The 144,179-nt window shown below is 44.3% G+C and overlaps 1 protein-coding gene across 1 annotated transcript; it reads right to left on the bottom strand.

Annotated features, from left to right (window-relative positions):
• Positions 1-39,681: 39,681 nt before the first annotated feature.
• LOC117512870 lies at positions 39,682-109,425 on the bottom strand. Its single transcript, XM_034173113.1, has 4 exons — positions 109,252-109,425; positions 104,574-106,536; positions 103,407-103,498; positions 39,682-39,729 (listed from the first exon to the last, which is right to left on the bottom strand). Exons 1-4 carry the CDS (start codon positions 109,408-109,410, stop codon positions 39,724-39,726), a joined length of 2,220 nt encoding a protein of 739 aa, XP_034029004.1. The 5' UTR covers positions 109,411-109,425; the 3' UTR covers positions 39,682-39,723.
• Positions 109,426-144,179: the final 34,754 nt, after the last annotated feature.

Genomic DNA, 144,179 nt, shown 5'->3' with positions numbered 1-144,179 from the left:
GAGGGTAGCATGTGGAGTGCCACAAGGGAGTTGCCTTGGTCCACTATTATTTACAGTTTTCACGAATGATTTACCATATATTTTTGATAAAGTTAGTATAGTGATGTATGCAGATGATTCAACTATTTTTACATCAGCACGCTCACACAATGATTTAGAAGGTGTTTTAAATATTGAACTTAAATATTACCCACTAGTTGACTGGGTAACATCCAGTAATCTAGTGTTAAATATAGTAAAGACTAACTGCATGATTATTGCCCCCAGTTGTGTTATTATGAAAAAATAAGCATTAAACATTAAAATTAATAATATGAGAATAAATCAAGTACATGGGACTAAGCTGCTGGGTGTAATGTAGATTCAAAATTATCATGGAAAAAACATATAAACAATATTTTTGTAAAAATGTGCAGGGGTATATTGATTATGAGAAGACATGCAAGGTTTTTAAGTTGTACAAAATTGAATTGCAGTTATAGGACGAACATCATTACAATGCATAGAAATTTAATCCACTAGGGACGACGCTGTCGTATACAACGGCTAAGACCAAGTTTTACTAAATTATAAATAACTTTTGAATGATATGAGATAGAAACTTACTTTTTTTGCTGACAAGTTAACTCTGCAGACTTTCGAGCCAGCCATCAGCCATCTTTGTACTCCTCATAGAAGCTGTGATGATGTGGTTTTCCAAAATCCCATCGTAGGGCAGATTTACCTCACGTGAAAAGCCAAAGATCATTTTCAGGAGCGATGTGTTACTACTTGGCCCATTTGCATAGCCTCCTGGGTGCTCCAATGAGTACATACTATTAGTACATACTCAGTGTTCCCTGCGCCATTACGCACAGCGATCAGTGAAAGCAGGAGCACACAGAGAGCCTCTGATGACAATCTCACATGCTCAAATAAAGAGTGTGTAACTATCAGGATTGCTCTACTCATTTGCATGTGAATGTTACTGGATAACTCTGTTGCTTTCTCCGAAAGCACTATTTACCATATCAATGGACAACACAACACATAGACCATTTTGTATATATTGTTCAAAATGTGCATTTGTGTTTATTGTTTGAACGTTTTTGTTGTGCAGTATTTCACACAAGACCTCAAATTACCTTTATAAAGTGTCAAAACAGTTGTTTATTATAGTTTGCTGTGTGTTTTGAATAAATGTGTGTGGAATATTATTTTTCGCTTTATTTTTTCCTTGCATATTTTTTGATTGTAAACCTTTATTACACTTATAAAACACAACAAAAACATATATATTCTGAAAGGACAGGTTTTCCTGAAAAAAAGAGACATAAAACTTGATTGTGGGATGCAGGGAGAGCTGTTAAAAGCAATAATAAAACATTTATGCCAGGCGAGAGAACTGTCAAAAAAAAATGCCCTCGGACCCCAGAGGGTTAAACTGGCTGTTAGTTACAGACAGACATTTATATTCACTAATTATTTTTTACCAGAAAGACTATTGTCACTAAGTTACCTTGTATTTTGTTTAGGTTTTTTCTTTCAGTTCAGAAAATATAGATATATAACTAGACATCCTGAGGTGGGAAACTTTATGCTACCTGTAGCCAGGACTAATGCCATAAACACTTCTCATATTCAGAGGTATGAAGGAATGGAATTTATTACCCGACTGCATTAAACTCACTTCAAATGAATGTTTTTTTTTTTTTAAGGAACGTCTAAGGCTACATTTGTTGGTATGACAAGCATTCTGGGTTTTTATTTTTGATCATGTATACATGTTTTTTTTGTGTGTATATAGACTGACCATGTGTAATGATTAATTAATTTGATTGGAATTTGTTTTATTTTTTCCTCTTTTTTATCTTTTTGATTTGTGTTTGTAAACTTGTGTGGACCCCAGGAAGAGTAGCTGCAGCTTTGCTACAGCCAATGGGGATCCAAATAAATAAACAAATAAACAAACACACAACATTATATATATTTATATACGAGGTCTATTAGAAAAGTATCCAACCTTATTATTTTTTTCAAGAAACATATGGATTTGAATCACGTGTGATTGCGTCAGACAAGCATGAACCCTCATGCGCATGCGTGAGTTTTTCCACGCCTGTCGGTTGCATCATTCGCCTGTGAGCAGGCTTTGAGTGAGGAGTGGTCCACCCCCTAGGCGGATTTTCATTGTTAGGAAATGGCGGAATGATTTGGGCTTTTTTTCCATCAGAATTTTTTCAGAAACTGTTAGAGACTGGCAGCTGGAAACCATTAGAAAAATTCATCTGGCTTTCGGTGAAAATTTTACGGGCTTCACAGAGAATAAGGACTGTTACTACAGCTTTAAGGACGCTCGGCGCGCCACGCTCTGTGCCGCGCTCCATGCCACGCTCTGTGCCGCGCTCCGTACCACGCTCTGTGCCGCTCTCCGTGCCACCATCGACAGCCACAAACCACCGGATCATTTCTAAATGGATGGCTCTGTGGATCCGAGACCGTCATGTGCACTTTCGCTGGTTATCACAAGTTCTGGACATCAACCATTTTCCGGCAGATTTCACTTTTAACAAGAGATTTTGTCATGGAAAGCCGAGCGGAGGCTTCGCATGTCACGACCGATTTGCTGATGGAGCGAGACAAAGGAACACCTCCGTTTTGGTCTCACAGGACGGCTTTGAGATGGCGTTCAGACAGCTGTCGGTGGTTTTTCCATCGAGTGATTATCCGAGAAATTGTGGATGTGCCTGGACATGCCAGAACATGTCCCCTGAGGCTTCATCACGGCGTTGCTTTGCGCCATGCGGCACCACCGCAACACGCTGAATTCCTCCGCACGTCTGTCTCAATGTGCCAAAAAAGTGCTGATGTCCACGTCTTTTCACAATTCCTGTGCTAGTCAGACGACGTCCCGGATAAAACACAGCATCCAGTTTGGAAATGAATGGCACATGCCACTGTTACAGGAGTTTTTGTCATGGAAAGAGGAGCGGAGGCTTCACGCATCACGGTGGTGACGCTATGGTGCCGCCATTTTGACCCTTCGCCATGGAACATCAAGTCATGATAACTCCTTCATGCATTGTGTGATTTGCTTGAAATTTGAACTGTGGGATGAGTGGTTGCCCCTGTACGCACATGCCCACATCTGGTCACAAGAGAACACACTGCCCTGGGTAGGCGGTCGCGCGGAACGAGGGCCCGTATATGACTGCTTGCAGTCCTAGTTATTAGGGCCCGAGTAGGCAACGTCCTAAGAGGACCCTATTGTAATTGTGCTGTTTATTATTATTATTATTATTATTTATTTTATTAGGGCCCAAGTAGGCAGCATCCTACGAGGACCCTATTGTAATTGTGCTGTTTATTATTATTATTATTATTATTATTATTATCACTTTTGAAATCGAAATTTCGGCCTCTTCCCATGCTCAAAAACTCACCAAACTTTGCAAAGTCGTCCGGCCGGATCCGAAATTCCATATTTTGGGGGTGTCGCACATGGTCGCAGCAAAATCATGAAATAGCGCCCCTTAGAAATGTTCAAAAACCCCTCCGCGTTGGGTTTTTTTCGTCGCAGCCTCACGAAATTCGGTACACATATTTACCATGCTAGGACCCACAAAAAGGTCTCTTACTGTCATGATGAAATATCAACAGGAAGTCGGCCATTTTGATTTTAAGTTTCAATTTTAAGCAAATTTTTTGCCATTTTTGGCCATTTCCACTACTTACTTTTGAACGAACTCGTCCTAGGGATTTCATCCGATCGTCTTCAAATTTGGTCAACATCATCACGACACAATGGTGATCAAAAGTTATCAAAGCATTCTAAATAAGTCAAAAGGCGTGGCTGCTAGGGGTTGTCAAACTTTGGCGAGCTTTTCGGAGCACGCCATTTCACTTTGAACGGCTGTCACGCCCACATACTTCATTGTAGATACTTCAACTTGCTGGACATGATGAGGGCTCCGCTCTGAACGTCTACATATATTAAGTTTCCACCTCCGCCATAGTGCCCCCGGTGGTGGCGGGAAATGTCCTATTTTTACTTTAAGAGGCCCTGATGTCACATACTTAACCCAATCAACTTCATTCCACTTCTAAAACATGCAGAACAAATTGGTGAACGTAGGCGATGAACGCCGTGAAGTTATGAGTAACGGCGTCCGTGTGGCGGCGTGCCGAATATTGCCCATTCACCATGAAATTAGGTTCTTCATTTTGACACGTTAATTTTGTCACATCATCATGAAAATTGACACACAGTTCAAGCATGACAACCTCTTACAATTCATAGGGGCGTCACCCATGGGCGGGGCAAAATGCCTCAATAGCGCCCCCTTGAATCTTTAAAAAACCCCTCCACTTAGGGGTTTTTTGGGAGTAGCGAGATGAAAATTGGTACACATGTGTGACTTGCATAGACGTACAAAAAAGTCTCTTGCACTATGGGTCTACTCCAAACAGGAAGTCGGCCATTTTGAATTTTCTTCTCATTTTGGCATGATTTCCACATGTTGTATTTGAACGAACTCCTCCTAGGGATTTTGTCCAATGCACTTCAAATTTATTCCACATCACCCACAGACGATACTGACCAAAAGTTATCGAAAGCTTTTTTTTATGTCAAAGGGTGTGGCCGCTATGGCGCTGCCATTTTGACCCTTTTCCATAGAAAATCAAGTCATGATAACTCCTTCATGCTTTGCCTGATTGACTTGAAACTTCACATGTATGATGACGGTTGGCCCCTGAACACACCCAGCCCCTCTGTTTGTACACTGAGCGCCCCCTAGTGGATGAACAATCAACATGTCATAACTCCTTGATGCACTGTGTGATTTGTTTAAAATTTTAACTGTGTGATGAGTGGTTACCCCTGCATGCACATGCCCACATGTGGTCACAAGGGCACCCACTGGCCTGGGTAGGCGGTTGCGTGGAACGAGGGCCCGTATATGACTGCTTGCAGACCTAGTTATTATTATTATTCTTGCCACTTTTGAAATCGAAATTTCGGCCTCTTCCCATGCTCAAAAACTCACCAAACTTTCCAAAGTCGTCCGGACGGATCCGAAATTCGATATTTTGGGGGCATCGCAGATGGTCGCAGAAAAATCGCAAAATAGCGCCCCCTAGACATTTTTAAAAACCCTTGTGCATTGTGCTTTTTTCGTCGTAGCCTCACGAAATTCGGTACACATATTTACCATACCAGGACGCACGAAAAAGTCTCTTACTGTCATGGTGAAATATCGACAGGAAGTCGGCCATTTTGATTTTAAGTTTCGATTTTGAGCAAATTTTTGCCATTTTTGGCCATTTCCACTACTTACATTTGAACGAACTCGTCCTAGGGATTTTATCCGATCATCTTCAAATTTGGTCAACATCATCACAACACAATGGTGATCAAATGTTATCAAAAGATTCTAATTAAGTCAAAAGGTGTGGCTGCTAGGGGTCGTCAAACTTTGGCGAGCTTTTTGGAGCACGCAATTTCACTTCGAACGGCTGTCACGCCCACATACTTCATCGTAGATCCTTCAAACTTGCTGGACATGATGACGGCACCGCCCTGAACGTCTGCATATCTTAGGTTCTCACCTGCGCCATAGCGCCCCCCGGTGGTGGCGGGAAATGTCCTATTTTTACTTTAAGAGGTCCTGATGTCACATACTTAACCCAATCAACGTCATTCTACTTCTAAAACATGCAGAACAAATTGGTGAACGTAGGTGATGAACGCCGTGAAGTTACGAGTAACGGCGTCCGTGTGGTGGCGTGATGAATATTGCCCATTCGCCATGAAATTACGTTCTTCCTTTTGACGGCTTTAATTTTGTCACATCATTCTGAAAATTGATACACAGGTTGAGCATGGCAACCTCTTACAATTCATAGGGGCGTTGCCCATGGGTGCGGCAAAATGCCTCAATAGCGCCCCCTTGAAAATTTCAAAAACCCCTCCCCTTAGGGGTTTTTTGGAGTAGGGAGATGAAAATTGGTACACATGTGTGACTTGCATAGACGTACAAAAAAGTCTCTTGCACCATGGGTCCACGCCAAACAGGAAGTCGGCCATTTTGAATGTTCTTGTCATTTTGGCCTGATTTCCACATGTATTTGAACAAACTCCTCCTAGGGATTTTGTCCAATGCACTTCAAATTTCTTTAACAGCATCCAGATATGATACTAAACAAAAGTTATCAAAAGCTTTTCTCTATGTTGAAGGGTGTGGCCGCTATGGTGCCGCCATTTTGACCCTTCGCCATGGAACATCAAGTCATGATAATTCCTTCAGGCTTTGCCTGATTGACTTGAAACTTCACATGTATGATGACGGTTGGCCCCTCTGTTTGTACACTGAGCATCCCCTAGTGGATGAACCATCAACATGTCATAACTCCTTCATGCATTGTGTGATTTGTTTAAAATTTTAACTGTGTGATGACTGGATGCCCCTGCATGCACATGCCCACATGTGGTCATAAGAGAACACACTGCCCTGGGTAGGTGGTTGCGCGGAACGAGGGCCCGTATTTGACTGCTTGCAGTCCTAGTTATTATTATTATTATTATTCACACTCTTGAAATCGAAATGTCGGCCTCTTCCCATGCTCAAAAACTCACCAAACATTCCAAAGTTGTCCGGCCGGATCCGAAATTCGATATTTTGGGTGCGTCGCACATGGTCGCAGAAAAATCGCGAAATAGCACCCCCTAGAAATTTTCAAAAACCCCTCCGCTTTGTGCTTTTTTCATCGTAGCCTCACGAAATTCGGTACACATATTTACCATGCCAGGACGCACGAAAAAGTCTCTTACTGTCATGGTGAAATATCGACAGGAAGTCGGCCATTTTGATTTTAAGTTTCGATTTTGAGCAAATTTTTGTCATTTTTGGCCATTTCCACTACTTACATTTGAACGAACTCGTCCGAGGAATTTCATCCAATCGTCTTCAAATTTGGTCAAAATCATCAACACAATGGTGATCAAAAGTTATCAAAAGATTCTAAGTAAGTCAAAAGGCGTGGCTGCTAGGGGTGGTCAAACTTTGGCGAGCTTTTCGGAGCACGCCATTTCACTTCGAACGGCTGTCACACCCACATACTTCATCGTAGATCCTTCAAATTTGCTGGACATGATGAGGGTTCCACCATGAACGTCTACATATCTTACGTTCCCACCTGCACAATAGCACCCCCCGGTGGTGGTAGGAAACGTCCTATTTTTACTTTAAGAGGTACTGATGTCACATAATTAAAACCATCAACTTCCTTCCACTTCTAAACCATGCAGAACAAGTTGGTGAACATAGGCGATGATCGCCGTGAACTTACGAGTAACGGCTTCTGTGTGGTGGTGTACCGAATATTGCCCCTTCACCATGAAATTACGTTCTTCCTTTTGACGGCTTTAATTTTGTCATATCATCATCAAAATTGATACACAGGTCAAGCATGACAACCTCCTACAATTCATAGGGACCTCGCCCATGGGTCGGGGCAAAGTGCATCAATAGCGCCTCCTTGAAAATTTCAAAAACCCCTTCCCATAGGGGTTTTTTTTTGGAGTAGGGAGATGAAAATTGGTACACATGTGTGACTTGCATAATCGTACAAAAAAGTCTCTTGCACCATGAGTCTACTCCAAACAGGAAGTTGGCCATTTTGAAATTTCTTCTCATTTTGGCGTGATTTCCACATGTTGTATTTGAACGAACTCCTCCTAGGGATTTTGTCCAGTGCACTTCAAATTTCTTCCACATCACCCAGAGACGATACTGACCAAAAGTTATCGAAAGCTTTTCTTTATGTCGAAGGGTGTGGACGCTATGGCGCTGCCATTTTGACCCTTCGCCATGGAACATCAAGTCATGATAACTCCTTCATGCTTTGCCTGATTGACTTGAAACTTCACATGTATGATGACGGTTGGCCCCTGAACACACCCAGCCCCTCTGTTTGTACACCGAGTGCCCCCTAGTGGATGAACAATCAACATGTCACAACTCCTTGATGCATTGTGTGATTTGTTTAAAATTTTAACTGTGTTATGAGTGGTTACCCCTGCATGCACATGCCCACATGTGGTTGCACGGAACGAGGGCCCGTATATGACTGCTTGCAGTCCTAGTTATTATTATTATTTTTATTTATTATTATTATTCTTGCCACTTTTGAAATCTAAATTTCGGCCTCTTCCCATATTCAAAAACTCACTAAACTTTCCAAAGTTATCCGGCCGGATCTGAAATTCGATATTTTGGGGGTCGCGCATATGGTCACAGCCAAATCGCAAAATAGCGCCCCCTAGAAATTTTCAAAAACCCCTCCGCTTTGGGTTTTTTTCGTCATATCCTCACGAAATTCGGTACACATATTTACCATGCCAGGACACACAAAAAAGTCTCTTACTGTCATGGTGGAATATCGACAGGAAGTCGGCCATTTTGATTTTAAATTTTGATTTTGAGGTATTTTTTGCCATTTTTGGCCATTTCCACTACTTACATTTGAACAAACTCGTCCCAGGGATTTCATCCAATCGTCTTCAAATTTGGTCCACATCATCACGACACAATGGTGATCAGAAGTTATCAAAATATTCTTATTAAGTCAAAAGGCGTGGCTGCTAGGGGTCGTCAAACTTTGGCGAGCTTTTCGGAGCACGCCATTTCACTTCGAACGGCTGTCCCGCCCACATACTTCATTGTAGATCCTTCAAACTTGCTGGATATGATGAGGGCTCTGCCCTGAATGTCTACATATATTAAGTTCCCACCTCTACCATAGCGCCCCCCGGTGGTGTTGGGAAATGTCCTATTTTTACTTTGAGGTCCTGATGTCACATACGTAACCCAATCGACTTCATTCCACTTCTAAAACATGCAGAACAAGTTGGTGAACGTAGGCGATGAACGCCGTGAAGTTACGAGTAACGGCATCTGTGTGGCGGCGTGCCGAATATTGCCCATTCGCCATGAAATTACGTTCTTCCTTTTGACAGCTTTAATTTTGTCATATCATCATGAAAATTGACATACAGGTCGAGCACGACAACCTCTTACAATTCATAGGGGCGTCGCCCATGGGCGGGGCAAAATGCCTCAATAGATCCCCCTTGAATCTTTCAAAAACCCCTCCCCATAGGTGTTTTTTTTGGAGTAGGGAGATGAAAATTGGTACACATGTGTGACTTGCAAAGACGTACAAAAAAGTCTCTTGCACCATGGGTCTACTCCAAACAGGAAGTCGGCCATTTTGAATTTTCTTCTCATTTTGGCATTATTTCCACATGTTGTATTTGAACAAACTCCTCCTAGGGATTTTGTCCAATGCACTTTAAATGTCTTCCAGATCATCCATAGATGATACTGATCAAAAGTTATCGAAAGCTTTTCTTTATGTCAAACGCTGTGGCCGCTATAGCGCTGCCATTTTGACCCTTCGCCATGGAACATTATACTTTAACAGGTACTGATGTCACATAGTTAACCCCATCAACTTCCTTCCACGTCTAAAACATGCAGAACAAGTTGGTGAACGTAGGCGATGATCACCGTGAACTTAACGAGTAAAGGCGTCTGTGTGGCGGCGTGCGGAATATCACCCATTCGCCATGAAATTACGTTCTTACTTTTGACGGCTTTAATTTTTTTCATATCATCATGAAAATTGAATCACAGGTCAAGCACAACAACCTCTTACAATTCATAGGGGCATCACCCATGGGCGGGGCAAAATGCCTCAACAGTGCCCCCTTGAAACTTTCAAAAACCCCTCCACTTAGGGTTTTTTGGAGTAGGGAGATGAAAATTGTTACACATTGGTACACACAAATTTCTTTCACAGCATCCAGAGATGATACTGACCAAAACTTATCGATAGCTTTTCTCTATGTCGACCGGTGTGGCCGCTATGGCGCTGCCAATTTGGCCCTTCGCCATGGAACATCAAGTCATGATAACTCCATGCTTTGCCTGATTGACTTGAAAATTTACATGTGTGATGTGTGATGACAGTTGGCCCCTGAACACACCTGCCCCCTCTGTTTGTGCTATGAGTGCCCCCTAGTGCATAAAGCATCAACATGTCATTATTCCATGCATTGTGTGATTTGATTTGTGTGATCTGTTCACAAGGGGACGCATTGGCCTGGGGAGGCGGTCGTGCGGAACGAGGGTCTCGTTCGTCTGCTTGCAGTCCTAGTTATTATTATTATCACTGTTGAAATCGAAATTTGTGCCTGTTCCCATGCTCAAAAACTCACCAAACTTTGCAGTGTCATCCGGCTGGATTCGAAATTCGGTATTTTTGGGGAGTTGCACATGGTCGCAGTGAAATGGCGAAATAGCGCCCCCTAGAAATTTTCTAAAACCCCTCCCCATAGGGTTTTTTTGTAGTTGGGAGATGAAAAGTGGGACACGTGTGATGTGCTTAGACGTACAAAAAAGTCTCTTGCACCATGGGTCTACTCCAAACAGGAAGTCAGCCATTTTGAATTTTCTTATTTTTGTGTGATTTCCTCATGTTGTATTTTAACAAACTCCTCCTTGGGATTTTGGCCAATGCACTTCAAATTTCTTTCACAGCATCCAGATATGATACTGATCAAAAGTTATTGAAAGCTTTTCTCTATGTCGAAAGGTGTGGTCGCTATGGCACCGCCATTTTGACCCTTCGCCATGGAACATCAAGTCATGATAGCTCCTTCATGCTTTGCCTGATTGACTTGAAACTTCACATGTATGATGAAGGTTCACCCCTGAACACACGTGGCTACTCTGTTTGTACACTGAGTGCCCCCTAGTGGATGAACCATCAACATGTCATAACTTCTTCATGCATTGTGTGATTTGCTTGAAATTTGAACTGTGTGATGAGTGCTTGTCGCTGTACACACGTGTTGACATCTCATCACAAGGGGATGCACTGGCCTGGGTAGGTGATCGCGCAGAAGGAGGACCCGTATATGACTGCTTGCAGTCCAAGTTTCTTATTGTTCTCTTATCAGTTCCCATGTATTTTTGTTTCAGTCTTATTTTCAGTTGGTTGCTTTTCAGTTCTGTTCTGGTTGTATTGCCAATTTCTGTTTCCTTTGTGTAGTCATTAGTTGTCATCATCAGTAATGCTTTCACTTCTCACTTACACCTGCCTTTCTCATCCTGTCTTCGTCTGCCTCTTTCATGCACTTACAATGTTGTACATGCATGTTTCGTCTATGTCTCTGTCTGCCATGTTCACTCCTTTTCTTGCCTCTTTTCCCCTCTTGGATTCACCTGACCACACCTCCTTTCCAGATTGTTCTCCCACCACATGCATCTCATTATCCAGTCACCACCTTTCCTTATTTAAACTGCTTCTGTTCACTTCCTCCTTGCTTGTTTGTTAACTTTGTCACTTACAAGTTCACGTCACAGTTCTGTTGTTTCCCTCGCTGTGTATTTTGACCCCTGCTGTGTATTTTGAACCTGTTTTTGCCTCTCTTCTGATTGCCCTGTTTGTCCGCATACTGACCCCTGCTTGTTTTTGCTTTGCCTCACCCATGTCTGTACTTTTGCACCATGGACTGCTTACCTGTGTACCATACCCTGGTCTGCATTAAAGATCCTATCTTTTATACTCATCCGCCCAGACTGTGAGTCTGCATGTTCTGTTTGGCCTCTGTCACTGCCTCGCTTCCTCTCATCCTGACACTGACACCATTAATCCTATTCTTTCAGCTTATCACAGGAAAGGTTTATTTATTTATTTTTACTTACACTCAAAAAAAACGAACTGCTGTCTCAATGAGAAAAATTGTTATAACAATTTGCACAGATTTGTTTTTAAATTTATTTCAACTTAGTTATTTAAACTGTCAACTGAATTAATACCACAAGACTTGTGGTATTAATCTATGCAAATTGTTCCATCACTTTTTTCTTGTTCAGACAGCAGTTCATTTTTAGAGTGTACCTATGGAATGCCTCTGCCTTGAATGCTGCCAATGAAATTTTTCAAAGACTGTATCTTAAATATTCAAAATGCTCCTGTCCTTTAATTGCACATGTGCAGTGCAAGACGAACTGTGTCAATGATGCTGAAACTGTGGAGGTTCTGGAAGTCTTGGAGGTCTGTCATGTTGTTTGCATCCTGGTCCCTCTCACTTTTCCAGACATGTCACTGTTATTTGCAGTACACGTGGGCATTCTTGCAGAAAAAGCTGAAATGTGTCTGTCTATTCTTTTTTTATATAACGGCTGAGTCAATGCCAAGTCATCAATCTTCAAATCCCAAGTCAAGTCTCAAGTCAGCTCGCAAACAGTTAGTTGGTGGTCATTATGACTTGAGACTTGACTTGGGACTTGGAGATTGATGACTTGAGAGTGACTTGATGGTAACTTCATCCCACCTCTGATATTTGCTAAACTGCAGCAGCTCTAGATTTTCCAGCATATTCAATATGTTCACAATGACCAGTACATGTTTGGGAGGGTGTAAAAATTCTATTTTGATATTTTTAAGAGAAAATGTTTTTAAAAAATGGGTCAACTTATTACTAACATTGAAAAAAATTAACATTTGCCAAATTTAATGAAGTATGATTTTCAGTTCTACGGTTATCAATTGAACATTGATTTAAATTGAAAACTACAAAACAAAACTTGTTTCTTTAGCAGACAGCAGTATCTAGAGATCTTAAATGTTTTAAAGATTATCAGGGAAATTTCCCCAAAATTCCAGAAAGTTTAAGTTACTAAATACATTATGTGACAATTCCGGGCTGTATGGAGGTCATTTGACCTAATGCTTTCTCATGGTTTTCACAAGAAAGCATTAGGTGAAACTGAGAAATTTTACACTCTTCTATTTCCCTTCAAAACATGTATTTGTCATTCTGAACATATTGAATACCTTGGAAAAACTATATCTGCTGGAGCTTAGAAAATACAGCTGTATTTGAATTAACACGTGATGAAAAACAGAGTGGTCATTTTCAGGCTGTTCATCTTAGACATTTTGGCACATATCCCAAGCTGTTCATTGGGGCCATATTGGTCTAGAACAAATGGACAGCATTCATATAGCGCTTTTCCATCTGCATCAGAAGCTCAAAGCACTTTACACATCAAATGCCTCACATTCACCCTGATGTCAGGCTGCTGCAATGCAACGTGCCAACTACACACCGGGAGCAACTAGGGGATTACGGACCTTGCCCAAGGGCCCTTAGTGATTTTCTGGTCAGGCTGGGATGTGAACCATGGACCAAACAATTACCCACTAGACCATCACCTCCTCTTTGTAATAATTAACTTAGAACAGTTAATTATTCTCTCCTAAATGCTGTGCCTCCATGTCTCAGTGAGGTCCCAGACCTGACATGTAAAAGTCTCCAAATTGAATATGACAACCCCATTTTTTGCTCCTGTCCTTTAATTGCACATGTGCAGTGCAAGACCAGTTGTGTCAATGACGCTGAAACTGTGGAGGTCCTGGAAGTCTTGGAGGTCTGTCATGTTGCTTGCATCCTGGTCCCTCTTACTTTTCCAGACATGTGCCACTGTTGTTTGCAGTACACGTGGGCATTCGTGCAGAAAAAGCTTAAATGTGTCTGTCTATTCTTTTTTTATATAATGGCTGAGTGGATCCTTGTCAGTTGATTGGTGCTTTGTATGTCACATGACATGGATTAATTCATCCCATTTGTATTGCAATGCATTTAGAGTGCAGCTTGGTTCCATTTAGAGTGCAGCTTGGTTCCATTCGTTTGGTACCATTGCACTCTGCGCACACAAGCACATGCATGCATTCACACATGCTCGCGCACACACATGCGCGTGCACACCCAACGCACGCACGCACACACAAAACAAATCCACTGTGCTGTCTGGAGGCTGTTGGCAGGAAGAAATAAAAGCTGGAGTAATTTCTGACGTGATTTTTTTTTTTTTTTCGCTGCACTGAGGATGTACACAGTCGACCGACCCGATTGTGTGTGTGTGTGTGCATGCGTGTGGGGGACAACAACATGATTTGATTGAGCAAACTGACGCTGCTAATTCTTGTAACATACACAATCCACTCTGCTGTAAGCCGTCTGGATGCATGAAGACCTGTTCACATGAAACACTGACGTGATTTTTGGCTGGACTGAGGAACTACAACCACCCATCCATCCATCCATCCATTTTCTTCCACTTTATCCGGAGTCGGGTCGCGGGGGCAGCGGCTCAAGCAAAGCCGCCCAGACCTCCCGATCCACACACACCTCCCCCAGCTCCTCCGGGGGAACCCCAAGGCATTCCCAAGCCAGCCGAGAGATGTAGTCCCTCCAGCGTGTCCTGGGACTTCCCCGGGGCCTCCTCCCAATGGGACGTGCCCGGAACACCTCTCCAGCGAGGCGTCCAGGGGGCATCCAGAAAAGATGCCCGAGCCACCTCAACTGACTCCTTTCGATGTGGAGGAGCAGCGGCTCGACTCTGAGCTCCTGATTTGACGAAGCCATCAGAACCACATCGTCTGCAAACAGCAGAGACGAGATTCTGTGGTTCCCAAACCAGACCCCCTCTACACTCTGGCTGTGCCTAGAAATTCTGTCCATAAAAATAATGAACAGAACCGGTGACAAAGGGCAGCCCTGGCGGAAGCCAACGTGCACTGGAAACAGGTTTGACTTACTACCGGCAGTGCGAACCAAGCTCTTGCTGCGGTCGTACAGGGACCGGATAGCCCTTAGCAAAGGACCCCGGACCCCATACTCCTGGAGCACTCCCCACATGGTGCCCCGAGGGACACGGTCAAACTTCTCCAGATCCACAAAACACATGTGGACTGGTTGGGCGAACTCCCATGAACCCGTGAGCACCCGATGGAGTGTGTAGAGCTGGTCCAGTGTGCCGCGACCAGGACGAAAACCACACTGCTCCTCCTGAATCCGAGGTTTAACCATCGGTCGAATTCTCTCCAGTACTCTGGAATAGACCTTACCGGGGAGGCTGAGGAGTGTGATCCCCCTATAGTTGAACACACCCTCCGGTCCCCCTTCTTAAACAGAGGGACCACCATCCCGGTCTGCCAATCCAGAGGCACTGTCCCCGATCGCCACGCGATGTTGCAGAGGCGTGTCAGCCAAGACAGTCCCACAACATCCATAGACTTAAGGTACTCAGGACGGATTTCATCCACCCCAGGAGCCTTGCCACCGAGGAGCTTTCTAACCACCTCGGTGACTTTGGCCTGGGTAATGGATGAGTCCACCTCTGAGTCCGCAGTCTCTGCTTCCTCTTTGGAAGACGTGATGATGGGATTGAGGACATCCTCGAAGTACTCCTTCCACCGCCCGACAACATCCCCAGTCAGGGTCAGCAGCTCCCCACCCGCACCATAAACAGTGCTGGTGGAGAGCTGCTTCTGCCTCCTGAGGTGTCGGACGGTTTGCCAGAATCTCTTCGAGGCCGGCCGATAGTCCTCCTGCATAGCCTCCCCGAACTCCTCCCAGACCTGAGTTTTTGCCTCTGCGACCGCACGGGCTGCGGCACGCTTGGCCTGCCGGTACCTGTCAGCTGCCTCTGGGGTCCCACCTACCAACAAAGATAAGTAGGACTCCTTCTTCAGCTTGACGGCATCCCTTACTTCTGGTGTCCACCACCCAGTTCGGGGATTGCTGCCGCGACAGGCACCAGAGACCTTGCGACCACAGCTACGAGCGGCCGCATCGACAATAGAGGTGGAGAACATGGTCCACTCGGACTCCATGTCTCCAACCTCCCCCGGGAACTGGGAGAAGCTCTCCCGGAGGTGGGAGTTGAAGACCTCACTGACAGAGGGTTCTGCCAGTCGTTCCCAGCAGACCCTCACGTTATGTTTGGGCCTGCCAGGTCTGACCGGCTTCCTCCCCTCCCAGCGGATCCAACTCACCAGCAGGTGGTGATCGGTCGACAGCTCTGCCCCTCTCTTCACTCGAGTGTCCGAGACACATGGCCGAAGGTCAGATGATACGACTACGAAGTCGATCATCGACCTCCGGCTCAGGGTGTCCTGGTGCCACGTGTACTTATGGACACCCTTGTGCTCGAACATGGTGTTCATGATGGACAAACTGTGACTAGCACAGAAGTCCAACAACTGAACATCACTTGGTTTCAGATCGGGGAGGCCGTGCTTCCCGATCACCCCCCTCCAGGTCTCACTGTCGCCACCCACGTGGGTGTTGAAATCCCCCAGGAGAACAATGGAGTCCCCAGTCGGAGCGCTATCTAGTACCCCTCCCAGGGACTCCAGGAAGGTCGGGTACTCTGCAGTGCCGCTCCACCCGTAGGCCGAGACAACGGTGAGAGACCTGTCCCTGACCCGAAGGCGTAGGGATGCGACCCTCTAGTTCACTGGAGTGAACTCCAACAAATGGCGACTGAGCTGGGGAGCAATAAGCAATGTGACCCCAGCTCTCCACCTCTCCCCGTGTGCAACGCCAGAAAAATGAAGCATCCAGCCCCTCTCCAGGAGTCGGATACCAGAGCCCAAACTGTGCGTGGAGGTGAGCCCGACTATCTCCAGTCGGTATCTCTCAAGCTCCCGCACAAGCTCAGGCTCCTTCCCCCCTAGCGAGGTGACATTCCACGTTCCAACAGCCAGGGGCTGTGAGCATGGACCGGGCCACCGGGCCACCCGCCCTCGACTGCCATCCAATCCTCTCTGCACGCAACCCCCATGGCCCCCTCTGCAGGTGGTGAACCCACAGGAGGGCGGGCCCACGTCGATCTTTCGGGCTGAGCCCGGCCGGGCACCATGGGCTAAGGCCCGACCACGAGCCCCAACCCCAGGCCTGGCTCCAGGGTGGGCCCCCGGCTCCGCCATACCGGGCGACATCTCGGTCCTTGATTTTTTACTGGTCATGGAGGTTCTGAACTGCCCTTAGTCTGACCCGTCACCTAGGACCTGTTTGCCTTGGGAGACCCTACAGGGAGCACAAAGCCCCCGACAACATAGCTCCTAGGATCATCCGGGTACGCAAACTCCCCCACCACGATAAGGTGGCAGCTAGAGGGGGAGGAACTACAAACCCTGGCAAAAATTATGGAATCACTGGCCTCAGAGGATGTTCATTCAGTTGTTTAATTTTGTAGAAAAAAGGAGATCACAGACATGACACAAAACTAAAGTCATTTAAAATGGCAACTTTCTGGCTTTAAGAAACATTATAAGAAATCAGGGGAAAAAAAATTGTGGCAGTCAGTAACGGTTACTTAAAAAAAAAAGTTCTTTTTTAGACCGAGCAGAGGGAAAAAATATGGAATCACTCAATTCTGAGGAAAATATTATGGAATCATGAAAAACAAAAGAACGCTCCAACACATCACTAGTATTTTGTTGCACCACCTCTGGCTTTTATAACAGCTTGCAGTCTCTGAGGCATGGACTTAATGAGTGACAAACAGTACTCTTCATCAATCTGGCTCCAACTTTCTCTGATTGCTGTTGCCAGATCAGCTTTGCAGGTTGAAGCCTTGTCATGGACCATTTTCTTCAACTTCCACCAAAGATTTTCAATTGGATTAAGATCCGGACTATTTGCAGGCCATGACATTGACCCTATGTGTCTTTTTGCAAGGAATGTTTTCACAGTTTTTGCTCTATGGCAAGATGCATTATCATCTTGAAAAATGATTTCATCATCCCCAAACATCCTTTCAATTGATGGGATAAGAAAAGTGTCCAAAATATCAACGTAAACTTGTGCATTTATTGATGATGTAATGACAGCCATCTCCCCAGTGCCTTTACCTGACATGCAGCCCCATATCATCAATGACTGTGGAAATTTACATGTTCTCTTCAGGCAGTCATCTTTATAAATCTCATTGGAACGGCACCAAACAAAAGTTCCAGCATCATCACCTTGCCCAATGTAGATTCGAGATTCATCACTGAATATGACTTTCATCCAGCCCTCCACAGTCCACGATTGCTTTTCCTTAGCCCACTGTAACCTTGGTTTTTTCTGTTTAGGTGTTAATGATGGCTTTCGTTTAGCTTTTCTGTATGTAAATCCCATTTCCTTTAGGCAGTTTCTTACAGTTCGGTCACAGATGTTGACTCCAGTTTCCTCCATTCCTCCCTCATTTGTTTTGTTGTGCATTTTCGATTTTTGAGACATATTGCTTTAAGTTTTCTGTCTTGACGCTTTGATGTCTTCCTTGGTCTACCAGTATGTTTGCCTTTAACAACCTTCCCATGTTGTTTGTATTTGTTCCAGAGTTTAGACACAGCTGACTGTGAACAACCAACATCTTTTGCAACATTGCGTGATGATTTACCCTCTTTTAAGTGTTTGATAATCCTCTCCTTTGTTTCAGTGTTTGATAATCCTCTCCTTTGTTTCAATTGACATCTCTTGTGTTGGAGCCATGATTCATGTCAGTCCACTTGGTGCTACAGCTATCTAAGGTGTGATCAGTCCTTTTTAGATGCAGGCTAACGAGCAGATCTGATTTGATGCAGGTGTTAGTTTTGGGGATGAAAATCTACAGGGTGATTCCATATTGAGTGAGTCCATATTTTTTTCTCTCTGCTTGGTCTAAAAAAGTAACCCTTACTGACTGCCACAATTATTGATTTCTTATAGTGTTCCTTAAGAAACACTATAAGAAAGTTGCCATTTGAAATGACTTTAGTTTTGTGTCATGTCTGTGATCTGCTTTTTTCTACAAAATTAAACAACTGAATGAACATCCTCCGAGGCCGGTGATTCCATAATTATTGCCAGGGGTTGTACACAGAGGTTTTTTTTTATGGAATTCTGAAGTTTTCCGTTTATAAATTAATAAAATATCAAATGACAAGGATCTGTTTTAGCCATTATATAAAACAAATAATGAATGTTTTTACATTATTTCAATGGAACAAATATTGAATTCAGTGAAAGCTGGAACAAACCATTCAATGAGGCTAAGCCTTGAATGTTTTTTTGTTTTTTTTTTTCAGCTTTCACCTCATGAAATTTTCATACCATTGAACTCATAAACATTCATTATTTGTATACTATCATCATTCAATATGCTTCTGCTGAGGTTTGGCATGAATTCATCAGCTGGTGTTACAGTATGTAAATTTTGGGGTTATGTGATGTATAAGTGCTCAGAATAGAACAGATGATAGAATAGGTTTTAAATTATTGCCTAAATTTTCCCATGAGATGTATTTCCAAAACCTTGCTCTTCTCCTTGTCCTCTTGTCTTCCTTCTTTGTTGCTTGTTTTCCTTCATTGCTTGTTGTTATTATCATATTGAAGTTTAAGACAATGCTAATTAGCAGCAGCCATGCTCCTCTGAATACATCTGATCCTGTCAGATCCCAGAAGTGAAGCAGAAAAGGTCCAAGTTTGTGTTTGGCTCAGAGACCAGCAGGAGCAGTGTAAATATTTGTCAAACTGGGGTGCACGAGACATGCCATCAGTTTATTGCAGGGCTGAGTATAAGAATATTGAAATGTGTATTCAGAATCTCTGTATGTGTAAACAGATGTATAAATGTTAAAAAAAGAAAAGAAAAAAAAAAACAATTCAAGCAAAATCTGTAAATGTGAAATGAAGCTCTTCTCCATTTATCACAGAGCTCCCCAAATGCCCAGGCCTGGTGTTTATATTACCCCCCCCCCCCGCCCACATGCTTCATCCCTGTTTTCATCACAGATTTGCTTTGCATGTGGGTGTTGTTTCTATGACAACAAGCAGCTAACAACAAGCTTACATAAGGTGATAAATGCAGCATTCACCAGCAACTGAGAGGAGCAGTTTGCTTCATTCCCTGTGGGCACACTCGTATGATGGGTATGGGGCACCACCTACTGTTGCTGATGTATTAGTAGGAGACCCAGCTTAGATGTGTGCACATCATTTAGGAGAGGATAACTCAACTGTTCTAGACTAAGGCTGGGTTCACACGGCAGGATAATTAGGCCGATATCAGACCCGATGTTCCCCTTCCGACAATCTTAAGGACGCCCCGACAATCGTGATGATGCTAAAGATAATCTTATCAGATATTCCTGCCGTGTATGGTGTGTTAAGAGTGCTCTGATCTGCTCGGAAGGATGTCAGGAGCGCTCCGATTGCAAATTGAGGCTATTCAACATGTTGGATTTTTTTGGCCTGATATCACAGTGTGTGTTGTGTCTTCCGACCAAAACGAGCATGCAGCCTGCTGAATGTGACATGCAGCCAATCAGAAAGCAAGGTGACAGACCCATGGAGTGGAAAAAAATCAAAACAGCTGTTCTGACTTACCAGAAAGTACAGTGGTCGCGCTGTCTCCACTCCTTTAAGGAACGCCATTTCTTTTTCTTTTTGTATTCTTTTTTCCTCAGTTTTAAATAATCCACAAGTATCTCTGTTTGTTTACTCTGAAGTCACGTTTAATCTCGAGAGATTTTGTGAGATTTCCTGTCTGACCTGAGTATGTTGGTGTGTGAAATCTGTTCGTGTATGGTGTTGTTGTCCTTACTGTGTGGCTAAACACCACACACTGTACGACCAAACCTGTTAGAGCTATGTTTTTTTTTTTTATCTTCACCTAAAGATAATTTTAAAATCCTGTCATGTGAACCAGGCTTAATATGACTCCAATGAACAACTTGGTATATGTGCCAAAATCTGACCAAAAATGACCACACCCTTTTTGTCCCAAGTGTTACTTCAAATACAGCTGTATTTGCCAGAGGTGGGATGAAGTCAATGCCAAGTCATCAATCTTCAAATCCCAAGTCAAGTCTCAAGTCACCTTGCAAACAATTGGTGGTCATTATGACTTGAGACGACTTGGGACTTAGAGATTGATGACTTGAGAGTGACTTGATGGTGACTTCATCCCTAAACTGCTAAACTGCAGCAGCTCTAGATTTTCCAGCATATTCAATATGTTCACAATGACCAGTACATGTTTGGGAGGGTGTAAAAATTCTATTTTGATATTTTTAAGAGAAAATGTTTAAAATAAATGGGTCAACTTATTACCAACATCGAAAAAAATGAACATTTGCCAAATATAATGAAGTTTAATTTTCAGTTCTATGGTTATCAATTGAACATTGATTTAAAGTGAAAACTACAAAACAAAACTTGTTTCTTTAGCAGACAGCAGTATCTAGAGATCTTAAATGTTTTAAAGATTATCAGGGAAATTTCCCAAAAATTCCAGAAAGTTTAAGTTACTAAATACATTATGTGATGATTCCGGGCTGAATGTAGGTCATTTGAAGGAGAGAGCATATCTCACCCATATTGGCCTCTCTTCATTGGCTTCCTGTTAATTCTAGAATAGAATTTAAAATTCTTCTTCTTACTTATAAGGTTTTGAATAATCAGGTCCCATCTTATCTTAGGCACCTCGTAGTACCATATCACCCCAATAGAGCGCTTCGCTCTCAGACTGCAGGCTTACTTGTAGTTCCTAGGGTTTGTAAGAGTAGAATGGGAGGCAGAGCCTTCAGCTTTCAGGCTCCTCTCCTGTGGAACCAGCTCCCAATTCAGATCAGGGAGACAGACACCCTCTCTATTTTTAAGATTAGGCTTAAAACTTTCCTTTTTGCTAAAGCTTATAGTTAGGGCTGGATCAGGTGACCCTGAACCATCCCTTAGTTATGCTGCTATAGACGTAGACTGCTGGGGGGTTCCCATGATGCACTGTTTCTTTCTCTTTTTGCTCTGTATGCACCACTCTGCATTTAATCATTAGTGATCGATCTCTGCTCCCCTCCACAGCATGTCTTTTTCCTGGTTCTCTCCCTCAGCCCCAACCAGTCCCAGCAGAAGACTGCCCCTCCCTGAGCCTGGTTCTGCTGGAGGTTTCTTCCTGTTAAAAGGGAGTTTTTCCTTCCCACTGTAGCCAAGTGCTTGCTCACAGGGGATCGTTTTGACCGTTGGGGTTTTACATAATTATTGTATGGCCTTGCCTTACAATATAAAGCGCCTTGGGGCAACTGTTTGTTGTGATTTGGCGCTATATAAAAAAAAAATTGATTGATTGATTGATTTGACCTAATACTTTCTTGTGGTTTTCACGAGAAAGCATTAGGTCAAACTGTGAAATTTTACACTCCCTTCAAAACATGTATTTGTCATTCTGAACATATTGAATACCTTGGGAAAACTATAGCTGCTGGAGTTTAGAAAATACAGCTGTATTTGAATTAACACTTGGGATGAAAAACAGTGTGGTCATTTCCGGGCTGTTCATCTCGGATAGACATTTTGGCACATATCCCGAGTTGTTCATTGGGGTCAAATTAGTCTAGAACAAATGGACGGCATTCATATAGCGCTTTTCCATCTGCATCAGAAGCTCAAAGCACTTTACACATCAAATGCCTCACATTCACACTGATGTCAGGCTGCTGCAGTGCAAGGTGCCAACTACACACCGGGAGCAACTAGGGGATTACGGACGTTGCCCAACGGCCCTTAGTGATTTTCTGGTCAGGCTGGGATGTAAACCATGGACCAAACAATTAAACTCTAGACCATCACCTCCCCTTTGTAATTATTAACTTAGAACAGTTAATTATTCTCTCCTAAATGCTGTGCCTCCATGTCTCAGTGAGGTCCCAGACCTGACATGTAAAAGTCTCCAAATTGAATATGACAACCCCATTTTTTTGAGATGTATTTCAAGGGGGTGTGGGCAGCATCTGGTATTCATAACAATGTTTGTTTCTTTGTCCTTCCGCATTTAGTTGCTTCATATCCCAACAGCTTCACCTTTTATTTCCTTGTCACCTCTCCTATATTTATGTTCCTTCTTTTCCAACATTTTGCAGTTTTCACACAACAGCTCTCAGCTTTTCTTGAGCTAATGCCTTCTTTTCAGCAAAAAATGTGACTGTCATTTCTCATTGACAACATTATGTTTAGAATAGATGCAATCAAGCTGCTGTGGTAAGAAACAAACACACACAGCACAAACTGTTTACATTCATCTTTTATTAAACTTTTAAACTTTCTTAAATGCTTTTTGGCTCAAGGATGAAGAATGCAAAGATACAAACATGCCCACATTTTAGTGTTTAGGCCAGGAAAACCTGTAAATCTCTTGATGACAGTGGATTTTTACAGAATTTTCAAACATCACCTATTTCTAAGATGCAGTGACATATGCACACCCTAAATGTTAAGCAGTGCACTAAAGACCTATTGACTGTTACACAGATTACAAATGTTATTCACTGATTTTAATTGCAAACATCACATTCTTAAAATTCACAGACGCTACAAAACTGTACACATAACACAAATAAGAATAAAAATGTTATTGTGTATGCCAACATAAAATTCATAACAATTAATGAATATTGATAATGAAATCAGAAATTGAGTAACCATGGTGACGTGTGATTTCCTGTTTTTGTTCTTCAGATACACTTCTCACTTTTCACATTCGCAGTCGTGACAAATTCAATCAGGTGAATTCTATTTTATTTGGAGTTGAAAAAAGGATGCTTATTCTCACATGACCTTAATATATAAATATTGCCATTGGTCTGTTTTTAAAAATGATAACATTTGAGATAGTACAAACACTCAAGTGCTCTTGCTTTGTGCATCAGGTAAAAATAGGCTTTTCTGAAACAAAAATAATAACCCTGCTTTTCACAGCTGTTTTCGTATGCTTGAACACACTCAGAACTTTAATAAATAAGGCCTTTAATCTTTCTGAAAGCACTGTATGTTTGGTTTTCAGATATATAGAGTGCCCTTCAAAAGCATTTCAAATACAGAGTAAATCAGGCTTCTCAGTATAACACTTTTGAAAATTATCTTCCTGAACCTTCAAGTGACCAAGGGGAGCCATTTATAAGCCTGGGTATATATTGTTGTGCACTGTTTGTTTTAAATTGTAATCAGAAAACAGTTTGCTACCATGAATTTGTCAATCTATTTGTCCTACCTTTGTTCACTGAATGTTGCAAGGATTGACTGATCCGTGTGGCAAATACAGTGAGGAAAATAAGCATTTGATCCACTGTCAATTTTGCAGGTTTTCCCACCTCCAAAGAATGTAGAGGGCTGTAATTTTTATTGTAGGTACACTTGAGACAGAATCTAAACAAAAAACAGAATATCACATTGTATGATTTTTAAATAATGAATTTGCATTTGATTGCATAAAATAAGTATTTGATCACTTACCAACATGCAAGAATTCGGTCTCTGACAGTTCTTTAAGAAGCCCTCCTATTCTGCACTTTTTACCTGTATTAATTGCACCTGCTTGAACTTGTTACCTGTATAAAAGACACCTGTCCACAAACTCGATCAGTCATACTCCAATCTATCCACCATGGCCAAGACCAAAGAGCTGTAAAACTGTAGACCTGCACAAGGCTGGGATGGACTACAGGACAACAGGCAAGCAGCTTGGTGAGAAGACAACTGTTGGTGTAATTATTAGAAAATGGAAGAAACACAAGATGACTGTCAATCTTCCTCGATCTGGGGCCCCATGAAAGATCTCACCTTGTGGGGTCAGGATGATTCCGAGAAAGCCCAGAACTACACAGGAGGACCTGGTCAATGACCTGAAGAGGGCTGAGACCATAGTCACAAAGATTACATTAGTAACATACGACGCCATCATGGTTTAAAATCTCGCAGGGCAGCAAGGTCCCCCTACTCACACCAGCACATGTCCAGACCTGATTGAAGTTCACCAGTGACCATCTGGATGATCCAGAGGAGGCATGGGAGAAGGTTATATAGTCAGATGAGACCATGGTATCAGCTACACTTGCCATGGTTGAAGGATGAGAACAACCCCAAGAACACCATCCCAGCTGTGAAGCATGGGGGTGAAAACATCATTTTTGGGGGTGCTTTTCTGCAAAAAGGGACAGGACGACTGCACAGTATTGAAGGGAGGATGGATGGGGTCATGTTTCGTGAGATTTTGGCAAATAACCTCCTTCTCTCAGTAAGAGCATTGAAGATGGGTCGTAGCTGAGTCTTCCAGCATGATAATAACCCCAAACTCACAGCTAGGGCAAATAAGGAGGGGCTCTGTAAGAAGCATTTCAAGGTGCTGGAGTGGCCAAGCCAGTCTGCAGACCTGAATGCAATAGAAAATCTTTGGAGGGAGCTGAAACTCCAAACCTGAAAGATCTGGAGAAGATCTGTATGGAGGCGTGGACTAAAATCCCTGCTGCAGTGTGTGAAAACTTGCTCAAGAACCACAGGAAACATCTGACCTCTGGAACTGCAAACAGAGGTTTCTGTACCAATTATTAAGGTCTACTTTTCTATTGGATCAAATATTTATTTCATGCAATAAAATGCAAATCAATTATTTAAAAATCATACAATGTGATTTTCTGATTTTTTTTTTTTAAATTCTGTCTCACAATTGAAGTGTAACTACAATAAAAATTACAGACCTCTGCATTCTTTGGAGGTGGGAAAACCTGCAAAATTGACAGAAGATCAAATACTCATTTTCCTCACTGTACAATCCAAACTTGTGGGGGGTCCTCAGGGACACAGGGAAGATTTTCAACAAGCATCAGATGGTATTGTAATTTGCCAGCTTTAATCATTATTTCAATTAAGTTTAATTTCAATTTATTTTCATTTATATAGTGCCAAATCACAACAAAGTTGCCTCAAAGCACTTCACACAAGTAAGGTCTAACCATATTAACCCCCAAAGCAAGCACACAGGCAATAGTGGTAAGGAAAAGCCTCAAGCAGACCAGACTCAAAGGGGAGACCCTCTGCTTGGGCCATGCTACCGAAACATTTTAAAAAACAATTCACAAAATGAATATACAGGAAATTTTGCTGAAGCAAACAGCACACCCATCTCTGAATGGAGCAGCAAACAGAGAGAGAGAGAAAAAAAAGAAAAAAAAAACAGAATTAGACATTGGAAAGACAACAAATACAGTATAATTTGTCAGCATTAAGCAACAAGAAAAATAGAAGAATTACTAAGGTGATCGCTGGCAACGAACCCTAAGCTTCACTAGAAGACCCAGAATTTAGATAAAGTTGAGGCTGCAGCCCCCTTTGTTTCCTAATAAAATTAATTTCAAAGGGTAAAAAGCATACTATGCCAGATGAATGTTCGCTATATTTTGCAGGTGGAAGAAAGCAGTCCTTGTAAAATCTCTCATGTGGAGGTCAAAGGACAATGTAGGATCAAAATTTACCCCAAGGTCCCTCACTTTGTCACTGTGAAGTACTATGACACACGAAAAAACATGAACTGGTCAAATGATGCAGATGTTTCACTGGACCAAGAACCATTATTTCAGTCTTAGCAGAGGTTAAAAGGAGGATGTTGCGAGACATCCAGCTTTTCACTGATGCAAGGCAATTGTCTGAGGATTTAAAGTGGATAACATTACCAGCAGTTATCGGGATGAAAAACTGAGTATCATCAGCATAGCAATGAAAGGTAATCCCAAAACACCGCAATATGTGCCCAAGGGGTGCTATATAAAGGAAGAAAAGCAGGGGGCCTAAGACAGACCCCTGTGCAGCCCCAAATTTTATGTCACTAAGGTTAGAGACAGTGTTATAGTACAAAACACAGTGAGAAAGACTGGTCAGGTATGACGTCAACCATGCAAGAGCATTCCCAGTAATCCCAAAATGATTCTCCAGCCTGTCAAGTAGAATATGATCCACGGTATCAAATGTAGCACTGAGATCTAACAGCACCAGAACCATAGTGGTGTCTGATGCCATTGCAAGCAGAAGATCATTCACCACTTTAGTGAGAGCTGTCTCTGTGGAATGATTTTCTAAAAGCAGGCTGTAGTGGCTCAAAGAGATTATTCTCAGTAAGATAGTCCACGAGCTGCTGTGACACCACTTTTTTTAGAACTGTAGAGCAAAATGATAGATTTGATATCGGCCTATAGTTTTTCAATACACTAGGGTCAAGATTAGGTTTCTTAAGTAATGGTTTAATCACTGCAGATTTGAAATATTTCGGAACAGATCCAGAAGTTCATGAGAGATTAATAATTTCCACCACAGTCGGCCCAAGAGTGGGCCACAGGTCCTTAAACTGTTTTGTTGGTATGGGATCAAATAAGCAGGTTGTGCTTTTAGTTTCGTCAGCATGTAGTGAAATACTATCAAATTCTGAAAATCTAGGTAATACCTCAGTAATGACACCCACCTCAATAGCAGCGTGTAGTGGCTGGGTCAAGGCATGCTGGGATATGTTTAACGTAACATCATCTATTTTCTTCTCAAAGTAATCCAACAGATCTTGTGCTGTAAAAGGAGACTGGCTTACAGGTGGTTGTCAATGAATAAGGGCCCCTTCACACATAGTGCAAAGTTTGGACAAAGTGCACACTTAGTCCACATGATGCAAGAATTGTGTGCAAACCGTGTAATGTACCTGTCACCAACGCCTCGTACACTTGTTGCTACAACTATTTGTGCACACAAGTTCCTGAAAGACAGAGTGTGCGCTCTGCGAACCCATTGCACCCTCTTGTGACAGGTGCCAGCCAAATTCCAGGCGACACACACAAACACCTAACACCGCTTCCATGGCACTTACAAAATGTGTAGCCAGTTGCACTCTTGGCATGACAACAAACTGCAGACAATCACTGTCGTACTGCTGTGAAATTTGTCTAAGTTCCCCACGAGTGTGACTTTGCAAATACACACTGACACGTGGGTGTGTGTGCTCCACTCACTTTAGGCGTGGCTTCTGACAGACGCAGCTGCGGTGATCTGTCATTCTGGACATTCCACCTGAACAACACTTTCTGTGTTTGGACAGTTATGGACCAACAACTGTGCACTGTGAGGCACATGTGTCTGATTGCTGTATTTACATGGCCATAAATAAAAGCATATATTGCCGTGGTGGCGACAAGCTGCAGCAAGCGAGCACACACACAGAGTGGACACTAACAGCCTCCCAGGTTGAAATGGATCGTCAGATCAGAACACACAGCAGGCAATCTGACCATCACGTCACACATGTGAGCTCTTTTCCTCATGATGTGGTGTCTGTGCTGTGGCACGCTGTCCATAAGACATACGTGTTGGGCAGAACATGTGTGCGGCTGACTGAATGCACCTGACCAATAAATGTAGACATCAGAGCATACTGCTTCTCATTCATTTCATTTTATGACTGTATGTCTGTGACCATGGGTCATCACCAGAGGAACAGACGGATCATATTTGTATTGCTCACTTGATAAATGCAGTGTTTTTAATAGTTTGTGGGATTTTATTTTTTTTATTTTTTTTTGTAATACTTCCATGTCCTTCCTGATATGAGGCAGTTTCCCACAGTGTTCAAAGAAAAGCTCTGGAGCTTAGTGGTAAAGTTAGAGGTTTTGGTAAAGGTAGAGGTTTTGAAAGGCGCGAGTTCGCGTCCTGGGTGGTGTGTTTTTTCCTTTTTTTTTTATTATTCCACATAAGCGGTGCAATGTGGTCCCACACGTACCAGCTGGTTTTTATTATTTTATTTATTCCACATAAGCGGCGCTATGTGGTTCCACATGTACCAGCTGGTTTTTATTTCTTCCACATAAGGGGCGCCATGTGCTGCACCTGGCACTGTTCCTGCTCGACACACCAGGTTCATGCATGCCTGCTCATTGGTGCGATGTTTCATGCGCTAATTTCAAACTGTTTTGTGCTATTTCACCATTTTCATCCAAATGCCATCCAAACGTTGCACTATGTATGAAGGGGCCATAAATGTTGCCATCGTGTTGAACAAGAACTTTGAGTGATGCTTGTTTTTGTTGATCCTATCAGAGTAATAGGCCTGCTTTGTGGCCAGTAGTGCATGCTTATAGTCTAAGATTGCATCACACCAAGTGAGGTGAAATACTTCTAATTTTGAAGTGTGCCATTTCTGTTCTAGACCTCTAGCTTTATGCTTGACTTCACGCAAGTAATCATTGAACCGAGGTGACTGTGCTTTGGTGAGGCATGGTTTTTATCAAGGTGGCACAATCATGTTGTGTAGTTTTGATCACTGAGTTTAAACAATGCACAAGACTGTCTACTGATTGGGAATTTTCCAAACGTGAAGCTAAGATATCAGGGAGTCTAGCTTCAAGTTCAGTCTTAGTTGAGGAGTTGATGCATCACCACAGAGATACATAAAGGTTGCTGTTCCACTAAACACAGCAGCGAAACTGTAAACCTAATAAGTGAGTGATCTGAGGCCATCGATGCAAGAGGCATGATGTCAATATTTGTGACAGCAATACCACGTGCAAGAACCAAATCCAGGGTATTTCCACTAATGTGCGTGGAATCCTGAATGCACTGCTGAAATATTAATGCACCCACAATTTCCATAAATAATTTGCAGAGGGGATCAGAAGGCTTACTGATATGAACGTTATAGTCACCAATGATCAGAATGTTATCTGCACTAGTTGACAAGTTAGAGATGAACACACCAAATTCATCTAAGAATTGAGAATATGGGCAGAGTGGACAATTAGATGTTCAAACGAGTTATATTTGTGACCCCGAACAGCTAATAAACTAACCCTAGGTTTATAAATAAGAGCAACACCCCTGCCTTGCTTCACATCACGAGGGATGTGACTAAATGTGTACGCCGGTGGGCAGGCCTCATTTAAGCGGAGGACAGCTGTAGATTTAAGCCAGGCTACACATAACCCAATCATATCTAAGTGATAATCCATGATTAGATCATTAATCAACAATGATTTTGAGGACAGTGACCTTATGTTAATGACACCCAGACTAAGGACCTCAGTGGGGTTGACAGTTGGACTGTTTGGATTTAGGGGTTGTTCCAGAGTAGCATATATAAGATGCATGGAAGTAGGTTTAGGTTTGAGATATTCCATGCGCGTTGTAGGTAGCAGACACAAAATATTTGAGTATTATTTGGGTATTAAGTTTGCAAAGCATATCACTCTATGATTTTTATAGACATGTCTACAGCAGGCCAGAGTCTCAACTTGATGAATTTCCCTCCCTGGCACAAACTGCACTTTCACCATAGTGGATTTTATGCACTAATTTCCCCGCTAAGCTCATGCATTCCACACCCACATTTGTCATAAACCTTGCAGGGTCTCTAATCACCTGGTCTGTGGCTTGCTGTAAAATCCTCATGTTACCCTCCCTGTAGAGCTCTATCTATGTTTGCAGACAACATGGTGGTGCCTTCCCCAGTAGGGTGAAGGCCATCCGGCATCAGCAAGTCACAGTGGCCCCAAAACGAAGGCCAGTTATCAATAAAACTAAAGCCTGGCTGTCTACAAAATTGCGCCAGCCACCTATTCAACAATGTCAGACTGCTAAACACCTCATCATTACCCCTGGAGGGGACCGGAGACTATGAATGAGCGCCTTGGGGCAACTGTTTGTTGTGATTTGGCGCTATACAAGAAAAAAGTTGATTGATTGATTGATCCTGACACATCTTTCTGGCAAGGTGACAAGTCCTCTCTATGTACATTTTTTGTGACCTCAGAGTGCTTCATTCTGACAACATTGGTGCTGACGTGATCCTTTGTCTGTCTACCCTTCTGCAGCATCAGCACCCTAACATGGGAGGCAATGTCGGGAGCTCTGGCCCCAGGAATACATTTAACATCAGCCGGCATCTGTAACCTGACTTTGCGGGTGATAGAATATCCTATCACTAAATCCCAGCATTTCAGCTTGGAGATAGGAGCGGAAGTCACCCCTGGGCTCAAGGAAGTCACATCAGGCATATCCAAGGGAGACAATTGGCTTTCAGTTCACAGTTGCGTGCATGATCAGGGTACCACAACTGGGCACCAAGCCCTATGTGACTTCTTCCACCTAACCACAACAACAGTCCGAAAGTTGTCATCCACAGCCGGCGTTTCTAGGCTGATGTTAATGGGCATGCTAGCAGGCCCAACACTAACCTCGCCTGGAGTGCCCATAACATCTCTCTCCACTGAGATATGAAGCTATTCTCACTTATAGACTCAGCTCTCTAAAAGAGCCACCGTATCTGCAGCATCATGCAGGATTCATGTAAAGTGTAAAGTAGTGTACTTTGTGCACCAGGAAATTCAAGAGTATAGCCAAGCTAACACGAACTAACCATGGATGAAAATGCTAACCACTCCTAAGATTCACACAGGAGTAAAGAGCTAAAATTCACAGCAGTTGCACTGAAAAACTAACATAACTAATAGACTGTTAGAAACAGTAATAAAAGAAACGGGAAGAAGATATATTTTTGTGTTTTGCAAGGAAGCATGGCCAATAGACCTAGAACAGCAACATTTTCAGCTGCACAAGCATTGAGACTGATTCTTGATATCCAGAGTGATGATGAAAAGGATGATGGACAAATATATTCGAGAGTGAAATAAATAGGAAGAACCCTAAAACAATAATTTATATAAATGTTTTCCAATTGGAAGTGATGGACAAATATATTACATAATGAAGTAAATAGGAAGAACTCTAAAACAATCATTTTTATAAAAGTATTTCAATACAAAGTCAATGGTGTCATAAATAACCCCACTCAGTCATATTAGTTGCAAAATAGCTTGATCACCTGAGGGTTAAACCAAAACTCAAAGCAAATCTGCAAATAATTAAGTGGTACAAAGAAGGATATCCTTAAAAGAAGACATGAAAATCATCAACCTCACTCTTCTTCTTGCACAGTCATTCAGTTTTTGAGAACTGTCTACTCCACACAGATTTACCATAGAGTGCCATACTGTTTGTATTTCTTCATAACTGATGCAAATAAAGTTCAAGACATATTCAGTGACTTGGAAATGTTCATCTACCCATCCCCTGACTTGTCTGAAGAAAACTGGCAATAAAACTGATTATTTACAGGTATTATACCAAAGTGGGTCATTCTCATGCAATCAATCATCTTGGCTTTTATATTTTTAATTAATTTATTGCAAGCTGTTGAGATTTGCTTTGAGTCTGAGAGTAATGAAGATAGAGTTAGATTTTTCTTATGTTGAGAAGCCTGATTTAATGAATAAGTACAAAAAATAATGTTTAATGTTGTTGTCAAGTGATGTATGGGTTGATGGCCTGGCACTACTGCACATGCACCTAAGATTGCAAACACAAAAACATAACACACTATTTCACGTGGATTCACTTGCTGTATTAATCTATCAAATATTTATGGTTCTGTCTGAATTAATTGAGTGTGGTTTTAAATTTTCTTTTATCTTGTGTTAAAGGAAAAACTACCAGTAGTTATTGATAACCATAGGACAGGCAATATTTATGGAAGTGTTAAATATGTGGTTTATGCACCGAGCTAGCTTGCTTAATTGAACACAAATTTCAGGCACGAAAGCCGAGGATTCCATTTGCTATGATTTACATTTGCTCGACAGATTTTTGTATTAATAACCATGTTTTTTTATGATTTTGTTTAGTTTGTTTCAAAGACACACCAAGTAACACTTCATATATGTATGACAATGTAAACTTGTTTTTCAGGAAAGATGTGTTAAGCTCTCATAAAATATTACAAAAAAAATGTAATTAAGGCTACACTCACATTTTAAGCATAGTCAGAAATAAAGATCCACAAATAGTTTTGTCCTGTATCAAACAACATTTCACTGGGCTATACACACACACCATATTCACCTGGCAGAGGTCCCAGGGCATTCTACATGAAATTCTCCCTGAAGGGGCGGTGGGTCCAGTGTTACGTTTGTTGGAACATGCATTTCAAATAAATGTCTCATTTCATCACAAAAAAAAAAAAAAATCACAAATAACTCACCCATTTTTTTTTGTCTTTTTCTTATTAATTAGGGCCCAAGTAGGAAAAGGTCCTATGAGAACCCTATTGTAATTGCGCTGTTTATTATTATTATTATTATTATTATTATTAGGGCCCGAGTAGGAAAAAGTCCTACAAGGACCCTATTGTAATTGCGCTGTTTATTATTATTAGGGCCCGAGTAGGAAAAAGTCCTACGAGGACCCTTTTGTAATTGCGCTGTTTATTATTCTTAGGGCCCGAGTAGGAAAAAGTCCTATGAGGACCCTATTGTAATTGGGCTGTTTATTATTATTAGGGCCCGAGTAGGAAAAAGTCCTACGAGGACCCTATTGTAATTGCGCTGTTTTTATTATTATTATTATTATTTATTAGGGCCCGAGTAGGAAAAAGTCCTATGAGGACCCTATTGTAAATGCGCTGTTTATTATTATAATTCATTATTATTATTATTATTATTATTCTCGCTCTTGAAATTGAAATTTCGGCCTGTTCCCGTGCTCAAAAAGTCACCAACCTTTCCAAAGTCATCCGGCCAGATCCAAAATTCAATACATGGTCGCAGCAAAATTGCAAAATAGTGCCCCCTAGAAATTTTCAAAAACCTCTCCGCATTGGGGTTTTTCATTGCAGCCTCACGAAATTCAGTACACATATTACCATGCTAGGACGCACAAAAAAGTCTCTTACTGTCATGGTGAAATGTCAACAAGAAGTCGGCCATTTTGATTTTAAGTTTAAATTTTGAGCTACTTTTTGCCATTTTTGGCCATTTCCACTACTTACATTTGAACGAACTCGTCCTAGGGATTTCATCCAATCGTCTTCAAATTTGGTCAACATCATCATGACCCCATGGTGATCAAAAGTTATCAAAAGAATGTAATTACTTCAAACGGCGTGGCTGCAAGGGTTTGTCAAACTTAGGTGAGCTTTTCGGAGGATGCTGTTTCACTTCGAACGTCTGTCACGCCCACATACTTAATCGTTAATACTTAATAAACATGCTGGACATGATGAGGGCTCTGCCCTGAATGTCTGCATATATTAACATCCCACCTACGCCATAGTGCCCCCCGGAGGTAACAGGAAATGTCCTATTTTTACTTTAACAGGTCCTGATGTCATAGTTAACCCAGTCAACTTCATTCCACTTCTAAAACATGCAGAACAAGTTGGTGAACGTAGGCGATGAACGCCATGAAGTTACAAGTAACGGCGTCCGTGTGGCAGCGTGGCGAATATTGCCCATTCGCCATGAAATTACGTTTTTCATTTTGACGGATTTAATTTTGTCATATCAACCTGAAAATTGATACACAGGTCAACCACGACAACCTCTTACAATTCATAGGGGCGTCGCCCATGGGCAGTACAAAATGCCTCAATAGCGCTCCCTTGAAACATTCAAAAAACCCTCAAAATAGGGTTTTTTTTTTTGGAATAGGGAGATAAAAATTGGTACACGTGTGACAAACATAGACGTACAAAAAGTCTCTTGCACCATGGGTCTACTCCAAACAGGAAGTCGGCCATTTTGAATTTTCATGTCATTTTGGGGTGATTTCCACACGTTGTATTTGAACGAACTCCACCTAGGGATTTTGTCGAATGCACTTCAAATTTCTTCGAGATCATCCAGAGATGATACTGATCAAAAGTTGTCAAAAGCTTTTCTCTATGTCGAAGGGTGTGGTCGCTATGGCACTGCCATTTTGACACTTCGCCATGGAACATTATACTTAAACAGGTACTGATGTCACATAGTTAACACCATCAACTTCCTTCCACTTGTAAAACATGCAGAACAAGATGGTGACCGTAGACGATGATCACCATGAAGTTACGAGTAACGGTGTCTCTGTGGAGGCGTGAAGAATATCGCCACTTTGCCATGAAATTACATTCTTCCTTTTGACGTCTTTAATTTTGTCATATCATCATGAAAATTGATACACAGGTCAAGCACGACAACCTCTTACAATTCATAGGGGCATCGCCCATGGGCGTGGCAAAATGCGTCAATAGCGCCCCTTTGAAAATTTCAAAAACCCTTCCCCATAGGGTTTTTTTTTTTTTTGGAGTAGGGAGATGAAAATTGGTACACGTGACGTACATAGACGTACAAAAAATTCTCTTACGCCATGGGTCTACTCCAAACAGGTCGGCCATTTTTTTTTTTGCATGATTTCCACACGTATTTGAACGAACTCCTCCTAGGGATTTTGTCCAATGCACTTCAAATTTCTTTGACAGCATCCAGAGATGATACTGACCAAAAGTTATCGAAAGCTTTTCTCTATGTTGAAGGGTATGGCCGCTATGGTGCTGCCATTTTGACCCTTCGCCATGGAACATCAAGTCATGATAACTCCTTCATGCTTTGCCTGATTGACTTGAAACTTCACATGTATGATGATGGTTGGCCCTTCAACAAAACTGGCCCCTCTGTTTGTACACTGAGCACCCCCAAGTGGATGAACAATCAACATGTCTTAACTCCTTGATGCACTGTGTGATTTGTTTCAAATTTTAACTGTGTGATGAGTGGTTGCCCTTGTATGCACATGCCAACAAGTGTTCACAAGGGCACCCACTGGCCTGGGTAGGCGGTCGCGCAGAACTAGGGCCCGTATATGACTGCTTGCAAGTTTAGTTATTATTATTATTATTATTATTCTCACTTTTGGAATTTCGGCCTGTTCCCATGCTCAAAAACTCACCAAACTTTGCAAAGTCATCCGGCCCAATCCGAAATTCGATATTTTGAGGGTGTTGCACATGGTCACAGCAAAATGGCGAAATAGCGCCCCTAGAAATTTTCAAAAACCCGTCCGCATTGGGTTTTTTTCATCGCAGCCTCATGAAATTCGGTACACGTATTTACCATGCCGGGACGCACAAAAAAGTCTGTTACCGTCATGGTGAAATATCAACAGGAAGTCGGCCATTTTAATTTTAAGTTTTGATTTTGAGCAAATTTTTGCCATTTTTGGCCATTTCCACTACTTACATTTGAACAAATTCGTCCTAGGGATTTCATCCAATCGTCTTCAAATTTGGTCAACATCATCACGTCACAATGGTGATCAAAGTTATCAAAAGATTCTAATTAGGTCAAAAGGCGTGGCTGGTAGGGGTCGTCAAACTTTGGAGAGCTTTTCAGAGCACGCTGTTTCACTTCGAACGCCTGTCCCGCCCACATACTTCATCATAGATCCTTCAAACTTGCTGGACATGATGAGTGTTAAGTTCCCACCTCTGCCATAGCGCCCCCCGGTGGTGGTGGGAAATGTGCTATTTTTACTTTAAGAGGTCCTGATGTCACAAACGTAACCCAATCAACATCATTCCACTTCTGAAACATGTAGAACAAGTTGGTGAACATAGGCGATGAACGCCGTGAAGTTACGAGTAACGGCGTCCGTGTGGCGGCGTGCCGAATATTGCCATTCACCATGAAATTACATTCTTCCTTTTGACGGCTTTAATTTTGTCATATCATCATGAGAATTGATTCACAGGTCAAGCACGACAACCTCTTACAATTCATAGGGGCGTTGCACATGGGCGGGGCAAAATGCCTCAATAGCGCCCCCTTGAAACTTTCAAAAAACCCTCCCCTTAGGGTTTTTTTGGAGTAGGGAGATGAAAATTGGTACACGTGTGACTTGCATAGACGTGCAAAAAAGTCTCACGCACCATGGGTCTACTCCCAACAGAAAGTCGGCCATTTTGAATTTTCTTGTCATTTTGCCATGATTTCCACACGTTGTATTTGAACGAACTCCTCCTAGGGATTTTGTCCAATGCACTTCAGATTTCTTTAACAGCATCCAGAGATGATACTAACCAAAGTCATCGAAAGCTTTTCTCTATGTTGAAGGGTGTGGCCGCTATGGTGCCGCCATTTTGACCCTTCTCCATGGAACATCAAGTCATGATAACTCCTTCATGCTTTGCCTGATTGACTTGAATCTTCACATGTATGATGACGGTTGGCCCCTGAACACACCTGGCCCCTCTGTTTGTACACTGAGCGCCCCCTAGTGGATGAACCATCAACATGTCAGAACTCCTTCATGCATTGTGTGATTTGCTTGAAATTTTAACTGTGGGATGAGTGGTTGCCCCTGTACACACATGCCCACATCTGCTCACAAGGGAACACACTGCCCTGGGTAGGCGGTCGCGCGGAACGAGGGCCTGTATATGACTGCTTGCAGTCCTAGTTATTATTATTATTATTATTCTTTACATTTTTCAAATTCAAATTTCGGCCCTTTCCCATGCTCAAAAACTCACCAAACGTTGCAGCGTGGTCCAGACACATCCGAAATTTGATATTTTGGGGGTCGCGCACAAGGTCGCAATGAAATTGTGAAATAGCGCAACCTACAAATTTTCAAAAACCACTTTGGGGTTTTTTCGTCGTAACTTCATGAAATTCAGTACACATTTACCATGCTAGGATGCACAAAAAAGTCTTATACTGTCATGGTGAAATGTCAGCAGGAAGTTGGCCATTTTGATTTCAAGTTTCAATTTTGAGCTAATTTTTGCCATTTTTGGACATTTCCACTACTTACATTTGAACGAACTTGTCCTAGGGATTTCATCCGATCGTCTTCAAATTTGGTCAACATCATCATGACACAATGGTGATCAAAAGTTATCAAAAGATTCTAATTAGGTCAAAAGGCGTGGCTGCTAGGGTTCGTCAAACTTTGGCGAGCATTTTGTAGCACGCTGTTTCACTTCGAATGGCTGTCACGCCCACATACTTCATCATAGATCCTTCAATCTTGCTGGACATGATGAGGGCTCCACCCTGAACCTCTACATATATTAAGTTCCAACCTCCGCCATAGCGCCCCCGGTGGTGGTGTGAAATGTCCTATTTTTACTTTAAGAGGTCCTGATGTCACATACTTAACCCAATCAACTTCATTCCACTTCTAAAACATGCAGAACAAGTTGGTGAACGTAGGAGATGAACGCCGTGAAGTTACGAGTAACGGTGTTCGTGTGGCAGCGTGACGAATATTGCCCATTCGCCATGAAATTATGTTCTTCCTTTTGACGGCTTTAATTTTGGCATATCATCATGACAATTGATACACAGGTCAAGCACAAAAACCTCTTACAATTCATAGGGGCGTTGCCCATGGGCGGGGCAAAATGACTCAATATCGCCCCCTTGAAACTTTCAAACAACCCTCCCCTTAGGGGTTTTTTGGAGTAGGGAGAAGAAAATTGGTACACATGTGTGACTTGCATAGACGTACAAAAAAGTTTCTTGCACCATGGGTCTACTCCAAATAGGAAGTCGGCCATTTTGAATTTTCTTGTAATTTTGGCGTGATTTCCACATGTTGTATTTGAATGAACTTGTCCTCTGGATTTCATCCAATCGTCTTCAAATTTGGTCAACATCATCACGTCATGATAACTCTTTCATGCTTTGCCTGATTGACTTGAAAGTTCACAGGTGCGTCGCCCATGGGTGGGCCAAAATGCCTCAATAGTGCCCCCTTGAATTATTGAAATAACCCTCCCCGTAGGGTGATTTTTGGAGTAGGGAGATGAAAATTGGTACACGTGTGACTTGCATAGTCGTACAAAAAAGTCTCTTGCACCATGGGTCTACTCCAAACAGGAAGTCGGCCATTTTGAAATTTCTTGTCATTTTGGCCTGATTTCCACATGTTGTATTTGAACAAACTCCTCCTTGGGATTTTGTCCAATGCACTTCAAATTTCTTCCAGATCATCCAGAGACAATACTGATCAAAAGTTATCGAATGCTTTTCTTTATGTCAAAGGGTGTGGCTGCTATGGCGCCGCCATTTTGACCCTTCGCCATGGAACATTATACTTAAACAGGCACTGATGTCACATAGTTAACCCCATCAACTTCCTTCCACTTCTAAACCATGCACAATGAGTTGGTGAATGTAGACGATGATCACCGTGAAGTTACGAGTAACGGCGTCCATGTGGCGGCGTGCCAAATGTCGCCCCTTTGCCATGAAATTACGTTCTTCCTTTTGACTGCTTTAATTTTGTCATATCATCATGAAAATTGACACACAGGTCAAACACGACAACCTGTTAGAATTTATAGGGGCGTCGCCCATGGGCAGGGCAAAATGCCTCAATAGTGCCCCCTTGAAACTTTCAAAAACCCCTCCCCATAGGGTTTTTTTTGGAGTAGGGAGATGAAAATTGTTACACGTGTGACTTGCGTAGACGCACAAAAAAGTCTCTTTCACCATTGCTCTACTCCAAACAGGAAGTCGGCCATTTTGAGTTTTCTTGTCATTTTGGCGTGATTTCCACACGCTGTATTTGAACAAACTCCTCCTAGGGATTTTGTCCAGTGCACTTCAAATTTGTTTCACAGCATCCAGATATGATACTGACAAAAAGTTATCGAAAGCTTTTCTCTATGTTGAAGGTTGTGGCCGCTATGGCGCTGCCATTTTGACCCTTCGCCATGGAACATCAATTCATGATAACTCCTTCATGCTTTGCCTGATTGACTTGAAACTTCACATGTGTGATGACGGTTGGCCCCTGAAAACATGTGACCCCTTTGTTTGTACACTGAGCGCACCCTAGTGGATGAACCATCAACATGTCATAACTCCTTTATGCATTGTGTGATTTGCTTGAAATTTTAACTGTGTGATGAGTGGTTGCCCCTGTATGCACATGCCCACATCTGGTCACAAGGGGACGCACTGCCCTGGGTAGGCGGTCGCGCAGAATGAGGGCCCGTATATGACTGCTTGCAGTCCTAGTTATATGTGTTTCTTGTCAGCTGATGTCAGCTAATGTCTAGTGTGTACATCTTCAAAACCTTGAGTTGACATGAGACAGAGAACTTTCACGATGATTGTTTTGTCCTGTCCTTGTTCATAGCTTGCCTGTGGATGTTCAGTTGATGTTTAGGTGCTTTCTCACATCTGGAGCATAAAATACATTACAGGAGAATTCCATCTCAACCTTGACAAAGCTAGGCTTTTTCCTGAACTCTTCTCGTTTAAGTTCACAAGAGCCTTTCAGAATTGGAGCACATTTCAACATACAGTAAATTTCAATTCCCCTACAGTACACACTGATGCTGTAGTTAAATACCCCTATTCCACTGAGTGCCATTTCATCCCAAAGAGCAAATCTGGGAGTGTTTTGAAGCATCACAGTCAGTGGTGGGCACACTTCCGATAATCTGATAACAGATAATTATCGAAGATAATGTTTTCATTATCGGATTATCTTTTTAGATAAATTTAAAAACCATCATCGGACTAATTATCTTCCGATGAATTACTGTCCGATAAATTTTAGACTGATAACGCAGTAAACTAAGGTGAACAGTGAAAAACATTTTTAAAACTATTAAAGCAGTTGAGACCTACCTGTTTCAAGTTTCCTAATAGATATGTTGTTCTATTCTCTGTAAACAAAGGAGAACTGGAGACCAAAAAAAAAAAAAATCACTTTCTTTAACACCCTACTGATATAATCGCAATATCACCAAGTCATCCAGAGGCATACATTTTTAACTTATGGTTCAAATTTTAACCTACTCATTTTGGACAAGTTATTTAAAATTACTGTCATGTCTGAAGTTTTATAAAGTGAAAATATCAGATATATGTTTTCGTTTTAAAGTAATGTGCTAATTTTTAAGGTTTTGTGAGCACATGCTGTGCCAGGCAGCAATGCATTATGGGTAGCATAGGGTAATCTCAGATGTTCACGACAGGACAGATGCATTTCAGACACTCTGTTCAGGCTCCACGGATAACAGCATTAAACTCTAGTGCCTAAAACTCTGAATATATTCTTTGGGTTTATAGACGTTATTGTATTTGTGTTTGTTAAATTCCATGCATCTTAAAAGCTAAATGTAGCAGACACGGATTATCTGGAATTTTGTTTGGCAAGTTTTCAAGGCTGCAACTGCCATCTACTGGCCAATAGTGTTCATGGCAGTATTTGCCCCAAGAAGTACTAAGCGTCTGGGTACCAGTAGATGGCAGTGTTCTATTTATTTTAACCCAGTTATATCAGATGGTGGTCAAATCAACTTTTTGGCTTTTTTTTTTTCTACAAATTAAGTTTAAAAACAAAACAACAACAACAACAACAACAAAACATTACAAGACAGCTCTGCGGTTGGATGCTTGTAGCTTTTAGCAGCAGGAGGTGGTCGTGAGATGTTAAAGCTTGTTACTCCACTACACGATGTAGGACGCGCGATTAACCTGAAACTCGGTCCAAAAAATTCTTGCACGAATGAAAAATCATCTGAAAAATGGCCAAAACATGCACAGTGTAAAGCCAACATTTATGTGTCAAGATGAGGCTTTTCAGAACTGACCAGTTGTTAACCTTGTCCTTTGTTTTATCTGTTTTCATTATTTATTATTGCATTTTAACCTGTGAAGTGCTTTGTGACTTATGTCTGTGAAAGGCACTATATAAATAAATTTACTTACTTACTTACTAACATTGAGTGCACGTTTTACATCATAAAAGTTTTAAAACATGCACACATCATCAAACGTGTGCACGGCATTAATAAAACATGCGCACATTCTCTCCGCATGCAAAACATTTTGCGATGACACTTCCAGGGCTCCGTAAAAATGCCTGTTTTTACAAATAAAATGGAATATTTTACAAAAGCACAATTATCTTTAAACCAACACACGACACACGTAACATTAACGTGTTGGTTTGCATAATGAATGACTGAACCAATCAGTGTTTAGCAGAGGCACTTTTACCCAGAATGCTTTGCGGTCTGTGTTTGTTACAAAACCTCAGAATTAGTACCTTATTCAACATTAAAAGATATATGTTATATTTTAACTTTGTACAAATGAGAGAATTGACATTAATGGAGTTATTCTATCAGTATTTTCACAAAACCATAAGTTAGTATGACTTTATTTTTCAAGACCTCCGCCTGACCGGACCTGTGCCTTTTTGCTGTTAGTGCTGTAATAAACAAGCACTTCTAGCAGGGGCAGAATGTTGAAAGAAAAATGATGATTATGATTAGTAGAGAGCTGATTTTGTGGGTGCTCTTAGGATTTGTCTGTGCTGTGTTCTACAGGGGCCAGCATAGTGCAACATTCTGGCTCATTCTTTGGGTCTTTTGATGCTTTCATAAGCGATCATGTTAAAAATTAATTTCAGCTTTTTAGTAATTGCAAATGTACCAGAGACAACACCAGAATATATCGGTTATCGATTATCTGTAACTTCTGATACATTTTTGGGTGGTTTATCGGTTTATCTAAAATATATATAAAATATAACTTTTCTGTTATCGAAGTTAATTTTTTGGTTATCTGTGCCCACCACTGATCACAGTAACTTCTTGATCCTTCTTGTGTCAGTCTTTGGCAAACATGATATACGCAGAAGTTACAGCCAACATCAGTACCATTTTTGAAATGGGGTGAAATTTTCTAAATGCTTAAAAATTTCATCCCGATTCGCCAAATCATGTCACTTCATAGTCACTTACAAGTGTTCAAGTTTATTTATATGAATGTTAAAGTCATCAATGATCAGAATGTTATCTGCACTTGTTGACAAGTTAGAGATGAATGCACCAAATTCATCTAAGAATTCAGAGTATGGGCTATATACAGTGACAAAGTAATGCAACTGATTTTTATTCTTTTGTCCTTGGCAATGCATAAAATCCTGAGCAGACCCAGACAGCAAATAGATCCTGGCCGGATGTTGTCCAACATCTGGTACCAATCCTGAAAACAGATCTGGTCCAGACAATTTTTGCACCCTGGCCCAGATCCAGTACAGCTCCACTTTACAGTTCTGGAACAGATCTGGACCAGATCTGAAGTGGTTCCGCAAAAGACCAACCATTTACAGCCCATATCTGGCACAGATCTGGGACAGATGTGGACCGCATTGCAGCACTGTGACAGGGACAAGTTTTACAGGGGTAAGTTCCATGGATCCAAGGAAACTGATTTGTATCTGTAACACACAGATTAGTGTCCGTGGACTTGTAAAACTTGATTGTCTAAAAGAAACAAACTGCTTTGCAATAAGCATTTAAAAAACCTCAGTGATGATCATGATTACAGAGTACACACTAACCCCCCCCAATGATCCGTGGAGTTATGTAAATTGTAGAATTATGAATCATTTAATTTGTGGAAAGGCCCAACAAGGGACAAGAGTTTTGAATTAGATGAAGCTATAAACTCTTTGTGCATTGCATCAGTTGCAGATATTGCTCGATCTATGTTGACTGCATTGTCCCTGTCAAATAAATAAATAAATAAATATCTAAGTGATGATCAATAATTAGATCATTAATCAACAATCATTTTGAGGACAGTGATCTTATGTTAATGAGACCCAGACTAAGGACTTCAGTGGGGTTGACAGTTGAACAGTTTGGATTTAGGGGTGGTTTCAAAGTAGCACATATAGGATGCCTAGAAGTAGGTTTAAGTTTGAGACATTCCACGCGCGTTGTAGGTAGCAGACACAAAATCTTTGCTCTTGCTGGAACAACCACTGGGCCATATTCAATTTCAACATCATTCAACATTTTATGGTTAGCAGTATCAAAAGCTGCACTGAGGTCTAACAAGATGAGCACAGAGATGAGTCCACTGTCTGAGGCCATAAGAAGATCATTTGTAACCTTCACTAATGCTGTTTCTGTACTATGATGAATTCTCAAACCTGACTGAAACTCTTCAAATAGACCATTTCTCTGCAGATGATCAGTTAGCTGTTTTACAACTACCCCTTCAAGAATTTTTGAGAAAAAAAGGAATGTTGGACATTGGCCTATAATTAGCTAAGATAGCTGGGTCAAGTGATGGCTTTTTAAGTAATGGTTTAATTACTGCCACGTTAAAAGCCTGTGGTACATAGCCAACTAATAAAGATAGATTGATCATATTTAAGATCGAAGCATTAATTAACGGTAGGGCTTCCTTGAGCAGCCTGGTAGGAATGGGGTCTAATAGACATGTTGATGGTTTGGAGGAAGTGACTAATGAAAATAACTCAGACAGAACAATCGGAGAGAAAGAGTCTAACCAAATACCAGCATTACTGAAAGCAGTCGAACATAAAGATATGTCTTTGGGATGGTTATGAATAATGTTTTCTCTAATAGTTAAAATTTTATTTGCAAAGAAAGTCATGAAGTCATTACTAGTTAAAGTTAACAGAATACTCGGCTCAATAGAGCTCTGACTCTTTGTCAGCCTGGCTACAGTGCTGAAAACCTTTGGTTGTTCTTATTTTCTTCAATTAGTGATGAATAGTAAGATGTCCTAGCTTTACGGAGGGCTTTTTTTTATCGAGCAACAGACTCTTTTTCCAGGCTAAATGTAGATCTAAATTCGTGAGACGCCATTTCCTCTCCAGCTTACGGGTTATCTGCTTTAAGCTGCGAGTTTGTGGGTTATACCACGGAGTCAGGCACTTCTGATTTAAGGCTCTCTTTTTCAGAGGAGCTACAGCATCCAAAGTTGTGCTCAATGAGGATGTAAAGCTACTGACGAGATAATCTATCTCACTCACAGAGTTTAGGTAGCTACTCTGCACTGTGTTCGTATATGGCATTGAAGAACATAACAAAGAAGGAATCATATCCTTAAACCTAGTTACAGCGCTTTCAGAAAGACTTCTACTGTAATGAAACTTATTACCCACTGCTGGGTAGTCCAATAAAGTAAATGTAAATGTTATTAAAAAAATGATCAGACAGAAAGGGGTTTTCAGGGAATACTGTTAAGTCTTCAGTTTCTATGCCATATGTCAGAACAAGATCTAAAGTGTGGCTAAGGTGGTGGGTGGGCTCATTCACATTTTGAGCGAAGCAAACTGAGTCTAATAATAGATTAAATGCAGTGTTGAAGCTGTCATCCTCAGCATCTATGTGGATGTTAAAATCACCCACTATAATTATCTTATATGAGCTAAACACTAAGTCAGACAAAAGGTCTGAAAATTCACAGAGAAACTCACAGTAACGACCAGGTGGACGATAGATAATAACAAATAAAACTGGTTTTTGGGACTTCCAATTTGGATGGACAAGACTAAGAGTCAAGCTTTCAAATGAATTAAAGCTCTGTCTGGGTTTTGGATTAATTAATAAGCTGGAATGGAAGCTTGGTGCTACTCTTCCTCCTCGACCAGTGCTTCGAGCATTTTGACAGTTAGTGTGACTCAGGGGTGTTGACTCATTTAAACTAACATATTCATCCTGCTGTAACCAGGTTTCTGTAAGGCAGAATAAATCAATATGTTGATCAATTATTATATAATTTACTAACAGGGACTTAGAAGAGAGAGACCTAATATTTAATAAACCACATTTAACTGTTTTAGTCTCTGGTGCAGTTGATGGTGCTATATTATTTTTTCTTATTGAATTTTTTTGCTTAAATAGATTTTTGCTGGTTATTGGTGGTCTGGGAGCAGGCACCGTATCTACAGGGATGGGGTATTGGGGGGATGGCAGTGGGAGAGAAGCTGCAGAGAGGTGTGTAAGACTACAACTCTGCTTCCTGGTCCCAACCCTGGATAGTCACGATTTGGAGGGTTTAATAAAATTGGCCAGATTTCTAGAAATGAGAGCTGCTCCATCCAAAGTGGGATGGATGCCGTCTCTCCTAACAAGACCAGGTTTTCCCCAGAAGCTTTGCCAATTATCTATGAAGCCCACCTCATTTTTTGGCCACCACTCAGACAGCCAGCAATTCAAGGAGAACATGCGGCTAAACATGTCACTCCCGGTCCGATTGCGGAGGGGCCCAGAGAAAACTACAGAGTCCGACATCGTTTTCGCAAAGTTACACACCGATTCAATATTAATAAATATTAAAACAACAGACTAAACAGAAAACAAACCCAGACTACAGTATAACAGATAATGCCAAAAATGACTGAACAGAAAAATAAGTGATAAACTAAAAACAAAACCAGAGATAAAAGTATACTTCACAGAAAAAACAGGCTAAAGCACAACAAACAAAGGATGCAATCAGTGATTAAAGCATAATACAAGAAATGAGATAAACAGAACCAAACTAAGACTAAAGGACCAAGAGTGAAAAAATAAAAGGTAACAATAAATGAAAAGAATATGGCAAAACAGCTACTAAGTTATACTACACCATCACTGACAAAAGACCACACATAAATGAATGATGAACAGAAAACAAAACCAACAAGGACTGCAAGCAGTCATATACGGACCCTCGTTCCGCGCAACCGCTTACCCAGGCCAGTGGGTGCCCTTGTGACAGTTAAAATTTTAAACAAATCACACAATGCATCAAGGAGTTATGACATGTTGATTGTTCATCCACTAGGGGGCGCTCAGTGTACAAACAGAGGGGCTAGGTGTGTTCAGGGGCCAACCGTCATCATACATGTGAAGTTTCAAGTCAATCAGGCAAAGCATGAAGGAGTTATCATGACTTGATGTTCCATGGCAAAGGGTCAAAATGGCGGCACCATAGCGGCCACACACTTCAACATAGAGAAGTGTGTCAGTATCATCTTTGGATGCTGTCAAAGAAATTTGAAGTGCATTGGACAAAATCCCTAGGAGGAGTTCGTTCAAATACAACATGTGGAAATCATTTCAAAATGAGAAGAAAATTCAAAATGGCCAACTTCCTGTTTGGAGTAGACTCATGGTGCAAGAGACTTTTTTGTACGTCTATGCAAGTCACACGTGTACCAATTTTCATCTCCCTACTCCAAAAAAACACTATGGGGAGGGGTTTTTGAAAGTTTCAAGGGGGCGCTATTGAGGCATTTTGCCCCGCCCATAGGCGACGCCCCTATGAATTGTAAGAGGTTGTCGTGCTCGACCTGTGTATCAATGTTCATGATGATGTGACAAAATTAAAGCCGTCAAAAGGAAGAACGTAATTTCATGGCGAATGGGCAATATTCGGTACGCCGCCACACGGACACCGTTACTCGTAACTTCACGGCGTTTATCGCCTATGTTCAACAATTTGTTCTGCATGTTTTAAAAGTGGAATGAAGTTGATTGGGTTAAGTATGTGACATCAGGACCTCTTAAAGTAAAAATAGGACATTTCCTGCAACCAGTGGGGGGCGCTATGGCGCAGGTGGGAACTTAAGATATGTAGACGTTCAGTGCAGAGCTCTCATCATGTCCAGCAAGTTTGAAGGATCTATGATGAAGACTGTGGGCGTGACAGCCGTTTGAAGTGAAATGGCGTGCTCCAAAAAGCTCGCTAAAGTTTCACGAGCCCTAGCAGCCACGCCTTTTGACTTAATTAGAATCTTTTGATAACTTTTGATCACCATTGTGTTGTGATGATTTTGACCAAATTTGAAGACGATCGGATGAAATCCCTAGGACGAGTTCGTTCAAATGTACATAGTGGAAATGGCCAAAAATGGCAAAAATTTGCTCAAACTCGAAACTTAAAATCAAAATGGCCGACTTCCTGTCGATATTTCACCATGACAGTAAGAGACTTTTTCTTGTGTCCTGGCATGGTAAATATGTGTACCGAATTTCGTGAGGCTACGACGAAAAAAGCCCAATGCGGAGGGGTTTTTGAAAATTTGTACGGGGCGCTATTTCGCTGCGACCATGTGCGACGCCCCCAAAATATCGAATTTCGGATCCGGCCGGACGACTTTGTAAAGTTTGGTGAGTTTTTGAGCATGGGAAGAGGCCGAAATTTCGATTTCAAAAGTGAGAATAATAATAATAAATAATAATAATAACTAGGACTGCAAGCAGTCATATACGGGCCCTCGTTCCGTGCAACCGCCTACCCAGGCCAGTGGGTGCCCTTGTGGCCACATGTGGGCATGTGCATGCAGGGGCAGCCACTCATCACACAGTTAAAATTTTAAACAAATCACACAATGCAGCAAGGAATTATGACATGTTGATTGTTCATCCACTAGGGGGCACTCAGTGTACAAACAGGTGTGTTCAGGGGCCAACCGGCTCCTGAACACACCTGAGCGGCTCCTGTTGTGTTGGTTACTAATGGCCACTTTTACAACATATGTTATTTTAGCAGCCCGACTAGCAGATGGAGGTGTCTTGGCTTTACGGACTTATGATCGGGACTCTTTGTTTCATATCAAGGAGACAATGGAGAGCCTATTTGCTACACGAGACAGGTACAACCAGGCATTTCCTCCGCCCCTAACTATCGGCTCCGACTCACCTGATTATCCGCTGCTGTTGAGGGCGCCGTGTAAGATCCGCAGGAGACTGAGGAAAAAAGGCTTTTTAGATAAGAGGAGAAGAGGCTCGCGGGCTGGTGTCCAGGTGAAGAGAAGGCGTGCAGCGGCGCGTTTGGGCGCCAGCGCCGGTGGCCGAGGACGGGCTTGCTTCCTCTACCACATTCCTCTCTTTGATGTGTGCGGTGGCACATCTGCATCGACCCTGTTCGGTTAGGTACGGGTGTTCTAGACTTTTCGCAGTGCTGGTATCCTGGTGGCGTAGTTCCATCGCTACTGTGCACTTCCGTGTTTACGCCTCCGCCTGCACGGATCAGCTGGAGTCCACGTGACCGCTGTCTTCGTCCTATCCCATTGCGAGCCTCAGACAGCGCCTACGTGACGTCGTTCACCTTGCGCCTTGGTTTATTGAACGTGCGTTCAATCGCCAATAAATCATTTTCCCTGAATGATCTTATATCAACGGAAATGTTGGACCTAATGTGCCTTTCGTAGACTTGGCAGAGAGAAGAGGAATTTCTTCATTTAAATGAGCTCTGCCCTGCTGGGTTCTGTGTCCTTGGGAAGCCCCACCCCTGTCGCCGTGCTGGGGGCCTTGCCATCGTTGATAAAGAGGATTGTGTGTGTAAAGGGGTGCAGTCACAGGATTTTCCCTCCTTTGAATCACAGTTGGTCAAGGTGGGTTTCTGAAACCCATTTTTCTGTGTGTTGGTTTATCGCCCCCCAGGCCCTGCTACTGCCTTTCTTAAGGATTTTAGTGACTTTTTATCCTCTATTATAACGTTGGAATCTGTTTTCATTCTTGGAGATTTTAACCTTCATGTTGATGACAAGTTATCTTGCTCTGCTATGGAGCTTTTATCGTTGACTGAAGCTTTTAATTTTGTGCAACATGTTTCTGAGCCCACTCACCAAAAGGGTCACATTTTAGATTTAGTTTTTACACTTGGCCTAGACATTTTAAATATGTCTATAAAAGATGTCCACTTGAGCGACTATAGTCTTGTTTCGTTTGACCTGCATTTCAGCTCTGATCAGAAGCCCTTAGAAGCTAAGTCTCGGAGGCGTATCATCACTGCTGATACTGCAGAAAGATTTTTTTCTATGTTTAATCCTTGTTTGTTTACTGATTTTCTTGATGTGGACAATTTTATCCAGTGTTTTAACCATCACTGTGATACTATTCTTGATCAGTTGGCTCCTGTTAAATACAACGTGTCTTTACAGAAAAATGAGTGCCCTTGGATAAATGAAGAGCTCTTAAGTCTTAAGAGACTGTGTCGAAGGACTGAACGCCTGTGGAAATCCTCTAAACTTGAGGTTCACAGGCTTCATCTCAGGGAGCTGGTTTTATCATATAACAAAATGGCTGAGAGTGCCCGTTCTGTCTACATACGTCAGCTGGTGTCTGTGAATAAGAAGAATCCCAGAGTGTTGTTTGATACAATCAACTCTCTTGTATGTCCTGCTGCTTCAGTTACTCTTGTGTTTTCTGAAGCTGACAGCAATGCTTTTTTGAGTTTTTTCACTGACAAAATCAAGTTGATTAAGGATAAAATTCCACCCTCCCTGTGTGGTACTTCTACTGTTATTGAGCCTGCTCCCAGTATTTGGTCTTCATTTAGGGCTGTGACACTTGCTGATATTTCGGCATTGGTGAGCAAGATGAAACCTTCCTCTTGCTCATTGGACATCCTTCCCTACAGGCTCTTTATTAAAGTATTTCAGGTAATTGGTCTGTGCGTTACTAGAATGGTAAATCTTTCTTTGTCCACCGGTGTGTTTCCCAGTGCTTTTAAGCATGCCATAGTGTTGCCTCTACTGAAAAAACCAGGTTTAAATCAAATGGAGCTAAGTAGTTTTAGACCTATTTCTAAGCTCCCATTCCTGTCTAAGATCCTCGAGAGGGTGGTTTCAGACCAACTGACACTCTTCCTGGATCAGAATAACATTCATGACAGGTTTCAGTCCGGTTTTCGTAGACAACACTCTACGGAAACGGCTCTTTTGAAAGTGTCCAGCGACATTATGATGTCTGTTGATGCTGGGAAATCCACCGTGTTGGTTCTTTTGGATTTGTCCTCTGCCTTTGATACTGTTGACCACCAGGTCCTGCTGAATAGATTGAGGGATCATGTCAGACTGTCAGGGTCAGTTCTTCAGTGTTTTTTTTTCATATCTGTCTGGGCGTAGCTTTAGCGTTTTTGCTAAGCAGATAAGGTCAGAGTCTGCGGACCTGTTATGTGCAGTCCCTCAGGGTTCTGTATTGGGCCCCATTTTGTTTTTATTGTACTTGATCCCTTTAGGTAGGATCATTCAAAGATTTACTGATGTCTCTTACCAGTACCCTATATCTGTGACCTTATCCAGCCTTATGCCCCTGCCAGGGCTTTGAGGTCTGTGGACCAAAATCTGTTGATGGTTCCTCGCACCCATTTTGCAACCAGAGGAGAGCGATCCTTCCAGGCTGTTGCTCCCAGGCTTTGGAATGGTCTCCCGCTCTCGCTGCGCTCACTGGACTCTGTTGATACTTTTAAAAGCCAACTTAAGACTTTCTTTTTTACTCAAGCGTGTGCTTAGCTTTTGGGCTGCTCTGTTATCCTATGTTATGTTTTATGTTTTCATGTCTCGGCCATTGTCTGATGTTTTGTGTGGTGTACTGTGCTTTTATGTTGTGAAGCACCTTGTGGCTCTTGTCTGTGAAAGGTGCTATATAAATAAAATTTTCTTACTTACTTATTTACCGTCATCATACATGTGAAGTTTCAAGTCAGTCATGCAAAGCATGAAGGAGTTATCATGACTTGATGTTCCATGGCAAAGGGTCAAAATGGCGGCACCATAGTGGCCACACCCTTCAACATAGAGAAAAGCTTTCGATAACTTTTGGTCAGTATCATCTTTGGATGCTGTCAAAGAAATTTGAAGTGCATTGGACAAAATCCTTAGGAGGAGTTCGTTCAAATACAACATGTGGAAATCACGCCAAAATGACAAGAAAATTCAAAATGGCCGACTTCCTGTTTGGAGTAGACCCATGGTGCAAGATACGTTTTTGTACGTCTATGCAAGTCACACGTGTACCAATTTTCATCTCCCTACTCCAAAAAAAACCCCTATGTGGAGGGGTTTTTGAAAGTTTCAAGGGGGCGCTATTGAGGCATTTTGCCCCGCCCATGGGCGACGCCCCTATGAATTGTAAGAGGTTGTCGTGCTCGACCTGTGTATCAATTTTCATGATGATGTGACAAAATTAAAGCCGTCAAAAGGAAGAACGTAATTTCATGGCGAATGGGCAATATTCGGCACGCCGCCACACGGACGTCGTTACTCGTAACTTCACGGTGTTCATCGCCTACGTTCAACAATTTGTTCTGCATGTTTTAGAAGTGGAACGAAGTTGATTGAGTTAAGTATGTGACTTCAGGACCTCTTAATGTAAAAATAGGACATTTCCCGCCACCACCAGGGGGCGCTATGGCGCAGGTGGGAACGTAAGATATGTAGACATTCACGGTGGAGCCCTCATCATGTCCAGCAAGTTTGAAGGATCTACGATGAAGTATGTGGTCGTGACAGCCGTTCGAAGTGAAATGGCGTGCTCCAAAAAGCTCGCCAAAGTTTGAAGACCCCTAGCAGGCACGCCTTTTGACTTAATTAGAATCTTTTGATAACTTTTGATCACCATTGTGTTGTGATGATTTTGACCAAATTTGAAGATGATCGGATGAAATCCCTAGGACGAGTTCGTTCAAATGTAAGTAGTGGAAATGGCCAAAAATGGCAAAAATTTGCTCAAAATCGAAACTTGAAATCAAAATGGCCGACTTCCTGTCGATATTTCACCATGACAGTAAGAGACTTTTTCGTGCGTCCTGGCATGGTAAATACGTGTACCGAATTTCGTGAGGCTACGACAAAAAAAGCCCAATGCGGAGGGGTCTTTGAAAATTTCTAGGGGGCGCTATTTCGCGATTTTTCTGCGACCATGTGCGACGCCCCCAAAATATCGAATTTTGGATACAGCCGGACGACTTTGGAAAGTTTGGTGAGTTTTTGAGTATGGGAAGAGGCCGAAATTTCGATTTCAAGAGTGAGAATAATAATAATAATAATAATAATAGGGTCCTCGTAGGACGGTGCCTACTCGGGCCCTAATAATAATAATAAACAGTGCAATTACAATAGGGTCCTCGTAGGACGTTGCCTACGCGGGCCCTAATAAATAATAATAATAAACAGCGCAATTACAATAGGGTCCTCGTAGGACGTTGCCTACTCGGGCCCTAATAATAATAATATTAAGCAGCGCAATTACAATAGGGTCCACGTAGGACGTTGTCCTACTCGGGCCCTAATAATAACATGAGCATGACGAGAATACAAATACAGATGTACAGAACAAGAAAGCAGAAATCAGTACAAAACTTATGACAGGAGACCCATCAAGGGCAGGATCATGACAGCACCCCCCCAAGAGCACAACAAGAACCAAGGCATAAGCTGACTATGGGATGGGGGAAGGGGGAATGGCCAGAGGGCACAAACACCACCCATGGGAGGGAATGACAATGTAAGTGTCAAATGACATTGTGGCATGTTGGTGTGTGGTGTACCTTTAAGGCCAACAGTGGACAACGCCAACATGGAGCATGACTCGGAGCACACGTAATGCACGTTCATACACACACCACCTGGAGTGGGTTTTGGGTGGTGGCCTGCTGTGCGCTCGTGTGCGACTCTGCTTGGGCAAATTCTACACTGAACGTGATGCGTTCCACGGCAGTGGTCTGATCCATGTGGAGGTTCCCTTCCTGGTTGTTGAGAGTGCGTGCTGTCAGACACACGCTGTGGGTTCGGGGCTTTCTACTGTGGTATGTCCATTCATTGTCTCTTTGGCTTTGCGCTCTGTGTTATGGCTGATGTTAAATTCTGCTTTAGAGCCTGGGTTGTACAGGATTTCGTCATGAAATCCTTTGTGGGTCTCTCCCCCTCCTCCTGCTGTCTGCGGGTGCGTGCGCCTTCATGAGCAGGTAAGATGCCAACCACACAGGAAGGTTTAATGTAGTAATTGGTTGTTTATTCATACTCATGTTTCTCATTTAGGCACGAAGAACCACTGCTGAGCCATCACTTCCTATTAAAGGGGCCATTGTTTTGTCTACATTGGTTCGACTGGTTTTTAATAACTATGTGCACATTGCTGTTCAGAAGCGTGGCACCCTCTACTGGTGCATTCATTGCACATGCATGGGACCAGATTCACATTACCTGACTAATCTTAATTGTGTGCATGTTTGCTTTGTTGTTTTGTTGGTTTATTTGCTTTGCTTTTTGTCATTGTGGTGGCTTGCTTTGCAACATTTGTGTTTTATTCAGTTCTGTTCTTTGCCTTAGGTTTTTCCTCAGTCCATGTTAATCAGGATTAAAGGTGAATTACTTAACCTGATTGGAAAGTACAATATAGAAGCTTTGGGAAAGTGCAATATAAGGAAACTGGCTGAAAAGGAAACAATGAAATGTTAAAGGTGAAGTGTGTAATTTGTGAATTGTGCAATCTGTAACTGTGCCAACAAATTTTATAAAATTGTAGGTTTCTTTCAAACTGTAAAAATAAATATTCAAACTGTGTAAATAAATGCACCTTGTGATAACACACATCTCTTTATTTCCCATACCTAGCGCAGGTTTTTGGTATAATTTAAGTTTTGAATGGTCCTGGGGCCATATTCCCAGGTGGCGTTGTTGGTCTCTTTCCTAAAATGAAATTACAATTCCCTCTTTAATCAATCATAATCGCTTCACTTTTCCACAACATCCATCATGGACATGGCAGCCTGTCCAGGTGTGCGCTCTGCAAAGGACAGTGATCGAACTGCACTCCATTCGTGCTTTTCGCTAATGTTGGATGGGGGGAGCAAGACAAACTTGCATGTCATTCGTGGTACTTGGGGGGGGTACGATACATTCGCACGCCATTGGTGGTGCTTGAGGGGGCGGGCGTAACACACTGACTCCCCTTTGAGCTGTAGCCACCTTGACCGCACTTCGACAGTGGTGTCCTGGGCACTACATTCATGCTGGCCGCATGAATGCACCCGCATTTTCTAAGTGCCTCGTGACTGCTGTTGACTGAGACATTCGGACAGGGTTTGACATGACCGATTATTTCATGCAGCCCCTCGACCGCGGTCCAAATGGTTCAACCTGTGTACGACATGCCGTACGAATATTGTGACCATGGTCAGATAGCAGTACGACCTCATCTTGATGCAGTTTGATTGGGTTTCCAGCACGAGCGTGATGCAAATGTGGAGTGCATGTGCTGTTGCTAAATGGTTGTGCCGCCCGCTGTATGATGGATTCGAGTATTGCTCTGATTTTTCACATGTGCCATTCAAATCCTCCTTTGTGCGTCATTTGGCCTCATTCGTGTTATGTGTGAAGGAGCCTTTAGTGTACTCACTACTAGCCTTTCATAGTCCTTGTTTGTCTTTTTGCCATGCCGTGTGCTTGAACATATTGCCAGTTTTTTTTTACCTTATTATTGTCTCATGATCTATATACCACTAATTATTGCCAGCCTTTTTGTGTATCGACGTTGGCCTGTTTTAGAATTAAACACTTTTTCTCACACTACGCATCTGAGTGATTCCTGCATTTGTATTGTTGCCTTTTGTTTCCAAATTCATGACACTCAGCATAGGAGACGTATCTAAATGTTAATTTGGCATGATTTTTACAATGAATGCCCTACCTGATGCAATTCCACATTACAAGGAGAATGTGCAAAGGTAATCTTGAACCAGGAATGTTCTGCTTAACATGTAAGTGTATTAAATACCTGGCCACCAAAGTACACGTTACATAGTAGGGATGTCATGACGCAACTGTACAAATGCCCAGCTATCTTGCAGCTACATTATGGAGTGACATGCTGTGACCATTACACAGTCTTCTCACAATCAAAAATATTTAGAAATTTAGAAATTTAAACCTTTATATCACTATTTAATGACTAAAAAATAAATAAATTAATTATAAAAATGAAGTTGCTATTATGGTGTGAAAACTTCACTTTTTGGTCACGATGAAGTTTGACTTTTTATTATTGTCTTTTTTTTAATTGATGAGTTTCAAAGATATTGACAAAGGTAAGCAATAGGGGTGGGAATTTTTGGGCACCTGATGATTCATTTCAGTTACATTTCAAGAGGGCTGCTATTTAATTATAAAACTATTAACAATGCATTTTTTTATACATTCAATTATTCATTTTCTATGCCAACTTATTCCAATTAAAGCCCCTTTCACACCGGGCCCACTTCGAGTTGCTTCATATGGTGTCATGACGATGCAGGAATGTCTGCATCAGGTGCACGCAGCAGGGGGGCAGAGAGGAGGTGAGAAGGCAGAGGAGAACCTGCAGACAGTATGCAGGCAGTCTCTTCTAGTTTATATTTGTTCTTATGAGCTGAGCTGCAGGTCTGTGCTCTGATTTGTGTTATAGTTTATCTTTCTTCCTTTGACCGCGAGCTGCATTTGCGCGCTGTGGAGATGTCTGGAGTTATGCTGGATGTACGGATGTTGATTTTGTATGTATGATTTTGTCCTGTCTCTGGCAATCAGTCTGTGAGCAGGACTTATGGACTTTATTTAAACACAATTGTGAGAGAATTTAAAGTGAGAGCAGCTGCCAGCAGTCAGGCTGCAATCAGCACTTTTTTTTTTTCTGTGCTCTTTGAGCGTGTAGTTTTACTGCATTGTGTACACGGTGTAAGAACAATCCTGCATGATTTATACTTCTGCAACAATGGAACACAGCAGCTTCAGTCGGGTAACATTGTATTGTGGGTGTGTGGCTAACAGTCACGTTGAGTACCGTCGAGTTGCCTGGACTTGCATTGAAACTAGTTTCTTTCTGTGTCTTGTGCTTGATGCAGAAAAAATTAAATGTTTAATTTTTGGCATCTGATTTGCTTTGCTATTTGCGTCCATTGCGGTGTTGTGGCATTGAGCTGCATCGTCACGGCACTGGGTTGCATCAATGTGGCGTCATCATGATGCAGCACGACACAACTCAAAGCAGACCCGGTGTGAAAGGGGCTTTAGGGTCATGGGGAGCTGGAGCCTATCCTAGCAATCACAGGGCGAGAGGTGGGATATACCACAGACAGGACCCAGTCAGTTGTGGTGGCACGTATTTTCATATAAACTCATTCACACCCAGCTACGGTCAATTTAAAGTTACCAATTCAGCTAACCTGCATGTCTTTGGATGTGGGAGGAAGCCAGAATGCACGCACAAAGAGAATATGCAAACTTGATCCCACAACCTTCTTGTTAAGAGACAACAGTGCTAACCACCAGGCCACCGTGCCACCTTTTTTAATTCATGATTTTTTTTTTTTTGTCACTGTGTGACTACTTCATACGTTTCAAAGCAAAGTATTTTTGTAATGATCAATAATTAATTTATTTCAATATATTCTTTAACAGCTCAGCCATATTTGCATGTGTGGCTCTCATTCACTAATTCTACATTATAAACCTTCTTGTCCTGTGGTATGTGCTATATAGTCCAAAAACAGGTGTTTTTTTTTTTTTTTCTCTGATTTTGTCACATACACAGCATAAAAGCTGTAGTTCCTCTGCGCATTGTCCCCTCCAGTTTTTACAAAGACAGGCTGTAACAAAGTCGTGTGGAAAATGTATTTCAATAAAAAGTACATTACTGGTTCAAAAAAAGGACATGAGTAAAAACAGAAATGCAGAATTACATAAAGAATGTGGAAAGTGCTCATTATCGTTGGCCAGAAGCTGCATTCCAACCCTTGCATTTAACATTTATAAAATCAATTACTGATATTTCTGAATCAATTCTTAATCATACATGTGCATCTAAGAATTGTTTGTTTTTTCCCCATCTCTACTGAGTGCCTTAAGAAAGTGATTCAAGGTGGATGTGTTGGGAAGGTGTCGTAGCACGGACCCACAACAGGGGGCGCAAATGAACGGACAATGAGTAAGCCAAAAGGTAACAATTTACTGTTGTGACAAAACACAACTAAATGTACAGAAATTGCAAAGTCAATGAACACCAGGTGACGTGTGGGCAGGCTCGAAGATAGAAGACCCCGACGAGAGAGAGACCGCGTCCCACACGGCCTCCACCACCAACGGTCTGAAGAACACCGGAGCCGCCAAGTCCCGAATCCCCAGGTGACCTCTGTCTTCGGCTGTCGACCCTGGTACTGCTGGCAGAAAGCAGAAAAAAGATGAATGAGTGTAACTCCTTACACTCAGTGGTCTACAGTTTGTGCACAGTAGGAGGAGAACCTCCACCTCCGAATCACACACTCGTGCAGCTCCTAGTGTGTCCACTTATCTGTAGCGCGGTTGTCGTCGTCACGCTCCACGCCACTTCCCAGATAAGGGTGAACACCACAGGATACCGGCTGCAACAGAAATTCAGAATCCTACACAACGTGTTAATCAGCAGAGAAGTGTACCTCACGGTAGTCGATTTCTCGGCGAGGAGGTGGAGTCCCGATCCGGCTTTTAAGATGGTGATGATGATGATGAACGAGTGACAGCTGGTGCAGGGGATGAATGACAGCTGTCACTTCCTCAGGGTCCGGCACCCTCTCGTGCTTGGAGCCCGCACTCCAAGCAGGGCGCCCTCTGGTGGTGGTGGGCCAGCAGTACCTCCTCTTCAGCGGCCCACATAACAGGACCCCCCCCTCAACCGGGCTTGTCCGGGTGTCGGCTGTAGAACTCGGCCAGGAGGGCCGGGTCCAGGATGAAGCTCCTCTTCACCCAGGAGCGTTCCTCAGGTCCATACCCCTCCCAGTCCACCAGATATTGGAACCCCCGGCCCTTACGACGGACGTCCAGGAGCCTGCGGACCGTCCAAGCAGGCTCCCCGTCGATGAGCCGGGCAGGAGGCGGCGTAGGTCCAGGTGCACAGAGGGGCGAGGTGTGGTGAGGCTTTATATGGGACACGTGGAATACCGGGTGGATCCGCAGTGAAGCTGGGAGTTGGAGCTTCACTGCGGCCGGGTTGATGATCTTGAGGATGGGGAAGGGTCCGATGTATCTGTCTTTCAGTTTGGGGGAGTCCACACAGAGGGGAATGTCCTTGGTCGAGAGCCACACCTCCTGCCCGGGCTGGAACGTGGGAGCCGGGGACCGTCGGCGGTCTGCATGGGACTTGGCCCTCGTCCGGGCCTTTAACAGGGCAGAGTGGGCGGTCCGCCACACCCGGCGACATCTCCGAAGGTGGGCCTGGACCGAGGGCACACCGACCTCTCCCTCCACCAGCGGGAACAATGGGGGCTGGTACCCCAAACACACCTCAAAAGGGGAGAGGCCGGTAGCAGACGAAACTTGGCTGTTGTGGGCATACTCGATCCAGGCCAGATGGTGACTCCAGGCCGCCGGATGTGCGGAGGTGACACACCGAAGGGCCTGCTCCAACTCCTGGTTGGCCCGCTCTGCCTGGCCGTTGGTCTGGGGGTGGTACCCGGACGAGAGACTCACGGTGGCCCCCAGCTCCTTGCAGAAACTCTTCCACACCTGTGAAGAGAACTGGGGACCACGATCCGAGACGATGTCCGACGGTATCCCATGCAGCCGCATGACGTGGTGAACCAGGAGGTCTGCCGTCTCCTGGGCCGTCGGGAGCTTCGGGAGGGCCACGAAGTGGGCCGCCTTGGAGAACCGGTCCACTATCGTGAGGATTACGTTGTTGCCCTGGGACGGCGGGAGGCCCGTGATGAAATCCAGGCCGATGTGAGACCAGGGGCGATGAGGCACCGGCAGGGGTTGGAGGAGGCCCGTCGTCCTCCGATGATCTGCCTTGCCCCTGGTACAGGATGGTACAGGCCTGGATGTAGTCCCGGACGTCGGTTTCCAGGGACGCCCACCAGAAGCGCTGCTGGACCACTGCCACGGTCCTACGCACCCCGGGATGACAGGAGAGCTTGGACCCGTGACAGAAGTCCAATACGGCAGCTCTTGCCTCTGGTGGGACGTACAGTCTGTTCTTGGGGCCAGTCCCCGGGTCCGGGCTCCTGGTCAGGGCCTCCCGGACGGTCTTCTCCACGTCCCAGGTAAGGGCGGCCACGACAGTGGACTCGGGGATGATGGTCTCGGTGGGGTTCGACAGCCCCGCTTTGGCTTCTTCTTCGTGCACCCGGGACAAGGCGTCTGATTTTTGGTTCTTGGTCCCGGGGCGGTATGTAATCCGGAAGTCAAAGCGCCCGAAGAACAGAGACCAGCGGGCTTGCCTGGGGTTCAGCCGCTTGGCGGTCCGGATGTACTCCAGGTTCCGATGGTCAGTGAAAACCGTGAAGGGCAACGAAGCCCCCTCCAGTAGGTGTCTCCACTCTTCAAGAGCCTCCTTCACCGCAAGAAGTTCCCGATTGCCAACGTCATAGTTCCGTTCAGCTGGGGTCAACCTGCGGGAATAAAAGGCACAAGGATGGAGAACTTTATCAGCCTCCACGCTCTGGGACAGCACGGCTCCTATCCCCGAGTCAGAGGCGTCCACTTCTACTACGTACTGGCGATCAGGATCAGGCTGCACCAGAACTGGCGCAGTCGAGAACCGGCGTTTCAACTCCTGGAACGCGGCTTCGCACCGATCCGACCAGGCAAAGGGGACCTTGGTGGAGGTCAGGGCAGTCAGGGGGCTAACTACCTGACTGTAACCTTTGATGAACCTCCTGTAAAAATTTGCAAAACCGAGGAACTGCTGTAGTTTCCTGCGGCTTGTTGGTTGGGGCCAATCTCTCACCGCCGCAACCTTAGCCGGATCAGGGGCGACGGAGTTGGAGGAGATTATGAACCCCAGGAAGGACAAAGAAGTGCGGTGGAACTCGCACTTCTCGCCCTTCACAAACAGCCGGTTCTCCAACAACCGCTGTAGGACCTGACGTACATGCTGGACATGGGTCTCAGGGTCCGGAGAAAAGATGAGTATATCATCCAGATATACGAAGACGAACGATGCAGGAAGTCCCGCAAGACGTCATTTACCAAGGCTTGGAATGTCGCGGGGGCGTTAGTGAGGCCGAACTGCATGACCAGGTACTCGAAGTGACCTAACGGGGTGTTGAATGCCGTCTTCCATTCGTCTCCCTTCCGGATCCGAACCAGGTGGTACGCATTTCTAAGATCCAATTTCGTAAAGATTTGGGCTCCATGCAGGGGCGTGAACACTGAATCCAACAGAGGTAACGGGTATCGGTTGCGAACCGTGATCTCGTTCAGCCCTCTGTAATCAATGCATGGACGGAGTCCGCCGTCTTTCTTGCCCACAAAAAAGAAACCAGCACCCATCTGGGAGGTGGAGTTCCGGATCAGCCCGGCAGCTAAGGAGTCCCGGATGTAGGTCTCCATTGATTCGCGTTCCGGACGTGAGAGGTTGTACAACCTACTGGACGGGTACTCACCGCCCGGGACTAAATCGATGGCACAATCGTACGGCCGGTGCGGAGGAAGAGTGAGCGCCAGATCTTTGCTGAAAACGTCAGCAAGATCGTGGTACTCCTCTGGCACCGCCGATAGATTGGGGGGGACTGTGACCTCCTCATTAGCTGTAGTGCCGGGGGGAACCGAGGATCCTAAACACTCCCGGTGGCAGGCTTCGCTCCACTGCGTCACAACCCCGGACGGCCAATCAACCCGGGGATTGTGCTTCACCATCCATGGAAAGCCCAAAATCACTCGGGAGGTAGATGGTGTTACATGGAACACTATCTCCTCCCTGTGATTCCCAGACACAATCAATGTCACTGGTTGTGTCTGATGTGTGATCAATGGAAGCAGGGTGCCATCTAGTGCTCGCACCTGCAATGGTGCCGGCAGAGCCACCAGAGGGAGCCCTACTTCCCTTGCCCATCTGCTGTCCAGCAGATTCCCCTCTGACCCCGTGTCTATCAGTGCTGGGGCGTGAAGGGTTAACTCCTCACAAAGGATTGTTACTGGGATTCGTGCCGATCTGCGGGGTCTCTCCGCGTGTGTGTTATGGCCCACCCTTAGCCCAGTTTCTAAGGACGGGCGTTGTAGTTTGACCGTTCAGGGCAGTCCCTCTGCATATGCTCACAAGAGCCGCAGACAAAACACTCCCCGCGGGCCAGTCTCCTTTGTCTGTCACTTAATTGTACTTTGGCCCTGCTCGTGTCCATAGCCTCCTCAGCAGGGGGAGCTGTAGCCCCACGGGGCCCTCTGGCAGTGAAGCGTGGGGACAACGTCTTATCGGAACCGGAAGGGGGAGGGACGGCTCGTACCCGGTCACGCCCCCCGGCCTGCTCCCAACGATGCTCAGTCAAACGGTTGTCTAAGCGTATAACCAAATCGACAAGCCCGTCAAAATCCCGCGGTTCCTCCTTCGCCAGTAGGTGCTCCTTGAGGACCGGTGACAGTCCATTTATGAAGGCGGCGCGGAGCGCAACGTTATTCCAGCCGGACCTCACTGCCGCGATGCGGAAGTCGACTGCATACTCGGCTGCGCTACGGCGCCCCTGTCTTATCGACAGCAGCACGTTTGAAGCAGTCTCGCCTCTGTTAGGATGATCAAACACTTGTTTGAACTCCCGTACAAACCCAGTATAAGACGTTAGAAGCCGTGAGTTCTGCTCCCAAAGCGCCGTAGCCCATGCGCGTGCCTCTCCTCGAAGCAGATTGATAACATAAGCTACCCGGCTAGCATCTGAGGCGTACATGACAGGGCGCTGTGAAAAGAACACTGCATGAGGAAGTCCGCGCACGTCTCGACACAGCCCCCGTACGGCTCCGGAGGGCTTATGTAAGCTTCAGGGGATGGTGGGGGGGTTTGTTGAACGACCAGTGGTACGTCTGATTCAGGCCCAGGACCAGCCAGAGGAGGAGCTGCAGCAGCGCCCTGATCGTGCGCTTCCACCCTGGCGGCGAGAGCCTCCACTCTCCGATTAAGGAGGACATTCTGCTCGGTCACTAAATCCAACCGAGCCGTGAAGGCGGTTAAGATCTGCTGCAGCTCACTCAACACGCCTCCCGCTGACGCCTGCGCTCCTGGCTCTGCCATTGGCCGTTCACGCTCGAGCTGACGCCCCTCGGAATCCATGACGATTGGCCGAGAAATCCTGTTGGGAAGGTGTCGTAGCATGGACCCACAACAGGGGGCGCAAATGAACGGACAATGAGTAAGCCAAAAGGTAACAATTTACTGTTGTGACAAAACACAACTAAATGTACAGAAATTGCAAAGTCAATGAACACCAGGTGACGTGTGGGCAGGCTCGAAGATAGAAGACCCCGACGAGAGAGAGACCGCGTCCCACACGGCCTCCACCACCAACGGTCTGAAGAACACTGGAGCCGCCAAGTCCCGAATCCCCAGGTGACCTCTGTCTTCGGCTGTCGACCCTGGTACTGCTGGCAGAAAGCAGAAAAAAGATGAATGAGTGTAACTCCTTACACTCAGTGGTCTACAGTTTGTGCACAGTAGGAGGAGAACCTCCACCTCCGAATCACACACTCGTGCAGCTCCTAGTGTGTCCACTTATCTGTAGCGCGGTTGTCGTCGTCACGCTCCACGCCACTTCCCAGATAAGGGTGAACACCACAGGATACCGGCTGCAACAGAAATTCAGAATCCTACACAACGTGTTAATCAGCAGAGAAGTGTACCTCACGGTAGTCGATTTCTCGGCGAGGAGGTGGAGTCCCGATCCGGCTTTTAAGATGGTGATGATGATGATGAACGAGTGACAGCTGGTGCAGGGGATGAATGACAGCTGTCACTTCCTCAGGGTCCGGCGCCCTCTCGTGCTTGGAGCCCGCACTCCAAGCAGGGCGCCCTCTGGTGGTGGTGGGCCAGCAGTACCTCCTCTTCAGCGGCCCACATAACAGGATGTAATCTTTCATATTTGTTATAAACGACATGGTGTTTTACACAGCATGATACTAATTGCTAAGGTTAACATGACTGAATGGTTCCTGTGAGCGCATGTTTTTTTTTTTTTTTTTCTTCAAATTTCAAATAATATGGCTTGTTTCGCCATTAACTGGCATTAAGGATCATGTCTAAGAAGCAGGTTCTGCTGTTTTTTCCATCAAGTGAGGTGGTGGCTTATGCACAAGGAAAGCTACAACATCAGCCACACATACAGAGGCACAGGGCTGAGCGAGCCGCTGATGACACAAACACTGTCTCAGAGCCACACACGTAAGGTGCTTTATATATATAGGGTTTGGCGTGGTAGAATTGAAAACTTTACATTATGCATTTCTTTTTTTTTTTTTTTGATGTTTGGTGACTTGGCATTGGAATTTATATATATAAAAATCTGACAAACACATTCATACATTTTAGTAGTTACCATTCATCAACATGAAAAGAAAGTGCCCCTTACAGTCAAGATTTCGGATCAGACTTATTTTGAATTCTGGCAAGTTCTTTGGGTCACAGGCTAAAGACCATATCAATTTCAGATTGAGGAGATATGGTGAGGGGAATTGCTAGACAGGGTTAGTCAAGTTCAGCAGCACAATTTGACATCTTGCATTAATATCAGGCTTTTCTGGGGATTGTATTTGTATCAACCTACAGACCTATATCAATGTCAGTCAGAGATGGAGTGAAAAGAGTTCTTGTTGGTACACCTTGAAAAGTGATTGTCAAATTGCTAATTCATATCATCACCCTTTTTAAGTGTCTCACGTTTCAGCATCTGATTCGGTATCTGATTGGTTATGGGTCCCCTTGATGGGATCCATTTGTTGTGTTCATTGGGCTAATCTCAAAATTAGCCCAATGAACACATTTATTTTGGAACTGCAGTTTCACACTGAAGAAGAGTTTTCTGGCCCAAAACAGGCATGTGATAATGAACAGTGAATATGGGAATACCGTCCTAGTTTTTGTTTTGTGGGAATGCTCAAGATGAATCAAGTTGATTCATCTTTCTGTTCACTCCTAGCCTTGTGACAAATTGCATTTGACAATTGTAATTGAGTAAATTCACAGAAAGTGATATTCTTGCTATATTTAAATCAAGTATCACGGTTTGAGAGTTTCACACCTGCTCTCTGTGCAATTACTTTCTTACTCCCCCGGCTACCCATCCCCTAATTGCAGTTAATGAATAACAAATGGTTTTATTGCTTGCAGATTTCTTATTTATCTGTCAGCTTCATAAATATGTGCCTTTTGTATTTTTTTTAAAAAATAAAAATATGTTATTATTAGTATTCATTAATTTTCTGTTCCTGCTTCCTCCAGTCAAGGTGGTGGGGGCTGGAGCCTATCTCAGTCATAGGCTGGGATAGGCAGTCATAAGATTGCCAGTCTATCACAGGGCCCCATATAGACAGAGACAGAGCAGATACATTCACACTGGCATGCAAACCTAGGGTCAATTTATAGTCAACAATTTACCTAGCCTGCATGTCTTTGGATGTGGGAGGAAGCCGGAGGACTCAGAGAGTACTCCGCAAACATGGAGAGAATGTGTTAACACAGGAAGGACCAAGCTGGAAGCGATCCCAGGACCTTCTTGCTGTGAGGGAATAGTATAATAATAATAATAATAATAATAATAATAATAATTTTACTATTAAGCTATGTGAGTTGTGCACATCCTACTTCTGTGCCAAAGGAGAAATTGTCCAAAATGCTTTCTGCCATCCAATTCAGATCTGGGAGGATGCGGTGATTCTGCTCTTTGCTGCATCCACCACAGCACTGCCTTGGGTCCTGGATGGCAACCACTCAGGAAAACAACCTGTCCATCCTGACCTCTTAAATATTCTGTCTATCTGCCACAAGGAATTGTGTGTAGACCTCTGAGATAGGATTGTCTCAAGGCACAAATCTAGGGAAGGGTACAGAAATATTTATGTTGCTTTGAAGGTACGAATGAGCTCAGTGGCCTCCATCAGGGTTCTAGCCACGGTGTGCAGCACCATGCGGCCCTGCCCACTACTGCAAATTTCCACCCGGCTCTCTGGTTCAAATTGGCTGTGCTGCAGCAGCACAGAATTTCTGTAAAATGAGCTGAAATGTTGCTGAAAATGTACCAATTCAATCATATTTGAAGCTTACAGAGTTATAGTTTTGCAATTTTAAACCAATAATTAAAGTAATAAGACATATATTTCTCATTTTCTTTGCATCAAATCGCAAACAGCAGAAATCAGAGTCAGCACGTTCTATGGCCAGAGCAAACAGCAGCAGCTGAAAACAGCATCTCTGCTGAAGAAAAAAGAAATATTAACCCGCAATGAAAATCCTAAATTAAATAATCCAGAGGTCCTTCTGTGTCTGCATGTGATGATATAATCAGGAATTTACCATATTTTACAGTTGAGAGGCTTCGTGTTTCCACAAAGCTCAGAGTTTGAAAAACAACTCAAGATGCAGCCGAATCCTCTCCATGTGCGGCAGGACATTTCACACAATTCAGAAAAATGTGCAGGAATTATAGACTTGTATTTATAATATTATGAATGAGATGTGTGTCATTTGGAAGAAAGTTGAGGTGTAACTGACTTTAGCCCACGAAGCACACCTGCCTTTTCCCTTCCATTACAAAGAGGTGAACTGTCCACCGCAGCCCCTGCCCATTTCTTTCACTTTCTCACTGCTTCTGTGAACTCTGAGAGCAAGCAGGGCACCTGCAGCTGCCTGCAGGGGGCGTCAATTTTCCAATTCCACACACAATGACAAGAAAACCATTTTGCGGTGGAGAGTTTTTAATTTTTTTTTTTTGTGCTCATGCCCACAGTGCCGCCCCGGCAAAAATGGCACCCCGGGTGGCAGTCCGTATGCCCGTACTAAAAACCGCCATTGCATACTCCTGACATTAGATCACTTCTAATTTATCTTATGAAAAGCCACTTCTAACAGGACTTTGACCTTGAAAATGGTTTCCAAGGTAAAAATTTGTTGAATTGGAAATTAGTGTTGGTGGAGCTTTGTGCTCTACAAGCGCGGTGATGTAGTTGTTTGTGTTGTGTGTCCTGCTTCTGTGTTAAAGGAGGGTAGGCAGTCCAAAGCACTAATTCCTAAATTTGCTGTACGTACTTATACACACACAATTAAGTGTCACTGGGGGTGGGTGGTACACCCTAGACAGGATGTCAGTCTGACACAGGGCCACATGTAGACAAAGAAACTCAATCACAAAATTCAAAATTTCCACTTCACCTAACGTGCATGCCTTTGGAAGTGGGAGGACACCAGCTCATTTTTGGGAACCTACACAAACATGGGGAGAACATGCAAACTCCAAACAGAAAGAACCAAGTGGGAATCAATCCCAGGTCCTTCTTGCTTTAAGGCAACAGTGCAAACCACTAAGTCACCTCAGTCCAAAGCACAAGTTCATAGTTAATATTATGAATGAACAAGTATTACACTGAGCTTCTATGGACCAAAACCTCTTTGAATTTCACTGACGTTGGATTCAACCTTCACCAGTGTGTCTGTTTCTGTGAGAGTATGAGTCTCATTGAGAGATTCTTTTTACCTCAGGAATGCCATTCATGTCACTGAGACATCATGTTATCAAAAAAAAACAAAAAAACTGAAAATAGTTTATAGAGGTCATTTGACAGAGGAGCAATGTGATGACAATCTCTTTGGAAGACAGTGATGTCTCTGGAGACCAATATTTGGGTTTTAGCTGGAAGAACTTTTAATTCAATTCAGTTTCAGTTTCAATTTTTCAATTTATTTTCATTTATATAGCACCAAATCATAACAGAGTTTCCTCAAGGTGCTTCACACAAGTAAGGTCTAACCTTACTAACCCCCAGAGCAATAGTGGTAAGGAAAAACTCCCTCTGAGGAAGAAACCTCAAGCAGACCGGACTCAAAGGGGTGACCCTCTCCTTGGGCCATGCCACAGACATAAATTACAGAACAATTCACAGAACAATTCACAAAACAAATATACTGGAAATGCTGTTGGTGCACAGGACAGGAGGGTCGCCAGCACAAATACAAAATACAACTCCCATCTCTGGATGGAGCTGCACCTTAAACAGAGAGAAAAAACAGAATCACGCATTAGAAAGACAAGAAATACTGTATAATTTGCCAGCATTAATCAACAAGAAAAACAGAAGAAATACTAAGGTGATCAGCAGCCACTAGCCCTAAGCTTCACTAAAAGACCCAGAATGTAGGTAAAGTTGAGGCCGCGGCACGCTCAGTTTATTATTAAAATGAATTAAAAGAGTAAAATGTGTAAAACAAAACTATACCAGTATGCTAGCCATACGAAAGGGAAAATAAGTGCATCTTAAGTCTGGACTTGAAAGTCTCCACAGAATCTGACTGTTTTATTGATGCAAGGAGATCATTCCACAGAACAGGGGCATGATAAGAGAAAGCTCTATGACCTGCAGACTTCTTATTTACGCTAAGGACACAAAGTAGTCCTGCACCCTGAGAATGCAAAGCCCGGGTCGGTACATAAGGTTTAATTACTCGTACATCAGCTAAGTAGGGAGGTGCCAGTCCATAACAGTTTTAGTGACTAGTAGTAGAACATTAAAATCTGATCTCACTGGGACAGGAAGCCAGTGAAGAGATGCCAAAATGGGTGTAATGTGATCAAACTTTCTGCTTCATGTCAAAAATCTGACTGCAGCATTTTGAACCAATTGGAGAGCCCTAATGCTGGACTGCGGCAAACCAGAAAATAGAACATTGCAGTAGTCCAGTCTAGAAGAGATAAATGCATGGATCAGGGCCTCGGCATTAGCCATAGACAGGATGGGACGAATCTTCGCTTTATTTTGCAGGTGGAAGAAAACAGACATAATATTTCTAATGTGGAGATCAAAGGACAATGTAGGATCAAATATTACCCCAAGGTTCCTCACTTTGTCAGTGTGATGTATGACACACGAGCCTAGGCTGAGCATTAATTTGTCAAATTGATGCCGATATCTCACTGGACAAAGAACCATTATTTAAGTCTTATCAGAGTTTAAAAGTAGGAAGTTTCTAGACATCCAACTTCTCACTGATGCAAGGCAGTCTTCTAAGGATTTTATGTGAATGAGATTGCCAGCAGTGATTGGCAAGTACAACTGAGTATCATCAGCATAGCAGTGAATGGTAATATGTGCCCCAGGGGTGCTATATAAAGGGAGAAAAGCAGGGGGCCTAAGACGGACCCCTGTGGAACCCCAAATTTCATGTCACTAAGGTTAGAGGTAGTGCTACTGTACAAAATACAGTGAGAATGACTGGTATGACGTCAGCCATGCAAGGGCACTTCCAGTAATCCCAAAATGATTTTTCCAGCCTATCAAGTAGAATATGATGATCCATGGTATCAAATGCAGCACTGAGATCTAACAGCACCAGAACTGTAGTGGTGTCTGAATCCATTGTAAGCAGATCATTCACCACTTTAGTGAGAGCTGTCTCTGTGGAATGATATTTTCTAAAAGCAGACTGCAGTGGCTCAAAGAGATTAATCTCAGTAAAACAGGCCACAAGCTGCCGTGACACCACTTTTTTTTCCAGAATTTTAGAGCAAAATGATAGATGTGTAAATACAAATACAATACAATACAATTCAATACAAATCGGCCAATGTGGGGTCAAGATTAGGTTTCTTAAGTAATGGTTTAAACACTGCAGATTTGAAACATTTAGGAACAGATCCAGAAGTTAAAGAAAGATTAATGATTTCCAGCACAGTCAGCCCAAGAGTGGGCCACAGGTCCTTTTTGCAGTTTTGTTGGTATAGGATCAAAATGCAATAAACCTGTGGGAGACTCCACTTGTACTTGTATTTTGGTTGACACTTGAGCATGCACTGATCTCAGTGCTGATGATTCCAGCAAATGGATGATGCCAAGGTGGTGACCACAAATAATCTGGCAGCAGCAGATCCATGACTACATTGGAGAGATACCATCCGTATCTCTCCAATGTAGTCATGTCAGTTCTGTGTAATGTGAGACGCGGCAATATGTGTACCATTACATGATCTGGCCTTTGTTATGCAGCTCGTTTCTTTCAATTTTGCTGTTTACGCTCAAATAGTGCTCAGTATATACACAACAGGAAAATCTGTCTTTCAATCCACCATCCATCTGTTCGCGTACATGATCATTTGGATCTCTTGGTTATCACAAACATTTTTGTTGTCTTATCATTTTACACATTTTACTGAAGCAGAACAATTAGGCAAATTGAAACAAACAGCAGCAATGCTTTAACACAAACAATCCAACATTTTCACAGCAAAATCATTGCGTTTTTACAATCAGTTATTCTTTTGTAAATTCACCTGCCTCCCAGCGAAGAGCCATAGCACTCTTGCGTCTTGATCCAGTGTAGATCTCTGGAAACTTGAGAGACATAAACGTTATCACATTTGAAAAAAAAAAAAATGTTCCACAATCCCTCATTACTCACATTATTTTACGGAAACTGAAGCACATAACTTTACCCAACATAATTACAAATTACACATAAACAAGGGTTGGATCTGGCCTGATATTAGACTGATCAGATTTTGAGACTGATTAATAAAGCTAAGAAGTTTTACATTTATAAAATTTTGTACAAAAGTTTAATCCACTTTTTGATTATTGTTGTTCTTCAGTTACACAAAACAAAAATCAGTTTTGAACTGCAGTGTATTACAAAATGTAAGTTTTTGTCTAAAAAAAACATGAACCAGTTATATTATGTTATACAAAACATATGTAACAGGGTCAATTTTAAAGCAGCAATGTGTGTGTCAAATATGTTTTACACTAATTATTGTTATAATTACACAAAATCTGTTTAACTTTTCTTTTCTTTTATTTATTTTAGTTAATACCTGACAGGTTGGGCCTCCAGGTGAATAGGTGGTAACCTTAATTTGTGTCTGTCCCCTTACTACGTTCACATTTTAATGTGAGATTGCCCTCTGTAGCGTTTTCATGCCTTTTCTTCTCCCCTTTTGTTACTGATCTCTGTGGGAGAGCTAAGTCATCTTGCAGTTGGGAGGCAATTTCTGTTTTAGCTTAGGAGCCAGCTGAGGTGGTCTGGGCATCTGTTAAGGATGCCACCTGGGCGCCTCCCTAGGGAGGTGTTCCAAGCATGTCCATCTGGGAGGAGATCCCGGAGAAGACCCAGGACTAGGTGGAGAGATTATATCGCCACACTGGCCTGGGAACACCTTGGGATCCCCCAGTCAGAAGTAGTCAATGTGGCACAGGAAAGGGAAGTCTGGGGTCCCCTGCTGAAGCTGTTGCCCCCACGACCCGAACCCGGAAAAGAGGTTGAAGATGAGTGATGAGTGAGTGAGTGGCTAGTTTAGGCTTGTTATAAAGTGTCTACGATATGCTGAAACATACGAGGTCTGTGATAAAAGTAACGGACCTTATTATTTTTTTCAAAAAACATATGGATTTGAATCACGTGTGATTACATCAGACATGCTTGAACCCTCGTGGGCATGCGAGAGTTTTTTCACACCTGTCGGTTACGTCATTCGCCTGTGGGCAGTCTTTGAATGAGGAGTCGCCCACCCTCTCGTTGTTTTTTCATTGTTTAGGAATGGCTCAGAGACTGCTGCTTTGTTTGATAAAAATTTTTTCAAAAACTGTAAGGCACAACTGAGTGGACACCATTCGATAAATTCAGCTGGTTTTCGGTAAAAATTTTAACGGCTGATGAGAGATTTTGGTCTGGTAGTGTCGCTTTAAGGACGGCCCACGGTGCCTGATGGCGATCTGCGCTTCGAGGCGGCAGCGTCTCGCCGTTTCAAGTTGAAAACTTCCACATTTCAGATTCTGTTGACCCAGTAAGTCGTCAGAGAACAGAGAACTTTCAGAAGAAGTCGGCATGAGGAGTTTATTCGGACATTCCATTGTTAACGGACATTTTGTAATGAAAGAACGTGCGGGCAGAGTCGCATGTCGGGCCGGACCTGACCGCGGGGGGTCGCGACAGGAAAAACACCTGGGCGTTGGAAACCTTAACGGGCAAGTTGGAACATGCCCAAGCTGTTAAACAATTTCTCAGTTACTCACTTGTTGAAAGCCATCAAAAGCCGCCTGAATTTTACAAATGGTTTTCAACATGGAGGTGTTTTTCCTGTCACGGGGCACACAGATTTGTCGAGTCGTCACGGAAACGACTCGGCGAATTTGCACACACGTCTTTCATTACAAAATGTCCTTAAACAGTGGAATGTCCACATAAAGTCCTCATGCCGGCCTGTTCTGAATCTTCTCTGTTCTCTCACGACGTCCTGGGTGAATTAAGCCTTAAATTAGAATGTTTTCAGGTCGAAACAGGCCAACGACGGCGCCTGGAAGTGCTGCGCGACGTCCTGCTCCGTGGGAAGTCCTTACAGCGACAGAAACACCCCCTAATCTCTCATCAGCCGTTAAACTTTTCACCGAAAACAAGCTTAATTTCTCGAATAGTGTCCACTCGGATATCCCTCACAGGTCCAGAAAAAATGTTGATAAAGCAACGCGCGTCGTCCGCAGCCGCTATTCAGACAAAGAGATTCCGACGGGCGGGGTGGAGCACTCCTCACGCAAGGCCTGCCCACAGGCGAATGACGTCACCGACACGCATGAAAAAACTCACGCATGCACACGAGGGTTCAAGCTTGTCTGACGTAAAAACATATGAATCAAATCCATTTATTTTTTGAAAAAATAAAAAGGACCGCTTTTTTCATCACAGACCTCGTATATCTCTGTCATTTAATTTGTGTAGGGGCATGTCACATGGAAGCCACTGACCGGCGGAATTTTATTTTACTGTTTTGTCAGAAATTATTACTATTTTTTTCCCCTGTCTGCATATATAGTAATGGTAAATGCCACACTGGCAGAACCATTTATGAACATTAGAAATTAAATGGAGACAATCACCAAAGATTCCCATATCTGATACTGTCAGTCACATCCAATTACACATATTCATGATTGATCACCTCATAACAAATTCACTGTAGCAGCATAATGAAATACAGCCTTTGTAGAGTACAGCACAATCAGTATAAAATTGGTACATTTCAGACTCACTGGGCTTGGTAGATGTAATTAACTCTTTAATATCCTCATGTTTTTCAACAGAATGTAGTAGATATCAATATGCTCTACCAAATAGTTCTCTTGTCCATTAAGGGGTTAAGGGTCTAAGCCTGAGAGAGCTTGGAGCATTGTTTGCAAAGCAGCAGTGTTCCCAGCAACATTGTTTGCAAAGCAGCAGTGTTCCCAGCAACAGCGGTGCCAAGAACCATGCTGTTTAAATTCAGATTTTATTTATTTATTTTTGCTCATATACAGTATATGCAAAACTGCAGCCTAAACAGTTCTGCTTATTCTTGTGAAATTTTCTAATCTTGATGTGCGAACCTTGTGCAGAAATTATACAAATCCACCTGTAAAGTGCACTATGTAAGCAAAATTGCACTTTGCCCTGTAATTCCCAAACCACGGGAATTCTGATTAAAACAATTTTTATATGCCTGTGTTCCCTGGATTTAACTGAACTGTGTGACTTTTGGGTGTCATGAGACACATTTTGGCTTTGGTCCTGTCGAATATTGTTCTGAGTTATTTCCCCAACCTGTTATTCTCCTCTTGTCACATTTTTTCTTTGTCTTTTTATTATTATGTCTCTCCTGCATTAGTTTGACTGTTGTCATGGTCACAAATGAGCTCCAGTCCTTTTGTTTGTGTTATTTTATAGTCACAGAGTTGTCCCGCTTGCCTTTTCGCTGTGGTTGTTTTCCCTACATGCCATTTAGTGGTGTGTACCTGCCATGCTTTTATTTTGATAATTTGTTTGATGAGATTTGGCTACTTGGCTGTTGACGTCCACGTTCACCTATCTATACACATCTGGGTCTAACTGCTCTGCTTCTTTTTAATATGCAGCAACAGCCAGTGGTGGGCACACTTTCGATAATCCGATAACTTATAATTATCGAAGATAAAGTTTTCATTATTGGATTATCTTTTCAGATAACTTTGAAAACCATTATCAGACTAATTATCTTCCGATAAATTTTTGTCCGATAATTTTTAGACCAATAACGTGGTAAACAAAGGTGAACAGATGTGTAGTTCTACCCTCTGCAACAGAGAAAAGCTGGTTCTACACTGTAAAAAAATATAACATATATTTCATCATCAGCTCAACATAAAAGTCTTAGTGCAGACTGTTGCCTGCAAATTTGAAGTATTCTCAACTATTTGTTTTTACAGTGTAGAAGAAACAGCTCTATCCTCTGCAGGCAATCGACACCTGGTCACACACAAAAAAACCCCCCATTTCTTTTAACCCCATACTGATATGCGACCAATATCACTCAAGTCATCCAGAGGCATACATTTTTAACTTATGGTTCAAATTTTATCCAAACTTATTTCAGACAAGTTATTTAAATTAACATCACTTCTAAGTTTTATAAAGTGAAAATATCAGATATGTGTTTTAGTTTTAAAGTAATGCACTAATTTTTAAGGTTTTAGTGTGGGCATGCTGTGCCCAGCAGTGCATTATGGGTAGGATAGGGTAATCTCAGTACGGTAATCGACGTTCACGACAGGAGAATGCATTTGAGACACTCTGATCAGGACAACAGCATTAAACTCCAGTGCCTAAAACTCTCGTGAATATATTCTCTGGATTTATAGACATTGTGGTTGTTTGCTTTTATTAAATTCCACACATCTTAAACGTAGCAAGTAACAACACAGATTATCTGGAGTTTTGTTTTGGCAAGTTTTCAAGTTCTCTACTGCCATCTACTGGCCAGTAGTGTTCATGGCAGTGCTCAGACTGAAGCTGGGCAGACACTGTACCAGAGAACCACATGATGTAGAAGTTCAGAGCGCCCGATTTATGTTCTCACACACATCGTACGTTCAAAATCCACATGTCGGACTCGTGTTTCCAGAGGCAAAATGGAAACGAAGTTTTTTTTTTTTCAAACTTAACTTACAAAAACTCTCGATGGGAGACATCAAAGTTTAAAAAAAAAAAACATTACAAGACAGGTCTGTGGTGTTTGCACTGGCACAAGAATATCAAACGGGTTTGATTTTCATCTGACCATACGATCGGTGATCAGGAGGTGGTCGTGAGATATTAAACGCAGCTCGTTACTCCATGTATACTAAACGATGCAGGACACGCAATTAACCTAAAACTCGGTGCGATCCAAAAAATTCTCACACGACTGAAAAATCAGCTAAAAAGGGCCAAAACACACACTGGCACCAGTAGTTGGCAGTGTTCTGTTTGACACCGGTTATATCAAACAGTTATCTAATTAAAATTTGGCTTCTTTTTTTTTGGAAAATGCCTTTTTTGTACAAATAAAAAATGGCATATTTTACAAAAGCACATTTATCTGTAAACACCAACACATGACACAACTAACATTAGTGTGTTGGTTTACATAGAATTAATCAATCAATCAGTGTAGCGGAGGCACATTTTACCCAGAATGCCATCTGTCTGTGTTTGTTACAAAACTTCAGAAGTAGTGCATTATTCAACATTAAAAGATATATGTTATATCTTAACTTTGCACAAATGACAGAATTGACATTATTGGAGTTATTCTATGAGTATTCATTTTATTTATACACTAAACCATAACTTAGCATTGCTTTATTTTCCAAGACCTCCGCCTGATGCCAGCGCTGTGATTGAGTAGAGTTGAGCTTTTTAAAGCTCCTCCCAGTTGTATCTGTGCTGGAAGTCATGTAGTAAACTGGAGCTTCCAGCAGGGAGCAGGACACTGAAAGACAAAAGTGCTGATTCATTGTTTGGGTCTGTTTTTGCTTCTGATGCTTCCAAAACTGATCGCAGTGTTAAAACTCAAAATCAGCTTGTTAGTATTTGCAGCTATATCGGAGACAATACTGGAATTTATCGGTTATCTGTAACTTCCAATGCGTTTTTGGGTGGTTTATCATTTTATGTTTATCGAAGATAACTTTTGAGTTATCTGATTATCTGTTATCAAGGTTACTTTTTTGATTATCTGTGCCCACCACTGGCAACAGCATCTTCCAGCTGTCAGATTGTAGCTTTGGGGTCCACCCCACTATCGAGCCTTCTACAATACTGTGTTCTGTGTTACAGTGTATATTGATTCCGTGTTAATATCTCTGTGTTACTGATTCTGTTGTTATTATTTTGGACTTTAGGGCCCTGTCCCACTGGCGTTTAGGAGGATTTGCGTATGGATTGTGCACAAAATTGGCCAATATTCGCCAAACATCAGCAATATCCGTGTAACATGCCTGTATGAGTCGGTCGTCATCTGAACACGTCCAGCAAATGTTCCAGAGCCTGTATTGTTGGTGTGAATTGTGATGGCGACAGCCCGAGTGAGCTTATTTTATGACCGCAATGCAGATGCTGTGCATGCGCAACACGTGCACGATGCATTCATAGTACAGCCATAATACTGCTGTGATAATCTCAATGTACTGGATCAGTTTCCTCACTACATGCGTTATATAACTGTTATTGTTCATCATATATCCGCTATATATTATTAATATATCCGTAATTCATACTGGGACATTTGTCATTTTTGGCCATTTTTGTTGCGGACGACAATGAACACCCGCAATTTGTGTACTCAATTCATGCGCAATTAATCCTCTAACAGTGGGACAGGGCCCTTAGATCAAGTTGCAGTGTACTGAACTCTGTGTATCAGCTGCTGCTGCCTTTCTGGATCCCTGTTTTCATCTGTCCCTTTGGACCCTATGGTATGAGAATTTGGGGATTTGATCTCATTCTGTCTTCTGGACAATTCTCCCAACCACATATAATGACAACCAGGCCACCTCATTTGCCTTATTGTGAAGAGATTCACAGTCAGCCATTCTTCCGGCCGCATTGTCACTGGTACAGCCAGAGTAATACAGCGTCACACATAGCCAGAATGGCGTCAGAATTACCAATCCGTGCACATCCGAAAAGTGTCGGGTTTCAGTTCCAAAACGTTTTGACAGCCATTTGGGAGAATCTGAGAGACAGCTGAGCACGTGCACACGTGTGCACACATGTGCACACATAGCGGCTTATTCAGTCATTATGAAACACACACACACACACTTAGTGATCATTTCCTCATGTCAGCACTTCTATGCACACACACGCACATGAGGTCAGTGAGCCTGGAAAAAAGAGGACGGATGCAGGAGTGATTGAATGGGAGTGAGTGACTGCACAGATGTCGGCTTGGACACATATGGCATGAGTCCGGGCCATACGTTAGTTGTTTTTTGATGTCCAGTACAGGTCCTGTGCAAAGGGAGGAACACAAGCGCTCCCTCCCACTCTGGTCCCATGTTTGCCATCCAGACATTTAATCATCAGCCAGTCTTGAGTACCGTTTATGGCCATCTGACAGCAGTCTGTCATCTACATACACTCTGGATCTGACAGTTGTGGATGAGGCAGTCTGGCTGCGTTCTGACACGGCTGACCATGCCTTTTTTCCTCCCAACTGAGTCCGGATTATCACCATTATCACCAGGCCTGCCTCCTGCACATTCTGGCTATATGTGACGGGGCTTTATAGTGCATCTGGAGAGTATTCACATTTTCCACATTTTGTTATGTTACAGCCTTATTCCAAAATGCAATAAATCTGTTATTCTCCCTCAAAATTCTACTCACAACACTCTATAATGACAACATGAAAGTTTTTTTTTTTTTCAAATTTATAAAAAAATAACAGACAAAAAAAAATAAATCACATGTTCATAAGTATTCACACCCTTTGCTCAATACTTTGCTGATGCACCTTTGGCAGCAATTACAGCCTCAAGTCTTCTTGAATATGATGGCCACAAACTTGTTGCACCTGTCTTTGGGCAGTTTTACCCACTCCTCTTTGCAGCACCTCTCAAGCTCCATCAGTGTTGCATTATGCTGTTGGACTGAACCCAAAATTGCAAACAAGTTGTGTGCCAAAACCTAGGTGATTTACTGTCCGAGCAAAGTGAAAACAGTCCAACAAGTGCATGAGGTAAAAACACAATTATAAAGCCAAATCCACGGTGGTGGTACAAAACAAAAATTAAACAAAGGAATGAATGAATACTGAGCAAAATGAATAGGAGAAACTCGGGGCAATCAATCAACTGACAACCAACATGATGAGCAGACAGAGGGAATGAATCAGCAACAAACAAGAACAGGCGAGGCCTTAAATACTAAGTGACTAATAAACAACAGCTGTGCAAAATTAAGACAGCCAGTCCTGAGGACAGCCATGTGGCCAGCAGAGCAAGACTCTTGAACACAGCTGGACAGCCCACTGGAGTTCATGACTGAGTTGAGATGGTGGCCGGATGGTCAACAGGAGTTCAAGGCTGAGTCAGGAGGGTGGCCAAATGGCCCAATGGAGTTCTCAGCAGAGGAAGCAGGACAGTCGGATGGCTCGCAAGGGTCCTTGACAGAGTCAGAAGGAGGGCTGGATGGCCCAAAGGGGTCCACGGCAGAGTCAGGAGGGTGGCCAAATGGCCCACAGGAGTTCCCAGCAGAGTCAGGAGGACAGTGGACAGCCCACAGAAGTCCACAGCTGCATTAGGAGAGTGGCCATATGGCCCACAGGAGTCCACAGCAGTGTCAGAAGGGCAGCCATACAGGAAGACCCAGCTATGTTGCATCTTCAATGCTCTAACTGAAGGAAGGAGGTTTTGGCTTAAAATCTCACGATACAGGGCCCATTCTTCATTCATTCTTCCCTTAACACATATGAGTCGCCCTGTCCCCTTTGCAGAAAAACACCCCCAAAGGATGATGTTTCCACCCCTGTGCTTAACAGTAGGTATGGTGTTCTTGAGATGCAACTCAGCATTTGTGTTCCTCCAAACATGACGAGTTGAGTTTTTACTAAAAAGTTCTATTTTGGTTTCATCTGATATTCTCCCAGTCCTCTTCTGGATCATCCATACGCTCTCTGGCAAACTTCAGATGGGCCTGGACATGTACTGTCTTAAGCAGGGGGACATGCCTGGCACTGCAGGATTTGAGTCCCTCTGTGCATCGTGTGTAGCCTTTGTTACTTTGGTCCCAGCTCTCTGCAGGTCGTTCATCAGGTCCCTCCATTTAGTTCTGGGATTTTTGCTCACCGTTCTCATGATCATTTTGATCCCTCGGGATGACATCTTGAGTGGAGCCCCAGATCGAGGGAGATTATCAATGGTCTTGTATGTCTTCCATTTTCTTACAATTGCTTCCACAGTTGATTTATTCACAGCAACCTGCTTGAGTATTGCAGATTCACTCTTCCCAGCCTGGTGCACATCTACAATTTTGTTCCTGGTGTCCTTCTACAACTATTTGGTCTTGGCCATGGTTGAGTTTGGAGTCTGACTGTTTGAGGCTGTTGGTAGGTGTCTTTTATACAGATAGCGAGTTTCAACAGATGCCATTAATACATTAATCCATCTGTTACCTAACAGATGGAGGACAGAAGAGCTTCTTAAAGAAGAAGTTAGAGGTCTGTGAGAGCCAGAAATTTTGCTTGTTTGTGGGTGACCAAATATTCATTTCCCACCATAATTTACGCATAAGTTCTTTAAAAATCCCACAATGTGATTTCCTGGATTTTTTTTTTCTCATTTTGTCTCTCATAGTTGAAGTGTACCTATGATTAAAATTACAGACCTCTCTCATCTTTCTAAGTAGGAGAACTTGCACAATCAGGGACTGACTAAATACTTTTATACCCACTGTATTTGTCACAGGGTCCTGATCATGGTCAGAGTGGGAGGCTGTAGGTATGATGATGTGAATGAGATGGGTGGACTGTGTGATTGTGTGGCACTCGGGTCTCTTACAGGAGTCCTGACTGTGGTCAAAGTGGGTGGCTGACCAGAGGTGGTGTCTGATATCAGAAAAAACAGAATTGAGTCCTTGGAATCGAGTGTACAAAATGTCCATAGGGTCGTCGATATATGGGGGATGTGTCTTTGTATGAATAGTGATCTGATAAGGTGGAGGTCTGGATATGCAGTTATAATGTCTGGTTTGGCATGTGGGACGTTTTCAAATGAGTCCAAAATTGTGTCTTGTCGTCTCTGTACTATCAATGTAATTACAATATAAATCATGGATTTGAAAAAAAAAATAAATTTTGCTGTGTTGCACAGATCCAGGGCTTCGCAGTCCTCCTCAGGATCCAAGATGTAGTTCCCCTGCATGTCAGACAGGAAGCCGTCCTCTGAATCTGAGCAGTCTGTTTCAGACAAGGCACATATGAGGGTATTTCTGTGTAGGCTCTCAGTTGTCCAGGTGGTTTCCATAGGAGAGAAGCTTGAATCTTCGACTGGACTGAGTTGCTTGACGCGAGGACATTTCGCTTGAAATCACAGAAGCTTCCTCAGCTAAAATTCTTGCTCTGGTGGTCTGACTTCTGTCTTGACTCTTGTAGAGAAGAATAATCAAGAAGTCACAAAAGCTGGAGTTTTAAACCTAACCAGACCCCTCCTACCGAGAGGCAGACTGCTATAGGCTAGTGACTAAACAATAGCTCTTATTAGCACCTATTGTGCTCCAGTTAGCACCCTCCTAATGACAGGGCAGCTGTCCCTCCTAATGATGGGACGGACCCTCTCCTAATGGCTCCCTTGACAACTCTGCTGATGACGTGAATGACTCATTACCATGAACAAAAGACTGAAACTGTTTTGACCTGAGTACCCCATTGTAAACAGGGGATAAAGCGTGTCTCAGACCCCCTCCCCGGTTAAGGCTGGGTTTCAAACATTTCACAAAGAATGCCTCCTTGACCCCTCTCTCAAACCATTTCTTCTCTCTGGCTAATATTTTAACTTCCTTGTCCTCAAATGTGTGGTTAGTGTCTTTAAGGTGGAGATGAACTGCAGACTGAGGTCCACTGGCACCCTCTCTGCAATGCTGGTATAGCCTTTTGTGTAAAGGTTGCTTAGTCTCACCTATGTAGTGTTCGTTACAGTTTTCCTGACATCTGATAGAATACACTACATTGCTCTGTTTGTAACTAGGGATCCTGTCCTTAGGGTGAACTAATTTCTGTCTCAAGATGTTAACCGGTTTAAAGTAAACTGGGATTTTGTGCTGTCTGATCATCCTCTGTAGTTTTTCCCCTACTCCTGCTAAATAAGGGAGAGACACTCCTCTTCTTCTTGTCTCCGTCTCCTGTCTATCTGGTCTCTTTGTTCTCTGGGACTTCTGCACTTTGTCCAGGGACCATCGTGGGTACCAACATACTGTGAGGGCTTTCCGGACACGTTGTTGTTCTTTAGCCCTTCCCTCTGCAGTTGTGGGCACCTGTAGGGCTCTGTGTTGAAGCGTCTTGATCACCCCGAGCTTGTGTTCAAGGGGGTGGTTTGTGCCAAAGAGCAGATATTGGTCAGTGTGAGTTGGTTTTCTGTAAACCCCTGTCTGGAGCTGCCTGTTCTCTCCAATCGTAACATCACAGTCCAAGAAGGCTAAATGGTTGTTTCTGGCATCCTCACATGTGAACTTGATATTGGCGTCCACCGAGTTGATGTGTTCTGTAAAGTCCTCAACTTCCTGTTGCTTGATTTTAACCCATGTGTCATCAACATATCTGAACCAGTGACTGGGAGAGATGCCCGTGAAAGATGTCAAGGCTGTCTTCTCCACTCGCTCCATGTACAGATTGGCCACAATGGGGGATACCAGAGACCCCATCGCACAACCATGAATCTGCCTGTAGTAATTCTCCCTAAACCGGAAATACGTGGTGTTAAGACAGATCTCCAAGAGTTGGCAGATGTGGTCTGGTGTGAGTTTGGTCCTTTCAAGTAGAGACACATCCTCCAGCAATCTCTCCCTCACAGCTGAGACGGCCTCAGCGGTGGGGATGCAGGTGAACAACAAAGTCAAATCAAATGACACGATTGTTTCATCTGCCTCCAGCTGCAGGTCCTTGATCTTGTTCACAAAATCTTGTGTGTTCTCCACATGGTGGTCTGAGTTACCCACTAGAGGAGCCAAAATCCACTTGAGGTGCTTGCAAGACAGAAGTCAGACCACCAGAGCAAGAATTTTAGCTGAGGAAGCTTCTGAGATTTGAAGCGAAACATCCTCGCGTCAAGCAAACCAGTCCAGTCGAAGATTCAAGCTTCTCTACATACGAGGGTAGGCTGAAAAATTCTAAGGCTCCCCATGAAGAAGTAATGCATTAACTGCATTATAGTGAGCCTTAGAACTTTTCAGCCTACCCTCGTGTATATATATATATATATATATATATATATATATATATATATATATATATATATATATAATGAATGTTTATGAGTTCGGCTTCGCCTTGCTGAATGGTTTGTTCCAGCGTTCACCGAATTAAATATCCATTCTATTGAAAGAATGTAAAAACATTCATTATTTGTTTTATATAATGGCTAAAATAGATCCTTGTCATTTCATATTTTATTAATTTATAAACAACAGAAAAGGGACTTACATTTTGGTGTTCCACTGCTGCTAAAGTCCAAATTCTAACGTGTAGTCCAGTGATGCTGTGCACTGACTTCGGATTTCCAGAAAAAAAAAATAGGCTCTGTGTACTTCCTCAGTCCAGCCAAAAATCACGTGAGCGTTTCATCTGAAAAGTTCAAGTATCCAGACGGCTTACAACGGAGTGGATTTTGTGTGTGTGTGTGTGTGCGTGTGTGTTACAAGAATTAGCAGTGTCAGTTAGCTCAATCAAATCATCATGCCGTTGTCCCCCGTGTGCGTGCACACACACACACACACACTCAACCAATCAGTCGACTGTGTAAGTTCTCAGTGCAGCGAAAAAAAAAATCACGCCAGAAATGAGTCCAGCTTTTTAGTCTTTCATCCTGCTAACAGCCTCCAGACAGCACAGTGGATTAGTTTTGTGTGCCTTACAAGAATCCGCAGCGTCAGTTAGCTCAATCAAATTATGTCTCGGGAGAGTTGTTGTCCCCCGCTCGGCACTTGTGTGCACGTGTACGACCAAAAAAAACACTGTGTATGTCCTCAGTGCAGCGGAAAAAAAAAAAAAACACATCAGAAATGAGTCCAGCTCTTCATTCCAACTTCCTGCCAACAGCCTCCAGACAGCACTGTGGACATGTTTTGTGTGTGCGTGCAGGTGCGCGTGCATGTGTGTGCACGAGCACGGGTGGGCGTGCGCACATGCACGTACATGAGCATGTGTGCGCACATGCATGAGGACTGCATACTCACGTGCACATGCGCGCATGCGTGTGTGCAGAGTGCAATGGTACCAAACATATGGAACCAAATTTGCACTCAAAATGGAACCAAGCCGCATTCTAAATGCAATGCAACACAAATAGGATGAATTAATTCATGTCATGTGACATACAAAGCACCAATCAAATGACAAGGATCCACTCAGATGATTTATATATATATATATATATATATCTCCATCAATCCATCCATCCATCCATTTTCTTCCGCTTTATTCAGAGTCGGGTCGCGTGGGCAACAGCTCAAGCAAAGCTGCCTAGACGTCCCGATCCACACACACCTCCCCCAGCTCCTCCGGGGGAACCCCAAGGTGTTCCCAAGCCAGGCAAGAGATGTAGTCCCTCCAGCGTGTCCTGGGTCTTCCCCGGGGCCTCCTCCCAGTGGGACGTGCCCGGAACACCTCTCCAGCGAGGCGTCCAGGGAGCATCCGGAAAAGATGCCCGAGCCACCTCAACTGACTCCTTTTGACATGGAGGAGCAGCGGCTTGACTCTGAGCTCCTCCCGAGTGACCGAGCTCCTCACCCTATCTCTAAGGGAGCACCCAGCCACCCTGCGGAGGAAACCCATCTCGGCCGCTTGTACTAGCGATCTCGTTCTTTCGGTCATGAGCCAAATCTCATGACCATAGGTGAGGATCGAAACGTAGATCGATTGGTAAATCGAGAGCTTGGCCCCCTACTCAGCTCTCTCTTCACCACAACGGTCCGATACAACAACCGCATCACTGCAGATGCTGCACTGATCCATCTATCGATCTCACGCTCCATCCGTCCCTCACTCGTGAACAAGACCCCGAGATACTTCAACTCCTCCACTTGAGGCAAGGACACTCCACCGACCTGAAGAGGGCAAAGCACCGTTTTCCGGTCGAGAACCATGGCCTCGGATTTGGAGGTGCTGATTTTCATCCCGGACACTTCACACTTGGCTGCAAACTGCCCCAGTGCACACTGAAGGTCCTGATTTGACGAAGCCAACAGAACCACATTGTCTGCAAACAGCAGAGATGAGATTCTGTGGTTCCCAAACCAGACCCCCTCTACACCCTAGCTGCGCCTAGAAATTCTGTCCATAAAAATAATGAACAGAACAGGTTCATATATATATATATATATATATATATGTTTATAAATTAATAAAATATCAAATGACAAAGATCTATTTTAGATGTTATATAAAACAAATAATGAATGTTTTTACATTCTTTCAATGCAACGAATATTTAACCATTCACCGTCGCCTCGTTGAATGGGATGTTCCAGTTCTCACCTCATGAAATATTCAAACCACTGAACTCATAAACATTCAGTATTTGTATAATATATTTACATTTGGGGAAATATATATATATATATGGCAGGGGTGGTGGCCAAGTGGTTAATGTGAAGAAGGTTCCGGGTTCCTGCCACATTTCTCCATATAACGTGGAGTTGCGTCAGGAAGGGCACTGGTGTAAAACCTGTGCCAATTCAACATGCAGATCCACCTTGGATTTGGGACTTACTATATATATATATACACTCAACAAAAATATAAATGCAACACTTTTGGTTTTGCTCCCATTTTGTATGAGATGAACTCAAAGATCTAAAACTTTTTCCACATACACAATATCACCATTTCCCTCAAATATTGTTCACAAACCAGTCTAAATCTGTGATAGTGAGCACTTCTCCTTTGCTGAGATAATCCATCCCACCTCACAGGTGTGCCATACCAAGATGCTGATTAGACACCATGATTAGTGCACAGGTGTGCCTTAGACTGTCCACAATAAAAGGCCACTCTGAAAGGTGCAGTTTTGTTTTATTGGGGGGGATACCAGTCAGTATCTGGTGTGACCACCATTTGCCTCATGCAGTGCAACACATCTCCTTCGCATAGAGTTGATCAGGTTGTCAATTGTGGCCTGTGGAATGTTGGTCCACTCCTCTTCAATGGCTGTGCAAAGTTGCTGGATATTGGCAGGAACTGGTACACGCTGTCGTATACGCCGGTCCAGAGCATCCCAAACATGTTCAATGGGTGACATGTCCGGTGAGTATGCCGGCCATGCAAGAACTGGGACATTTTCAGCTTCCAAGAATTGTGTACAGATCCTTGCAACATGGGGCCGTGCATTATCCTGCTGCAACATGAGGTGATGTTCTTGGATGTATGGCACAACAATGGGCCTCAGGATCTCATCACGGTATCTCTGTGCATTCAAAATGCCATCAATAAAATGCACCTGTGTTCTTCGTCCATAACAGATGCCTGCCCACACCATAACCCCACCGCCACCATGGGCCACTCGATCCACAACATTGACATCAGAAAACCGCTCACCCACACAATGCCACACACGCTGTCTGCCATCTGCCCTGAACAGTGTGAACTGGGATTCATCCGTGAAGAGAACACCTCTCCAACGTGCCAAACACCAGCAAATGTGAGCATTTGCCCACTCAAGTCGGTTACGATGACGAACTGGAGTCAGGTCGAGACCCCGATGAGGACGACGAGCATGCAGATGAACTTCCCTGAGACGGTTTCTGACAGTTTGTGCAGAAATTCTTTGGTTATGCAAACTGATTGTTTCAGCAGCTGAAGTGGCTGGTCTGAGATGATCTTGGAGGTGAACATGCTGGATGTGGAGGTCCTGGGCTGGTGTGGTTACACGTAGTCTGCGGTTGTGAGGCTGGTTGGATGTACTGCCAAATTCTCTGATACGCCTTTGGAGACGGCTTATGGTAGAGAAATGAACATTCAATACACGAGCAACAGCTCTGGTTGACATTCCTGCTGTTAGCATGCCAATTGCACGCTCCCTCAAATCTTGCGACATCTGTGGCATTGTGCTGTGTGATAAAACTGCACCTTTCAGAGTGGCCTTTTATTGTGGGCAGTCTAAGGCACACCTGTGCACTAATCATGGTGTCTAATCAGCATCTTGGTATGGCACACCTGTGAGGTGGGATGGATTATCTCAGCAAAGGAGAAGTGCTCACTATCACAGATTTAGACTAGTTTGTGAACAATATTTGAGAGAAATGGTGATATTGTGTATGTGGAAAAAGTTTTAGATCTTTGAGTTCATCTCATACAAAATGGGAGCAAAACCAAAAGTGTTGCGTTTATATTTTTGTTGAGTGTATATATATATATATATATATATATATATATATATATATATATATATATATATATATATATATATATATATATATATGCGTCAGACAAGCTTGAACCCTCGTGCACATGCGTGAGTTTTTCCACGCCTGTTGGTTGTGTCATTCGCCTGTGAGCAGGCTTTGAGTGAGGAGTGGTCCACCCGCTCGGCGGATTTTCATTGCCAGGAAATGGCGGAATGATTTGGGCTTTTTTTCCCATCAGAATTTTTTCAGAAACTGTTAGAGACTGGCAGCTGGAAACCATTAGAAAAATTTATCTGGCTTTCGGTGAAAATTTTGCGGGCTTCACAGAGAAGAAAGACTGTTACTACAGCTTTAAGGACGGCTTTAAGGACGCTCGGTGTGCCGTGCTTCGTGCCACCATTGAGAGCCACAAACCACCGGATCATTACTAAACGGATGGCTCTGTGGATCCGAGACTGTTGTGTGCACATCCGAGAAATTGTGGATGTGCCTGGACATGCCAGAACATGTCCCGTGAGGCTTCATCACGGCGTTGCTGTGCGCCATGCAGCACCGCCGCGACGCACGAAGCCTCCGCTCCTCTTTCCATGACAAAAACTCCTGTAACAGTGGAATGTGCCGTTCATTTCCAAACTGGACGCTGTGTTTTATCCGGGATGCCATCTGACTAGCACAGGAATTGTGAAAAGACGTGGACATCAGCACTTTTTCGGCACATTGAGGAATTCCGCACGTCGCGGCGGTGCCGCATGGCGCAGAGCAACATCGTGATGAAACCTCACGGGACATGTTCTGGCATGTCCAGGCACATCCACAATTTCTCGGATAATCACTCGATGGAAAAACCACCGACAGCTGTCTGATTGCCATCTCAAAGCCGTCCTGTGAGACCAAAACGGAGGTGTTCCTTTGTCTCGCTCCATCAGCAAATCGGTCGTGATGTGCGAAGCCTCCGCTCATCTTTCCATGACAAAGTCTCTTGTTAAAAGTGAAATCTGCCGGAAAATGGTTGATATCCAGCTCTTGTGATAACCAGAGAAAGTGCACACGATGGTCCGGCTCCACAGAGCCATTCATTTAGAAATGATCCGGTGGTTTGTGGCTCTCGATGGCGGCACGGAGCGCGGCGCGCCGAGCGTCCTTAAAGCCATCCTTAAAGCTGTAGTAACAGTCCTTATTCTCTGTGAAGCCCGTAAAATTTTCACTGAAAGCCAGATAAATTTTTCGAATGGTTTCCAGCTGCCAGTCTCTAACAGTTTCTGAAAAAATTGTGATGGAAAAAAAGCCCAAATCATTCCGCCATTTCCTGACAATGAAAATCCGCTGAGGGGGTGGACCACTCCTCACTCAAAGCCTGCTCACAGGCGAATGACGCAACCGACAGGCGTGGAAAAACTCACGCATGCACACGATGGTTCAAGCTTGTCTGACGCAATCACACGTGATTCAAATCCATATGGTTTTTGAAAAAAATAATAAGGTCGGATACTTTTCTAATAGACCTTGTGTATATATATATATATATATATATATATATATATATATATATATATATAAGTAAAGTGCCGTGAATACTTTCCAGATGCACTGTACAAATACATCACATCCAGTAAGCATAAACCAGACTGGATAACCTAAGGTGCAAATAAAAAATATACACCTGGCAACACAACCGTGTCCCGTTGAGTTTATGTCTCCGAAAGTAGCTCACAATGGTGATTGAGAATATTCTTCTCCTGCCCAACACTGCATCTTACTTCACAGGGCTTTGCATTCTTTGAAATTTGATAAGTTCCACATGATGGTCTTTAAACAATCGTTTGTGTATTTTGATGATTTGATTTGTCCAGCCACAGTCATTAAACCAGTAGGCATAGAGATTGTTCACTGTACCAGGGCTAACTACTTCCTCCACACCTTAGCTGTCCTGTTGAGATCATTATCCTGATGTTGCCTCCTATCCAAGTCTTCATGGTCACAGTCTTGCAAAGTCAGATAAGCCTGAGCAGCTTTCTCATAGACATGTAAAAATAAATCGTGGATGGCAAGCATTATAAACAATCGGACTACAATTTCACTGACTGGAAGAATAAACCAATGTTGATGAAGCAATCAGAATCAGAATAGAATCAGAATAGCCTTTATTCGCCAAGTATCCACAGAATACAAATAATTTGACTTCGATGTGAGCTGCACTTTCACTGTATGGCATGTATGAATACACTAAACACTGAATAATTCACAGTCATAAAATGCGCAAATGAAATGTGCAAGTAAAATAAAGTGTGCAATCACAGAAAAAAATGTGTGAAACAGACAGACTGAAGTTAATGCATTGCGGGTTTGGGAACATTCTGTTGTTTCATCCCATGAAAAACTGTTCATGTTGATTTTCTTATGATGAGTTTGCTACCATCATCCTCTCACTTGTGAACAAGACCCCGAGGTACTTGAACTCCTTCACTGGGGGCAAAGCCGTATTCCCTACCCGGAGTAGGCAATCCATCAGTTTCCTGCTGAGAACCATGGCCTCAGATTTAGAGGTGCTGATCCTCATCCCAGCCGCTTCACACTTGGCTGTGAACCGATCCAGTGAGTCTTGGAGGTCACCAGCCAATGAAGCCAACAGGACCACATCATCTGCAAAAAAGCAGTGATGAGACCCTGAGCCCACCAAACCGAAAACCCTCCTCCCCCGACTACACCTCAATATCTTGTCCATGAATATCACAAACAGGATTGGTGACAAGGCGCAGCCCTGGCAGAGGCCAACCTCCACCGGCAATGAGTCCAACTTACTGCAGAGCACCCGAAAACAGCTCTCGCTTTGCGAGTACAGAGATTTTGTTGTCTTTATTGTCATTGTAATTTGCATTACAACGAGATTTGAGTGCAACTCCAAAAAGGTGCTTTCCGTGATGTGAGTAATTTTTTAGCCAAATAAAAGATAGTGAAATTTAACAGTAAATCATTGAGTATATGTACAACTAATATAAACATAAAGTAAAACAAAATAAAATAAAATGAAATGTGGACCAAGTAAAATGTAAAATGAGAATTATATACAACTGTGGAATCATATTGCACGGGAATATTGCACATGGTTTACAGATATTGCACAAGAAACTTGAAAGGTGCGGATTAGAGCGATTTGAGCAGAGAGCGCTCTGGGGAGAAAGCTGTCCGAGTCTGTTTGTCCTAGTTTTGATTGACCTATACCGCTGGCCGGAGGGTAGTAGGTCAAACAGGTGGTTGCTGGGGTGGGATGTCCCTTTGCAGATGCTGGCAGCTCTGCTGAGGTAGCGAGAGCTGGCAATGTCTTCCAGGCTGGGCAGAGAGCAACCAGTGATCCCCTGGGCCATTTTGATCACCCTCTGCAGCGCTCTCCTCTCTGCTGCTGTGCACCCCCCATACTACACTGTGATGCAGTACATCAGGATGCTCTCGATGGTGGCTAAGTAGAACAAGAGCAGCAGCTTCTCCTCCAGATTGTTTCTCCTGAGCACCCTCAGGAAGTGGAGTCACCGCTGGGCTTTTTTCACCACCAATGTGGTGTTGGCAGTCCAGGAGAGGTTGTCAGAGAGCTGCACTCCCAGGAACCTGATGGAGCTGACCCATTCCACACAGTCCCCTTGGATGTAGAGCGGGGCTGGTTCAGCCCTGTTTTTCCTGAAGTCCAGGATTATTTATTTTGTTTTTGTGGTGTTCAGCGGCAGGTTGTAGGCTGAACACCATGCTGTCAGTTGATTTACCTTGTCTCTGTAGTCGGTCTCATCCCCCCCTGAGATGAGCCCACGGTGGTATCATCCGCAAACTTTATGATGGTGTTTGTGGGATTTGTCGGAGCGCAGTTGTGTGTGTAAAGGGTGAACAGGAGGGGGCTCAGTACACAGCCTTGAGGGGAACCGGTGCTGAGTGTGATGGTGGAGGGAAGGTGGGGGCCAAGTTTCACAGACTGTGGGCGGTTTGTGAGGAAGTCCTTGATCCACTGGCAGATAGGGGTGGAGATACCCAGATGTGTCAGTTTCTGGACCAGGATCTCCGAGATGATGTGGTTGAAGGCTGAGCTGAAGTACAGGAAGAGCATCCTCACATAGCTCACCTGTTGCTCCAGGTAGCTCAGCGCGGTGTGGACAGCTGTGGTGATAGCGTCCTCTGTGGAGCGGTTTGCCCTGTAGGCAAACTGGTGTGGGTCCTGAGTGGGAGGCAGACAGGTTCTGATGTGCTGAGAGACCAGTCTTTCAAAGCACTTCATGACCACAGGCGTAAGTGCAACAGGCCTGTAGTCATTTATGCTCTCCACTGCTGACTTCTTTGGGAGTGGAATGCTGGTGGAGGATTTGAGGCAGGGTGGAATGATGGCCTGCGACAGGGACAGGTTGAAGATGCAGGTGAGAACTCCAGCCAATTCCGTTGTGGCTTTGTTTGCCTCAGCAAGGGGGTGTAGGTGGGGGTGAGGGACAGGCAGAGATGGTCTGATCCAGCAAGATGGAGGAGGGGGGTATTTTCCCCTCTGATGGCACACTTCACGTACTGGACAAACTTAGGGAGCACAGTCTTTAAACATGCTTGGTTGAAGTCACCAGCAACAATACAAACGCCATCCGGGTGGGCCAGCTGCTGTTTATTTACACAGGAGCAAGAGGCTAAGGGCCGTGCTGACATTAGCATGAGGTGGGATGTAAACAGCAAACACAATGACTACTGTGAACTAAAAAGGTCTGCACGAGACTGCCAGCACCTCTAAATCAGGAGAACAGTGAGAGTTAATGACCCTGCTGCTACAGCACCACTCGCGGTTCACATAAACACAGAGCCCTCCACCTCTGCACTTACCCGAATCACTGGTTCTGTCCTGCCCATATAGCGTGCGGCCTGCTAGCTTGACTGCAGCATCTGTAGCAACAATTTGTCCATTTTGTGTGTGATGGATCTGGCGTTGGAGAGGAAAAGGTTCAGGAATGCCAGCCTGTGTGGTTGTTTACTTAGCCTAGCATCGGAGCCGGACCGACAATCTCGCTTCTGCTTCCTGTCTCTGCGCCGCCTTCCCCACCTGCTGGGCTGGCCGGTAATCCACGGAGAGCCCGGTGTTCTTGCTATGTCCTCCGGGATGTTGTGGTACTGGTGGAATTCACTCGTAACCGACAGTTTGCACCTCAGACCGAGGTCGATAAGGTTCTGGCGGCTGTAGCTGTGGGTGGCTTTACAAAACTCAAAGAATATACACGCAAGAAGTAAGAAAAACAAGCACCAAATTGGAGAGCTAAAACCCGCTGCACCCATGCACACCGCCATCTTGATAAATATCTAAATAACACATACATGCTGTCCATATTCTTGAGCCGCTTGGGTGGGTAGGGAGAGTTCCCATGGGTTATAAAGCTTTTCAACCTACCATACCTGGTTCTCAAGACTAGGCACCTAAGTGGCTCTACTCTTCTTTTTTTAGATATTTAGATATACTTTAGTATAAACTCGAAGAGTTCTACCTCTGATTTGGAATGTATAATAGAATATATACCTTACTGAATTTTCATGCGATTTCTTTGTTACTGAACTGGGGGGGTGTTGGCTCAACACTGGTACAATCTGGATGTGCCTATGTGATCAGATTGCTCCGAATGCTCATGGGTTGCCATTGCAGATGCCAGTTCATATGCGAGTTTGAATGCCATTCGAACTGGCAGTCACACAACCATACGACCACCATTCCCTAGTTTGAATGTAGCACGACAGTGTGCCTGTTATCTACATTCGTGCTGTCCTGCATTTTGGTATTTTTTCAATGTTTGAATGTTGTCCGAGGAATCCGAACGTAGTTCGAATGTAGGAATTGCACGAATGACATTGGAATGTCCATTCCTGTGGTAGTACGAATGTGGTATGACTGACTCCAATGCCATTTGGATGTTTCCCAGCATGAACAAATGCTGTACAAGGCATTCGAGTGCAGCTCAAATGCCACACAAATTGCCCAAATGTTGTTCAAACTTCAATTCATATGGCATTTGTGCAATCCGTGCTCTCGTGTGACAGGGATATTATTGTTGGAAAACAATAAAGTAAGTCCCTTCAGCTGCCCTGTTTTGTACTCGGGGTTGCCACAGCAAATCCAAGATTGAATTGGCACAGGTTTTATGGCGGATGCCCTTCCTAATGCAACTCCACATGACATGGAGAATGCATTGTAGCCCTTGTCTACAAGTGTTAATAGTTTCCACACAAAATCATAAAATAGGCATAACCTACTTTTTGAATTCCTGCTACACCAAGACTCAAGTCAATGTGATTACACTCATCTATGAACATCCAAAGCAAAAAGTTATTAAAATAATTTTGTTAGGGCTAACAATGCCAAAATTATTGTAACGGAAGAACCTCCTGCTACAACAACTAACTCACAGAGTGCTGTTATATCTGTGCAAAAGCAACACATTAACAGGAAATTCAGGACGCTGATGTCTCCAGAGAGAGTGCTTATTAAATTTTGTTCAGAACGGACACTATGGGGTGCCACAAATTGTTATAGTATATATGTACCATATTCTTTGGTGCAATTTTATTATCAAAGCGAGACAAATATTAATGTGTATATCACTGGTAAATGAAATATCAAATGAGCTGACTATTCACAATACATAAAGCATTATGACAATATTGGTGTATTATCAGTGGGCACACTTCCGATAACAGATAATTATCGAAGATAATGTTTTCATTATCGGATTATCTTTTTAGAAATCCAGGCTGATGTGAGACCAGGGGCGATGAGGCACTGGCAGGGGTTGGAGGAGGCCCGTCGTCCTCCGATGGTCTGCCTTGCCCCTGGCGCAGATGGTACAGGCCTGGACGTAGTCCCGGACGTCGGTTTCCAGGGACGCCCACCAGAAGCGCTGCTGGACTACTGCCACGGTCCTACGCACTCCGGGATGACAGGACAGCTTGGACCCGTGACAGAAGTCCAATACGGCAGCTCTTGCCTCTGGTGGGACGTACAGTCGGTTCTTGGGGCCAGTCCCCGGGTCTGGGCTCCTTGTCAGGGCCTCCCGGACGGTCTTCTCCACGTCCCAGGTGAGGGTGGCCACGACAGTGGACTCGGGGATGATGGTCTCGGTGGGGTTCGACAGCCCCGCTTTGGCTTCTTCTTCGTGCACCCGGGACAATGCATCTGGTTTTTGGTTCTTGGTCCCGGGGCGATACGTGATCTGGAAGTCAAAGCGCCCGAAGAACAGAGACCAGCGGGCTTGCCTGGGGTTCAGCCGTCCGAATGTACTCCAGGTTCCGATGGTCCGTGAAAACTGTGAAGGGCAACGATGCCCCCTCCAGCAGGTGTCTCCACTCTTCAAGAGCCTCCTTCACCGCAAGAAGTTCCCGACTGCCGACGTCATAGTTCCGTTCAGCGGGGGTCAACCTCCGGGAATAAAAGGCACAAGGATGGAGAACCTTATCAGCCTCCACGCTCTGGGACAGCACGGCTCCTATCCCTGAGTCAGAGGCTTCCACTTCTACTATGTACTGGCGATCAGGATCAGGCGTTTCAACTCCTGGAACGCGGCTTCGTACCGATCCGACCAGGCGAAGGGGACCTTGGTGGAGGTCAGGGCAGTCAGGGGGCTAACTACCTGACTGTAACCTTTAATGAACCTCCTGTAGAAATTTGCAAAGCCTAGGAACTGCTGTAGTTTCCTGCGGCTTGTTGGTTGGGGCCAATCTCTCACCGCCGCAACCTTAGCCGGATCAGGGGCGACGGAGTTGGAGGAGATGATGAACCCCAGGAAGGGCAAAGAAGTGCGGTGGAACTCGCACTTCTCGCCCTTCACAAACAGCTGGTTCTCCAACAACCGCTGTAGGACCTGACGTACATGCTGGACATGGGTCTCAGGGTCCGGGGAAAAGATGAGTATATCGTCCAGATATACGAAGACGAACCGATGCAGGAAGTCCCGCAAGACGTCATTTACCAAAGCTTGGAACGTCGCGGGGGCGTTAGTGAGGCCGAACGGCATGACCAGGTACTCAAAATGACCTAACGGGGTGTTGAATGCCGTCTTCCATTCGTCTCCCTTCCGGATCCGAACCAGGTGGTACGCGTTTCTAAGATCCAATTTAGTGAAAATTTGGGCTCCATGCAGGGGCATGAACACTGAATCCAACAGAGGTAACGGGTATCGGTTGCGAACCGTGATCTCGTTCAGCCCTCTGTAATCAATGCATGGACGGAGTCCGCCGTCTTTTTTACCCACAAAAAAGAAACCAGCACCCATCGGGGAGGTGGAGTTCCGGATCAGCCCGGCAGCTAAGGAGTCCCGGATGTAGGTCTCCATTGATTCGCGTTCCGGACGTGAGAGGTTGTACAACCTACTGGACGGGTACTCAGCGCCCGGAACCAAATCGATGGCACAATCATACGGTCGGTGCGGGGGAAGAGTGAGTGCCAGATCCTTGCTGAAAACGTCAGCAAGATCATGGTACTCCTTTGGCACCGCCGATAGATTGGGGGGGACTTTGACCTCCTCATTAGCCGTAGTGCCGGGAGGGACCGAGGATCCTAAACACTCCCGGTGGCAGGTTTCGCTCCACTGTGTGACAACCCCGGACGGCCAGTCTATCCGGGGATTGTGCTTCACCATCCATGGAAAGCCCAAAATCACTCGGGAGGTAGAAGGTGTTACATGGAACACTATCTCCTCCCTGTGATTCCCAGACACAACCAAAGTCACTGGTTGTGTCTGATGTGTGATTAATGGAAGTAGGGTGCCATCTAGTGCTCGCACCCGCAATGGTGTCGGCAGAGCCACCAGAGGGAGCCCTACTTCCTTTACCCATCTGCTGTCCAGCAGATTCCCTTCAGACCCCGTGTCTATCAGTGCTGGGGCGTGAAGAGTTAAATCCCCACAAAGGATTGTTACTGGGATTCGTGCAGATTTGCGGGGTTTTCCCACGTGCGTGTTATGGCCCACCCTTAGCCCAGTTTCTAAGGACGGGCGTTGTAGTTTGACCGTTTGGGGCAGTCCTTCTGCATGTGCTCGCAAGAGCCGTAGACAAAACACTCCCCGCGGGCCAGCCTCCTTTGTCTGATATTTGATCTTAATTTGGCCCTGCTCGTGTCCATAGCCTCCTCAGCAGGGGGAGCTGTAGCCACACGGAGCTCTCTGGCAGTGAAGCGTGGGGACGACGTCACCTTGTCGCAACCGGAAGGGGGAGGGACGGCTCGTGCCCGGTCACGCCCCCCGGTCACGCCCCCCGGCCTGCCCCCGACGATGCTCGTTTAAACGGTTGTCTAAGCGTATAACTAAATCGACAAGCCCTTCAAAATCCCGCGGTTCCTCCTTAGCCAGTAGGTGCTCCTTAAGGACCGGGGACAGTCCGTTTACAAAGGCGGCGCGGAGCGCAACGTTATTCCAGCCGGACCTCGCTGCCGCGATGCGGAAGTCAACTGCATACTCGGCTGCGCTACGGCGCCCCTGTCTCATCGACAGCAGCACGTTCAAAGCGGTCTCGCCTCTGTTGGGATGATCAAACACTTGTTTGAACTCCCCTACAAACCCAGCATAAGACGTTAGGAGCCGTGAATTCTGCTCCCAAAGCGCCGTAGCCCATGCGCGTGCCTCACCTCGAAGCAAATTAATAACATAAGCCACCCGGCTAGCATCTGATGCGTACATGACAGGGCGCTGTGAAAAGACGAGCGAACACTGCATGAGGAAGTCCGCGCACGTCTTGACACAGCCCCCGTACGGTTCCAGAGGGCTTATGTATGCTTCAGGGGACGGTGGGGGGGTTCGTTGAATGACCTGTGGAATGTCTGATACAGGCCCAGGACCAGCCAGAGGAGTGGCTGCAGCAGCGCCCTGGTCGCGCGCTTCCACCCTGGCGGTGAGAGCCTCCACCCTCCGATTAAGGAGGACATTCTGCTCGGTCACTAAATCTAACCGAGCCGTGAAGGCGGTTAAGATCTGCTGCAGCTCACTCAACACGCCTCCCGCTGACGCCTGCGCTCCTGGCTCTTCCATTGGCCGTTCAAGCTCGGGTTGACGCCCCTCGGAATCCATGACGATGGCCAAGAAATCCTGTTGGGAAGGTGTCGTAGCACGGACCCACAACAGGGGGCGCAAATGAACGGACAATGAATAAGCCAAAAAGGTAACAATTTAATGTTGCGATAATACACAACGAAACGTACTATAATCTGCACAGTCAATTTAACACCAGGTGACGTGTGGGCAGGCTCGAAGATAGAAGACCCCCAACGAGAGAGAAGCTGCGTCCCACACGGCTTCCACCACCAACGGTCTGAAGAACACCGGAGCCGCCAAGTCCCGAGTCCCCAGGTGGCCTCTGTCTTCGGCTGTCGACCCTGGTACTGCTGGCAGAAAGCAGAAATATGATGAGTGAGTGTGAGTCCGCACACTCAGTAAATCCACAGTTAGCGAGGGAGGAAGCGCCTCCACCTCCAAGCACACACTCGTGCAGCTCCTGTTTGAGCACTTATCTGGGTGGGAGGTGTTGCGAAGCCGTCGCTGAACACCTCAAACGCCACCTCCACAGACGAGTCTCACCGACAGGAAAACGGCTGCAAAGAAGAGTTTAGACAGATATACAGTCTTAAGTTCACAGAGAAATTACCTTGATAATGGTAGTCGATTTCTCGGCGGGGAGGTGGAGTTGCAGTCCGGCTTTTATGGTGGTGATGATGAACGAGTGACAGCTGGTGCAGGGGATGAGTGACAGCTGTCACTTCTTCTGGGTCTGGTGCCCTCTCGTGCTTGGAGCCCGCACTCCAAGCAGGGCGCCCTCTGGTGGTGGTGGGCCAGCAGTACCTCCTCTTCAGCGGCCCACACAACACTGTGGCTGCAAAAAATCCTCAAACTGTCCTGGGAAGACAGAATTCCCCATACTGAGATTCTGTTATTAACCAACATGAATTACAACCCCTGGCAAAAATTATAGAATCACCGGCCTCGGAGGATGTTCATTCAGTTGTTTAATTTTGTAGAAAAAAAGCAGATCACAGACATGACACAAAACTAAAGTCATTTCAAATGGCAACTTTCTGGCTTTAAGAAATCAAGAAAAAAATTTGTGGAAGTCAGTAACGGTTACTTTTTTAGACCAAGCAGAGGGAAAAAAATGGACTCACTCAATTCTGAGGAATACATTATGGAATCACCCTGTAAATTTTTATCCCCAAAACTAACACCTGCATCAAATCAGATGTGCTCGTTAGTCTGCATCTAAAAAGGAGTGATCACACCTTACATAGCTGTTGCACCAAGTGGACTGTCATGAATCATGGCTCCAACACGAGAGATGTCATTTGAAACAAAGGAGAGGATTATCAAACTCTTAAAAAAGGGTAAATCATCACGCAATGTTGCAAAAGATGTTGGTTGTTCACAGTCAGCTGTGTCTAAACTCTGGTCCAAATACAAACAACATGGGAAGGTTGTTAAAGGCAAACATACTGGTAGACCAAGGAAGACATCAAAGCGTCAAGACAGAAAACTTAAAGCAATATGTCTCAAAAATCAAAAATGCACAACAAAACAAATGAGGAACGAATGGGAGGGAACTGGAGTCAACGTCTGTGACCAAACTGTAAGAAACCGCCTAAAGGAAATGGGATTTACATACAGAAAAGCTAAACAAAAGCCATCATTAACACCTAAACAGAAAAAAAAACAAGGTTACAATGGGCTAAGGAAAAGCAATCGTGGACTGTGGATGACTGGATGAAAGTCATATTCAGTGATGAATCTCAAATCTGCATTGGGCAAGCTGATGATGCTGGAACTTTTGTTTGGTGCCGTTCCAATGAGATTTATAAAGATGACTGCCTGAAGAGAACATGTAAATTTCCACAGTCATTGATGATATGGGGCTGCATGTCAGGTAAAAGCACCTGGGAGATGGCTGTCATTACATGATCAATAAATGCACAAGTTTACATTGATATTTTGGACACTTTTCTTATCCCATCAATTGAAAGGATGTTTGGGGATGATGAAATCATTTTCAAGATTCACATTCAAGATGATAATGCATCTTGTCATAGAGCAAAAACTGTGAAAACATTCCTTGCAAAAAGACACATAGAGTCAATGTCATGGCCTGCAAATAGTCCGTATCTTAATCCAATTGAAAATCTTTGTTGTACGTTGAAGAAAATGGTCCATGACAAGGCTCCAACCTGCAAAGCTGACAACAGCAATCAGAGAAAGTTGGAGCCAGATTGATGAAGAGTACTGTTTGTCACTCATTAAGTCCATGTCTCAGAGACTGCAAGCTGTTATAAAAGCCAGAGGTGGTGCAACAAAATAGTAGTGATGTGTTGGAGCGTTCGTTTGTTTTTCATGGTTCCATAATTTTTTCCTCAGAATTGAGTGATTCCATATTTTTTTCCCTCTGCTTGGTCTAAAAAAAAGTAACCGTTACTGACTGCCACATTTTGTTTTTCCTGATTTCTTATAGTGTTTCTTAAAGCCAGAAAGTTGCCATTTGAAATGACTTTAGTTTTGTGTCATGTCTGTGATCTGCTTTTTTTCTACAAAATTAAACAACTGAATGAACATCCTCTGAGGCCGGTGATTCCATAATTTTTACAAGGGGTTGTAGAATGCAGTTGGCTACATGATTCATGCCTGGCCATGGCTTCCCCCATCAAACCCTCTATACGCAACTGCACAACTCAAAATGGAGTGCTGGTGGTCAGAAAACATGACACTATGGAACTCATGAAGTGCTGCAACATCATCCCTAGCCAACTTGAACTCCGAGCACTCAGTAGACTGGCAATCTACCTGCATCAAGGCAACTGAACAAATCAACATCTTTCTTCAAAGGAGGACAGAGGCATGCCCAATGATACCAGTGGGCAGCTGGCGTCAGTCAAGCATCAGGGCATGTTTGCATCACCTGCAGGCATCAACACCAAAGGCATTGATCACCGTTCCCTCCACCCCCATCCCCTGCAGCAAGTGTCATAAACATGTCGAATTTAGCGTGATTTCATCTGTGATTTTGAAATACTCAGAATTGTAAGCCTGTGAGAAATGTTGATTTTCATGATGTCACCTTGTGGACTTTCCTTCATAGCCATTTTGGCAGGTGTGTTGGAACTGATGTGAAGAAAGCAATTTTTTACAGTTGGAATTAGGTGTTTTCTTTGCATTTCACATTGAATAACTCAAAATTGTAAACAGGTGTGTTGTGGTAAAGTCCAGCAAACACCAGCTGTGATTTTTATTAGGTCAAAGTTTTCCCAAGGACAAGATTTTTGAGGGAGAAGTAGGAGCGTTTTGTACTTTTCTACTGCAGAAATGCAGCCAGCACAGTGTGAGAAATGGGCTTAAAAAAACACTTGGGTCTAAAAGATGCAATCCCTTCCATTCATGTGGCCAGCAGAACTCAATAGCTCCATTACCACCAAGTGGTCTTGGCCAGTACAGCATGCTATTTTGTGCATTTCAACATGCAGAATTAGGAAGAGGTACCAAAATAACCAACCTGAACCAACCAAAATAGTCAACCTGTACCAACCTGTACCTGTACATTTTTTCGGCACACATCAGCTGGGGTCCCAAAATTATGGACCCGTTACAAAAGGGAGGCACTAAACCACTGTTGTCCACTGATTGGTTCAACAGCTAAAGCCGAAACCTGCATTCCATGTGCAAACAGTTCAAACTGTTTCAAATTTTGAAACCATTCACACACAGTGAAATTAAAGTCTCTTTCTTGCTATGTCATTTCAGTCAGATTCATTATAACAGCCTGATGAAACGTATCCACGTAAAGCATCCTTATTTTGGAATACACCATGTGAAAATAATTCCTTGTCGTGGCTGAAGAAATGCTGTGTTTTTAAAGAGGTCCTTCTATGTTTGCCTGCTCCTGATCAGCCTGAACTGGACAATGCCAGCGCTTTGTCCCACAACAAGAAAATGTATTTATTTGAAAAGTTGAAAGAGTCACAATGCCTCATTGATTAGCAGTGGTGTTTACCACAGCCATGCATTGTCTTTTCACCATGAGAATCAATCCCATGATCCACCAAGACAAAAATAAAATTAAATAAAATGAAAATGTTAAATTGCTGTGTTTGGTCTCTGTGTGAAGGGGGTGAGGCCATGTGACAGCATACGCACTCTCAATGACGTCCATGTCAACATCTAAATGATCTGCCTACCAGTGATGCCACGATGTAACGAGTAATCTAACGCGTTAATCTTTCCAAATCAGTAATCAGATTAAAGTTACTTCTCCATGTCACTGTGCGTTACTATTATTTTTCATTGTGGGTCGATAGCAGCATTAAACTTGGTCTGTGGGCAGGAGGTCGGGGTTCGACTGAACTGCACACTTTAAGTGAGCTGTGAGCTTTTCATCCACGGTTTTTTGCACCTGCTCGACTCGTCGTCTCCTCTTAAAGCACGGTGATCAGCACACCTGCACTGAGCTTTACAAAGACATTTTTATACTTTTTTTCCTCCTTTATTTAGAGCTGAGCTGAGCCGCTCCATATCTGCACGTTAAAACAGCTGATCCTCCGCGACGCGTCAACAACTAACACTATTTTCCACTCAAATGCACCTAAACTCTCTTTCTGAGGACCACATAATGTGAAAACACAATAAAACTTTCTTACCTGTAAATCTGGTCACGTTTTCTGCATAAATAAATGTTATCCATTCTTTGTGCTCAAACGCCAAAGTAGGGGCAAATCCAGATGGAATGGGGGCGTGGGGGAGGGATGTGCCCCCCTCACAACACCCCTAGATTAAAGGTCCAGTTTTGAAGCCTTTTTTTACTACAACTACTAATACTACTTAAAATAATATTAATTTCGACAAGTAAAATATTTAGAGAGAATTTAAATGTTAGAAAAATGCTAGAATTAATTTAATAGTTACATTTATAAACAATGTAGGTTCGAAATTGCAAGTTTTACTGTTACAGTGCTGTCAACAGTTAAATATGAGGTCAAGAAAGAGGTCTTTATTTTACTTTTTATAAAACAAGTATTTATTTTCATTGAAGTCAAGAAAGGGTGACTATAAAGTAAGTTTTGGCAAAACAGGTATCATTGTCATGTTGAGGTGGGTTGTTGTCGGCAGCTGGGAAAAGTAACTAAAAAAGTAACTAGTAATCTAACTTAGTTACTTTTACAATTGAGTAATCAGTAAAGTAACTAAGTTACTTTTTCAAGGAGTAATCAGTAATTGGATTACTTTTTCAAAGTAACTGTGGCAACACTGCTGCCTACTAAACCAAAGGGTACTGCTGGTGGTGGAAACTGAACTCATGCCAGACCTAACTGTTCCGACCAATACATACCATACCGACCTGAAATGCTAAGTGGAAATGAGGCTTAACAGTGCATGTTGCCTTTCATGACACACACACACACATATATATATATATATATATATATATATATATATATATATATATATATACATGAGGGTAGGCTGAAAAGTTCTAAGGCTCACTATGATGCAGAACTGTATCATAGTGAGCCTTAGAACTTTTCAGCCAACCTCGTATATATTTCTAGTTGTCACAGATGAAATGTCGGTGAGAAAGAAGCTACACAAGTTTATCTGTGTTCATGAGTGTAATCACAAAGAGTCATAGAAAAAGTGATTGTGGGTGACAACGGTGGACAGCTGGTGTGATCTTAACAGGAGAGCTGGATCAGCTACCAGATGTTTGTGTTAATAACGTAGATGCTTATCATTGACTGTAGAACAACAATTGAAAGAATGAAGCAACACAAACGTTACAATGGTGACTTGGTGTTTACTGACCATCATGTGGAACTTGTGCAATTCACAGGTTTTGAAAGGAGATAAGGATTTGTTTACTTATGGAGTTGTGTGAAACTGGAGCAGCACAGACATCAGAACAATATTCTATGTGGCTGCTGTGTGCGAACACAGAAGTAAAATCAGCGACATGCATTTTTGGCTTTGAGGGTATGTCTTTATTAGTACTTTGTGCTTATTTAATCATATTTAGATGTATTTTTTTCTGAATACACAAGGGATTACAAAGGAGGTGCAGATGGACATACAACCACAATTCCAATGAAGTTAGGACGTTGTGTAAAATGTAAATAAAAACAATGTAATGATTTGCAAATCCTCTTCAACCTTATTCAATTGAATACACCACAAAGACAAGATATTTAATGTTCAAACTGACAAACTTTATTGTTTTTGTGCAAATATTTGCTCATTTTGAAATGGATGCCTTCAACACGTAAAATGTAAATAAAAACAATGTAATGATTTGCAAATCCTCTTCAACCTTATTCAATTGAATACACCACAAAGACAAGATATTTAATGTTCAAACTGACAAACTTTATTGTTTTTGTGCAAATATTTGCTCATTTTGAAATGGATGCCTTCAACACGTTTCAGTTGTTCAACAGTCTGGGGTCTCCATTGTTGTATTTTGTACTTCATAATGTGCCACACATTTTCAGTGGGTGACAGGTCTGGACTGCAGGCAGGCCAGTCTAGTACCTGCACTCTTTTACTACGAAGCCACGCTGTTGTAACACGTGCAGAATGTGGCTTGGCATTGTCTTTCTGAAATAAGCAGGGACGTCCCTGAAAAAGACGTTGCTTGGATGGCAGCATGTGTTGCTCCAAAACCTGGATGTACCTTTCAGCATTGATAGTGCCATCACAGATGTGTAAGTTGCCCATGCCATGGGCACTAACACACCCCCATACCATCACAGATGATGGCTTTTGAACTTTGCACTGGTAACAATCTGTATGGCCTCTTTCCTCTTTTGTCCATAGGACACGACGTCCATGATTTCCAAAAACAATTTGAAATGTGGACTCATCAGACCACCGCACACTTTTCCACTTTGCATCTGTCCATTTCAAATGCCCAGAGAAGGCGGCGGCGTTTCTGCATGTTGTTGATGTAGGGCTTTCGCTTTGCATGGTAGAGTTTTAACTTGCACTTGTAGCAACGAACTGTGTTAACTAACAATGGTTTTCTGAAGTGTTCCTGAGCCCACGCGGTAAGATCCTTTACACAATGGTGTCAGTTTTTAATGCAGTGCCGCCTTAGGGATCGAAGGTCACGAGCATTCAATGTTGGTTTTCGGCCTTGCCGCTTAAGTGTAGAAACTTCTCCAGATTTTTTGAATCTTCTGATTATATTACGGACTGTAGATGATGGAATCACTAAATTCCTTGCAACTGAATGTTGAGAAACATTGTTCTTAATGTGTTGGACTAATTTTTTCACACAGTTGTTCACAAAGTGGTGATCCGCGCCCCATCTTTGCTTGTGAACAGATGAGACTTTTGGGGATGCTCCTTTTATATCCTATCATGACACTCACCTGTTTCCAATCAGGTGTTCTTTGAGCATTCATCAACTTTCCTAGTCTTTTGTTGCCCTGTCCCAACTTTTTTGAAACGTATTGCAGGCATCCATTTCAAAATGAGCAAATATTTTCACAAAAAAACAACAAAGTCTATCAGTTTGAACATTCAATATTTTGTCTTTGTGGTGTATTCAACTGAATATGGGTTGAAGTGGATTTGCAAATCACTGCATTCTGTTTTATTTACATTTCACACAACGTCCCAACTTCACTGGAATTGGGGTTGTACATTGATCAGCAAAACACAACAATTTGACTTGAAAGCCAAATTAAAGCCACATTACACTTGATTACAAAAAACAACCCTGACTGACTGTGGCATAAGTTGAAGCATGAAGAGAACTGCAACTGACCGCAGGCTGAGCTTCAGGCAGCTAAAAGTCGGTCCCTGCGGTTATTTCATGACTCTGAATCAAAATATCTGCACATCTGCCTTTTATTTTTAAGACACACTCTGCCTTATTTTATTTTTATCAGCTATATCATGGCCTGCACAAGTTAACAGGAGGGAGATATGCATTTAAGCTAACATAACTTACCCTGTGATCACAGGATAAACAGGAACAATCCATTTTGTATGCAGCTTTCACTGGTGATGTAGGAGAAGACTTACACTTCAGTGGCTGATCAACTAATGGAAAAGACAAGGCACAATTAAAAAGGTTAAATTTAGACACACATTTAAACAAGCATACACATGTGAGGGTCTGCGGAATAATTCTGTATCCACTGCTATTTTTTCAGTAACAGGCAAGACAGTGAAGTGAAACTTTGCTTCCAAACAGTTTTCTTCATGTATGCACAAAATCGCCTTTGGCATAACACATGTGGACAGTAGTCAGAAAAAAAATGGTGATATGTGTATATGGATGTGAATTTCACCCAACATGCTGTTATTTAATTCCTCATGGCAGAGGTTTGTGCACCTGTGGACATTCATCAAGGAATGAGTGTTGTCTATTTTGATGCCTTTGTGAATGTCAGTAAGGTCAGGAAATGGGCAAGGAGTTTGAAAATTGAAAATCCAGCCACTGTGACTTCTGTATGACCATGCCCAGAGCAGGTGTCCCATAAACACCCACAGTTGCACAGCATCAAGTGTGGGTGAATGAAGTATTTCATGTCAATAGCTGTGTCAAAGAGAAAGACACTTGCCAAAATGTTTGGGATTTCAAAGGAGCAGGTCCATCATGTCCATAATTTACTCAGTTACAGAAAAGTATGCACATGATGGCTCCCAGGGATGCTGATTGTTGAAATGAAACAGAACTGAAAGTCAGGAACTTCTGACAGGACATGCACAGGAATGTGATGCTTTCCTCTTCTGAATTGTCACATATCCTCCAAAATTTTCCTTTTTCCCAAGCCAAAAGAATGCCTGAAGGGACACCTTTACACGAAAGATGCAGAGGTGGAAGCACCTGTGCATCACCGGTGCTGAGAGAAGACACCTGATTTCTTCACTGATGGAATGCAAAAACCTGTCTGGCCTTGGTGTGAACGGAAGGTGCATAAAGGGAAGGTGACTATGTGGGAAAGTAATGCCACTGGCCTGAAAGCATTTCATGGTTTAGGCACATATGTGATTCATGTGAGTATCTTGCTTGTTACAGACAAAATACTGTAGGAGGCAGAAGTTTTCAGATGACCCTCATATACAGTAAACTGACATTGTGATTATTTGTCTGTGTATAATAGTCACATACCTGAACTGTCAAATGACATATTGCCCATATGCTTGGCACTGAACTCAGCTTTGGCATAGAGGTTGGCTCTCTCTTTCCTCAGCTCTTCCTCTCTCTGCTTCACCATCTTAATCTCTTCATCTACCAGTGATACAGTACTTCTGGACCGCAACTTGAAGAAAGGGTTGTTCAAAAACATCTTCTCAAGGGGTTGCTCGTGTGTACTATTGAGAGAGCACTCTGAGGCACTGCGCGTCATCAGACTGGATGTCTCAAAGAGAATGGTACTGCTGCTGCTGTCCTCAGATTGCCACTTACTGGAATGCCCCATCACTGTGTCTTTCTTTTGTCTTGGACTGGAGGAAAAACCATTGCCCGGGTCAAGCATGATGTTTGCAGACCCTTCATTTTTCCATGTGTACTTAGTAGGTGAAGAGGTGATGATAAATGATGGCATCATTGGAGAGCTGGGGATTTCTTGTGATGGAACACAATCAGTGGATTTGCCCATCTTGGAAAGCCCCCTCTCTGTCTTTAACTTCTCCTCTTGTTCCACACATATATCAATTTCTCTTTCAAGGGGTGTGTCTAGATCACTATAAAGATACCTGTAGCTGGGGTCATCCACACCAGAATCATCTGAGCAAGGGCTGATTTTAGTGTTGGTACAATCCTCAGCAAGATTTAAGCTCTCTTGATTGCATGATTTACTCTGAGCTCTTTCTATGTTCCGGACTGGTGTGTACATACAGCTGTGGCTACTGTGGAAGCTGAGCTGCTTTGCTGTATGTAAGACTGTCTTATTCTTCTCCTCCATTTGCTGCCACTGTTTACGAGCCAGGTGGAAGTCCACATGTTCTGTACTAACATTTTCACTCCTTGTCTCCTGTATCACACAGAAATCTTTTGGTAGCTTTTTTGTAAGATCTGATTTGCTGTTTTGGGCATGCCTTTCATGAGTGTTGTGGTTATTATTGTCATCTTTACGGTTTTCACTTTCATCTTCGGAAAATTTGGATAATGACTGATGAACTAAATGATTCAGTTTTAATTCTTGTGGTTGTGCAGTGGCAGAGACAATATTGTCAAGTTGCTGTGGCACCTTGTCCATTTGTGGAATCTCAAGTCTGACCTCTTCAAAAGTACTGTCCTCTTCTTTAAAATCTACCATCTCAACTTTCTGTACAAAGAGCTCCTGGGCACTAAGCTGGAGGCTGTCCAAGTATGAATCATCATCTTCCTTATTAATGGAAGAGGAAAATATTACTCTCCATTTTTCATCTGTGTCACTATCAGAGGACCCTACTGCTATCTCACCTCTCAGTGATTCATTCATATCCTCAGGGTAAAGTTCATGGCAGAATTCATTGGAAGCATCTGACATTGCATATTCTGTCATGGAATGCTGTAATGCTGCTTCCTCCGAAATAGATGGTTCACATGGAATTTCTTGGACTATGGAGTCATGTTCTATCTGTGCTGCCAGATACTGACAATCTTCAGCTACTGAATTAACTTCAGCATCTGGGTCAAGATCTGGCTGATTCTCATAAATACTATCAGCACTGCACGGTGTTTCATCTGGTTTGGTGGACACATTCTTGCTGAGATATTGATGATCAACTTGATCGACAGCCATTATTTTTTGACAGGACATTTCAGGGCAACCGCTGCCCCCAGTATACTCAGGATTGTTAATATCAACAGTAATCACTGGCATGTTAGGTAACAATGTGCCAATTGTCCCCTTTTCTTCTGAAATATAAGACAAGCCTGTCTCAGAATAAACTGATTCATCATCCACATAGAAATATTTCTCCTGCTCAGATGAATTAGATTCATTGACTTCCACTTCAAACCCCATTGCCAGCTTTGATTCTTCAGTAGTTTCCATGGTGACACTGTTGGAGCTGTAATTTTCAGTTGTGCTATTATCTTTGTTGAGCTCTTTTCCATCCATTTTCCTTCCCAATTCTGCAGCTTTCTGTGCAAAGCAGAAAAGAAACATCACTGAGACATCAACTGCTGTTTTTTTTCTACACCTCTACATATTTCTTCATTGAGTTTATTCTTACAGTAGTGTTCAGAATAATAGTAGTGCTATGTGACTAAAAAGATTAATCCAGGTTTTGAGTATATTTCTTATTGTTATATGGGACACAAGGTACCAGTAGATTCAGTAGATTCTCACAAATCAAACAAGACCAAGCATTCATGATATGCATCCTCTTAAGGCTATGAAAATGGGCTATTAGTAAAAAAAAAACGTAGAAAAGTGGGTGTTCACAATAATAGTAGCATCTGCTGTTGACGCCACAAACTCAAAACTATTATGTTCAGACTGGTTTTTTAACAATCCTGTGAATCACTAGACTAGTATTTAGTTGTATAACCATAGTTTTTCATGATTTCTTCACATCTGCGAGGCATTAATTTTGTTGGTTTGGAACCAAGATTTTGCTCGTTCCACTTCTGCTGCTGTGGGTTCCTGCTGTGCTCTACCTGGTGACTGTTCTGGGTCTGCTGCTGCTGCTGACTCCTGCTGTGTTCCATCCAGTGGCTGTTCCATCTGCTCTGCTCCAACCAGCGGCTGTTCCATCTTCCCTGCTGCTTGTGAGTGTGCGTGATGAGCTGAGGAGAGTTCGCCCAGGGAAGTCTGCTGGTCCTGATGGTGTTGCTCCAAGGCTCCTGAAAGGCTGTGCAGCGGAGTTGGCGATTCCTCTACATGCCATCTTTAACTGGAGTCTTTTAAGTGGACGTGTCCCTGCCTTGTGGAAAACATCATGCCTTGTACCAGTGCCCAAGGAGCCAAGGCCTGCAGGGATGAAGGACTACAGACCAGTAGCCCTCATGTCTGTGATAATGAAGACTCTGGAGAGGCTGCTACTCTGACTGCTCAGACCCCAGGTGGAGCGGGCTTTGGACCCATTACAGTTCGCCTACCAGGAGAATATTTGGGTGGATAATGCAGTCCTCTTCTTGCTGCATGGGTCCCTGGCATTTTTAGAGGGATAAGGAGGCTATGTGAGGGTGATGTTTTTTGATTTCTCAAGTGCCTTCAGTACAATCCAGCCTAAATTACTGAGGGCAAAATTGGAGGGTATTGGAGTGGATCCCTTATTCACCACCTGGATCTATAACTATCTCACTGGGAGGTCGCAGTACATCAGACTGTACTGTCTCCCTTCCTTTTTACACTGTAAACTGCGGACTTCACATATCATTCTGCGGCATGCCACATTCAGAAAAATTCTGATGACATGGCTGTTGTGGCATGTGTGAAGGGTGGGGATGAGAGGGAGTACAGAGGAGTAATTTCCTCATTTGTAGACTGGAGCAGGAGCAATGGTCTGATCATAAACACCACCAAGACCAAGGAGATGATTATTGACTTTAGCAGGAGGCCCTTCTATACACCAATCTCCATCAACGGTGAGGTGATAGAGGTTGTCCAGTCCTACAAATTCTTGGGAGTCCATCTGGACAACAAGCTGGACAGGTCAGTACATGCAAGTGCCTTGTATAAAAAGGGACAGAGAAGACTCTACTTCCTGAGGAGGCTCAGATCGTTTAATGTCAGCAGTGAAATATTATGAAAATACATGAAATATATGAAAAGAAGTGGAACAGCCGCTGGGTGGAGCACAGCAGGAAGCAACAGCAGCAGGGATGGAGGTGTCAGAGGAGCAGAGTCAAACTGATTGTAAAAACGGTTGAACTCATCCGCTATATCCCCACTACAGTGTGCCACACTCCCCTCCTCCTTGTAGCCTGTGATGGCTCTCATGCCCCTCCACACCTCCTGTATGTCGTTGTTCTGCAGTTTCCTCTCAAGTCTCTCTTTGTTGACTCTCCTGGCCCTCCTAGTGCTCCTCTTCACCTCACGCTGCATCATCCTAAGCCTGTCCCAGTCTCCTAACCTAAACATCTCCTTCTTTCTGTTTAGGAGCTGTTTCATGTCACTTCTAATCCAAGGTTTATTGTTTGGAAAACATCTAACAGTTTTCATAGGTGCCACCACATCAGAACAGAAATTAATGTAGCCTGTAACACAATCCACAACTACATCCATGTCAGGGTTAGTCTCCCCTGAACCCAACATTATGTCCCAAACAGTAGAAGCAAAACAATCCCTCAGAGCTTCACTAGCCTCTGGGGTCCACTGTGTGAAAGATCTCCTTGTTATGGGCAGTCTCATCACACAAGGTTTGTATGGCGGTCTGAGGTGGATAAGATTATGATCAGACTTGCCAAGGGGAGGCAAAGCCACAACATTGTATGCATTCTTAAGATTAACAAAACACAAATCTAAAATATTGTTATGCCTGGTAGGACAATCAACATATTGTGTAAAACCTCCTAAATGAGAGCTCACATCAGTATGGTTGAAGTCCCCTGATATTATAATCAATGCATCTGAATGTTGAGACTGAATTTTAGCAACAGCCTCCTGTATGACGTCACACTCTACAGTAGGCTGCGCTCGGGGCGGGATATAAACAACAATGGCGACGATGTGAGAAAACTCCTGAGGTAAGTAGTATGGCCTTATACTAGTTACCAAAAGCTCCACATCACGACAACAGCTCTTATGTTTCACAGTTATGTGACCAGAATTACACCATCTGTTGTTCACCAGCAGAGCAAGTCCACCACCCTTAGATTTTCCACACATCTTTACGTCGCGGTCGGCTCTTACCATGGTGAAGCCGGTTATGTTGACAAGTGAGTCAGTGATGTTATCCGCTAGCCACGTCTCTGTTAGGAAATACAAACAGCACTCCCGATAGGCTCTGTCAGATTTAACAAACGCCTCCAGCTCCTCAGTCTTGTTAGGCAAGGAATTGATGTTCCCCATTATTATTGATGGTATAAACGGCTTGTAGCGCCATCTCCGCGCCTTTACTTTAGCTCCAGCTCGGCATCCCCTGTAAGGCTTCTTAATGTCCCGTGGGATTGGATGTTTAAACCCACTCGATTTATACAGCAAGTAGAGGAGCTCATTCCATGTGTATCTGAACATACACATTTTCAAAACAAACAAACAAAAAAACAAAACAGCAGTACCGTCACACTCCAACACAACCACAAGCTACTTGGACTCGCTGCCACTGCAGTCGGCGCAGGCGCACAAAGGAAAAAAAAGTTAATTTAATAACTAATAATTTAATAACTAAAATGTTGGTAACACTTTATATTAACTGCACACTATAAAGCATTAGTAAAGCATTTAAAAAAAATGTAAGTAAATGCTTAAGCAATTATTGTAAAACATTTACAAAGCATTCTTTTTTATTAGCTACTTGCTGGTAAAAACATAAATAGATGGCTTAATAATTATTAATAACAAAATATGTAATGTCTTTGTAAAACATTTATAATTTTTTTTGTATTCGCTATAAACCATTCAAGAAAAGGTGATCATTAATAGTTTACTATTTAAAATGTAAAATCAGACACTATTCATTAGTGATAAAAATACTTTACAAATCATATTTTTATTGTCTTTACATTTTTCTTCCTCACAAATTATTAAGGATTCTTTCTTATTAGCTACTCATTGGTAAGAACATAAATAGATAGGTTAATAATTATTAATAACAAAATATGTAATGTCTTAATAAATGATTTTTCATTCTCTCTAAACCATTTAACAGTCCCTCTCATTTAACGTCTGCACCTATTATTTGTTCATCACATTCTCTTCTGTTCTTTTAGAGGCTACCTGCTAATTCTTTCCTCCTTTCCTTTTTAGCTCTTTTCCTTTTTAGAGCTTTTTTTCCCAGTGCCATCATTATTAATGTTTTATTTATTTATTTATGTATTTATTTATTTATTATTATTATTATTATTAGTCCTTATTTTAGTTTAGTTTATTCAATTTCTTAAATTTAATTACAATACCTATCACACCTTCAGTCACACTTTGCTCTGTTTTGTTTTGACGTCAGTGACTTGGTGTGTGAATAAAGACACGTTTCTGAGAGCAATAAACGTGTTACTGTCAATAATTTTTTTTTACCAAAGTAACTTGCTTTGATAACTTATTGTTAAATCTCAAATGTGGGAGTCTGTGCGTTTACTGACATTCACGCACAAAATGTTGATTCGGTTTTAATGACCGTTAATTAACGTCGTCAATGAACTCGAACAGGCTTAAAACACATTAAAAACATTTGATTTTCATCCAGATTTTAATGTTCAATGGGCAAATTTAAAATATGAAATCTAATAAGATAATTATTAAGGGAGTCATATTGTGCAGAAAGAATTAGCCTCCAAACTCCCACAATTCTGTTTTATAGGCATTCTTTCTAATATAGCCTTTTGTTGTCATTGTACACATACATACAATGAAATTTGTCAGCATTTAACCCATACAAATTACACTTAGACAGTTCTCCCAATTTAAGATCAATTTACAGCTTGTTTAATACCTCCTTGATATGTAACAAAAATAACCCTGATCCTTTTTTACCTGAGTATTAAATGCCCCAAGCACACACAGATCACACACAGTTTTTTTTTAATATACCTGCAATTAAATGATTCATTTAGATCACAAACCATGTAATCAATTACATTTTTTTTTATAACCTGACAGCACTAATTAAAATATGTATGCTATGTGTTTTTTTCAGATAGTTTTGTCAGTCACCGCTGCAAAGGTTCATGCCATGGAATGGGACACCTTTGTCATCATCATATTATACATGTTAACTTTCACTATGAATTTTGACTAAATTTTTGTACTTTTTGCTAAAATGTCTCCACTTTTGTGTAACATCAGTTTGATTTGTAAAAGTTACCAAGGTTTACTGATTTAAAGGCTAACAGTCCAGTAGTAAAAAAAATTGTTCAAAATTCCTTGATGTAATGGTGCTATCACTGGAGTGACTAAACCTTTTTGTTTATGTTAAATACCATTTGTTAAAATCTCAGTTTAGACATGCTTATTCCAGCATCTTTGTAAAGATTCAGCCAGGTGTAGTGTGCAGTGTCTTCTGGAGTGGAAAAACCTAAATTAAAAATTCTTAGAAATGAACCTTCATTGCACCAAAACATCAATGACAAAATGTTTTTTACTGTTGACTCAGCATGAAATGACAAATTATGATACAGTCACGAGTCAAATTGTTTACTGCAACAAAAAAGAGCAAATACAAAAAAAAAAAAAAAAAAAAGGAACACAAACTATACAAAAGTTTCATGTGTCTGTAGTCTGGGGTGGGGGTGCAGGTCAAATCAAATCAAATCAAATCAATTTTATTTATATAGCACCAAATCACAACAAACAGTTGCCCCAAGGCGCTTTATATAGTAATGCAAAAGCCATAAAATAATTACAGAAAAACCCCAACGGTCAAAACGACCCCCTATGAGCAAGAACTTGGCGACAATGGGAAGGAAAAACTCCCTTTTAACAGGAAGAAACCTCCAGCAGAACCAGGCTCAGGGAGGGGCAGTCTTCTGCTGGGAGTGGTTGGGGCTGAGGGGAGATAATCAGGAAAAAGACATGCTGTGGAAGACAGCAGAGATCAATCACTAATGATTAAATGCAGAGTGGTGCATACAGAGCAAAAAGAGGTGAATAAAAAGAAACACTCAGTACATCATGGGAACCCCCCAGCAGTCTAAGTCTATAGCAGCATAACTAAGGGATGGTTCAGGGTCACCTGATTCAGCCCTAACTATTAGCTTTAGCAAAAAGGAAAATTTTTAAGCTTAATCTTAAAAGTAGAGAGGGTGTCTGTCTCCCTAATCTGAATTGGGAGCTGGTTCCACAGGAGAGGAGCCTGAAAGCTGAAGGCTCTGTCTCCCATTCTACTCTTACAAACCCTAGGAACTACAAGTAAGCCTGCACTCTGAGAGCGAAGCACTCTATTGGGGTGATGTGGTACTATGAGGTCCCTAAGATAAGTTGGGACCTGATTCTGGAATTAACAGGGAGCCAATGAAGAGAAGCCAATATGGGTGAAATATGCTCTCTCCTTCTAGTCCCCGTCAGTACTCTAGCTGCAGCATTTTGAATTAACTGAAGGCTTTTCAGGGAACTTTTAGGACAACCTGATAATAATGAATTACAATAGTCCAGCCTAGAAGAAATAAATGCATGAATTAGCTTTTCAGCATCACTCTGAGACAAGACCTTTCTAATTTTAGAGATATTGCACAAATGCAAAAAAGCAGTCCTACATATTTGCTTAATATACGCATTGAAGGACATATCCTGATCAAAAATGACTCCAAGATTTCTCACAGTATTACTGGAGGTCAGGGTAATGCCATCCAGAGTAAGGAACTGGTTAGACACCATGTTTCTAAGATTTGTGGGGCCAAATACAATAACTTCAGTTTTATCTGAATTTAAAAGCAGGAAATTAGAGGTCATCCATGTCTTTATGTCTGAAAGACAATCCTGCAGTTTAACTAATTGGTGTGTGTCCTCTGGCTTCATGGATAGATAAAGGTCACATGCCCCTGTCACACATCGCGTGCATAAGGTCGCCCAGCACACCAAGATATGCCTGATTAAATGCAGCTTCCACCACCATTGCTTCCTCAAGGATCAGTCGGATGTGTCGATCCCACTGGGCCAAGTTCAGCTTCAGCCTCAACATCACTCAAGATGGATAGATTCGCTTGCTGGAACAGGCTCCTTTTTCTCTTCCCTGGACAATAATGAAGATATAAATGGGAAAGCAAGTTTATGATCATTCCCCAGAGTTTCAGTTATCTTGGTCACTTTGCATAAAAATTATGTTCTTTCAAAATGATCCTCCAACAAATCAGACCATTTGGAGCATCATTTTGAAAGAACATGACTTTTATGCAAAGCAACCAAGATAACTGAAACTTTGGGAAGGTCCGCTGGACCTTTGTTGGATTTATTACAATATTTATGGGTTCTGAGTTTTTGTTTTTTTGTGGTGAGGGGGGCTAACCCTGTGTATGTATATATATATATATATATATATATATATATATATATATATATATATATATACAGGTGTGCTGTGTGGTGCTGGACATTGATACAGATGTTGGAGCTAGTGTTTGAACCCTCCTCGCTTATGGAACTGGATTCTTCAACAAAAACACAAAATGGCGACGTGTCAAAAAAAAAACAACAAAAAAAAACACATCACAATGGCACTAAATTAGTCAAATGTGCATGTTTGTTGTCATGCTGAATTTAGGTGATTTTGTCAGAAGTTAATACTTTAAAGTGGAGCACGGAGTTAGCTAACGAGCTAAGTTAGCAATCAGGTAGCTCACTGTGTCCACATACATGAGACAATGATGTTACTTTAACACAAGTTTAGACTCACAAACTTTGTTTGTTAAAGTGTGCTTCCCACCAATGGGATAATTAACATTAAACGGTGCTTTCAAGCAGACTACAGTCACAAAAACACTTACCATCCGTCGCTTCTAGCAAAGCCAAGTCGCCGTCATCCTGCCTCCTGTTGTTCACCGGTCGGTGTCCGTAAACAGCGTTCCTGCGGTCGAACCATTTCCAGCCCTTACGGTCCGACCTACTCCGGCCGTTGTGGTCCTATAACCACTTTTAAGCTTTTTCAGCTGTTCTCTGCGTTGCTGTAATGTCCGGTGAGCCGGGCGCGGTCAAAGACTGGGAGATTTTCTCATTTCGGATCACTTCATCCACCTCTCTGGATTCTCTCCTCCGCCACCAAACACAAACATCCGCAACTCATCCACAGACCCCGGTATGGTTTTGTGCGAGTAAAAAAAAAAAAAAAAACTCACCATGAAATGAAAGAAAAGGACAGTCACTGTAACGCCGCTGTGACTATTTAAAAATGGCGGGTTTTGATTTTTGTTTTGGACGGCATGCTCATTACTCATCCAGTGACGACATTCTCTGACCAATCAGTGGCCGGCAGCCTATTGACGTTACATTTTAGTATCGGCTCGGCTCGCTTGGAACCGCTCCTGAGCAGGTACTAAAAAAAGCACCCGGTACCAGGTACTAACCCTAGTGGAAAATCAAAAAAAAAAGAGTAGAGTCGAGCCGAGTAGTGCCGAGTAGTGCTACTTTTGTGAAGTAAAAAAGCACCACAAGAGATTCTGATAACTGCATGTTGTACTTAATTGTCCACTTTAACATACTTTTACACGATTACCACCAATCTTGCACCAATTACATCTGATTATTCACTTTTATGGATCATGATTTGTCCGGATCAGACATTTAAAAAAATGGGTAAAACTTTCCAGATTGCTCACAATGTTCTACAAATGCTACTTTTAGCATGAATTACACATGATTTCAAGCATCAAGTGCTTAGCTAAAATTTCAGTAACAATTCTGCATTTTGTGATAAAATCATATAATTTGCTCCACATATAGCCAAAGATATTCCAAATAAAACTGGATATTGAGGGATCATGAAATATCGCTATATCACCCATTTCAAGATGGTATAATTTGGACAATCTATGACTGAATGTTATGGATTTATGAGGTAAAAACTGCAAAAAGGATGACAAAGGTCAATTTCAGTTTATACAGTGGTCAAAAGTTAAAGTTGCTCCAATTTTGGCAAAAAAAAGTGATACAAATTACTGTCTGAGTTAATAGGGTTTTAAAAATTAACAATTTGCATCATCTGCCTTGTGTCGTTATCATTTTATTATGTTGTAGTATGTTATAACATGTCATACAATCCAGTGGATTTTGAGCTTGTATGATCTTTACTTTGGAGAGCAAGCAGTCAACACAGTCAAAACTATTTCATTTATTATTCCTATTAGCTCAACCAATAATTTGCATCACTTTTCACCAGAATTGATTATTGTCACAAATTGTGCTGGTTTTACCCCCATAACCCCATAATATTCAGTCAGAGATAGTCCAAACTACATTTTAAGCAAAGATTTTTCAATTTTGACCACTGTGTATTTCTTGTAACTAAGCTGCACCACTATAATACCCAGTCGAGGCTTGAAATCATGTGCAATTTGTGGTAAAAGATTCTTTAGGTCATTTGATGTATCGACATCTGAAAATAAACATTAATTTAGAATATGTATGCCAAATTTGGTGCTTTTATGACAAAAAGAACAATACTGTAGGTTAGATATGATGCCCCACTATGTTTGATTTTTATTTATTTATTTTTTTTGGGTGGGGGGGCAGAAATCATATACAAATCAGGTGTCAAAAATCAGTAATGGGAGATGAGCTGAAAACCCATCTCTTTGCCTATGTATTTCCAGTTGCTTAACATAAAACGCACTGGAACATGTCAGTCTGGATAAAAACTGCAGTCACTCATAAATATCTCCATGCATCCACTATGTCAGCTGAATCAACCTCCTTTCCAATATTTGTCCTCTGCTCCTCTATACACATCATCTAACCTTTCCATCTCATTTTCTTTGCTCATCAGTAATCTCCTGGATAATTAGAATATTTCTAATTTCTGAATAGCCTCTGTTTACCTTTAATTACTTTCAAATTAAATACCAAGGAAAATCTGAAGTTTTAGCTGTTTCAGCCTGTTAGTGCATGCACTTTCATCTGTGTACACAGACACATACAGCAGAATCATTAGCAGCAGCATATAACCATCCTGATATAAGTGATCTGCTGAAGGACTTCCATCACATCACAGAATATCCAACATCACTCCACTATTAATTTCAGAGCTAATGCTCATTGAATATACACTACAACACAAATAAATATCTTTGGTAATGTGTGTGTGTGTGTGTGTGTGTGTGTGTGTGTGTGTGTGTGTGTGTGTGTGTGTGTGTGTGTGTGTGGGCGATGGATGTACCTGAGAAGCTTGACGGGTTAACGCAGAGTCTGCTGTCTGTTTCTGAGTGCAGCCTTACACAGTCAGCTCTGCCTGGCTGTGGCTTCCTCTCATTGGCTGGTTGGTTGAAGGGGAGTGAAGTAGAGATGGCCAGTAGCTGAGCTCTGATGAACACTGAGGCAGAGATAGGCTCTTTATTTATTTATTTATTTTTTTATTTTTTTGGGGGGGGGGGGGGGGGGGGGCTGTCTCTTGAAAGCAATTGGAACCTCATTCTTATGTTACACATTCTTGTTATGTTTGAGCAGGAGATTGAGCAAAATCAAGTGGTCATTCAAATCTGCCTCAACATTTTATTTTTGTCTGACGTCTTGTTTTGGGGGCAGCACAGTGGCTTAGTGGTTAGCACTGTTGCCTCACAGCGAGAAGATCATGGGTTCAATTCCCACCTGTGGCCTTACTGTGTGGAGTGTGCATGTTCTCCCCGTGTTTGCGCAGGTTCCCCTCCAGGTGCTCTGGCTTCCTCACACATCCAGTTGTGCGTGCAGGTGTGAATGTGTTTGTTTGTCTATATGTGGCCCGACAGCCTGGTGTCCTCTCCAGGGTGTACTCTGCCTTGCGCTCTATGACTGCTGGGATAGGCTCCAGCCCCCCACGACCCTTAACTGGACGAAGCAGTTGAAGATGAGTGTCTGTGTGTGTGTGTGTGTGTGTGTGTCTCGTGTTTGGCTGTATCGTCTCAATATGCCACTCACTTCTGTCTCCTTGTTTGGCCCACAGACTGTATATATACTGGATAAAGCCTCCATTACATCACCGACTGGTTTTCTATAGAGACCCAGAACAGCCGGTATGAAGCACGTGTCTGGGCTGTGTTGTGGTCATTGCCATGTCCGCAGCCATTGAATGATGAACTCATTAATGCATAAAGGGGTGGAGTGTGAGTGGCTCCGTGTGTGACAAAAGATGCCTGAACACACCCCTCTGTTGGAGTCTGAACCATCTAACCTGGGTTCACGTGTTTATTAAATCATATTTTTGGGGACTGTGTGGTGGCACTCCTAATGATTTTCTTTGTTGCGGTCATTAAGAGTTAAGGTGCTTGTTTTTGATTCATGCAACAGCACAACCTGTGTCGTGATGTGTTGTACTGGACAGTAAACTTATCTTTAACTGGTGCAGATAGGGCACCGGTTATTACGCACAGAGATTTTTGAAATGTTCAAAAAATCTTTCACGCACAAATGTCGTGCTATGTGGCACGATCTAATCTCCAACATGACATGTAGCTCATCAAGTGGAGTAAACAAGAAGTGAACAGAGCGAGTGGTAACGTCAGTGGATCGCATCAGAGCGCAGCTCGCCTGAACATTATAACAAGAAGTTCAATCTGTTATAAACATACTTTAACAGCTGCACACAAGAAGGAAAGAACACGCAACTGTTTTACCAAGCCATGACAATGTAAACAAGTCAAATAATTACCTTTTTAGACAGCTCAAAATACTCTCTGCAGCTTGTTAGGCGTGCATGCACATGGACAGCTCTGTGATTCAGGAAGTGATTAGAGCTGTTTTCAGCGGCCAATTTGCAGAAGATTAATTAAAATGATTAATCCACCACAAAATAATTATTTTATATACACAGCATCCAGCGCAGAGTGCGTGGCAGCCGGTAGAACAAAGCACGGTGTCCAGCTGTGAACACAGCGGGTGGGATCATCACGACACAGGTCATGCTGTTGCGTGAATCAAAAACATGCTTGTGTCATGGCACCTTCATGGGCCATGTATTGTCTGTGTAATCATACATTAAGTGAACCTAACGGGTGAAACTATGACAATGGTCAAAAGCTCTTAGCATACAACATTAAATCTGCACAAATTTTGCAACCGAGATATCTGATCCATTAGGACGCTTCATAACACAAGAAGATGTATTGTTCCAGGTGTTTGTAACAAAATACTCCCAGCAAGCAAACACAGCCTCTACTACAGCAAGCAGACGCACTGAGTGGACTCTTGACTAATGGAGATACTCCACTCAGCCGCTGTCACTCAAAGCGGCCACAAAACTTTGACTTAAAACATCTTAAACTAAGAAGTTAGAAAAACAAATTGTCATGGAGGAGGAAACTATCTATAGAGACCACAACCGCTTTGTGTGCCCGGCTGTAAAGAATTTCTGCTCTAAAGTTGACATTTTAACATGGAGTCCTGTGGGAAAGCACTCAGTTTTTGGAGCTAGTCTCAAGTGGCCAGTCAAGTAACTGCACTTACACATTGGCTTCATTTCACATGAAGGCGACAGGTTGCCAATTGGTTTAGCTAAATGCAATCAATTTCCACCTGCTTCTACATAACTTGTCTCATTTGATTGTTATTTAAAAATCACAGAAAATATTAAATCATTTTTCTTCCAGTGATGTTCAGTGTTATTCATCAATGTGCAGTATTTGTTTGTTTTCAGTTTAATTCATTCCCCCAGCAGTTAGCCAAGCAAGCACAGGATTACTGGAGTCAGTCAGTTGATCAGTCAGTGGATTTACATAATTTCTCTCAGAAACTCCATTAAAAAAAAAAATTCCATATTCAGCTCTGAAAAATTTTGGTTGCTGACAGATACAGTTGAGGATGAAAGTACCTTCTGTTTGGGGCCATGTTGTTATCTTATTTTTTAACATGTTCAATGACTATAATATAAAATAATGTCAGACAAGCCCTATCAAGTTGCTTGTGAGGCCTTGTTGCTAATTGCTAGATCTTGGTGTTTAACAAGGCTGCTGTGCAACTAACATAACAGTGGATTAATTAGAGTAAAGACAATATATTGTATAAAGGCCCGGTCACACGGCACGAAGGGCAATGAAGCTCAAACGAAACAAGAAATCTGGACTTCTGTTGACTTTCATTGGCATTGTTTAAGGGCACCTTCACACATAGTATGAATTTGGTCGAATTGCGCATGAAGTGCACATAAAGCAGGAATCGTATGCAATCGTAGCTGCCTCTCACACCTTGTACACCTGTTGCTACAACTATTTGCACATACCAGCAGCTGAAGGACAGAATGTACACTGTGAGAGCCCATCGAACCCTCGTGGCAGATGTCGGACAAATTCCAGGTGACAATCACGAACATCTAACACCGCTCATATGGCACTTAGAAAATGTGTGGCCATTAGCATGACAGCAGTCAACAGACAATCACTGTCGAGCTGGATGTGAAATTTGTCTAAGTGCCCCACAAGTGTGGCTTTGCAAACAGACACAGTGACACATCAGCCTTGTTTCCGTGGCGCTGCTGAGTGCCGACACGATCCTCGATCACTGTGTATTTGTTCAGTTGAGGATGAGGCTCTCTGATGGTGAATGCCAATGAATAGATCTTGGACTTTATTTACAAAAAGTATCTCACTCTATGGTAAATCTGCATGGCGTAGACAGTTCTCAAAAACTGAGTGATTGTGGAAGAAAGAGAAGAGTGCACAGTGCAAGCTTTGCATTATATAATATCAGTTATACAACTCCAGCTACAGAGGAGGATTTTCTTAAAAAAAAAAAAAATGAAAATTAAGCTACAAATTTCCAGAAGGTACATCTGAGGTGCAAGCTTTGATTTGATCTGGTGAAAGAAAAGAAAGAAAATCCTTCTCCACTCTACTCCACTATGAAGCTAAGAGTGGTGATGCAAAATGCAAAATTAACACATAAGTCTATAACTTCTTCTGGGTTGTCTTGGTGGCTTGGTTGGACCTAAATCTTGATTGGTTGTCTTCAGATTCAGATATCTTAAAATGTATTTGTGACTCACTGAATTTAATTCAACTCAATTCATCGCTCCTCAATTTAATAATAACAAATGCCCCCACAAGTATTCTGATGTCAGCATTTTTTGGAATGATTTGAGTGACCATTGTGTGATTGCAGTAATACCATACTCCCCAAAGCCAAACCACGCATGTTACTTAAAGGAGATTTGAAACATTTTTGCAGACTTTCTTGTATGATCTGTCTATTTTTGAGTGGAGCTGAATATACATCCCTCTTTGGTGATATTGCATTGGCCTGGCAATTGTTTTATTAAAGAATTCTTGAAGATAATAAATAAACATGCTCCTCTGCATAAATTCAGAATAAAGGGGCAGAATAATCCTTGGTTTTCCACCAACTTTGGAAACCTTTTAAAAGAAAGGGACAATGCCTGGTCCAAGTTATGAAAAACTAAAACAGAGCCTGATTGGCTAACTTTTTGTCTCCACATCAAATGCACCTTCTTAATTAAGAAGGCTAAATAAATCTGAAATTTATTTATCTAAAATTACCAAAAATGTAAAAGATCCCGAGAAGTTCTGGAGGTTGTGAGATCTGCTTTTGGTGCTACATCCAGTAGTTAGCTGCCCAAATTCCTTGTCAAAGATTCTACAAATCTGACTGCTAAATGTGCCATGTTAAATTATTTAAATAAATAACTCTAAATAGTGAAACTGCTGGAGCAATACCACCATCACACATAGCCGGAATCACGCGTGGCGTCGGATGTATGAATCAATGCACATCCGAAAGGTGCCAGATTTCAGTTCTAAAATGTTCTGACAGCCATCTGTGGAAGTCCACACAGTTTGTCAAAATGGGACAGTGGCCCAGAGTGTGATGCACATGTTCAAAACTCTCTGAGCACCGTCGAGATGGGACACCTATCCAACGGCAGTCCATGTGTAATCTGAGGACCATCTGACCTTAGATTACATATTTTGACGGCATCAAAACAGCATCTGAAATGATCTGATCGCGGTTGATTGAGCTCTGAGATTAATTGGTCACAGCCAGGCCCGGCGCCAGAAAAAAATATTAAGGGGGTGATGAGTTTATCACAGGGGGTGGGGTTGCCCCCCCCCCCCCCCCCAAAAAAAGTGCGCACTGGAGGGGACGTGCCTCTGAGCATGCGTAATGAATTGGGTGCGCTCCTGGAAAGCTTGTGTATTTAGGCTACACCATTGTAAGAGACTGACTGACTAAGAGTAAAGAGTGATGACAGTATTTTTTTAATTATTATTTGAACGTATAGACCCTCGGTCAAGTGATCTCCTGCATACCACAAAACCAAACCAACAACTGATCTGAGAAACAACACGAGACAGTAGATTAACCCCACATACAACTCCATCACAAGCGTAAACACAGCACAATTGGGCATGACAGTCACACAACGGGTCAAAGATAAACCAGTACAGACATCACCGGAACATGAGCGTCATCATGATCACACAGAACGTGTTTCATAAAGGGAAATACATACCATCAGTTTGAATTGTAATTATATGGTGCTGTTTAAAAACCCCAAAGACAAGTTACAGATGAACATTCTGTAACATTCCCGGCAGAAAACAATTGTTTTTGGAGGCTCTTGACGATGCTACGAGCGTACCTTATGGGTATTTATTAGTGGATTGCACACAGGAGTGTCCAGATCAGTTCAGACTGAGATCGGGATTACTCCCGCACGAGTGGCCCGCGGTTTATTTACAGAAAGATAAACGGATATGAGAGTTGTGTGGGCCGCTGAAGAGGAGGTACTGCTGGCCCACCACCACAAGATGGCGCCCTGCTTGAAGAGTGGGCTTCAAGCACAAGAGAGCATCGGAGCGACCAGGAGTGACAGCTGTCACTCATCATCCGTACCAGCTGTCACTCATCATCCGTACCAGCTGTCACTCACCCACTACTCATCACCACCACCATAAAGGCCGGACTGCAGCTCCACCTCCCCGCCGAGAAATCAGCTACCATTCAGGTAACCTTCTCTGCTGTGATTTTGTTGTATCTAAACATTGTTCTGTGTGCAGCCGTTTTCCTGTGGACTCAGTCTGAAGCTGGATTGGTGGATATTGGGAGTGCGACGGTCTTTGCCTCTCACTCCATCCAGGGAAGAGACTAACAGGAGCTGCACGGGTGAAATTGTTTCTGGAGGTGGAGGTTCTCCCTCCTTAAAGAACACAGACTGTGGGATTACTGAGTGTGCGAACTCACACTCATCAGGACTGTCTCTGTTCTCTGCTAGCAGTACCGGGTCTGACTGCTGAAGACAGCGGCCACCTGGGGCGCAGGGCTTGGCGGCTCCGGTGTTCTTCAGCTCCGTTGGTGGTGGAAGCTGTGTGGGATCCGACTCTTCTCTCGCCAGGCGTCTTCTATCGTCGAGCCTGCCCACACGTCACCTGGTGTATAATTGACAGTCCACCATATTGTTATTGTCTGTACGTCGTTGTGCGATTCACAACATTAAATAGTTACTTTTGGCTTATCCATTGTCCGTTCATTAACGCCCCCTGTTGTGGGTCTGTGTCACAACACTTTCACAACAGGATTTCTCGGCCAGCATCATGGATCCCGAGGGGTGTCAACCATCGCTTGAACAGCCAATGGAAGAGCGAGGTGCACAGGCGCCAGCAGGAGGCGTGTTGGGTGAGCTGCAGCACATCCTAACCGCCTTTACCGCTCGGTTGGACTTAGTTACCGAGCAGAGCAGTGTTCTCAATCGTAGGATGGAGGCTCTCACCGCCCAGGTGGAAGCGCATGCTCAGGGCGCTGCTGCAGCACCTCCTCCTGCTGACCGTGTGCCAGAAACAGACATTCCGCTGGTCGTTCAACGAACCCCCCCACCTTCCCCTGAAGCATACATAAGCCCTCCGGAGCCGTACGGAGGCTGTGTGGAGACATGTGCGGACTTCTTGATGCAGTGCTGGCTCGTCTTTTCACAGCGTCCCGTCATGTACGCGTCAGACGCTAGCCGGGTGGCTTACGTTATAAATTTGCTTCGAGGAGAGGCACGCGCCTGGGCTACAGCGCTTTGGGAGTAGAATTCACGGCTCCTAACGGTTTACACTGAGTTTGTGAGGGAGTTCCGACAGGTGTTCGACCACCCTCATAGAGGCGAGACTGCTTCAAGTGTGCTGCTGTCGATACGGCAGGGGCGTCGGAGCGCAGCGAAGTATGCAGTTGACTTCCGCATCACGGCAGCGCGAGCCGGCTGGAATGCTGTTGCGCTCCGCGCCGCCTTTGTAAACGGACTGTCTCTGGTCCTTAAGGAGCACCTGGTGGGGAAGGACGAGCCGCGGGATTTAGATGGGCTTATCGACCTGGTTATACGGTTAGACAACCGTTTAACAGAACACCGACGGGAGCGAGACGAAGGGCGTGGTCAGGCACAAGCCGTCCCTCTTCCTCCCGGGTCCGAAAGGGAGCCAACTTCCCCACGCTCCGCTGCCAGGGCTCTCCACGTGACAACAGCTCCCCCTGCTGACGTTGCTAGGGAAACGAGCAGGGCCAAAAAGATCAGAGACAAAGGAGGCTGATCCGTGGAGAGTGTTTTCTCTGCAGCTCTACCGAGCACACACAGAGAGAATGCCCCAAACGGTCAAAACAGCAGCACTCGTCCTTAGAGACTGGGCTAAGGGTGGGTCACAACACCCACGTGGGGAGACCCCGACGATCTGCACGTATCCCAGTCACGATCCTGAGTGGGGATCTAACCCTTCATGCCCCAGCACTGGTGGACACGGGGTCGGAGGGGAATCTGCTGGATAGCAGATGGGCAAAGGAGGTTGGGCTCCCTCTAGTGGCCTTACCGTCACCATTGTTGGTGCGGGCACTAGATGGCACCCTTCTTCCACTAATCACACACCAGACACAGCCAGTGACATTGGTGGTGTCTGGGAATCACAGGGAGGAGATTGTGTTTTATGTAACACCTTCTACCTCCCGAGTGATTTTGGGTTTTCCATGGGTGTTAAAACACAATCCCCGGATTGATTGGTCGTCTGGGGTTGTGGTTCAGTGGAGCGAAACCTGCCACCGGGAGTGTTTAGGATCCTCGGTTCCACCCGGTGTGACAGCTAAGGAGGAGGTTTTAGTCCCCCCAATCTGGCGGCGGTGCCAGCCGAGTACCACGACCTTGCTGACGTCTTCAGCAAGGATCTGGCACTCACAAGCCCCCCACACTGTCCGTACGATTGTACCATTGATTTGATACCGCTGAGTACCCGTCCAGCAGGCTGTACAACCTCTCACGTCTGGAACGCGAATCAATGGAGACCTACATCCGGGACTCGTTAGCTGCTGGGTTGATCCGGAACTCCACCTCCCCGATGGGTGCTGGTTTCTTTTTTGTGGGCAAGAAGGACGGCGGACTCCGTCCATGCATTGATTACAGAGGGCTGAACGAGATCACGGTTCGCAACTGATACCCGTTACCTCTGTTGGATTCAGTGTTCACGCCCCTGCATGGAGCCCAAATTTTCACGAAATTGGATCTTAGGAATGCTTATCACCTGGTTCAGATCCGGGAGGGAGACGAGTGGAAGACGGCATTTAACACCCCGTTAGGTCACTTTGAGTACCTGGTCATGCCGTTCGGCCTCACCAATGCGCCCGCGACGTTCTAAGCATTGGTTAATGACGTCTTGCAGGACTTCCTGCATCGGTTTGTCTTCGTATATCTAGATGATATACTCATCTTTTCTCCGGATCCTGAGACCCATGTCAAGCATGTACGTCAGGTCCTACAACGGTTGTTGGAGAACCGGCTGTTTGTGAAGGGTGAGAAGTGTGAGTTCCACCGCACTTCTATGTCTTTCCTGGGGTTCATAATCTCCTCCAACTCTGTCGCCCCTGATCCGGCCAAGGTTGCGGCGGTGAGAGATTGGCCCCAACCAACGAACTGTAGGAAACTACAACAGTTCCTCGGTTTTGCAAATTTCTACCGAAGGTTCATCAAGGGCTACAGTCAGGTAGTTAGCCCCCTGACAGCCCTGACCTCCACAAAAGTCCCCTTCACCTGGTCGGATCGGTGCGAAGCCGCGTTTAGGGAGTTGAAACGCCGGTTCTCGACTGCACCGGTTCTGGTGCAGCCCGATCCCAAGCGCCAGTTCGTAGTTGAAGTGGACACCTCTGACTCAGGGATAGGAGCCGTGCTATCCCAGAGCGGGGATTCCGACAAGGTTCTCCATCCATGTGCCTACTTTTCCCGCAGGTTGACCCCAGCTGAACGGAACTATGACGTCGGCAATCGGGAACTTCTTGCGGTGAAGGAGGCTCTTGAGGAGTGGAGACACCTGTTGGAGGGAGCATCGGTACCATTTACGGTTTTCACGGACCATCGGAACCTGGAGTACATCCGGACCGCGAAGTGTCTGAACCCCAGGCAAGCCCGCTGGTCGCTGTTCTTCGGGCGTTTTGACTTCCGGATCACCTACCGCCCCGGGACAAAAAACCAACGATCTGACGCCCTGTCCCGGGTGCATGAAGAGGAGGTCAAGACCGAGCCGTCAGACCCACCTGACACCATCATCCCCGAGTCCACTGTCGTGGCCACCCTTACCTGGGACGTGGAGAAGACCGTCCGGGAGGCCCTGACACGGAGCCCGGACCCGGGGACAGGTCCGAAGGACAAGTTGTACCACCAGGGCTGCGGTCCTTGACTTCTGTCACGGTTCCAAGCTCTCCTGTCATCCAGGGGTGCAAAGGACCGTGGCAGTGGTCCGGCAGTGCTTCTGGTGGGTGTCTATGGAAGCCGACGTCCGGGAGTATGTCCAGGCCTGCACCACCTGTGCCAGGGGCAAAGCCGACCACCACAAGGCCCAAGGCCTCCTCCAGCCTCTGCCCGTGCCTCGTCGCCCCTGGTCTCATATTGGCCTGGACTTTATCACGGGCCTCCCGCCGTCCCAGGGCAACACCACCATCTTAATGATAGTGGACCGGTTCTCCAAGGCGGCCCACTTTGTGGCCCTCCCGAAGCTCCTGAGACTGCAGACCTCCTGGTCCACCACGTCGTGCGTCTGCATGGGATTCCATCGGACATTGTCTCGGATCGTGGTCCTCAGTTCTCCTCCCAGGTCTGGAGGAGTTTCTGCAGGGAACTGGGGGCCACCGTCAGTGTCTCGTCTGGGTACCACCCCCAGACGAATGGGCAGGCAGAGCGGACGAACCAGGAACTGGAGCAGGCCCTCCGCTGCGTGACCTCCACGCACCCGACGGCCTGGAGTGACCATCTGGCCTGGATCGAGTACGCTCATAATAGCCAAGTCTCATCTGCCACCGGCCTCTCCCTGTTTGAGGTGTGTTTGGGGTACCAGCCCCCATTGTTTCCGCTAGTGGAGGGAGAAGTCGGGGTGCCCTCTGTCCAGGCCCATCTGAGGAAGTGCCGTCGGGTGTGGCGTACCGCCCGCTCTGCCCTGCTCAGAGCCCGGACGAGGGCTAAGGCCCATGCAGACCGCCGGCGTTCCCCGGCCCCTGCATACCATACTTTTGGCTTATCCATTGTCCGTTCATTAACGCCCCCTGTTGTGGGTCCGTGTCACGACACTTTCACAGCAATGAGCTCTCTTTTAAAAAGGAATGCCCCCGCTCTTAAAGCGCTAATCAGAGCCGGGGCAAGGGAGCGTCACCACAGCCTGAAGACCTGCAGGCCGGAGCTTCTGAAAACTTCTGAAAACTCGTTCAAGAAATCGAGCCCCCCTACAGGCTGGGTGAAGTTCCTCAATATTTTACAGGAGCGGAACATTCCGGTGGCGTGCGTATCAAACCCGCAAGCCCGCGAGCAGTTTCAGAAGCTTAAAAAAGGATGGAGCAGCTCGCCGGATGAAACCCTTCTTTTAACCGATTCGAGACTTCCAACGCAGGGAAGGTTTCTCTCCATAAAAGGAGGGTGTCGAATTAAAAACTGACTGGCTATTATGATCAAGATTTTTTAAAATACATCGCAGTCAGACACGTTTTTGTTGTGATACAGAATGTTTTTAACATCTGGGAGATTCTCCAGATATCGCAGGATGCTTTTAGGGTAGTATTTAAAGTCCGGGCTGAGGCCGAACGAGTCAAAAAATGTGGCTCGACCATTTTTTTTCAACCTTGAGCGCTAACCAGTGTTCCCCCGGTAAATGTCTAGGGTGGGTGTTTACAATGAAATATACAGGAGGGTCCGGCTTGATCCGGAATAACTCGTCAGACGCGAAAACACCGGCGAACAGGTGTCCTATTAAGCCTCTCATAACAGCGTCCAAAACGGGGACAGATCTCTTCTCCCGCTGAATGCATTGTGATTCACCATACCCAGAACCACATATTTGGGCATGGTTCCTAAAAACAGGTTCTCCTGGTTGCATATCCTGGAATGGCTGGGGATCACGTAAGTCTTAACGTTGATTCGTGATAACGGGTACACGGCGTTCCCTTTCATGAGAGCCGCGGAGTGACCCAATCTCACTGCAGGGGATACGGTGACTTTCTTAACGAATAGGGACGCGCCCAGAATTTTCACCTTGAAAGTGGAGGCCGCCAGCCCCATCAGGCAGAAAGCATCGCTGGCTCGAATTAATTTAACTCTTAGATCAACATTATTCAGAAGAAGCCTCTCGCAGAAAAATATGTCCGCGTGCAGCGGACCCTGAACTTGAAATTCACACGATTCGGCGCTAAAGCACGCTCTGCTCACGAGGCCTTTATTCGGGCCCGCGTCATCCACAGCGGTCGAATTGTGCTGACCCGGGGTGTCTTTGTAAAACAATCCGCCCGTGAACTGCGATTTCAATGAAGCGGCGAAAAGTTCAGCAGCGTCTCAATCATCGCCCTGTACGGGTGCGTCGCGCTGGACTGGGAAATTAGCCGGTCACCCAGAGTCATGTCGACTTGCGAGAAAATCGTATTGAGAGGGTAATTGATTACGCCCACGAGGGCGTCATTAGCCAGGTCAGTCCCGTCGGCGTTTGTAATTTTCAATCGCAGATAAAGCAGCGTATTATTGAGGTCTAAATACCTCTCACCGTCTCTGGGGATAAAAAAACTCGATAGGGCCCGTGTCCGTCAGGGCTGATAACGGGCTGACCTCAACGTATTGGCTTTGCTCGATGGACAGCTGGGTCCCGGGGACGGCGAATAAATCCAATTCGCTCATGGTGCATTTGGGGGAATTATTTCATAAAAGAGACATTGTTTAAGAGAAAATATCCCCGGACAACTTCCTCTTGTTATGCTTCCTTCGAACTGTTCTGCTTTTTCCGGGGGTCTTTTGCTTTTTAACCGTTTTGATCCGTTTCCCCGGGGGGCGTTTCCGGGGCCTTCTTGAGAGCACCATGATTCCGGACCCCCGCTGCTGCTCGGGTTCCTGACTCCGTCCGGCCCTCTCAACAACGCGGCTCACTACGTCGGAAGTGATGCTTCGAGCTGTGTTTTTCAGGTGAGGTTTGGCGATCATGTATCCTTGTTTAATCAGCGGCGACACAAATTTGAACAGTTTCGAAAATATGTTCCCGAGCCCGCGCCCGTACATAACAGGAGCGCTGTGGAAGCCGTGAAGGCCATTCCCGACTTGGTTTTCATAGTAAGGCACAAATCTATAAATGGCGGCTTTATGCGCTGCCCCGGCCATTTTTTTATCCCGCCGGTTTAAAATGTAATGTCACAACCACTTTACCGTATCTGAAATTCACCAGTCGATCTTGATCACTTTTGATTTCGATGCATATCGTCTCAATATGTCTTTTGGAGACCGGGATGTAATAAGCGGGGTTGAATTTCTTTGTAATTATTTCCCCGAAACGACCTCCAATTTCAAACGCTCGGAGGAGAGGAGCAAAAGCGTTGCCCACCGCCTGAGGCTGTACAACGGCTGTATAACAGAACAGGTGATACATGCCCGCTTTTATATCGGGGTAGCGGGGAGAGCTTGTGACCCCGGGTCCGCATCTCAGCCATTGATTAGGGTGTATCCCCAGCATGTACGCCGTCGGGGCTTCAAAATATACCTGGCAGGTACCGTCTCCTTCCTACAGAAACTTTTTCTGGATATCGTCATATTTTAAAGTCAGCTTCGGATCTATAGTCTTCAAACGAGGGTTCATCCACGCTGCAATAACCTCAAAGTTATCGTAATATCCCATGTCAAAAAATTGCGAGTGAACGGCGAGTTTGTTCTTGGGTTGTAAGCCCGTAATTTTCTTCACCTGAAACGTACAGCAAGGCTTTTCCGGGATATTTAACCAGGTGTGTGGATAAGAAATTTCCATCAGCGCCACATCTCAGTCACCCTCTAGATCCAGGTGTCGAGCCAAGTCCACCTGGTAGCATGAAATTGTGTTGTCCGGGAATACTTTTAGGCTGGCGTTTGAAGGCAGAGTCATATAAAATCCGTGTTTCAGATCCTGATCCATTTCTCATATGTCGGTTGAAGATAGATGTTGTCATATTTATACGGCCATCAGCTGGTCCGCGGGAACCCAGGAGTTAAATTTCTCGGGCCAATTTTTCCATCTGACAAATACAAATTTCTTCCCCTTGGTAAAACGTTCACGAATAAATTCTTGAACCTGATACGGTCTGTCTTTTGCTATTTTAACCTTCTGCAATTCTGGTTCATAGAATCAATCAATCAATCAATCAATTTTTTTATATAGCGCCAAATCACAACAAACAGTTGCCCCAAGGTGCTTTATATTGTAAGGCAAGGCCATACAATAATTATGTAAAACCCCAACGGTCAAAACGACCCCCTGTGAGCAAGCACTTGGCTACAGTGGGAAGGAAAAACTCCCTTTTAACAGGAAGAAACCTCCAGCAGAACCAGGCTCAGGGAGGGGCAGTCTTCTGCTGGGACTGGTTGGGGCTGAGGGAGAGAACCAGGAAAAAGACATGCTGTGGAGGGGAGCAGAGATCGATCACTAATGATTAAATGCAGAGTGGTGCATACAGAGCAAAAAGAGAAAGAAACAGTGCATCATGGGAACCCCCCAGCAGTCTACGTCTATAGCAGCATAACTAAGGGATGGTTCAGGGTCACCTGATCCAGCCCTAACTATAAGCTTTAGCAAAAAGGAAAGTTTTAAGCCTAATCTTAAAAGTAGAGAGGGTGTCTGTCTCCCTGATCTGAATTGGGAGCTGGTTCCACAGGAGAGGAGCCTGAAAGCTGAAGGCTCTGCCTCCCATTCTACTCTTACAAACCCTAGGAACTACAAGTAAGCCTGCAGTCTGAGAGCGAAGCGCTCTATTGGGGTGATATGGTACTACGAGGTCCCTAAGATAAGATGGGACCTGATTATTCAAAACCTTATAAGTAAGAAGAAGAATTTTAAATTCTATTCTAGAATTAACAGGAAGCCAATGAAGAGAGGCCAATATGGGTGAGATATGCTCTCTCCTTCTAGTCCCCGTCAGTACTCTAGCTGCAGCATTTTGAATTAACTGAAGGCTTTTTAGGGAACTTTTAGGACAACCTGATAATAATGAATTACAATAGTCCAGCCTAGAGGAAATAAATGCATGAATTAGTTTTTCAGCATCACTCTGAGACAAGACCTTTCTGATTTTAGAGATATTGCGTAAATGCAAAAAGGCAGTCCTACATATTTGTTTAATATGCGCTTTGAATGACATATCCTGATCAAAAATGACTCCAAGATTTCTCACAGTATTACTAGAGGTCAGGGTAATGCCATCCAGAGTAAGGATCTGGTTAGACACCATGTTTCTAAGATTTGTGGGGCCAAGTACAATAACTTCAGTTTTATCTGAGTTTAAAAGCAGGAAATTAGAGGTCATCCATGTCTTTATGTCTGTAAGACAATCCTGCAGTTTAGCTAATTGGTGTGTGTCCTCTGGCTTCATGGATAGATAAAGCTGGGTATCATCTGCGTAAAAATGAAAATTTAAGCAATACCGTCTAATAATACTGCCTAAGGGAAGCATGTATAAAGTGAATAAAATTGGTCCTAGCACAGAACCTTGTGGAACTCCATAATTAACTTTAGTCTGTGAAGAAGATTCCCCATTTACATGAACAAATTGTAATCTATTAGACAAATATGATTCAAACCACCGCAGCGCAGTGCCTTTAATACCTATGGCATGCTCTAATCTCTGTAATAAAATTTTATGGTCAACAGTATCAAAAGCAGCACTGAGGTCTAACAGAACAAGCACAGAGATGAGTCCACTGTCCGAGGCCATAAGAAGATCATTTGTAACCTTCACTAATGCTGTTTCTGTACTATGATGAATTCTAAAACCTGACTGAAACTCTTCAAATAGACCATTCCTCTGCAGATGATCAGTTAGCTGTTTTACAACTACCCTTTCAAGAATTTTTGAGAGAAAAGGAAGGTTGGAGATTGGCCTATAATTAGCTAAGATAGCTGGGTCAAGTGATGGCTTTTTAAGTAATGGTTTAATTACTGCCACCTTAAAAGCCTGTGGTACATAGCCAACTAACAAAGATAGATTGATCATATTTAAGATCGAAGCATTAAATAATGGTAGGGCTTCCTTGAGCAGCCTGGTAGGAATGGGGTCTAATAAACATGTTGATGGTTTGGATGAAGTAACTAATGAGAATAACTCAGACAGAACAATCGGAGAGAAAGAGTCTAACCAAATACCAGCATCACTGAAAGCAGCCAAAGATAACGATACGTCTTTGGGATGGTTATGAGTAATTTTATCTCTAATAGTTAAAATTTTGTTAGCAAAGAAAGTCATGAAGTCATTACTAGTTAAAGTTAATGGAATACTCAGCTCAATAGAGCTCTGACTCTTTGTCAGCCTGGCTACAGTGCTGAAAAGAAACCTGGGGTTGTTCTTATTTTCTTCAATTAGTGATGAGTAGAAAGATGTCCTAGCTTTACGGAGGGCTTTTTTATAGAGCAACAGACTCTTTTTCCAGGCTAAGTGAAGATCTTCTAAATTAGTGAGACGCCATTTCCTCTCCAACTTACGGGTTATCTGCTTTAAGCTACGAGTTTGTGAGTTATACCACGGAGTCAGACACTTCTGATTTAAAGCTCTCTTTTTCAGAGGAGCTACAGCATCCAAAGTTGTCTTCAATGAGGATGTAAAACTATTGACGAGATACTCTATCTCCCTTACAGAGTTTAGGTAGCTACTCTGCACTGTGTTGGTATATGGCATTAGAGAACATAAAGAAGGAATCATATCCTTAAACCTAGTTACAGCGCTTTCTGAAAGACTTCTAGTGTAATGAAACTTATTCCCCACTGCTGGGTAGTCCATCAGAGTAAATGTAAATGTTATTAAGAAATGATCAGACAGAAGGGAGTTTTCAGGGAATACTGTTAAGTCTTCTATTTCCATACCATAAGTCAGAACAAGATCTAAGATATGATTAAAGTGGTGGGTGGACTCATTTACTTTTTGAGCAAAGCCAATAGAGTCTAATAATAGATTAAATGCAGTGTTGAGGCTGTCATTCTCAGCATCTGTGTGGATGTTAAAATCGCCCACTATAATTATCTTATCTGAGCTAAGCACTAAGTCAGACAAAAGGTCTGAAAATTCACAGAGAAACTCACAGTAACGACCAGGTGGACGATAGATAATAACAAATAAAACTGTTTTTTGGGACTTCCAGTTTGGATGGACAAGACTAAGAGACAAGCTTTCAAATGAATTAAAGCTCTGTCTGGGTTTTGGATTAATTAATAAGCTGGAATGGAAGATTGCTGCTAATCCTCCACCCCGGCCCGTGCTACGAGCATTCTGACAGTTAGTGTGACTCGGGGGTGTTGACTCATTTAAACTAACATATTCATCCTGCTGTAACCAGGTTTCTGTTAGGCAGAATAAATCAATATGTTGATCAATTATTATATCATTTACCAACAGGGACTTAGAAGAGAGAGACCTAATGTTTAATAGACCACATTTAACTGTTTTAGTCTGTGGTGCAGTTGAAGGTGCTATATTATTTTTTCTTTTTGAATTTTTATGCTTAAATAGATTTTTGCTGGTTATTGGTAGTCTGGGAGCAGGCACCGTCTCTACGGGGATGGGGTAATGAGGGGATGGCAGGGGGAGAGAAGCTGCAGAGAGGTGTGTAAGACTACAACTCTGCTTCCTGGTCCCAACCCTGGATAGTCACGGTTTGGAGGATTTAAGAAAATTGGCCAGATTTCTAGAAATGAGAGCTGCTCCATCCAAAGTGGGATGGATGCCGTCTCTCCTAACAAGACCAGGTTTTCCCCAGAAGCTTTGCCAATTATCTATGAAGCCCACCTCATTTTTTGGACACCACTCAGACAGCCAGCAATTCAAGGAGAACATGCGGCTAAACATGTCACTCCCGGTCCGATTGGGGAGGGGTCCAGAGAAAACTACAGAGTCCGACATTGTTTTTGCAAAGTTACACACCGATTTAATGTTAATTTTAGTGACCTCCGTTTGGCGTAACCGGGTGTCATTACTGCCGACGTGAATTACAATCTTACCAAATTTACGCTTAGCCTTAGCCAGCAGTTTCAAATTTCCTTCAATGTCGCCTGCTCTGGCCCCCGGAAGACAATTGACTATGGTTGCTGGTGTCGCTAACTTCACATTTCTCAAAACAGAGTCGCCAATAACCAGAGTTTGATCCTCGGCGGGTGTGTCGTCGAGTGGGGAAAAACGGTTAGAGATGTGAACGGGTTGGCGGTGTACACGGGGCTTCTGTTTAGGGCTACGCTTCCTCCTCACAGTCACCCAGTCAGCCTGCTTTCCCGGCTGCTCGGGATCTGCCAGGGGGGAACTAACGGCGGCTAAGCTACCTTGGTCCGCACCGACTACAGGAGCCTTGCTAGCTGTAGAATTTTCCACGGTGCGGAGCCGAGTCTCCAATTCGCCCAGCCTGGCCTCCAAAGCTACGAATAAGCTACACTTATTACAAGTACCATTACTGCTAAAGGAGGCCGAGGAATAACTAAACATTTCACACCCAGAGCAGAAAAGTGTGGGAGAGACAGGAGAAGCCGCCATGCTAAATCGGCTAAGAGCTAGTAGCTACGCTAAGCTAGCGGATTCCTAAAAACACGCAAAGTGAATAATGTGTAAATAATTTAGAGGTGATTCAGCAGAAGGAGTGCTTTAGTTAAGGCACGTAAAGATTACACTGGGAAACAAATCATAATCTAGATAACTAGACCAATCTAACTGCGCAGATTAAACAGCTAACAGATACAGAAAAACACCGCTGTGCTCCGGAACAGGAAGTGATACAATACCGCAGTGAGAGCCAACCACCAGTAGAATGAACCTTCAATGATCTCGCCGTCATAATCTTTCAATTTATAAACGGGTGGCGCACGTTATATACATTCTGACACCGTGAACATTTCATCCGTAAAACTTTGTTTATATTTTTTATCAAAAACTCCCCTGAGCTTGGAGACCCTGACTATATCTCCGACCTTATATTTAAACTTCGCAGGCCTCCTGCGTAGGGTGGATGCCCCGTACAAATTTTGAAACACTTGATCCACCTGCTGACGTTGTTAGGGAAACGAGCAGGGCCAAAAAGATCAGAGACAAAGGAGGCTGATCCGTGGAGAGTGTTTTCTCTGCAGCTCTACCGAGCACACACAGAGAGAATGCCCCAAACGGTCAAAACAGCAGCACTCGTCCTTAGAGACTGGGCTAAGGGTGGGTCACAACACCCACGTGGGGAGACCCCGACGATCTGCACGTATCCCAGTCACGATCCTGAGTGGGGATCTAACCCTTCATGCCCCAGCACTGGTGGACACGGGGTCGGAGGGGAATCTGCTGGATAGCAGATGGGCAAAGGAGGTTGGGCTCCCTCTAGTGGCCTTACCGTCACCATTGTTGGTGCGGGCACTAGATGGCACCCTTCTTCCACTAATCACACACCAGACACAGCCAGTGACATTGGTGGTGTCTGGGAATCACAGGGAGGAGATTGTGTTTTATGTAACACCTTCTACCTCCCGAGTGATTTTGGGTTTTCCATGGGTGTTAAAACACAATCCCCGGATTGATTGGTCGTCTGGGGTTGTGGTTCAGTGGAGCGAAACCTGCCACCGGGAGTGTTTAGGATCCTCGGTTCCACCCGGTGTGACAGCTAAGGAGGAGGTTTTAGTCCCCCCAATCTGGCGGCGGTGCCAGCCGAGTACCACGACCTTGCTGACGTCTTCAGCAAGGATCTGGCACTCACAAGCCCCCCACACTGTCCGTACGATTGTGCCATTGATTTGATACCGCTGAGTACCCGTCCAGCAGGCTGTACAACCTCTCACGTCTGGAACGCGAATCAATGGAGACCTACATCCGGGACTCGTTAGCTGCTGGGTTGATCCGGAACTCCACCTCCCCGATGGGTGCTGGTTTCTTTTTTGTGGGCAAGAAGGACGGCGGACTCTGTCCATGCATTGATTACAGAGGGCTGAACGAGATCACGGTTGATCCCCTGATCCGGCCAAGGTTGCGGCGGTGAGAGATTGGCCCCAACCAACGAACTGTAGGAAACTACAACAGTTCCTCGGTTTTGCAAATTTCTACCGAAGGTTCATCAAGGGCTACAGTCAGGTAGTTAGCCCCCTGACAGCCCTGACCTCCACAAAACTCCCCTTCACCTGGTCGGATCGGTGCGAAGCCGCGTTTAGGGAGTTGAAACGCCGGTTCTCGACTGCACCGGTTCTGGTGCAGCCCGATCCCAAGCGCCAGTTCGTAGTTGAAGTGGACACCTCTGACTCAGGGATAGGAGCCGTGCTATCCCAGAGCGGGGAGTCCGACAAGGTTCTCCATCCATATGCCTACTTTTCCCGCAGGTTGACCCCAGCTGAACGGAACTATGACGTCGGCAATCGGGAACTTCTTGCGGTGAAGGAGGCTCTTGAGGAGTGGAGACACCTGTTGGAGGGAGCATCGGTACCATTTACGGTTTTCACGGACCATCGGAACCTGGAGTACATCCGGACCGCGAAGCGTCTGAACCCCAGGCAAGCCCGTTGGTCGCTGTTCTTCGGGCGTTTTGACTTCCGGATCACCTACCGCCTCGGGTCAAAAAACCAACGATCTGACGCCCTGTCCCGGGCGCATGAAGAGGAGGTCAAGACCGAGCCGTCAGACCCCCCTGACACCATCATCCCCGAGTCCACTGTCGTGGCCACCCTTACCTGGGACGTGGAGAAGACCGTCCGGGAGGCCCTGACACGGAGCCCGGACCCGGGGACAGGTCCGAAGGACAAGTTGTACCACCAGGGCTGCGGTCCTTGACTTCTGTCACGGTTCCAAGCTCTCCTGTCATCCAGGGGTGCAAAGGACCGTCGCAGTGGTCCGGCAGTGCTTCTGGTGGGTGTCTATGGAAGCCGACGTCCGGGAGTATGTCCAGGCCTGCACCACCTGTGCCAGGGGCAAAGCCGACCACCACAAGGCCCAAGGCCTCCTCCAGCCTCTGCCCGTGCCTCGTCGCCCCTGGTCTCATATTGGCCTGGACTTTATCACGGGCCTCCCGCCGTCCCAGGGCAACACCACCATCTTAATGATAGTGGACCGGTTCTCCAAGGCGGCCCACTTTGTGGCCCTCCCGAAGCTCCTGAGACTGCAGACCTCCTGGTCCACCACGTCGTGCGTCTGCATGGGATTCCATCGGACATTGTCTCGGATCGTGGTCCTCAGTTCTCCTCCCAGGTCTGGAGGAGTTTCTGCAGGGAACTGGGGGCCACCGTCAGTGTCTCGTCTGGGTACCACCCCCAGACGAATGGGCAGGCAGAGCGGACGAACCAGGAACTGGAGCAGGCCCTCCGCTGCGTGACCTCCACGCACCCGACGGCCTGGAGTGACCATCTGGCCTGGATCGAGTACGCTCATAATAGCCAAGTCTCATCTGCCACCGGCCTCTCCCTGTTTGAGGTGTGTTTGGGGTACCAGCCCCCATTGTTTCCGCTAGTGGAGGGAGAAGTCGGGGTGCCCTCTGTCCAGGCCCATCTGAGGAAGTGCCGTCGGGTGTGGCGTACCGCCCGCTCTGCCCTGCTCAGAGCCCGGACGAGGGCTAAGGCCCATGCAGACCGCCGGCGTTCCCCGGCCCCTGCATACCATACTTTTGGCTTATCCATTGTCCGTTCATTAACGCCCCCTGTTGTGGGTCCGTGTCACGACACTTTCACAGCAATGAGCTCTCTTTTAAAAAGGAATGCCCCCGCTCTTAAAGCGCTAATCAGAGCCGGGGCAAGGGAGCGTCACCACAGCCTGAAGACCTGCAGGCCGGAGCTTCTGAAAACTTCTGAAAACTCGTTCAAGAAATCGAGCCCCCCTACAGGCTGGGTGAAGTTCCTCAATATTTTACAGGAGCGGAACATTCCGGTGGCGTGCGTATCAAACCCGCAAGCCCGCGAGCAGTTTCAGAAGCTTAAAAAAGGACGGAGCAGCTCGCCGGATGAAACCCTTCTTTTAACCGATTCGAGACTTCCAACGCAGGGAAGGTTTCTCTCCATAAAAGGAGGGTGTCGAATTAAAAACTGACTGGCTATTATGATCAAGATTTTTTAAAATACATCGCAGTCAGACACGTTTTTGTATATTGTTACTAATAAGACACCGACTGAAACTCATCTCTGGCCTTCATCACTTTTATTCGGCATATGGTTTAAAAACAACTTTCAGCACTTCTCTACTTAATAATAACGATGCAAAAAAACAAAAAACATTAAAGGTATGATCGGGGGTGCGTTTTCTACACATCCGGAACATTTTTCACAAAAAAACACATAAAAAAATCAAAGGTCAAAGGTCAACGCTTCTTTCTACGCTTAATAACGGGGGTTTAAAGCGTGCAAACGCGATAAAACTTTAAAGGTATGATTGGGAGGCCACTCTCACACATCCATCCCGTTTTCAGGCGAAAAAAAACACACATAAAAAAATCAAAGGTCAAAGGTCAACGCTTCTTTCTACGTTTAATAACGGGGGTTTAAAGCTTGCAAACGTGATAAAACTTTAAAGGTATGATCGAGAGAGCATTCTAAGATGGGGGTTACATTTTCACATGGAAAAACATAAAATAATAGGAACGCCGGTTAACAAAAGCCGTGACAATATTTAAACTCATGCAAAGGCCCTGCTAGCTGGGTACAGGAGGTATTGCAGCTTTTCTTAAGGCAATAATGATATCTTTTTACAAAATCAGAAACCAAATCATCGTTCGCGATAGTATTTTCGGTGTATAAAGACACCACGTCCTGCTACGACTTCCCGGCTCCTCTGTTATACAGATAATACACGCAGTGTTGTCCACATACGTCCGATAACTCGTGCTGAAGCTGTTTGTTGTGATACAGAATGTTTTTAACATCTGGGAGATTCTCCAGATATCGCAGGATGCTTTTAGGGTAGTATTTAAAGTCCGGGCTGAGGCCGAACGAGTCAAAAAATGTGGCTCGACCATTTTTTTTCAACCTTGAGCGCTAACCAGTGTTCCCCCGGTAAATGTCTAGGGTAGGTGTTTACAATGAAATATACAGGAGGGTCCGGCTTGATCCGGAATAACTCGTCAGACGCGAAAACACCGGCGAACAGGTGTCCTATTAAGCCCCTCATAACAGCGTCCAAAACGGGGACAGATCTCTTCTCCCGCTGAATGCATTGTGATTCACCATACCCAGAACCACATATTTGGGCATGGTTCCTAAAAACAGGTTCTCCTGGTTGCATATCCTGGAATGGCTGGGGATCACGTAAGTCTTAACGTTGATTCGTGATAACGGGTACACGGCGTTCCCTTTCATGAGAGCCGCGGAGTGACCCAATCTCACTGCAGGGGATACGGTGACTTTCTTAACGAATAGGGACGCGCCCAGAATTTTCACCTTGAAAGTGGAGGCCGCCAGCCCCATCAGGCAGAAAGCATCGCTGGCTCGAATTAATTTAACTCTTAGATCAACATTATTCAGAAGAAGCCTCTCGCAGAAAAATATGTCCGCGTGCAGCGGACCCTGAACTTGAAATTCACACGATTCGGCGCTAAAGCACGCTCTGCTCACGAGGCCTTTATTCGGGCCCGCGTCATCCACAGCGGTCGAATTGTGCTGACCCGGGGTGTCTTTGTAAAACAATCCGCCCGTGAACTGCGATTTCAATGAAGCGGCGAAAAGTTCAGCAGCGTCTCAATCATCGCCCTGTAGGGGTGCGTCGCGCTGGACTGGGAAATTAGCCGGTCACCCAGAGTCACGTCGACTTGCGAGAAAATCGTATTGAGAGGGTAATTGATTACGCCCACGAGGGCGTCATTAGCCAGGTCAGTCCCGTCGGCGTTTGTAATTTTCAATCGCAGATAAAGCAGCGTATTATTGAGGTCTAAATACCTCTCACCGTCTCTGGGGATAAAAAAACTCGATAGGGCCCGTGTCCGTCAGGGCTGATAACGGGCTGACCTCAACGTATTGGCTTTGCTCGATGGACAGCTGGGTCCCGGGGACGGCGAATAAATCCAATTCGCTCATGGTGCATTTGGGGGAATTATTTCATAAAAGAGACATTGTTTAAGAGAAAATATCCCCGGACAACTTCCTCTTGTTATGCTTCCTTCGAACTGTTCTGCTTTTTCCGGGGGTCTTTTGCTTTTTAACCGTTTTGATCCGTTTCCCCGGGGGGCGTTTCCGGGGCCTTCTTGAGAGCACCATGATTCCGGACCCCCGCTGCTGCTCGGGTTCCTGACTCCGTCCGGCCCTCTCAACAACGCGGCTCACTACGTCGGAAGTGATGCTTCGAGCTGTGTTTTTCAGGTGAGGTTTGGCGATCATGTATCCTTGTTTAATCAGCGGCGACACAAATTTGAACAGTTTCGAAAATATGTTCCCGAGCCCGCGCCCGTACATAACAGGAGCGCCGTGGAAGCCGTGAAGGCCATTCCCGACTTGGTTTTCATAGTAAGGCACAAATCTATAAATGGCGGCTTTATGCGCTGCCCCGGCCATTTTTTTATCCCGCCGGTTTAAAATGTAATGTCACAACCACTTTACCGTATCTGAAATTCACCAGTCGATCTTGATCACTTTTGATTTCGATGCATATCGTCTCAATATGTCTTTTGGAGACCGGGATGTAATAAGCGGGGTTGAATTTCTTTGTAATTATTTCCCCGAAACGACCTCCAATTTCAAACGCTCGGAGGAGAGGAGCAAAAGCGTTGCCCACCGCCTGAGGCTGTACAACGGCTGTATAACAGAACAGGTGATACATGCCCGCTTTTATATCGGGGTAGCGGGGAGAGCTTGTGACCCCGGGTCCGCATCTCAGCCATTGATTAGGGTGTATCCCCAGCATGTACGCCGTCGGGGCTTCAAAATATACCTGGCAGGTACCGTCTCCTTCCTACAGAAACTTTTTCTGGATATCGTCATATTTTAAAGTCAGCTTCAGATCTATAGTCTTCAAACGAGGGTTCATCCACGCTGCAATAACCTCAAAGTTATCGTAATATCCCATGTCAAAAAATTGCGAGTGAACGGCGAGTTTGTTCTTGGGTTGTAAGCCCGTAATTTTCTTCACCTGAAACGTACAGCAAGGCTTTTCCGGGATATTTAACCAGGTGTGTGGATAAGAAATTTCCATCAGCGCCACATCTCAGTCACCCTCTAGATCCAGGTGTCGAGCCAAGTCCACCTGGTAGCATGAAATTGTGTTGTCCGGGAATACTTTTAGGCTGGCGTTTGAAGGCAGAGTCATATAAAATCCGTGTTTCAGATCCTGATCCATTTCTCATATGTCGGTTGAAGATAGATGTTGTCATATTTATACGGCCATCAGCTGGTCCGCGGGAACCCAGGAGTTAAATTTCTCGGGCCAATTTTTCCATCTGACAAATACAAATTTCTTCCCCTTGGTAAAACGTTCACGAATAAATTCTTGAACCTGATACGGTCTGTCTTTTGCTATTTTAACCTTCTGCAATTCTGGTTCATAGAATGAACCTTCAATGATCTCGCCGTCATAATCTTTCAATTTATAAACGGGTGGCGCACGTTATATACATTCTGACACCGTGAACATTTCATCCGTAAAACTTTGTTTATATTTTTTATCAAAAACTCCCCTGAGCTTGGAGACCCTGACTATATCTCCGACCTTATATTTAAACTTCGCAGGCCTCCTGCGTAGGGTGGATGCCCCGTACAAATTTTGAAACACTTGATCCACCTGCTGACGTTGTTAGGGAAACGAGCAGGGCCAAAAAGATCAGAGACAAAGGAGGCTGATCCGTGGAGAGTGTTTTCTCTGCAGCTCTACCGAGCACACACAGAGAGAATGCCCCAAACGGTCAAAACAGCAGCACTCGTCCTTAGAGACTGGGCTAAGGGTGGGTCACAACACCCACGTGGGGAGACCCCGACGATCTGCACGTATCCCAGTCACGATCCTGAGTGGGGATCTAACCCTTCATGCCCCAGCACTGGTGGACACGGGGTCGGAGGGGAATCTGCTGGATAGCAGATGGGCAAAGGAGGTTGGGCTCCCTCTAGTGGCCTTACCGTCACCATTGTTGGTGCGGGCACTAGATGGCACCCTTCTTCCACTAATCACACACCAGACACAGCCAGTGACATTGGTGGTGTCTGGGAATCACAGGGAGGAGATTGTGTTTTATGTAACACCTTCTACCTCCCGAGTGATTTTGGGTTTTCCATGGGTGTTAAAACACAATCCCCGGATTGATTGGTCGTCTGGGGTTGTGGTTCAGTGGAGCGAAACCTGCCACCGGGAGTGTTTAGGATCCTCGGTTCCACCCGGTGTGACAGCTAAGGAGGAGGTTTTAGTCCCCCCAATCTGGCGGCGGTGCCAGCCGAGTACCACGACCTTGCTGACGTCTTCAGCAAGGATCTGGCACTCACAAGCCCCCCACACTGTCCGTACGATTGTGCCATTGATTTGATACCGCTGAGTACCCGTCCAGCAGGCTGTACAACCTCTCACGTCTGGAACGCGAATCAATGGAGACCTACATCCGGGACTCGTTAGCTGCTGGGTTGATCCGGAACTCCACCTCCCCGATGGGTGCTGGTTTCTTTTTTGTGGGCAAGAAGGACGGCGGACTCTGTCCATGCATTAATTACAGAGGGCTGAACGAGATCACGGTTGATCCCCTGATCCGGCCAAGGTTGCGGCGGTGAGAGATTGGCCCCAACCAACGAACTGTAGGAAACTACAACAGTTCCTCGGTTTTGCAAATTTCTACCGAAGGTTCATCAAGGGCTACAGTCAGGTAGTTAGCCCCCTGACAGCCCTGACCTCCACAAAACTCCCCTTCACCTGGTCGGATCGGTGCGAAGCCGCGTTTAGGGAGTTGAAACGCCGGTTCTCGACTGCACCGGTTCTGGTGCAGCCCGATCCCAAGCGCCAGTTCATAGTTGAAGTGGACACCTCTGACTCAGGGATAGGAGCCGTGCTATCCCAGAGCGGGGAGTCCGACAAGGTTCTCCATCCATATGCCTACTTTTCCCGCAGGTTGACCCCAGCTGAACGGAACTATGACGTCGGCAATCGGGAACTTCTTGCGGTGAAGGAGGCTCTTGAGGAGTGGAGACACCTGTTGGAGGGAGCATCGGTACCATTTACGGTTTTCACGGACCATCGGAACCTGGAGTACATCCGGACCGCGAAGCGTCTGAACCCCAGGCAAGCCCGTTGGTCGCTGTTCTTCGGGCGTTTTGACTTCCGGATCACCTACCGCCTCGGGTCAAAAAACCAACGATCTGACGCCCTGTCCCGGGCGCATGAAGAGGAGGTCAAGACCGAGCCGTCAGACCCCCCTGACACCATCATCCCCGAGTCCACTGTCGTGGCCACCCTTACCTGGGACGTGGAGAAGACCGTCCGGGAGGCCCTGACACGGAGCCCGGACCCGGGGACAGGTCCGAAGGACAAGTTGTACCACCAGGGCTGCGGTCCTTGACTTCTGTCACGGTTCCAAGCTCTCCTGTCATCCAGGGGTGCAAAGGACCGTCGCAGTGGTCCGGCAGTGCTTCTGGTGGGTGTCTATGGAAGCCGACGTCCGGGAGTATGTCCAGGCCTGCACCACCTGTGCCAGGGGCAAAGCCGACCACCACAAGGCCCAAGGCCTCCTCCAGCCTCTGCCCGTGCCTCGTCGCCCCTGGTCTCATATTGGCCTGGACTTTATCACGGGCCTCCCGCCGTCCCAGGGCAACACCACCATCTTAATGATAGTGGACCGGTTCTCCAAGGCGGCCCACTTTGTGGCCCTCCCGAAGCTCCTGAGACTGCAGACCTCCTGGTCCACCACGTCGTGCGTCTGCATGGGATTCCATCGGACATTGTCTCGGATCGTGGTCCTCAGTTCTCCTCCCAGGTCTGGAGGAGTTTCTGCAGGGAACTGGGGGCCACCGTCAGTGTCTCGTCTGGGTACCACCCCCAGACGAATGGGCAGGCAGAGCGGACGAACCAGGAACTGGAGCAGGCCCTCCGCTGCGTGACCTCCACGCACCCGACGGCCTGGAGTGACCATCTGGCCTGGATCGAGTACGCTCATAATAGCCAAGTCTCATCTGCCACCGGCCTCTCCCTGTTTGAGGTGTGTTTGGGGTACCAGCCCCCATTGTTTCCGCTAGTGGAGGGAGAAGTCGGGGTGCCCTCTGTCCAGGCCCATCTGAGGAAGTGCCGTCGGGTGTGGCGTACCGCCCGCTCTGCCCTGCTCAGAGCCCGGACGAGGGCTAAGGCCCATGCAGACCGCCGGCGTTCCCCGGCCCCTGCATACCATACTTTTGGCTTATCCATTGTCCGTTCATTAACGCCCCCTGTTGTGGGTCCGTGTCACGACACTTTCACAGCAATGAGCTCTCTTTTAAAAAGGAATGCCCCCGCTCTTAAAGCGCTAATCAGAGCCGGGGCAAGGGAGCGTCACCACAGCCTGAAGACCTGCAGGCCGGAGCTTCTGAAAACTTCTGAAAACTCGTTCAAGAAATCGAGCCCCCCTACAGGCTGGGTGAAGTTCCTCAATATTTTACAGGAGCGGAACATTCCGGTGGCGTGCGTATCAAACCCGCAAGCCCGCGAGCAGTTTC

This window comes from Thalassophryne amazonica, chromosome 1, assembly GCF_902500255.1.
Source record: "Thalassophryne amazonica chromosome 1, fThaAma1.1, whole genome shotgun sequence".
NCBI lineage: Eukaryota > Metazoa > Chordata > Actinopteri > Batrachoidiformes > Batrachoididae > Thalassophryne > Thalassophryne amazonica.
This window is presented reverse-complemented; position numbering and strand designations above follow the sequence as displayed.

What these genes read in the sequence shown, in the direction of transcription:
- LOC117512870 (XM_034173113.1), bottom strand. Translation starts at nt 109,410, where the DNA reads ATGGGGAACATCAATTCCTTGCCTAACAAGACTGAGGAGCTGGAGGCG. An exon ending in ACATAACCGGCTTCACCATG is followed by an intron (nt 106,537 to 109,251) that starts GTAAGAGCCGAC and finishes TGCTTTGCACAG; the next exon opens with AAAGCTGCAGAATTGGGAAG. An exon ending in TATGTCATTTGACAGTTCAG is followed by an intron (nt 103,499 to 104,573) that starts GTATGTGACTAT and finishes CTTTTCCATTAG; the next exon opens with TTGATCAGCCACTGAAGTGT.